The sequence below is a fragment of the Notolepis coatsorum genome (assembly GCF_963971535.1).
Source record: "Notolepis coatsorum genome assembly, chromosome: 2".
NCBI lineage: Eukaryota > Metazoa > Chordata > Actinopteri > Aulopiformes > Paralepididae > Notolepis > Notolepis coatsorum.
The window spans coordinates 190665961-190799838 of NC_140166.1; the positions used below are offsets into that span (position 1 = coordinate 190665961).

At 42.9% G+C, this 133878-nt stretch overlaps 3 protein-coding genes across 4 annotated transcripts in view; 1 reads left to right on the forward strand and 2 right to left on the reverse strand.

The window, feature by feature from the left end:
- Nucleotides 1-15260: 15260 nt before the first annotated feature.
- On the reverse strand, nt 15261-22660 carry fstl3 (follistatin-like 3 (secreted glycoprotein)). Its single transcript, XM_084309326.1, has 5 exons — nt 22441-22660; nt 21670-21855; nt 18935-19150; nt 18017-18244; nt 15261-17292 (listed from the first exon to the last, which is right to left on the reverse strand). Exons 1-5 carry the CDS (start codon nt 22508-22510, stop codon nt 17240-17242), a joined length of 753 nt encoding a protein of 250 aa, XP_084165452.1. The 5' UTR covers nt 22511-22660; the 3' UTR covers nt 15261-17239.
- A 2463-nt stretch (nt 22661-25123) lies between these two features.
- Nucleotides 25124-97215, forward strand: LOC311222688 (serine/threonine-protein kinase STK11-like). Of its 2 annotated transcripts, none has more exons than XM_084307293.1 (11): nt 25124-25251; nt 29137-29983; nt 30176-30259; nt 39669-39758; nt 41915-42047; nt 42717-42853; nt 44390-44517; nt 45819-45876; nt 52367-52578; nt 82760-83035; nt 96490-97215. In XM_084307293.1, the coding sequence occupies exons 2-10, from the start codon at nt 29703-29705 to the stop codon at nt 82996-82998; spliced, it is 1362 nt and encodes a 453-aa protein (XP_084163419.1). In that variant the 5' UTR covers nt 25124-25251; nt 29137-29702; the 3' UTR covers nt 82999-83035; nt 96490-97215. The 2 variants fall into 2 exon arrangements, with proteins under 2 accessions (XP_084163419.1, XP_084163418.1); XM_084307292.1 differs by lacking the exon at nt 25124-25251 and adding an exon at nt 28554-28686.
- A 21543-nt stretch (nt 97216-118758) lies between these two features.
- Nucleotides 118759-133878, reverse strand: part of LOC311224009 (serine protease 27-like) — a 17244-nt gene continuing 2124 nt past the window's right edge. The window contains exons 3-9 of the mRNA XM_084308804.1: nt 125023-125182; nt 124632-124900; nt 123205-123350; nt 122314-122703; nt 120711-120772; nt 119444-119592; nt 118759-119311 (exon numbers count right to left, since the gene is read on the reverse strand). Of these exons, the coding sequence (XP_084164930.1) occupies nt 119229-119311; nt 119444-119592; nt 120711-120772; nt 122314-122703; nt 123205-123350; nt 124632-124900; nt 125023-125182 (1259 nt within the window). The 3' untranslated portion in view covers nt 118759-119228. The remainder of the gene's footprint in view (nt 119312-119443; nt 119593-120710; nt 120773-122313; nt 122704-123204; nt 123351-124631; nt 124901-125022; nt 125183-133878) is intronic.

Sequence of the window (133878 nt, forward strand, 5' to 3'; positions counted from 1 at the left end):
GACGGTGATTCCCGGCCACAGTGTTGTTCCGCTCTGCTTATGACTAGGCACTGTGTCATCCTGGACAAGAGCATCTCTTCAATAGCACGTTAGTGATTACATCACCGTGCAGCTAACAAAATATCAATGTTGCTAGAGCAGCATATGTGCCCAATTAGTAGCAAAGGTCCGACCCTCTTTGTCATAGTGAAAGCCTTGCAGTCATTCACTACAGATGTTCTTTCATCTTGATTTGATCTGACAGATCAGGGGGTCACATGATTCACGAGGCGTTGTTGTAGTTTATCATGTATTTACTGTAAACATATCCACACGGCAGCTCTTATGTCATGCTCGGTCGGGATTACTTTTGGGTGGGAACGGGGTGGAAAGAAACTGCAACCCGAGTGTTGACATAAGAGCAAAATGGCCGCCGTGTGAATATGGTCATTGGGCTTTATGCCCAACTGTGCTCCAATCAGCCAAACACATACTGTAGATGATGTGGTAGACGACCAGTTGTTGGAGCACATCAATCACAGCATCTCAGCCAAGAATGTGAATCCGGCTTCATTCTACTCCAAAGTGTCAATGTGGGGAATAGCACCTTAGAGAGCCATAGGTTAGCGAGCCATATTATCCAATTTGTAAATAGTGCTGGTAGCTTATTCGTAGGGATGTTCACATTTTAATGCCAATATCGTCTGATAATATCGGTAGGCCGATAATATCGGACATCCCTACTTATTTGTGTTGTGGATCCAGACTGTAGTGAAGTCTGACTCCATCAACTACTAATGTGTCATTTATTACTCACAGCAGGTGTGTTAAGTGGTCTCTATCAATACTGGGTGCGAAATAAAAATAAAATTACTACATGGCAAGTACATATAATTAGGCTACTAATCCACAGATGGCACATAGATGGTCGTCCTGTGCATGTGTGGGTGTGTGCGCGTGTGTGGGTGTGCGTGTGTGTGTGTGTGTGTGTGTGCGCGTGCATACTCCCTCAGGGCTATGACTGTTCTTTCCTCTGCCCTTGGTAACAGTGAGGCTGATGATATCATGCAGTCAGTCTCCTAATCTACAACTGATCACCAGTCTGTTTACAAGATTTGTGGAACTTTAGTTTGGTGAAATAGGTAGCAGCTGTCTCCTGAGTTAATTGGGGGTATATTGTTCCCCTGTGAGAAGTAAATGAACTCGTCATGGTTGATTTGGATAAGTGTCTCTCTGTGGTTAGCTATTAACTTATAAACCGCTGGTACTGAGATTGAAAAATGTATAATAAAATCTAAATCAAGGCAGTGTTCCCACTCTCATCTGTGCTGAATTTGCACTTGTCAAAGTAAAATGCAAAATGCATGGCAAGCTATGAGAGAGCCCAACCAACTTTCCATGATGAATAGGCAGGTATGTATTTTTTTAGAGCCAAGTCCAATAAATAGGTATTAACTGCATTGTGTCTTGATAAGGACCACCTGAAAATCTGATGTTAAATTGTCGGCAGTGCATGATCTTGGCATCGGACACATTTGGGGGAACATTGTGTTATTGTCAGTGTAAACCTGCTGTGTATTCTGTGACCAATTGGTTCAACATCAGTTTTAACTATTGACCATATTCACATGGCGGCCATTTCAGGTTGGGATTCCTTTTGGGTGGGAACAGGGTGGAATGAAACCTTGAGTGTGACAAGTTGTAAAACTGAAATTCTTGACAGAAATGAAGTCAAAATTCTTTCATCACAAGAACATTGTACAGCAAAACCTTGCATTTCCAACAATCTGTAATACTACTTTAAACATGCTAAACCAGACCACACACAGCCATGCAGAGTAAGTAGAGGGGCGGTCCCAGAGGCAGTATATAGAGGACGTCCCGGAGGACGCAACCAGGAAATAAGACAGCGGGCCTAATGGGGGACAATTACCATTTAGGCAACTTCCTACATCTGCAGATCTCTTCTCTTAATTGCCTGATCTTTACCAAATCAATGGAGAACGTTGCTTATTTGAAGCGGACTACTATCTGGAGTTGTTATGATAAAGGTATGCTTAGTTATCTCCTAGCCATGCATGCACACTGCAAGGTTTCTTTAAACCAGTTACACCTAAAGTTGTCATCCAGCACAGTTGCCAAGATGTCTTTTCAAGGTCAATGTGAGATTATGAGAAGGTCAGATCAATGTGCTCAATCTTCAGAAAATGTGACTCACTTAAATGATCCATAATGATGATGATGTGAATTCAGAGGGTGATGATATACAATTATTGTATTATTATTTTTTAAATGTGAATCACCCAGGCACGTTGGAACTTTAAATCGTTAGGGGGTGCGGCCTTTGAGCCGCCGCGGGGGGGTCGCCAGATGATAAAAAAAATGTAAATTTTTTTTTTTTTTTTGCAGTCAGGCCACTGAACTTAGAAGCAGGCCAGGCCAGTGTCTCTAGTTGCAGCAGCGCAATAGTTAGATAACCTAGGTGGGGAACAACCAGGAGATCACTGCAAACCACACAAGTTGGAGAACTATCTCTCTCTCTCTCTCTCTTACTCTCACACACACACAAAGGGAGCCGCATGTGATTGGTGGAGGCGGGACCCTTACAAAAAACTGCTAATCATTGACACATGCTATAGCCTGTAATAACCCCCCCCAGACAAATCTACTTTGCATTTGATATATTGCAAATATATGCCATCACACACACTGGCATTTAAATGGTTAGAATTATAAAATGAATATGTGGTGTTATGATCAGGGCTGAAGTTGAATAAAAGATTGTATTTTTTTCAATCTGACATTACAAAAAACAGAAAATCCATCAAAATCAGTGTTGTTGCTAATCATACATATGCTAGCCTGTTTTTTAACAATAATTTGTGATGCCATCACAAACACTGGCATTTAAAGGGTACAAATAAAAAAAAATCCTGCACCAGAATGCAGGAAATGAAGTCTTTGTAACAAAATATTCCTGGTGGGGGACCCCCAGACCCCCTGCTTAAAAAGTGGCCTGACTGGGGCTATATTTTGCACTATATTTCCTGGCCAGAATGATTTCCCCAGTCCGGCCCTGGTTAAAATCCTCCAATGCTTATTAGTGTGTGTGCGTTTGAACGTTTGCATGTTTCAACAATACATTTCCATTTATTATTAAATTTTTTTTTTAAATTAATATATATTTTTTTTATTATTATTTTTTTTTACCTCCTATAATAGTGGGGGTCGCGGCTCTCTGACACCGTTTTTTTTTGGGTCGCGGCCTGAAAAGTTTGGGAACCCCTGGTCTAGCCTGTACCCCCCAGACATGTTGCTGGCCCCGTCAAAACAGTATCCTATCAGCCTCTCCATGGGCAGGTCGACGCGTAAAAGTATTTTATACACAAAAACAGCGTCTCGGCTGTTGTGTCTGGGCCGGGAATTGTAAAAACCCCAAAAGAAGTTCTGAGCTTCCAAGTTGTCATCGGCGAACTGTATATTACACAATAATTGTTCTTTTTCAGTGAGTGACATCAGTGGTTCCGTCAGCGCTCAAGCCAAAGAATGGGCTTTTGGATGCTTTGCCTCTAATTTGTCGCTGAATATCATGGGCAAACAGCTGTAAGAATCTCGTTTTGGATGTTGTTGGTCTCTCTTTTGGAGCCAATTCTTCAACTCGGGATCAGACTCGGTGCGCACTCTTTCCATCATGAGCTGCCATAACACCCCATCCCTATTTGCATCACCCCTCAGTGGAAGCCCCTGGCGCCTGAGGGGGGGTATAGGGGAACAGACTCAGTTAACTCTTCAATACCTGATGCTGAGGCTGAACCTGTCGTCTCTGTCTCTCTCTGACGTTTATCAGATTTAGTGGGACTGTCACTGGGACCGGCGGGACGTTTCGAAAATAAATCTGATATTTTTCTTTTCTGCAAGTGAGACATTCTGTGCTAGCAAAGTCTGACTACTAGCTAAAATCGACTGACTGCGCAAGCACTGTATCACAGTAGCTCAGTGGTTCGTGGCGCGTGGGAAGGGCGGGAGACGGGAGGTGAATACAATTAGTTGTTTCACCTGTCATTCAATCAGTCTGTGACAGTCTGTCATCACTCGAAAATCTACTCTGCTGCAATCTTATCGGTTTTACACGTATGATTGTGTACGTACAGTAGTGTAATGAATTAATGAAAACTTTATTTAACAGATTGGAGAATGGCTACCATACAGTACGGCTCAATACACACAATATTAAAATGGTGAAGTGCTTTGAGCAGGATAAACTTATAATATACAGTGTTACAGTTATACAGTTACAGTATATAATATACAAATATATAAATACTTATACTTGTAAAAAAAAAAATAGTTTTGCAATAACTGAGGGGGGGGGGGGGGGGTGTGCTGCCGCATGATGATCAATCTTCTTAAGAATGTACGTGTGGGAGGTTTTATATCATTGAAACACAAGTTATGAGGTATAGAACACACAGGAAATAAGCTGAGGGAGAATATAGACTGATATATATTAGTTTCAGCTGTGTGGGATGTGACTGTTTACAATCTCGTGGCGTGATTCAGTGAGTGGGCGGTCTCTCGGCCTGATTTCATCACATCATCAACGGAGATCAAACTCTTGGCAGTGAAATGCCTGGAAGTCGTAAAGGCAGTCTGGTGGAAACGGTACACCATGTGGCTGTGATGGTCGAGAAGGATGTCCTGTGTTGAGAAAGAGGCATGACGTATGAGAACGAAGGTTATCCTATAACCCTAGTTATATGAGTTCTGGCAAGCGTTCTGCTTCGCTATTGGACTAGCTTGTCCACTAGAGTGTCTGCCCTGAGTTCGGGAGGCTGGGAGTTCAAGCCCCGGCCAAGTCATACCAAAGACTATTTAAAAATGGTACCCATAACCTCCCTGCTTGACACTCAGCATCAAGGGTTGGTTTGGGGAGAAGTCCTTGCGACATACTAGCGTCATGTCCAAGGGGTGTACTTGTACATCAAGCTGCCTCACGCTACGGAAACAGGAGATAGGCTCCTGCCCCATGTGCCATTACGGCTCGAGAACCATTGGTTCTCAAAGGCAACTTCTTACATCTACCCAGCCACGCCCATTCACAGGCACGTATATAACCCAGTGGCGTGCTGTGCTCATCCTCCCGAGTCTGAACTTTATTCGAAAGACAGTCAGGGGTCCTCAGTCCGCAAAGCAGAACGCTTGCCAGAACTCATATAACTAGGGTTATAGGATAACCTTCGTTATATTTCATTCCGGCTTAGCGTTCTGCTTCCGATAAATGTACCCGCTGAGGTCCCCTTTATGACCATCAGAACAACGGGGAGGGTTTGGGCCCTCACACCCGTCCTAGTGAGGGGCGGAGGGATAGAACACAGACTGTGCGAAAGAAGGGTGCAGCACCCAAAAAGATGCAAAAGGCGAGTAGACCGTGTGAAAAAAGGTGTCTACCTCACCATGCACCCCCGGGATGCAGAGGAGGTCCCAGCCCCATGGGCCGCACGAGTAACAGGGCTCTGTCGAGTTCAGGAGCTAGGACCCGACCAAAGGGACCTGGTGTGGACAACGAGGCTGTGGCATCGAGTCCTCCCCAGGCGTCGCTTGTGACACCACCTCCCCCCCCCCCCCCGTCAGGACCACCAAGTACCATGTTCTAACACATTTTTGACTGGTAGGTCAAGTCAAGTCAAGAGTTTTATTTGTCACGGTATATACAAGTATACAATGAAATGCGGGTGGTCTTGCCCGCAACGATGTGCAATACAGTAATCTTCTCAGGTTATACTATACTATTTTTAAAGTGACCTTTCCTTAGTGGCCATAAGTGTGGGCGTGTGCAGCATGAGTGTGTGCTTGCTCATGTTAAAGTGGCTGCTAGTGTGTGAGCGTGTACAGTGTGTGTGTCGTGTGTGTGCTTATGTGTGCTTGTGTGTGGAGAGTTCAGTGTTCAAGGCTCTGATGGCCTGGGGGAATAAGCTGAGCCGAAGCCTCTCTGTCCTAGTAGCTGGGGTTCGCAGGCGTCTGCCTGACCTCAGCAGCATGAACAGGCTGTTGTTGGGGTGGTGTGGGTCTTTCATTATTCTGCAGGCTCTGGATTTGCACCTCTTGTTGTATAGAACCTGCAGGGGTGGTAGTGCAATACCCGTGGTACGCTCGGCTGAGCGCACCACTCTCTGTAGGGCCTTCTTGTCCTGTGCTGTGCTGTTTCCATACCAGGCAGTGATGTTTCCAGTCAAGATGCTCTCTACAGCTCCGGAGTAGAAGGACTGGAGTATCTTCCCAGATACTCTGAACTTCCTTAACTGTCTCAGGTGGTAGAGGCGCTGCTTCGCCTTTTTTACGACTGAGTCTATGTGTGTTGACCATGTGGACCCCCAGGTACTTAAAGCTGCTCACCCTGTCCACGGTAGCCCTGTTTATCCTCAGTGGTGTGTGTGTCTCCTGCTGTCCTCTCCTATAATCCACGATCAGCTCCTTGGTTTTACCAATGTTCAGGAGCAGGCTGTTGTCCTGGCACCAGCATTCCAGTATCTCAACCTCCTCCCGGTAGGCCTTCTCGTCGTTGTCCGAGATCAGCCCCACCACCACTGTGTCGTCCGCAAACTTCACTATGGAGTTGGAGCTGAACTTGGCCACACAGTCGTGTGTGTATAGTGAGTACAGCAGGGGGCTCAGAACACAGCCCTGGGGGGACCCGATGCTCAGGGTGATGGTGTTGGAGGTCTGACCCCCCACCCTGACCGCCTGGGGCCTTTCGCTCAAAGTCCAGTATCCAGGCGCTCAGAGCGGAGCTCAGACCCAGCTCGATCAGCTTGTCCACCAGTCTGGTGGGGACTATGGTGTTGAACGCTGAGCTGTAGTCAATGAACAACAGTCTCACCTGGCGATCAAGGTGAGAGAGGGTGCTGTGCAGTACTTGGGAGACCGCATCGTCAGTGGACCTGTTTGGCCTGTATGCAAATTGCATGGGGTCCATATCACTGGGGAGGGAGGCACAAATGTGATCCTTGACCAGCCTCTCGAAACATTTCATGGCCATAGAGGTGAGTGCCACCGGTCTGTAGTCATTGAGACATGTTGGGGAGGGTTTCTTTGGTACAGGGATGATGGTAGACATCTTGAAGCAGGCAGGGACCACTGACTCCGCCAGGGATTGATTAAATATGGCGGTGAACACAGGGGCTAGCTGGTTGGCACAGGACTTAAGTATGCGTCCTGTTATACCATCTGGGCCAGCAGCTTTTCTGGTGTTCACCTGCATAAATGCTCTTCTCACACTGTGTTCCGACAACGAGAGAGCCCCCCCGCCCCCCCCCGCGGTTGCCCCCCTCCCTCCACAACAGCCGGCACGCCAGTGACGTCACTAGCCGTTGAGCTAGCGGCGCCACTGTCTACACCAAACCGAGCGTAGAAAGAGTTGAGTTTGTCCGCGAGAGAGGCGTCGTCGCTCCCCATTGAGGGGGCGCTGACTTTGTAGTCAGTTATTGTCCTCAGTCCCCGCCATAAGCCTCTTGTGTCGTTTTGTGCAATTTGTGTCTCCAGTTTATCAGCATATGTCCGTTTTGCAAGTTTTACAGCCTTGCGCAGAGTATAGACTGAAGCCTTGTACTCTTCCATGTTTCCTGACTCTCTGCCCAGGTTGTAGACAGTGGTGCGGGATTTCAGAGCTGCTCTGATAGTACTGTCCACCCACGGTTTCTGGTTTGGGAACACCCACACCTTCTTTGTGGGTACAATACTATCAGCCAGTGTTGTGATGAAGCAGACAACGCTGTCGGCGAACTCGCTGACGTCACTGGCGCTTCCTTGAAACATATTCCAGTCAACATCCTCGAGCGTGTCCTGAAGCGTGGCCTCTGATTGGTCGGTCCATTTTTTTGTCTCACGTGACACGACGGCGTCACGTGATCTTTGTTTGTAAGCCGGAATGAGGATAATGGAGTCGTGATCGGATGAGCTTGTAGCCCCCGTCAATGGTGGAGCCGCTACAGCCTTGTAGCCGGCTCTGAACGGGGTGTAGCAGTGGTCGAGTGTGTTTCCTCCTCTTGTGGAGCAGGCGATGTGTTGAAAAAAGGACGGGGTTGTTCCTTTAACCCAGGCTGACAGGTTCCTTAGCAAGAGCATGGCTCGACCTGTGCCTGGAGGACCACGAACACAGGGGCGCTTAGAGGGGCTGACTTCTGAAAAAACAGTACCTCGATGGCCCACCCTTTGAGTGGGGGGGGGGGGCACGTGACGTCAGGTCCGCCCCGTTATTTCCTCCTGGAAATGCACAGGGCCTTTGGGCTAACAGGTTCCTTAGTAAGAGCAGAGCTCGACCGTCACCTGGCGGAACACCGGGCTGGACTGATCTGGTCCGGCGCAACCAGAACAGGTCCTGGGTCCCCAACGCTGCCGCACCATCTCCCGTTCTGCCATGCGGCCTCTCCCGAGAGCAGTGGCATCGAGTGGGTAAAATAACATATATATATATTTAAGCCAAATAATATTGTGACAAAATAAAAATGCACACTAAATAAAAATACACATTTCAAGTGTAAACATACAGCTAACTACTATTCCATGGGCTAGATTTAATAAGATTCGAGCTTAGTAAAGCGCTTCCCACACCTCCAGGGCGGCAAATGTGCAGAGGCTAGAGTACTTAGTTTGCTGACGGACACGTTTTAAGGTGTGGGAAGCGCTTTACTAAGCTCGAATCTTATTGGCTATTATTGGTTTTGCACTCCACATACATGAATCACATGGTGGATGCTAGAGAAAGACACCTCCCCTCTGCCTCCTCTGTTGCAGTGAGCACAGAGTCACTGCCTCTGCTCAGTGAGTCTGACAGTGTGTTAGAGAGAGTGAGAAGGAGAAGAGGGAAAAAAATAAAAAAATTATAACACAGAGATGAAAAATAATGATTTTTTTATTATTATTGTAAACTATATATAAAAAAATATATTATTTAAAAAATATATATATATATTTTATTTTTATATTTCATATTTCATATTAATTCATATTTTAATAATGGGGAAGCCTGGCTTCCCTTGGCTTCCAGGAGGATTCGCCACTGCCCGAAAGAAATGGCCCACCATGCCGCCTTGACATAATTGACATGAGCAGTATTAGTCCTGTGTTGTTTATAAAGAAAATGCGATGCATATGCTTTTTTATCTTTTGATAACCCCACACGAACCACCACGGCTCCACTTCACAAGATAGACAAATGCTGATCGTTTACACTTCTTTATCAGAAAGGGTAATGTGGCCCACTTGTCATTCTGTTCCGGGCACACATTAAACACATTTGAGTGACATCACTGCACGTTTGATTCAACCCAAAAATGCAGCTCTCGCCAAGAGTGGTCTCTTTATTGAACAAAAACATATGCAAACGGAGGTTTGAGGGGGAATCACCAGCGTTTTAGCTCGGTTCGCAACCTCGTGCGGGTCGGGGGTTGCGTACTGCCTCGATGTGCTGCGCAACGCCTTGGACCGCGCTGAGCCAAACATGGGGGACTCTGATGTAACAAGACGAAAGTCTTTCTCCGGTCCGCCCTGCAAGGGGCCTGAGGCTGCATGGTAACAACTTGGATGACTACACAGACTAAAGCTAAACATAATACAGGTTGTCTGGTGCTCACGCTTCCGATTAAACAGTGCGACGGGCGACAGTGACAGCCTAAAAACGCCGGTGCCACCACGCCACTGGCCTCACCAGAGGGCGGCGCGGCTCGCCAACACCCGCCGCGCGTTGTCACTCTTCAGTCATCCTCCGGAGGAACTCTCTTGCCGAGTCTGAAGAAAACTCTGTGACACGCGGCAAGCACCAAGCGCTTCTTTGCTTCTCTTTTATAGTCCGTCTAGGGAAGAGAGAACAACATTCTCTGGACTGCCGTCTCTCTTCCTCCAGTTGCATCTCGCGGCATCGAGGTTGCTAGGCCCGACACGCCAGCGAGGAACCGGATGCCGGTCCAGGGAGTCCCCGCGATGAGTGGTGGAAGCCAAGCGATGGAAGTGCTGGTGGTATTGCCATCTCCAAACTAAATTCACACTAATAACTATCTCAACTCTCAAGCTGCAGAGAGCATGTGAGCCAAAGAACGAGGGAGGATGAGCACAGCACGCCACCGGGTTATATATGTGCCCGTGAGTGGGCGTGGCTGGGTAGATGTAAGGTGCATGAGAAATACTTTCAATGTATACAATATGTATAAACAAGCTCCAATAGCGAAGCAGAACGCTAAGCTGGAATGAAATATAACATGAGGTCCAAATAGGGAGGTGTAGTGGACGTCATTGCTGTTTCCGGCCGGTCCACCATCTTGAAAACGCAATGTATTTTCCCATTGCCCATTTCTAAATCGTCTCGTTTAAAACAAATAAAGCATGAACATTTGCATGGTGTACCTTTCTGTGCATATTCATCCACAATCTATAGCTCAACATGAAAATATTCGCAAAAATCGTAAAAAAAAAAAACTGAATTGTATTTCAACCAAAAACACTTAAACAATAATGTTAGTGATAGAAGGGAACTCATTTTGTGCAAAAATGGAAAGCTTTTCAATGTTTCATGAGGCAGAATTGTTACAATAGCCGATAATCCATTTTCCCAATGATAAATCCCTATACGGGTGGACCTCACGGGCGGTCCAAAGTGACGTCAGACTACACCTCCTATAGCTCCGCAGTCGGGCCCCCCGTCTGTTTGGAAGAATTACTGTATAAACACCTCAGATGGAGGTTTCGGGGCCGATGTATGCATTTGAGTCCATGGTCATAACAGGTGAGGTCATGGGAACCCAAACAGATGAGGCGCTAGGTACATCAGCGGGTGGGTTACAGACACACCCACCATCACACTCAACAACACACACACACACACACACACACACACACACACACACACACACACACACACACACACACACACACACACACACACACACACACACACACACACACACACACACAGACTTACCCCATAAACTACTCCATATGCTTCAACAGGGAATGCCCTACATAGTGTTGCTTGCCCTCCCCCTTGCATGTGTACACACCACACACACACGCACGCACGCGCGCACGCACACACACACACACGCGTACACACACACGCACACACCCACACACATGCACGCGCACGCACACACACACGTACACACACGTACACACACACACACACACACGGTGTGCCGAGAATCTCTCGGGTCTCGTGGTCAATATAGTTAACGTTAGAATAGCCTTGAAACGGCTCGTGTCTTGTATGTGCCTTGGGGTTACTGCATGGTATGCTGCTGCCTCAGATAGTGTGACGGAGGAGCGTCATATCCTCTGTCAGACTCAGAGTTTTAATGATATACAGTTCACTGGGATTAGGTTGCTCCTCTTGAAGGCACGAATGGCCCTTCCGTAGTTATTTATCTATTTGTAGTTTTCTTTTCTTCTCTTGTCACTAAAAGCCCCAGCCAGTCAGTCTCGATGGTACAGTAGGTGGAAAATACGATTTCTGGAACTTTCTTAACCCATTGTTGTAGATGGGAATATAGGTCTGTTGTACCTCAGTGTTTATGAATATTGCCAATGTTAAAAGATCTGCCACAGATCTGTACAGTGAATACATTGAACAGCTTGTATTTACCCGTTGTGTCGTGTTATTCTTTGTGCCAAGGGTTAGGGTTTACTCAGGGTAACAGCTGGAGAATGAAAACATGTCTCCATTCCTATTTCTTATTTTTGTTTGTTTGCACTTGAATCACAGATTGAGCCTTTAAATATATGGAACTCGTTGGTTCAATATCCTGCCTTTGGTTTGTATTGTACACCACAGTCACTTGAGGTATGCAGCCCTGAGGTGTGCCCCAACCTCTGCATCCCAATGGGTGTTTACAGCACATTCCTTTTGGGTCGCCACTTTTGAAACGAGAGCATTGAGAGAGACATTGGTTAATGTGTGGGTCACAAAATAATTTTTAAATGACTCAGACCTATGACTTGAGCATCCGACCTTATTCCCACCCATACTGTAAAAGAACTTAACAAAGTAATAGGTGAAGATGCTCGCGTGTGTGTGACACTCCTGGGTATTCAAGAGATAATATTCCAATCCAAGAGATGCGATTTGTTATATGTTTTATATTATTCACTATGATGAAACACTGGGCTGGCATGCGGGCCTCGCTGAAAGACAGAAGCTCCCCAAACAAAAGCAACTCCGCTGGACCACAATGAGGTCATGTCTGTGAGTCTGATGACTAGATATGTTTGTGTGCCAGTGCTTAGACGGGTCATGTCAAAGTGCCATGAAGAATTATTTCTGATTTGATAGTGTATTTAGTAAGATTGTATTTGGAACAATAAAAAGAAAATACGAAAGAAAAAAAGCTTTAGAAAAGAGCTATTTAAGATTTAAGAGGATATAGTGTATTCAATTCAATGGCGTTGTCTTTTCCCCCCAGTTGGAATAAACAAAACATCTAATTCCCACTCCCAATGTAATACAAGGGGTGCTTGGATTCGAATATAAGCATCTTGTAATGACCAGATATGTGGACCCAAGTGCAGACAGGAGACATGCGATAGGAGACAGGAGATAGGAGACAGGAGACAGATGACGAGTAAAACCCAACACTGGGTATATTTAATTTTAATTTATTTTTATATATTTAATATTTAAGAACAGGCAAGCAGGATACAGGTCAACAGATGGGGTGAGAGCTTACTGGCTACTCCAACTGAAGACAGGCAGATAGAACCAGTGGTAGAAGAAGTGCACAGTTCCTTTACTTAAATAAAAGTAGAAATACCCAGATCAAATACTACTCTGGTATACTGTAGATTTTTGGTTGAAATTAGTTGAAAATTCTAAGTAAAAGTAGACAAGTATTTCCTATTGAATGTATGAAAGAATCAAAAGTAAAAGTACACATTCTATATGACGTTTGTGTATTCCAGTGCTTGGGAGAATTCAGACCGTGATCCGTTGACGTCTAAAGGTTATGTTAAAGTGGTAGCTATGGTGGTATGACTGTGGTCCAATTATGCTGCTCTGATTACATCCTCTTGAAGTTGGCAGGCTTCAAACTGTTACATATAATTATTATCTTCATACATCTTTGCCATTTTTTCTATGCAAAATTATTTGATCTCCAAAGTAACTTGTGGGTTCAGATAAATGTAGTGGAGTAAAGAGTACAATATCCTTTGTACCATATCCTTTGAAATGTAGTAGAGTAAAACTACCCAAGTTCCCAAAGATGAAGATATTTAAGTAAAGTACAAGAACTAGTAGCGGCTAGAGACAGAACAGACGATAAAACAGACTGACGTACCAGCACTGACTGATTGACTGACTGACTGGGGGGAATAGAACATATATACAGAGGGGTTAATGACAATAGATAACAGCTGGGGGTGATGACAGATTGACGACAGCTGGTGATACATGGCACGCACGAGGGAGACACACAGGGACATCTGCAGGACCTGGGTGGAAACACAAGAGGACAGACTAGGGGGGGGGGACAGGGTTATTACAGTACTGGAGCTGGACCCCACAGCCGTGACAAGTGTAGAATTATTATTCTGAAAACGAAAAAAGAAAATATGAAAGAAAAATACCGTTTTTAGTGCATTAAAACAGCTCCTCAATGGCAATGTTGTTTCCCCTGTTCGAACAAACAAAACATCTAATTCCACTCCCGATGTAATAAAAGGGTACTTGGATTGGAATATAAACATCTCCCTAAAGTTGAACCAGATGCTGCTACAGGGCGCAGTTCAGGAGAGAGAGAGAGAGAGAGAGAGAGAGAGAGAGAGAGAGAGAGAGAGAGAGAGAGAGAGAGAGAGAGAGAGAGAGAGAGAGAGAGAGAGAGAGAGAGAGAGAGAGAGAGAGAGAGAGAGGAGAGGAACAAGGGAGGTACTTCATACAGGAAAGTGAGTCAGTACCCAGGCCCCCACTTTTATTCACCCTTCTCTTCGCCCTCCATCCCAGCGTCTCTCCCACCTCATCCAGAACACTGGGACGTCCCGCGGGAGAAGGGGCAGAAAAGCCCCTCAGCCTGGCTTTGATTCTTTTTCCCGCCCTCCCATCAGAGGCCTAAGACTGAGGGACCTGTCATGAAGGAGGCCCAACCATCTCACGCACACACTGGCCCGCCGGATAGCAGGAGCTGCACTGAAGCCTACTTTAGTTAAAGCACAATGTGAGATGAATAACCATGCAGATCAGGTCTCCTCCGGGGCTGATGAACACAGCATTAGGGACTGGCTATCACTCTGCTACTCTACTCTCTACTTCATTTCACTGTATGCCCTGGTATGTATGTGATGAATAAACTCTTGAATCTACTCTAGACTTGACCATTGAATGTATAACTACTAACTTGGGGGTCATAATCTGAAAGTTGTGCTTTTTTTCCTAGTTGTATTTTTGCACTCCTATACTCAGACTTGGGAAAGACAAACTATCTCTGGTGGCAATACAGTCTTGGATCTCCATGAATAGATTCAAGATTCAAGAGATTTATTCGTCACAAAGACTCACATACATACATGAGACATGTAGTGAAATGAAGGTGGCCATGCCTGCCTTGATTGTGCAAAAAAATACAAATAATAATAGAATAAAATAGAAATAGAGTGCAGGATGTGTGTGTGTGTGTGTGTGTGTGTGTGTGTACGTGTGTGTGTGTGTGTGTGTGTGTGTGTGTGTGTGTGTGTGTGTGTGTGTGTGTGTGTGTGTGTGTGTGTGTGTTCAGGTGTGCTTGTGTGTGGAGATATCAGTGTTCAGTGTCCTGATGGCCTGGGGGAAGAAGTCTCTCTGTTCTTGCTGCATGTATTATGCACTGCAGAGGTGCTTGCCTGACCGCAGCAGCTTGAACAGGCTATTGTTGGGGTGGTGAGGGTCCTTTATTATTCTGCAGGCTCTGGATTTGCACCTCCTGTTGTATAAGTCCTGCAGGGGTAGTAGTGCAATACCCGTAGTACGCTCTGCTGAGTGCACTACTCTCTGTAGAGTCTTCCTCTTAGTGCAGTTGCTCTATAGTACGCCTATAGAACTGTTTATATGAATTGTTTTGTTCATATAAATGTCTTAAAATGTAATCTAATGGTTAGATTACTAGTAGTATCTAATCTAGCACGATAGAACAGATTCGAAGTGACTTTGGATCAAATTGAGCAGCAAATATACAGCACATACTGTATATGGAAGCTGTCTTTAGCTAAGAAGATATGCGGCACAATATGTTTACCAGTGTGGTGAGTCGATAAAGAAAGGCAAGGCATTATGACAAATATCATACTTTATGTTGAGTTCAAATGGCAGTACAAAAAATACAAAAATAAGTTTCACAAATTTCACAGTAGATACACAGGTACATGAGAATTCTATCTACAAGAGGATCTGTTTTGATTAACTGAATGGTTCATAAAAATATGTTCTGCAAAACACCAAGAGGATTGTTAGCAACACCTATTCAATATCTGTTTTGAGGTTAAATATTAAATTAGATCACTTTGGCTGTTGAACGTCTTTACGTTTAGTTTAGTTTAGTTTATTAGGATCCCCATTAGCTACAGCATCGCAGGAGCTATTCTTCCTTGGGCACCAAAAATATGTGGTTATGTCTGGCTTTTCTGACTATTTGGTTTCAGAAGTGAACAGATACATTCATCTACAGTGGTAATGTGATCAGCTGCATTCAATTGGCGCAAATCAAGGCACATTCCCAGACAAATTTGATTTTCCTTTCAATCATACGACTGACTAACTGTAATTTGTTTGTCTAGTTTGTCAAGTTAATCCTTGGGGAAAAAAAGAAAAAACAATTCATTCATCATTCATTGAGTTATGTTTTGCTTTTGTTTATTTATTCATTTTTTTCCATTTAATTTCTTGAGATCAATGATTTGTTTTGATTTTATATTGTTTGTATTTATTTACATGTTCGAAATAAATATGTCAAATCAAATCAAATCACGTACCAAACAGCATTGGAACGAACTCGTATGAACCATGAACACAGGGACTAAACAAAGCCAAGGATTCAACAGAGGAGGTATTGTAGCAAGGTTGGGGGTGAACCAACAGTCTTATAAAACTCCTACAGACAGGACTAAACTGTTAATTTTAGTGATCAGCGGGGGGGCCGGGATTTGATTGGGATCCAGCATAAACATGTGGGGGGAGAGGGAGAGGGAGAGAGAGAGATAGAGAGAGAGTAGAGTGAGAGAGATAGAGAGTAGAGTGAGAGAGAGAGTAGAGAGAGAGAGTGAGTAGAGAGAGAGAGTAGAGTGAGAGATAGAGAGTAGAGTGAGAGAGAGAGTAGAGTGAGAGAGAGAGTAGAGTGAGCGATAGAGAGTAGAGTGAGAGATAGAGAGAGTGAGAGAGAGAGTAGAGTGAGAAAGAGAGAGTAGAGTGAGAGTGAGAGACAGAGAGTAGAGTGAGAGATAGAGAGTAGAGTGTGAGAGAGAGAGTAGAGTGAGAGAGAGAGAGAGAGCGAGAGAGAGAGAGAGAGAGAGATATACTGTACAGTCCCTCACCTCCAAACAAAGGGCTGAAGTACAGACGTTATGGACAACAGTGGTCCTGTTGTTGCTCCTACTGAATTGAAACCACATTGGCTAAAATGTGGTGTCAAGTTTCCAAACAAATTAGGGCTGCCATGCTGGTTTTAAGAGAAAGTAGTTAATTTTGGGGGTATTATAAAAAAAGGTTGAAAAACGTAAAAAAGTTGTAAAAACTATGGAACGCCAGTGACCATTATTATAAACAAAAAACCATAAACAAAAAAACATAATAAATATACTTTTTTTTTGCATCAGCTGTTCTACGGATATATGGATTTTTTTTGTATACAGGATAAAACCATAAATACAACTTGATACCTCCTCCAATAAATAGTAGTGGTATTCTATTTACAATATGCACACATCTCCCACACCTCACCCACTACATATTTCTCTCTCGTGACACATTCCATCCTCTGCCCCTGGATCTACTCGGAACAGCCCACTCAACAACACACATTGCAATTTTGGTTTCCCATCTGGAAGAGGCAATAGTGCCAAAATATGTCTTCCAGCAAGGTCTCCCTTATCAAATGTATCGTCATTCTATGTACAAAAGGGGGTGGGATAGGGTGAGTGGTTTGTCAGAATGAGAGGTTATCTCGGGAAGCCAGAGGAGAGATATGTGGAAGAACAGCTTGCTGACTGACCCGCCGCTGGTGAAGGTGGTCTCTCTGCTGCACGAGGACCACAGATCTGTCTACACTGCATTCTCCTCACTGCCTTCAAAATCGTGAGATTTCTTCGGTGGATCTGTGTGTGTGAGAGAGAGAGAGAGAGAGAGAGAGAGAGAGAGAGAGAGAGAGAGAGAGAGAGAGAGAGAGAGAGAGAGAGAGAGAGAGAGAGAGAGAGAGAGAGAGAGAGAGAGTGAGTCATCATTTCTAGTATTACTAATATTTATACTTTATGTCAATAAAGCTTATTGAATTAAGACAGACACAGAGAGAGTCATCATTCAAGATGACTTATTTAATGTTATTTATTGCCTTTGTTATTTTTATTATTATTATTATCATTATTGATTTGAATGAAAGCTTTAACAATATATAATAAATATGATAGTAGTACTAAACTGTACTTCAATACATTGTACTGAATTGAGAGAGTGAAGAGAGAGAGAGAGACAGTCTGACAATGAGAGAGAGAGACAGTCTGACAATGAGAGAGAGAGACAGTCTGACAATGAGCGAGAGAGACAGTCTGACAATGAGCGAGAGAGAGAGGGGGGACGAGAGAGAAGAGTGAATGATCTGTCTTTAAGGGAGGTGTCTTTAAACACCAGTGTGGTGGTTTAGACTTTGAGGAGTGGTGGTGGTGGTGAGGCAGTCATGACCCTCACACATCATACAGTCATCATTACCGCTCACAGCCACAACGCACCTAAACCACCGCAGCACACTGACCCTGAGTCAGGGACAGACAGAGACGGTGACAGTGTGACGGGTTAGAGAGAGAGAGGAGCAACAGGAGGCCTTACTGTTGCAGTGTCCATAGTGACGGACTCCTATGGAGCGACCCAGGAAACAGGTGGCCCGGCGGAGGTGACAGGCGCTGGGGTAGGTGATGTTGTCGTTACCACAGATGGGCTGCTCTGTTGCCATGGGGATTGGGCAAGGTGTGGTGCGGCACATCACACAGTGGGCACTGTTGGTCTGGTCGGTCACACAGGTGTGTGTTCCAGGACAGACGACATTAGAGCACGACTCTGTACAGGACATGGGGGGTGGGAGGTAGTACTTGTGTAAGTGGTAGAACACAGTGTAAAGAAATGGCTCTCTTGTGCAACAATAGTTTGGCTAGGAAAGGGCATTGGCTACATCGAAATAATCACCTTTCTCGGCTTGTGCAATATGGAATCGATCTAATTGAGCCCTTCAGACGAAGCACAATGAAGACAATTTCACTGGAATTCTGGGACCCTAGTGTATTTCCTGTCAACTATTATTATTATGTATCAGCAAACATTGCAACAGGAAATAAACATGGGTCCGTTTAGAAGGTTTACATTGTCAAGTTGAAACCGTCTATAGACCATGTCAAACTTCAAACACGAACATTCATAAATTGGCCCCAGTGTATTTCCTGTTTGCTAATACAATAGCTGACACAAAATACATTTGGACTGAAGCCATTACCCAACAACACAGTTCCATTGAAAAGGTCTACTGTACATGTGCTTTTGACAGCTCATCAATCCAAATGATGAAAGTGATACAGCACCTGAAAGTATGCTACCTTTACTGTCGCTAAATACGAATGTACATGACACAACACTCCCAATGTAACCATCTTTACATAATTAGCGGTAGGTTCAAACAAAAAATGGCCTTGCGGTTAATTCACTCGGTTCTTTGTCTGAAGGATTAATTTGTCTCTACTTCCACGGCTTGCTTACTTTTGCAGTCTCCTTGGTACATGACCTCCAGGTCAGGGTGACCCATGCAGCGGGCCAGCAGCAGAGCACACTCGTCCCTGTAGGACTTGCCGTCACTGCCGCAGACTGGGTGGTTCTTGGAGATGTGGGTGCAGTCTGGAGAACACACGCACTGAGGCCTTCCGGTCTTCATCTTACAAACCTTCCCCGGACCACACTTCACTCCCTCGCAGGTCTCTGCGAAGGCAGAAGAAAGAGCGTTAAGGCCGAGAGAGGTGCGGCGTCGAGGGGCTAGTTCATTGTTACTATACTTGCAACTCGGCAGACATTTTCGTACAAAACAAGCATGAAAGTGTGTCGTTGTCCCCCCCCCCCCACACACACACACTCACCGTAACACAATTTTCACTTCGCACAATATTTACAATGATCACATCTCTTTATTGACGGTCACACACAGGGGTGTCTCGCCGGCGGCGGAATGTGAGGTTGGAGTGTTTTCATAACAGCGAGATCCATCTGTACGGCTGCACCCAGACAGGGTTAAGCCGCTGCCACGCAGACTCCAACAGGAGGGGGACGGAGGGGCTCTGAGGCAGACAGAGTTCAAAGAGCTGTCAGAGAAGTTTACAGCCTGAGAGATGGGTCTGAAATGAGGAAGCCCAGGCTCCACTAACACCCCATAACGTCAAAGCTCGGGAGAAACTGTAATCCTACACAACGCAGAGACGGCACCAGGCGCTTCATGCGGGCTTCAAGTTCTTCCCAGGACCTTTTGGAGTCTAATAGGGGGGACACTGTTCGGCTCTAAAACCCCTGGGATCCTATACAAAAGCAGGACCTTATTTCCCTTTCTGTACCAGTGCCTCAATATCCTGTTATTCTCCTTCTCTTTCTCGCTCCGAGAGGCCAACTCACTCTTGCTATACAGTCAGCAGGTTTCTCACACAGGTATCAGATTATCTCCCTCCTATGGAATTATAAACCATACCCCCTCACTTCTGTATGTTTTTAGTAGATATACTGGTGGCTAGTTGAGATTAATTGACCGTTTTCAACAAGCAGTTTGAGTGTCAGTCAAGAGTGCTGTGACGTATCTGAAAGGTAGCTACTAGGTGACAAAGACTGTGAGGTCCTGAATGATATAGCTGATAACTGATATCTGGAGCCACGGCACGCTTCCAGATGGTAACCTCACTGCCAAACATAATGACAATAAACCATTAAGCTTCCAATTACATGGAATTCATGATACTATAATTTTCCTCCCAGAGAATTCCAAATGATCAGGATAGTGTTGCACATTATGAGTCCCAGACGTCTGGGCATGAGGCAGACATTTCTTCCGGAGCCTGCAGGAATTCATTCTCTCATTCTGGAGCGTGCGAGAACAGACCTTGGTTTCCAACCAGAAATTGGGGAAATGTTAATGCAAAGTTAATTAAAAGACGGGGAGGAGGGGGAACGAGCATAGAGCGGGATATCAAAGGGAGGGGGGGGGGGTGTGTAGCCCATTTATCAGATTCTTTCAATTTCCATTAATTTGTCAAACACTTTAAATAGTAGTGAATCTGTTGACTCGAGATGAGGATTCACATGAGGTCATGATCTTCTTTTTCATAATTTTTTTATGCTAATACAGAGTGCAATGTATTTTTCCTAACCCCAGGTCTTGGGCTATGTTCAATATCTATGGAACTTACACTCTGATACACAGCTTGACCTATCTACCGGTATACAGTAACCTGCAGATTCTAACTTGCTTATTGCTCTCAGTCACACAACGAGGCCAGAAGAAGGAAAAAAATGAACGTGGGCTCAAGTCAAAGAGTGGTAGAGTGTATTTTCTCATATCCGTCAGTAGCTTTGTTTTATCTGGAACTTATCAGCACTTAATAATTCACAACTTTGGCTGGTGATCACATGAGTGAGGGTCCTTGTGAAAACAGAATCTATCTCCTATGTGAACCTGAATGAACCCTGCTGGGATTCCAACAGAGGAAGCTTCTCAGGACAGCTGGATGGAGTTAGATGGAACGCCTGGCCTAGATCCACGCCTGCATTTTGTTAAAAGGCTTCACAGAGAACTCACTGTATAAATACCTACTTTGAAAATAGTTGGTTCAAATAAGTCACTCTTCTGACAAAGACGAATCATTTTGTCAAGACCTAAGAACAGCCCATTACAGCCTTCTGGCCCTCCTCATCAGATTCACTCTGTAAACACTGTCTGACTGTGTTAATGACATAGGGTCAATCACAAGTCCTCCGCATAAGGTTCCATTATACAGTACCTAAGCAGTGATAAGCAACTCTCGGTTTCCTGTGAGACGTTGCTTATCTTACCTCGTGAGTACAATCTACCAGTGGTAATTACAGGCCAGAATTTAGAATGTTCTTGTTATTTCATAACACAATGGACACTCCGACTAAAACTTTGAATATGCAACGTTACTGTGTGTGGGATTGTACAACAGCAGCAGTCTAATGCAATGTCTATGTTACAAGTAATTATGTAGCAAGTGGACTTTTATTTTTTAAGATTAGCAATGGCATGGAATATAAAATAACCTACAGTCCTCTGTCCAATGTTGGTTTATTGAGTCATGTGCATTCTGTGGTGTACAAGCACCAAATAAACAAACAACAACAACACATATTTTGTGTATACGTTGTTCTTGAAAAAACAGTATATTCCTTGTGGGTAGGTGGTTTTGTGAGAGTTGTAAAGTGCCAGAGAGTTGCTGTTCATTCACCTTTGCAGGGTTTGCAGGAGACGATTCCCAGGAATCCCAGCAGACTGACCTCGTTCATGGGTAGACTGGTGTTGGACCAGGCCATGTCCAGACGGCCCCCGGCGCAGCACTCCTCCCTGGTCACCCCTCTCATCAGCACCATGTCACACCTCTGGTCCTGGCTCTGTTGCAGCCAGCACATCCCCGCTAGACAGTCAACAAACACAGGGTTAACATACGATCCGTCACATCACGCGAGGGAAACTTCAACAAACAGTCCTGTTAGCCAACAACGCATCATTATCTATTACACATCTATTACACTTAGACTACACTATTACACACACTACAAATGGCCAAACCTTTGCTAGCTCACTAATTCGTTTTTAATAATTCACAACTAATTCATAATTTTAGCTTTCTAATTACTGTAGTATTACATCTAGGGTGAGATACTGTCCTGCAGGATACAGATACTGTGTAGATAGATACTGCAGATAGACATTATCCTGCTTACTGGAAAGCTGTGTTTATGGATATGATTTCTCTATTACCCACAGGTATCTTCTAAGTAAATCAGAGTTCTTTTGAGATAATAAGTGACAGGGTAGCTACAATGTTTTTTAGTCTTTATATATATATAAATATATATCTTGTTGTTGTTATAGTATAAAAGTCTTAAAGGTTAGTCACTTGTTACATACGTGTGCTTGCCATAAAACATGACCATTCAAAGTATCAACAAACGAATTGTAAACAAAGTATAGGAAAATATATCAAAGGGCCACTCACCTCCGGCAGGGTTCCTTCCAACTTGACATAAGGTGAGAATTACACTAAAGAGAGGAATCAAGTAGCTCATGGTGATGGTCAGGCATAAAAAAAAGACTATCCAAAAACGTCTGAAAACTTTTTCTTTTGGCAAATTATTTGCAAGTTTTGCAAGTGATGTGAATCTGGTAGAGAAGGACTGCCCCAACTTCTCTGGAAGTAGCTCTCACTTACGTGAATGAATGTGTTGTGGATAAGCGAGGTCGTTCCCCCTCTGTATAAATATTTAGCCCAGATGGAATTATGCTGCTGGGATGGGCGATGCTCTCAGCCAATAATAAGGCAGGGCAGGACACAGTTTGACTGTGACTCAATTTACAAAGCTGGGAAATGATCCATCCCCTCTAGCACTAGACTAGACGCATGATCCATCCCCTCTAGCACTAGACTAGACGCACTTACATGGCCTCACGTAACATTTTGGCACTGCTAGACTAATTAGCCTAAACACTGATTAATGTTTGGAAAGGACCCACAATGTAGATAGAAACTTGACACTTTTAGCACGTCAATAATTAACCTAACTAGTTAAAAGAATTCAAATGTTCAACGTTTTTTTTATATGAAGCAATATGATTGATAACTGGATGAGGAGTTTCAGTGAATCATATCCCCTTTAATATTCTCACGTGAATATGAAAATGTCAGAAGTAGACATGATTGTAATATGATTGTAATATTATGACATTTCTGGTCTGAAACAGATTTAAAACAGTCAGAGATTTGGACCAAATTTTGTTTTGGGTTATCAGCCTTCTGTTGTGGCATATTTGAAATCTTTGCAAGTCACACTTTTGTCTGCCTTCTCTTTACTTCTCTGTGTAGTTTTGGGGGGGGGGGGGGGGGGGGGGGGGGGACACGACGACGACGAATTTGAATGATTTGACAATCATTCACAAATACTAAGAACACATTTCTGATCTCATCACATATAAAAATTTAAAATAATAATAATATTTAGAAAAAGGTAAGCCAACAGTAAGCAGAGACTATGCTTCTCTGTAGTGCAAATGTTATGGAGTGGTAGGGCCACCACAGCAAACTAGTTACTTAGTATTCCAGGAACCCACATTTGTGTTTCATGTCTTTAGTTTAGTTTATTTGACAATAAATAAGGAATTCAGACAATTACATACATCACAGTGTACGATTGTCAAGGACAGCACACTACAGGCTCAGACTTATTCCCATTGTGGTCCTTGAAGTATCAAACCTTTTTGTTCCTTTTCATAAGTTCATTCCCCAAACTACATAATGCAGCTTTAAATAATTTAATAGGAGGGCGGCTACGTGGCGTAGTGGGCAAGGCGCTCGCCACGAATGCGGAGACCCAGCGCTCCACATTGCTTTCAGTTTAGCTGGTCGTTCATACTAATACACATTGGCCGTATTAGGGGGTGGGAAACTGATGGGTGGGGATCGGGCGTTGTGGACAGCGACTCCTACAGGTCGGTTGGTGCGCCTGCGCAGTAGAATCAGGAAGTGTCGGGGGCAGCGTGAGCCTCCCACGCGTTACTCCTCGCCACAGAGATCGAGCTGCGCAGGTGAAAAGATGCGACTGCTGTTACCTCAAGTACCGGAGGGGACTTGTGCTATGTATGACTTAGTCCACATTGCAGCCGGCTTGTGGGAGGCAAGAAACAGCGTTCGTGACAGGGGAGGGTTGAATTGGATGTTACGAAATTGGGATGGGAGAAAATATAGAAAATGGGAGAAAAAGTGGATCAAAAAATAATTGAATAGGAGAAACTTAGGATCCATCAAAGAATGACTCTAGTTGAACCTGTCAAGACAAATTAATCCAATAAAAGCTGTCTGGAGATGTCTGAAATAGATACACCACTGTATTGGCTATCTTTGTATACATGGAGGCTGGCATTTCAAATGATAGATGTGGTTTGAAAAACAGGCTGGGGGTTGGGGAGGCAAGGCAAGCTGCCCTTGAGCTAAATAGGAAAGCTTCTTCTATATGCAAGACTATATTTTACCTTATACATTATGGAAACCATAGGATCCTACCTTATTATCTTTAGTCTATGATCAAAAACCGAGGGGCAGGCCCACCAAGAGAGAAAGATTCAAAACATCAGTATCGGAGCGTATCGGCAGGTGACGAGCTGCATACTGCTTAGAAGTGGTCTATAGCTCATTTTGCGGTTACATACAGAAGTGTCTAGTATGTCTAGTATTTCATGTGAAGACTGGGTATAAAGGCCTCCATGTTCCATCTTCCTACTGTATGTTGAGTTGGTTTGTCCAATTGATTTGTTCAATGTAGGTTTGATTAAACCGGGTGACGTATATATGTCTTGCCTAATCACTCACTCAGTGGTAACAGGTTTGCATGCATCATTAGCGCAGTCAGAATCCAAATGGACTATCTGACAGCATCCTATAGCTACTCTCTCGGCTTGCACTCATTCACCCCTTCACCCTTCGGGACAAACGCTGTCAGTCTCCCCCATCTGCCTGTCAATGTGTTTTTTATGTAGTCCCTTTGATCGTGCAGGGGGAAAATGAAAGTAGCATATGCTGTTGTTTCTGTGCCTTTGTGAATGATGTTGCCTTCTGTTGGTTGCTGTACAGAGCAGAGCGGACATCCCTCAGGGCACCCAGAGGAATGCTGCCTGACCCAGGAGGAGAGGAGAGGAGGAGAGAGAAGTGAGTAGCGGCTGTGGGTGGGCTGCCTCTTCCCCGGGTCTCTGCAGATCCACTCAGCTCCTCACATGGTTTGGATCATCACCGCCGAGCCATACAAATGAGTACAGCATGGTGGGGAATTTTGAGTATGAACAAATGTATGATGTTTATTAGGTCTAGCCTACTGTGTCCCATCTTTTTGAAATATTAGACTCTTTCAAGTGGAAAGCTGTGTGACGTAGCGTGAAATTGAGGAAAACTGTATGAACTGTGTGAAATTTGAAATAGAGAGAGAGAGAGAGAGAGAGAGAGAGAGAGAGAGAGAGAGAGAGAGAGAGAGAGAGAGAGAGAGAGAGAGAGAGAGAGAGTGCATCTCTGACAGGACAGGTGTGCATGAGTGGTTGAGCGTGTGTGTAGGGCAAATTAGGGCCCAGCTAAAAACTAAAGAGTACTGCCACCTGTTGGTAGAAGTCGACATGATAATGGCTGAAAATGAGGATAGTGTTGGTTTATTGTGTATTTTTACCTAACTTATCATCAGTACCTTATGATATAGCACAAGCATACAGAATAACAGTTTAACCAGTTTGGTTAACCAGCTGAATAACCAACACCAACAGTGTGTCATAAAATTTACTTAGAATGTAAATATTGCTGCTCATCATTATGAATTGAAAATGGGGGACCCTGATGTAAACAAGATGAAAGTATTTCTCTGGTCTGCATCCCCTTAACAATTGTGTGTATTGAGCCGTACTGTATTGTACCCATTCTGCAATCTGTTAATACAATGTTCAATCAATCAATCAATCAATCAATCAATCAATCAATCAATCAATCAATCTACTCAATGGTTAGGGCCAAAATACACATCTGACTTACTTCTACCATATAAATCCTAGACATGTCAAGATGTACACAGACATTTTGGGAGGCAGGGGCTCAACCAAAAAGTAAGGGCACACCAAAGGCGCATATGCCATAAATTTTATTTGGGTGTGTATTTGTACTCTTAATCAGCCTCTCTCTCTCTCTCTCTCTCTCTCTCTCTCTCTCTCTCTCTCTCTCTCTCTCTCTCTCTCTCTCTCTCTCTCTCTCTCTCTCCCTTACTTTCCTGTGCAACTTGTCTTGCAGTGTTGAGCCCTCAATGTCTACATTATGGTCGAAGGCATGACATAAGTGGAGACAACAGACCACATATGAGTAATAGGCTGAGTAATAGAGAAGTCAGCACTCGAACAAGAAGCACACTTACATATTTTTATTTATCAAGATGAATAGCCCTCCAATAGCACACTTACAATCCTGAAGACTCACAAACACTGGTCTTATCACGGCGGGTGCAGGCAATATCAATATCATCATGGCAGGTGAAAAATAGCCACGCTTACAGCGTGTTCGTCTCCATTTATCTCCCAATCATTTGCACACACACACGCACGCACACTCACACACACACACACACACACACACACACACACACACACACACACACACACACACACACACACACACACACACACACACACATACAGCAAATATGAATAAATATCAATAGCATGCTTGCCCCCCCAAAAAACACACAACCCGATTGAGTCCTATTGCAAAGCTTACAGATCGGGAAATTTCTTTTGACTCATCTAGTATTTGCAGACACATGGCCAGGAAAAATAGTTTCTGTCGGTTTTGCAGAACTCATTAGCCATTCCTTAGCATTTTGAGAGTATAATTTATTTTAATCCACTGTATTGATTGATTGATTGATTGATTGATTTTTATTGTGGAGTAAAATACAGCATCCAAGGGATAAAAACATGAGAGTGCAAGCACTTATTTCCATCATGGTCCCTGATTTTGGACATGGACAGACATCAACATAAAACATAGAGCATCATAATAAAACATAGAGCATCCCCATAAAACATTAACCTGTATTAAACTCCTACACATACTAACAAGAGACTATAGACAGATACGCCCTACCCTCTCCTTCCTAGACGTGGCTACTCTACATTACACTGGCATAGCCATTTATTTGTGGCACGTCTAAAGCTTCCCCCCTCTTCAATGCTTTTCAGGGCCACATGGAAGCTTGTTCCACTCCAATGCTGCAGAATATAAAAAAGTATTCGTGCCCATTACTGGGTTGAATTTAGGAAGTATAAAACACTTTTCTCTCTTCAAACGACTTACAGTAGCATAGTATAAATGAGAACTCAAACTCAACATGAAACTTGATGGCTCTCAGTTCAGCTTCAGTTTAGCTACAGCTAGCTACATGGGTTTTTTGAGGGAAATGATTGATTGCAAGTTATAACCAATAGAATAGGCTAAAGAGGCATTGATTGTTTCCCCACACTGTTTGACTGCTGAGATGAAGATGCACCCTGTGTCAAAACGTTAGTTGTATAAAGTGTATTGCCTTTAATCTGTGTGCTCCAGTGCTCTACTTTGGACTAAAGCTCTGAAGTCTCCCCTGATTTCAGGATTGCCCTGAGAATACCGGCTACATTTTCTTTTGATGTGGTTTGGTTGAAGTGTGTGTAACTTCTCCTTTCAGGCTACAAAGAGACTCTCGCTCATGAGATGGTAACATTGAGGAAGGGGCAATGTTTTGAAACTTAAAAACGCATTGTTTTGAGTCTGTAATTACTACATATAGAGGCTATTTGATAGAATTCCAATAAAAACGTATTTTAAATACAATTAATACGAACCAGAAAGGGGCACTTTTTGGTCCCTTTGAGTGCCGCCCACTGAAAATGGCACTTTGATGTTTATTTTTATTTTCTATGCTCTTTATAATCTCCTTGAATTTAATTTGATCTATTTTATTTTTTATGTGAAACACTTTGAATTACCTCTGTGTATGAAATCACCTTGGTCAGTCATGCACAAGGACTCACACACGCCACTCAGTAATTTACTAGCACATTAGATATTATTTCTATATGCATATTCTATATTTATTCATAATCCAGTTAATCTGTTTACTATAGGGTGACTCGTATGGAGTATTGCACATTGTACAGAGTAGATTTAGTTAGCTATATATATATATATGATATATATAGAAGCTATATATATATATATATATATATGATATATATAGACCCTCACCTTTATTTTCTTTATTCATATCTTGTTCTTTACCTTTTATTCTCATATATTTGTATCCCCACCCCCTCCACTCACTGCCCAGTGCTACTATGACCTCTGGCTCTGAAGTTCCCCAAGGGGATTAATAAAGGAACATCTTATTTGATCTTATAAATAAGCCTAGTCTAGTCTTGCCTTGGTTCTATGGGTCCTGTTCTACAACAAACCTCTAAGCAATGTCACTGGAACAATAAAGAAAGGTCATCTTTAAATGAATGCTTTCACATGTCCCCTCAGTACCACAATGCCTTGCGCTCTCTTCAGATGTGCATGCGGCGGAAGCATGGCGCATGTAAACAAGCTGGAGGCTTTTCTGACAGCTGACCACTAAGCTAACTTAGCTAAGGTAGCTATCCCAAGTACCTATCTCCGCAGACTATTTCCGTGGGTAACACGTGCGATTGAAAGGTAAACTTTTGCTCGATTACATATAATAATAACGTATTAAATATTGTCCTGTGAAGTGGGGCAGCACAGATGATGCTCGACTGGCTTAGCTAAGTGAGCTAGCTAACGGTAACGTTATTTATAGCGAGGTAGCTAACCAGTCTTGTATTTTCTTGCGAGCCATCTAGCTGAAAACCAAACGTTGCAATAATAATAAGTACGCTAAGTACGTTAGCTCGCATGGTTTAGCTGTTGCTAGTTGCTTGCTGGTCATTGAATTCAACAGACAGACGTGGGTTACAGACAGTCTGGTTACAGGGAATTAGCAGCTAACTTGAGGACAATGTGTTAAAGCTTAACCGGAGCCATACATTTGCACGTTTATGTTTATCTCAGCTGAGCTCAACCCCTCTATGCATTGAAAGTGAACCTTGTTGTATTAATAATGGATTCCTGATTTATCATTCTCAGGAGCATGGTGACCAGGTCTGGCCTACAGTACGTGGAAGTTAAGTAGTGAGATAAAAGGGTAATCTGTGCAGTGGCTCCTATATGATACATACTTGACAAACCTTTAAGCAAAGGACAAAAGACTCCATGTTACACTGACTGAAGTCGACTACAAGCCAAGAAGAGGAATGCAGACATCATACCACTGGGAATCCCCGGTCTTCCAGGGACATGGCTGAGTCTGAAGACACAGCTGTATTATCAGAAAGATCTCACACAGACCTGCAACATTTGGTCTCATCTGATACTGGCTCCAAGCCATTGCAATAGCAGTCATCCATACCTTATCCAGAAGTTGCTGTCGATACCCTGCTCAGGTCAATGAGGGGGACGTTGTGGTTTATTATCTACCCGTGTACAATTATCTGACAATTTAGTTACTAGTACGGTGTATATAATTACATCTTGCATTTATTACTACCTAGTCATCTACATTATTCACTCGCATATCATTGGCCACTCTAAAACAGCTTTTATTGTAGAAAAGGGCACCTGGTTCGAGAGCTTGCACCGGTGGAAGTGCAGCGATGAGTGACGACGACCTCCGGCACATAGCCTACCTGGAGAACCAGCTGATGAACATGGACACCTTCATCCACAGAATTGACTCCACCGAAGTCATTTACCAGCCCAGGAGGAAGCGGGCTAAGCTGATAGGGAGGTATCTCATGGGAGACCTGCTGGGCGAGGGATCCTACGGTAAAGTGAAGGAGATGCTGGACTCCGAGACCCTCTGCAGGAGAGCCGTCAAGATACTGAAGAAGAAGAAGCTGCGACGGATACCAAACGGAGAGGCAAATGTCAAAAAGTACGTTTTCATCACAGTGATCTTATGAAACTGCTGTCAACTAAGCTATGTAATTGTCTGTCCTTGTATAATTTTTCTCTCGGATGTCTTCAAACATAGATCTAGCCGTCGGGTGTATACGTTGGCACATATAGGCTACTTCTATATAACACATATTTACACATCACTTTTTTTGTCTTGTATATTTTCCAGAGAGATCCAGCTCCTCCAAAGACTGCGACACAAAAATGTGATCCAGTTAGTGGACGTGTTGTATAATGAGGAGAAGCAGAAGATATATCCTTTTGATAACGTCATACAACATGCCATTTAGGATGGGACTGTAAGTGTCAACACTGTAATGGCCATGACTCATGAGTCTTCCAACTCCCTGGCAGAGGTAGGACACAATGGGCCCAGGTGCATGGGGTTCTATGGAGCTCCTCTCTTGTAACTGAATGGTGATTACAGTATGTTAAGGACTGAATGAATGAATGAAAAACTTTATTTAACAGATTGCAGAATGGGTACAATACAGTACGGCTCAATACACACAATTGTTAAGGGGATGCAGACCAGAGAAAGACGTTTGTCTCGTTTACATCAGGGTCCCTCATTTTCAATTCATAGTGACATTTATGACATACACAACATACATGACATCATGACATAGGGGACGTACATGATACAGGTATATATAGTACTGTTACATTTGTGACATATACGATATGCAAATATACAGTACTGTTACCCATAGATCCTAACAGAATATATACATATGATGGGGAGGAGACTGTACATTAGGAGGGGGTGGGTGGGTGTGAGAAAAAATATACATACGGTGGGGAGGAGACTGTCTATTAGGAGGTGGGGGGGTTGGGTTTGGTTTGGACATTTATGGTGGCCAGTTTCGAATTGCAGCCTCCCGTAGGTGCTCTTTAAGAGCGGTTTTGAATGTGGGTAGTGATTCACATCTTTTTACGGCTGTGGGTAGGGCGTTCCACATTGTTGTGGCATAATTGCGAAATGTGTTTAGTCCTTGTTTGTGCCGAATCTGGGTTGGACATGATTTGTGGAACTCCCTCTGGTGTTGTGGGCGTGGTATTCACTGACCTTTGGGAAGTATTTCGACATGTACATGGGTACCTGTGTGGTGTAGTGTATCTTGTAGATCAGGCCATTGCAAGTTGCTGTACTCTGTCATCTACTCTAAGCCATCCTAGGTAGTCAAAGTGGGCAGGGGTGAGGTGGGTTCTAGGAGCAAGGTCAAGCAGTAGTCTGACCAGTTTGTTTTGTGATGTTTGTAATCTTGTTTTTAGCGTCTTTGAGGTGCTATGGTACCATGAGGTGCAAACATAGTCGTAGTACCCTTGAATGAGTGCTCCTGCCAGAGTCTTCAGGGTATTCTTGTTTACCAGAGAGGAGATCCGGTACAAGAATCTAGTTCGTTGGTTGACTTTTTTTGATTACATTGGATGCCATTTTGTCACAGGAAAGATTTGCCTCTAGGATGGCCATTTCATGTAGTGTGGCCCCTCACTTTCTGTTTGTAGGGCCCCTTCTTTTGGCTCCCCATCACCATGGGATTGGGTGCACTCTGCCCCTGCTGTACCCCTGTTTCCGTTTCACATCGTCCTGCTATGCACTATATAGACTAATGGCCTTTTTGTAAGCAGTAGTGATGACACACTGCTTTGCCAGTGCATAATGACATGTGTGTGATGTATAGCCTATTACTGTCATGGAGGTAGACATGGACTATTTGTCTACCATTGGAAAGCTCTCCCTGCTATTTGAAATGTCTACAATTGGATCTACTGCAGTGACTTGCTGGAAATCTAATGTTGTTTTGTTGTAGTTAGAGGATAGCACCAGATGAGGGCGGCCTTCACCTGTTTGGACAAAAACAATCAAACTACAGTTTAGCATCATGTTATCTTCATGAGCACTGTCTTTGGTTCTAATAATCTGCTGGCACCTTAGAATTTTTTTGATTTCCTCACTACATAAAACACTTTATGACTTAGACATTAAATATCACTTACTTCACATCTTCACATATATGAATGATTCTGTGATCACATTCAACGACTGCCCTGTGTAGACAGCAGCTGACATTTTAGAAGCAGTGATTATAGGGTGATTAAACTGTAGTAAGGTAGTTATGACATGGAAGTGGTTGTACTGCATTGTTGTTTTTGGTTGGTGGTGCTATGTCACACTATAGCCTGTAGAGTTCTGAGGATGTGACCTTCATGACATGTTCAGACATGTTCTTGGTCATATTCTGCTTGTCTACAGGTGTGATTTCCTCATTCCCAGCTCACTCCCCTTTCTGTCAGTATTGTGTGTACAGGCGCATTGGGAGCTTAGTGTCACGGATGCGACATCTCATCTGACTGTTGGTATTCAGCAAACTAAAATGAGAACACCTGTTTAGTCGCCCGCCATAAGTAATGCTGAGTTAGTCATTCAGGAAGACAGGCACAGGCATCAGAATCTTCGATAAACCTAATGGCTGGGCCACAGTCCTCAATGACAAAATACATGTACTGGCACATCTCCCACCCACCCACAGCCGTGTCTGAAGTCATAGTATTGGTGCGTACGTCAGCCGGCTAAACGCGGCTCAGCAGTGGTAATAGCTCTGCCTGCCCCAGCCCGGCTGAAGGCAGCTGCATCATCTATCCACTCAATTTACTCCTAATGTGTGTTACTGATTGAACCGGCAAAGAGGGCAGAAAATGTGACGAGGCCAGATTGACCCCCGCTGTCCTTCCCCATGCCCAACTTTCCTCCTCCTCCTACACACTCACTCACCCACTCCCTCCCTCTGCTCTTCCGTCCTTCCTGTGGCTGTTCCCAGTTGGTCATGTGAAGTCCCTCCAGCACTTAATTAACGTGGCTGATTAATGTAAGTGCACGGTGCTGCTCATATGGCAGTGCCCCCCCCCCTCTCTTTTCCACCCTGTGACAGCCTTCCTCACTCTCACTTTCCTTTCCTCCCCTCTCTCTCATCCTCCCTTCCTCTCCTCTCCATCCCTCCTCCCATGCTCTCCACTGCCCCCCCCCCCCCCCCCCCCCCCCCCCCCTGCTGCGGCCGCAGATGAAGTCGTGACTAAGGGGCTCCCACTGTGTCATCATAGTGCCTGTCATTGGTCCAGCCTGTTTACTCCTCTGGAACTCTGCTCCTCCCCAGAGGGTTGGAAATACTCCCGGTGCTCATCTCCTCTGCCATAAAGCCTCGTGCTCCTGCATTCATAAAGCCCTATAATGTGTATGAACTCTCAAGTGTTTCTACTGTTGCTGTTAAGTGTGTGAATGCAGACCCGGGAATTTAAGAAAGGCTTCCATAACCCGTTATCTTAAAATCGGACTGATGTCTAATATGAGGTTGTGGTATATTGATGACATTTCAAAGGGGACATATTATTTATATTTTCAATTATATTTGACTTTCATGAATCTGTGGAACTTGTTGCTTTTTGCAAAGAAACTAGTCTACATTTCTTTTATCTGAATTTTGATTATTTATTTATTTTCCGGCACCTTTCTTCCCCTGTGTCGAACACACTGTTTTGGGTGGGTGTAGCAACACACCACATTTAATGATTTCCTTCCCTTCCTGGCTACCCCACATACCCAAGAGTACTGTAGGAACGTCTGCGTAGTGTAAAAGCACTCGCCTACTACCGCAGAGACCCGGGTTTAGTTCCCGGTAGTGGTACTTTTGGCCTCTGTCAGACGTTCCAATGAACACAGTTGGCAGTGTTTGCGGGTGGGAAGCTGGTGGGGTATTCGTCTGGTCGTCGCATTAGCGCCTCCTACTGCCTGTGCAGCAGGGAGGGGATCTGAGAGAGATGGCCCTAAACCATAGGCCTAAACCTCCACATGCAAACCTCTTCACTTTGAGGGGGAAAAAGCAGCTGGTGACTCCATGTATCGGAGACATGTGGTAGTCTACACCCTCCCCAGACTGACGGAGGAGACATGTGGTAGTCTACACCCTACCCAGACCAACAGAGGAGACATGTGGTAGTCTACACCCTCCCCAGACCAACAGAGGATAAATGTGGTAGTCTACACCCTCCCCAGACCAACAGGAGATATGTGGTAGTCTACACCCTCCCCTGACTGACGGAGGAGACATGTGGTAGTCTACACCCTACCCAGACCGACGGAGGAGACATGTGGTAGTCTACACCCTCCCCAGACCGACAGAGGAGACATGTGGTACTTGTGGTAGTCTACACCCTCCCCAGACCGACAGAGGAGACATGTGGTAGTCTACACCTTCCCCAGACCGACAGAGGAGACATGTGGTAGTCTACACCCTCCCCAGACCGACGGAGGAGATATGTGGTAGTCTACACCCTCCCCAGACCGACGGAGGAGATATGTGGTAGTCTACACCCTCCCCAGACCGACAGAAGAGACATGTGGTAGTCTACACCCTCCCCAGACCGACAGAGGAGACATGTGGTAGTTTACACCCTCCCCAGACAGACGGAGGAGACATGTGGTAGTCTACACCCTCCCCAGACCGACAGAGGAGACATGTGGTAGTCTACACCCTCCCCAGACCGACGGAGGGTGGCACAGCGACCAGGGCCGTGACACACACAGGGGGAATTAGGCTAGTGTCAATGCCCCCAACATTTTGAGATACCCCCATTGGAGGTAGAACAAAATGCAACAATGTTTTTCTTCATCTCTAGGGTGTTCCATATATGAAATGGATTCTTGTATAAAAATATGTTACTGCAAAAATCGTTAAATTGATAGATATTTGTATACACCCCAAAACAAAAAAAGATCAAATAGATTAATACAAGTTCTGATAGCTTTCAAACTTGATATGCTCATAGTTAGAAGATTCCTCTATGTAATGTGTGAATGTGTGTGTGTGATGTGAATATCCGGATTCATGTACGAAATATAGACCCATGAACACATAGGCTACCTAAAATAAGCAGAAATGTAAAAAAAAATATATATATATATATATATATATGCAGAATGTTATCATTTACTTTGTAGTAACTGCCATGGCTTGTTCTAGGCTTGTTGGAACGGTGTGGTTGTGATGGATCAGGCAATATCACTTGTGTACAGTAGATGTAGCAGCCTAGTCTGGGAGTTACATCACTAAATGTACAGTATGAGGTGTCCCATTATCAGTGGTGAGAAGAATATTGACAAATTCAACTTGAGTAATGTTACTGCAGAGAAAAGTCACTTGAGTAAAAGTACCTGTAGCATTATATAATAAGTATTTATGTTTAATTATGGAAACATTAAGGTAAAATGTATTGCGTTGAAATTTAAGAACACTTTTATTGAAACATTAACATCCACTTTACTTTCTTTAATAGCTATAACTGTAGTGTTTGATTCTGGCTCGGACAAAATAAACTTGTCCTGTGATCATAAATAGCGTGAAAAGAATAGCCACTATAAGGAGAACCTTCAACAATCATTATCAGATTAGTTGTGATATCTTGGTATAATTACAGTAAACACATGAGACCATGTGTAGCCTAGACACATTTCCCATAAACCCTATTGCTTGCCATCACAAAGGAGACATTGCAGTTATTTCCCACCTCCAGCAGCTTCCCAGCTGGGATTTGTTTTAAAGAAGCTTGGAGAGGGTAAACAGCCCCTTCTAATCGTGAATGTGGAGTTATGTTTTTTTTTTTTTAAAGGCTTACTTTGCTCTGTAATGCCCTTCCTGTAACTCTGTAGCACAATATCAAATAGAGGCTTCCAATGGACTCATCGCGGTCTCACATCGGCTTTGGCTCAGGGGTAGAGCGGGTCGTCCAATGATCGAAGGGTTGGTGGTTTGAATCCCGCTCAAGCCCATGTCCATCCCATTGCCGTTGTGTCCTTGGGCAAGACACTTAACCTACTTGCCTCGTATGAATGTGTATGCATGTGAATGAATGTTGGTGGTGGTCGGAGGGGCCGTAGGCGATGATTATTCGCCACGCTTCCGTGAGTCTGCCTCAGGGCAGCTCTGGCTGCAATTGTAGCTTACCACCACCGGTATGACTGTGTATGAACGAATAATGGACTCTGTGAAGCGCTCTGGGTGTCATGAAGAGCGCTATATAAATCCAAGACATTATTATTATTATTCTTACTAGTAATACACCTCCAAAAAGGGCTGATAAACCGACCACTACCCTTGTAGAGTGGGCTCTGATCAAATGACGCTTGTAACTGGAGACCTGAAGCACACAATTGGTTGAGTGTGGTGGTGATCGAAAGGCAGCAAATTCAACTTTCGAACAGTGTATTGGATGATCAGCGAAAAATGCAGCCCTGAGCTGACCGACTAGAGCACGGGTGTAAGAAAGGAAAGAGTTATTTTGTATGTTACAAGAGACTTTTTTTTAAGTTTAAGTCAAGCACTTTGATATATGTTATGTTGTCTGTTTAAGAAAGTGCATTAAATGTTTTTATTGAAAAAATAAATTGTGCGAGAGAATCGTGATCTCAATTCTTAGGGAGAAAAATCCACATTTTAGCAAGAATCGTGCAGCCCTACTTCACAGAGCCACTGAGAAGGGCGCTGTTTGGAGAGTGCTGTGCCACTGACTGACTCACCGTAACATGTGCACTGGACACAGTAGGTGGAGGTTTTTCTCCATCTCACCTGCGTGGCGAGGAGGGTACAAAGCCTGACAATGTCCATAGTATGAAAATAATTTCTGATGGTCTTAAGGACAAAGGTAGGGGTTAGGTTTTAGCGTGGCACCACTGCCGTCTACATTGATACCAACTAGAGGTAAGCAATCATTACTGGGAGGCGAGCCACTCTCTCTAGCATAATACGGTGGTAGTGGAAGGAGCTTGAGCGCTCTGAATGGTTCTGATGACCTCGAGGGGGTCACCGCTTTTTCCATGGTTGCAAAGCCCAGCAGAGTGAGTGAGCTGTGGCCACTTCCTTTGAGTGACACAGAACCAGAATGTCTTCCGGGTAAAAAATAATCCTTATTTCCCTGGTGGCATAATGGTTCCAATGACATCGCCATGCACTTGGAGAATGTACTGCAAGTATCCGATTGGCATTCTTTGGTACTCGTAAGCCGTCCCCTGGAAGGCAAAGTGGAGTAATAGGCACATGAAAGTAAGCATCTTTCACGTATGTAAATGTGAACCAATATGCAGTACATCCTCTCCTGTGGAGGGAGGAAGGCGATGGCCCTCTTTTGATAACGGCTCCTGTATCAAGACGGCTGTCTTTGTCTGGTTCTGATAACAGTCTGGAGTGCTGGTTAGGGACACATCAGTGGAGGAACCAGAGGGGCCAGGGGCAGTTGGGTGGGCTGCTCTGTGAGAGTGGTTTCTTCTCCCGGTTGAAACCCTGTTGGTGTGAGAGGAGGGGTGAGACTCAGCTGGCCTGTGTAGAAAGTGGCGAGCTAGGCATGTTCTCTCGGCTTCTGCTGCATGGAAAGCAGCCTTGTCGTAGCGGGGCCCGAAAATACCTGAGAGGGGACTGATCAGGAGCCTGGTATTCTATGCATCAGTCAGGATGGTCTTGGGCATCATGGACCACAGCATCTGGGTAAGGAGGAGAAGTGGATAAGTGCACCAGAAGTCTTGGCCAATGTCTCCAGCTCCCCAGAGATTCTAATTGATGACGGGGCAGAGGACAGCAGAGCTATGTTGGTGTTGGCAGCTGCTGCGCTCTGAGCGTACCACTTGTCGGCTAGGCCTGTAACCTGCTGGTGCAGCTGCTTCTTGGGCTGTGGCTTCCTGTCTGGATGTCGAACAGCATTAGGAGACATGAGGGCAGCCAGAGAGTTCCCCAGGCGCAGGATACCCACTACCTGAGTAGACAGCCGGCCCTATATCTATGTGTATGGCAGGTCGGCGCCAACAGGCACTAGCGGGATCTTGATGGTCTGGGGGGCGGTCAGTGCTTTCTGATAGTCACGCACCATACCGTCAGCAGAGCAAGGGCACTGGAAGGGTAATCCCCTTCACTGCTAATGTAGCCCAGCCCTGCTCAGCTCTGGGAAGTCGGCTCGCTGCTGTCTCACTGGCAGAGGAAGCTACAGAGCTCCTGCAGGGTAACGGGGGCACAGAGGCATGGAGGAGTCAGTGATGTCGTCCTGCTCCTCCTGGATGGTAACAGGGGCCAAGGCACCGGAGGCAGGGAGGAGTCAGTGATGTCGTCCTGCTCCTCCTGGATGGTAACGGGGGCCAAGGCACCGGAGGCAGGGAGCAGTCAGTGATGTCGTCCTGCTCCTCCTGGATGGTAACAGGGGCCAAGGCACCGGAGGCAGGGAGCAGTCAGTGATGTCGTCCTGCTCCTCCTGGATGGTAACAGGGGCCAAGGCACCAGAGGCAGGGAGGAGTCAGTGATGTCGTCCTGCTCCTCCTGGATGGTAACAGGGGCCAAGGCACCGGAGGCAGGGAGCAGTCAGTGATGTCGTCCTGCTCCTCCTGGATGGTAACGGGGGCCAAGGCACCGGAGACTGGAGGGGAGTCTGCGCCACGGTTGTCCTCATCGGAGTACAGGAGACTGTGCAGCTGGCCAAGGACGCTGTGGATCTCCTGGTGCACGATGTGGGAGAGCCTCGCTATCTTCTCGTACCTGGACCAGACGGCACAGCTGCATTCATCCGAGTCAAAGGTTCTGGAGGCATGGGGATCAACTAAGCACGCCAGGCAGCAGAGATGGGAGATTGTCATCACTCTTAATTATCCTGAAGAAGCATTTGTGTGTGTGGTGCAATCCAACGTGTTAAAGGAGTGGGGCAGGGTGATTGCTGGTGTCAGTGTGAGGATGATTGTATGCACACAGAAGGTCCAATAGGCAAAGCAAGATGGGAACAAGTGGATTTCCTCTGTAGCGTTACTTTTACGGCACTTTTTTAGTGGTTAACACAGTCGCCTCGCAGCCAGAAGGTCCAGGGTTCGATTCCCGCTTGGGGACCAGGTTGCCAGGTACCCAGGTGGGGTATCTCCCGGGCCTTTCTGTGTGGAGTTTGCATGTTCTCCCCATGCTCGCCAGGGTTTCCCCTCCAGAATATAAACCCAATGGAAAAACATGCAGAACAGGACAGGAGCACTTGGATTGGTCCCCAGGCTCGGCCCCAGGCCACAGCCCATGTCTGCTCCTGGCTGCCCTTGGGGGGACGACGGGATGGGCCAAGCGCAGAGACGAAATTTCATTGGCGACCCAAAAATTGCATGTGTGCCTCCCATCGCATGTGTGTGTCGCTGCATGACGACATTGTCAATGTGTGCAATGAATAAAGACTTCTTCAAAGTCCAGTTTAATTTAAATGTCTCACCCCAGATACTGGGTGGTGTTAGATTGGTGTTAGAAACTATACGTTTAATTTTCTTTAGGACACCACAACCACACCTCTCCAACAAGCCCTCACTTGTGTTTCTATGACAATCCATGGCAGAGTTGCTACAACGTAGATCACAACATTCACCATAGATATTCATTGTGGGGATGGCTGGTTAAGCAGCCACACCTGCCCTGGGTCAAGCTAATCAGACCAGCGAGAAGGTGTGGCTGCACACCTGTTGCACATTGAAGTAGTCTCTGTAGTATTACTTTTACTTTAGTTGACACCTGCATGGTGAACTGCAGAAGACGTATGATGTATGGTTTTTGTTGTGGTCTTCTTATGCCAATATATATGTCAATTGCTATTTTCCTTTACTGTGGTACGTATATGGTGATGGAATATTGTGTGTGTGGGATGCAGGAGATGCTGGACAGCGTCCCAGAGAAGAGATTTCCTGTGTATCAAGCCCATGGGTACTGTATTACTTTACATACTGTAGTTAAAGATATCATCTGTGTATCAAGCCCATGGGTACTGTATTACTTTACAGAGTTAAAGATATCATCTGTGTATCAAGCCCATGGGTACTGTATTACTTTACGGAGTTAAAGATATCATCTGTGTATCAAGCCCATGGGTACTGTATTACTTTACAGAGTTAAATATATCATCTGTGTATCAAGCCCATGGGTACTGTATTACTTTACAGAGTTAAAGATATCATCTGTGTATCAAGCCCATGGGTACTGTATTACTTTACAGAGTTAAAGATATCATCTGTGTATCAAGCCCATGGGTACTGTATTACTTTACAGAGTTAAAGATATCATCTGTGTATCAAGCCCATGGGTACTGTATTACTTTACAGAGTTAAAGATATCATCTGTGTATCAAGCCCATGGGTACTTTATTACTTTACAGAGTTAAAGATATCATCTGTGTATCAAGCCCATGGGTACTGTATTACTTTACAGAGTTAAAGATATCTGTGTATCAAGCCCATGGGTACTGTATTACTTTACAGAGTAAAATATATCATCTGTGTATCAAGCCCATGGGTACTGTATTACTTTACAGAGTTAAAGATATCATCTGTGTATCAAGCCCATGGGTACTGTATTACTTTACAGAGTTAAAGATATCATCTGTGTATCAAGCCCATGGGTACTGTATTACTTTACAGAGTTAAAGATATCATCTGTGTATCAAGCCCATGGGTACTGTATTACTTTACAGAGTTAAAGATATCATCTGCAATTGGAGTACTGTGCAATGCATTATATTTTCTGCAGATGTATTGTCTGAGCTATTGATACGAAGACTGAGTGACAATAATTGATGGTATGAGTTTGACACAACTTTCTAAGACTCATTTCACGTTTGTAAACATGGGAGTAAAACAGATATATAATATACTGTCAGGGTGGTCTGAGAGGGGACTGGTGAGTATTTTAATATAGCCACTTAAAATACTGCATATATTATATACAATATTTTAAGTGGCTACACAATTTCTAAAACGCTGGTTTTCCTTCTGCAAGTCAAGTTCTTCAGGAAGTTCTTCAGGAACCTATGTGAATGTACCCAAAGGTTAGGAGTATCCCATTAAATAAATTCCAGATTGTATCTTTAATAATCACTATTAGTTACTATTATAAGTAGGGATGTCCCGATCCGATCACGTGATTTTCAGAAGATCGGGATACAAAAAAAATCAGGATTTTTTTTTTAATTTTTTTTTTTAATTCAACAAACATGACCATGTTCACGTCTTAAACTCATACTGAGGCCTTAGTTTTGGTTTTAAATTGCATATCATCATTCATTATTTATTGTCACACAGAGCAGAAGAATTTGGCCAAAACAAACGCATTTCCTTTGATTTAATTATACATTTATGTCAAGGATGAGGGACATCCACTAGTTGCAGAACTTGCAGTCACCTGATTTTTACAGACGATGCGTCAAATCGGTTACTAATGGCAAGGCGCTCGCCACTAACGCAGGAGATGCTGGGTTCGAGCCCAGCTCTCGGCGTTGCTACTGGCTTGGCTGGTCGTTCATACTAACACAATTGGCAGTGTTAGGGGTGGGAAAGCCAGTGGGTGGGGATTGGACGTTGTGGACAGCAACTCCTACAGGTCGGTTGGTGCGCCTGTACAGCAGAATCAGGAAGTATCGGGGCAGCGTGAGCCTCCCACGCGTTACTCCTTGCCACTGAGAGATTGCGGTTCAGGTGAAAAGATGCGACCGCTGCCTCCTCGTGTACCGGAGGGGACACGTGATGCAAGGCTTGGTCCTCACTGCAGCCGACCAGTGGGAGGCATAGTCTAGCAACGTTCGAGACAGGGGAGGGGAGAATTGAAGGAAGAATTGGCGAGGCGAAATTGGGATGGGAGAAAAATAGAAAACATTTTTTTTTCCTTTTTATTAATTTTTCGGTTACTAATGTGAAAGATCGGATTGGGAAAGATCGGTATCGGTAGATACTCAAAATCACATGATCGGGATCGGATCGGGAGCAAAAAAATGTGATCGGGACATCCCTAATTATAAGTGTAATTGGAGGTTAGAAGTGTAAATGGCTGCTTGACGCTTGAGGATATCATTTTTGTCCTTCTATCTTCAGGTATTTCTGCCAGCTGCTAGATGGCTTGGAGTATTTGCACGGCCAGGGCATTGTGCATAAAGACATCAAGCCTGGGAATCTGCTGTTGACCACAGACGGAGCCCTCAAGATCTCGGACCTGGGCGTGGCAGAGGTCACTAGCAGTTGGACTCTATTGATTCGTTCTTTTGAGCTTTTGAGTTGTTGTTGGTTTCTTCATCCTGCTGCTTAGAACCTCTTTTGAGGTGCACTCAGCTTTCTTACCTTTTCAAGTCTGCTTTGTTAAATTAGTTGGCTGACATGACCCAGTCTCATTATATTATATTATATATAGAAGAGATTTTTCCATCACTGAAAAGAAACCACTAAAAGCTTTTTTAGCTTATTGTGGTTTATAAGGGACAGCAGGTTTCAAGAGTTTAGGAAAGGAAAGGGAAACGGATTTATTTTTGAGTGGATATTAGTAGGAATCACCAGAGCCCCACAATACCATATTATCACCATACTATATGCAAATATATTGCAATTATTACTTTTTTTCAATGGAAAACATATGCAATTAATATAATATATATATATATACAAAACATCTGTTTTATCTAATAAGATAAAGCTTTCAGTCTGTTTACCTATTCACTCCAATCATTTTGATTGCAACAATTCTTTTTTTATATCAATACAGTGCCAGTGTATTGATATAATATCGCCACGCAAAATATCACGCTATATGGACCAACCCCTATTGGACGTGATGGGTCATAGTGACTTCCTGATGTTCTTCCTGGCGTGGTCATCTTGGGATATCTGCCCCTCTCTCCTCCAGGCACTGGAGTCCTTTGCAGAGGATGACACCTGTAGGACGAGCCAGGGCTCCCCAGCATTCCAGCCCCCAGAGATCGCCAACGGCCTGGACACCTTCTCGGGGTTCAAAGTGGACATCTGGTCAGCGGGTGTCACACTGTGAGGCCTTATCTTAAGTGTTTTTTTTTGGGAAATTAGCTTATTTGCCGTCTTCCCCAGAGTCGGACAAGAACATGGGTTCCCTTCTCATCTCTGTGCGTGCAGTACAGAGAGAGACCCGCAGCGCGCTAGCCAGCTTACGCAATGACTGAAAGTGGATACGGACCATTAGCCTACCGTCAAAAGTAACAAAATAGGCTTTCCAACAACTCCATGTCTTCTTTACATGTTGTGACTTGTGCTTTACCACAAGTCCCGCTCCGCTTCCAGAACCTGTAGTTCCTCCTCCTGTAAATTCTGGTTCAAATAGATCAGGTCCTGGATCTTGGTTTGTCCAGAATTCATCATCACCTTTCTCTCTTACAAAGTGGTCCATGATTAGCAGTCGTTCTCCTGTAGTTTAGCCGGTCACATTGGTTTTGTTGATGGAAGTTACAACGGGGCTCTAGAGGTGTTGCAGCAATCACTGCCCAGCTAATTGGCATGTTCCTTTAACATGTTCATAATATTACATAAGTAATAATGAAATAATGCTTTGGAATTAATAAAGAAAATATTGTAATTGTATTTTGAGAGATAGATTTACATATTAGCAGTTTTGGTTGCTATTTTAATAGGGTTGGGCACCGAAAACCGGTTCTAATAGGAACCGGTTCCTAACTTCCGGTTCTGGATCCGGAAGTATTTGCATTTCGATTCTTAATTTTGATTCTTAAAAAAAAAAATTAATTAATACCCTAGTTACAGTACAGCAACCAAATTAAACTATCAAGTCAACTGAAAATGTGAATAGTATGAAAAAAAGTAAAGATTTTTCAAAAAAAATTATAATTATCCTGCGAAATAAGCTGTGACCTGTTTTGACCTGCACCTCAAAGAATCGGAATCGAGAATAGTTTAGAACAGGAATCGATATGGAGAATCTGAATCGGAACCGGAATCGTTCAAATCCAAACGATGCCCAACCCTATATTTTAACCTCTTAACAGGCACCCAGAAAAGTGGCAATTTTTTTTACTTGAACTTGAGGACTGCATACTTCTTTCTGCAAAGCTTAGCTTTATACTTTATCCTTATAGCACATGCATGAGTCTGGTGTCTTTTGAAAGATAACATTCTGAAGTTACTAATGCAAAAAAGGAAAATCACTTTTAGTGCTAATGAAATAGACTAACAGAGGTCTGAACTTGAGTTGAACTTGAACTTGTGTACTCAAATCTTTCTGTAGTGGTTGCAAGATTCCATATTACAATATTCCAGCATAGAGGTATAAGCTGAAAAACACTGCGGTTCCATAGCCTGAAGTCTTATCTAGTACAGGTCCAGATTTTATAGAAATCCGTAAAAAAATTGGTCTTTGAGAGACGAGTATAACCGGGGTATAACAACAAAAAAACTGTTAAGAGGTTAAAGACCACTTCAACTAATGGAAGATTTGTTTTTTGCTGTATACTGTATGTTGTCTACTGACTGACTGAAAGTGGGAGGAGAGAGGACCTGGTGAGAGTTGAGGTAATGTCCTGCCTTCTTTTTCAGGTACAACATCACAACCAGTTTCTACCCATTTGAAGGTGATAACATCTACAAGTTGTTTGACAACATTGGGAGAGGAGTGTATACTGTCCCAGAGGACTGTGGCCCACTGCTGTCGGACCTGCTCAGAGGTACCGTCGGGAGAATCTCCACCTTGTTTTACAGAAGCATGAATTGTGTTGCTAGAATCGGACAGCGGTTAATTTCCTGTTGCAGCGTTTGCTAATATCAACCACTGACAGGAAATCAAATGTAGTCCATTAAAGACGGCAGTAATATTTTTTTTGATCCACTTTTTTCTCCTTTTTCTATTTTCTCCCATCCCAATTCCACTGTGCCAATTCTCCCCTCCCCTGTCTTGAACGTTGCTCGCATATGCCCCCCACTGGCCGGTTGTAGGGAGGATAGAAGCCTTGCATCACGTGTCACCTCCGATACACGAGGAGGCAGCCTGTCACATCTTTTCACCTGCCAGCGCGGACTCTCATTGGCGAGGTGTAACGTGTGGGAGGCTCACACTACCCCCGCCATTTCCTGTCTCTGCTGTGCAGGCGTCCCCCAACCGACCTGTAGGAGTAGCTCCACAACGTCCAGATTTACTATCCATCGACTTCCACCCGCTAACTCTGCCATTTGAGCCAGTATGACGGCTGGCCCAAGCCGGAGGCAACGTCGACAGCCGGAGTCGAACCCGGTGTCTCTTGCGTTGGTGACGAGCGCAATGTCCGCTGCGCCACCCAGCCGCACCTTAAAACCGGCAGTATTTTATTTTATTTTATTTGATTGACAACAAACATAACATTGGCAGATCAACATTTGTATTTGCCTTGTCAGGGATGAAACGAAAAGTCCAGGACTTATTTCCATCGTTGTCCCTGTTACTGGTTTCAAGTGGCACTATGACATCTGAAGTGCATCGAGCATTCTTAGTGCATAATCTAAAGGGCATTCATAGTATAGAGAGTATACCAGAAACAAATGTGAATTTGCCCAGAAGTAGAAACAGTCAAATACATTGTCGCCTATAAACACTGACCACACATAGCCATCGCAGCCGCTGTGCTCGGCGTCTTGACTAGTTCGGCTAGCGAGCAGGTGCAGGTGGCCGTGGCCAATGTGGAGCTTTGTATTCTCTGCGAATGTGTTATTTTGTTCTTACGAACCTACCAAAATCTGTTTCTGCAAAGAGTATATGTACTGTCGCCTTTTAGAATGTTTCTGTTGTCAAGTTGTAACCCTCTGTAGTACTTCTCTGTTGTGCTCTTCTACTGGCAAGTAGTCACTGGCTGGTGTTACAGTTTGTAAACATAGCAATGAATACTGTTGCGTTTGGCGCAATGAGATGTTGATTAACAGTTGGTTCACAAAAGTGTGTCCGGAAAAAGCCAAAAACTCTACCTCTAACTCTTAACCTTCCTTTTGGTTGTTCCAGGTATGCTTGAATATGACCCTGCCAAGAGGTTCTCAATGCAACACATCAGGCAGCACAAGTGAGTAATAATGCTCCTCGCTCACTTTAAGCACCTACGGGAGGCCGCAATTCAGTAAATGTCCAAAATTTTTTATAAAAAAACCAATGTACAGTTTCCTCCCCCTCAAATGTATATATTCTCTTTTAGAAACTGTCTGTAAATAAACAGTACTGTATATTTGTATATCTTCTTGTATGTCATAAATGTCTGGATGTAACAGTACTCTATATCTTTATGTCGTGTATGTCATAAATGTTATGAATTGAAAATGGGGGACCCTAATGTAAACAAGACGAAAGTCTTTCTCTGGTCTGCATCCCCTTAACAATTGTGTGTATTGAGCCGTACTGTATTAATTTGTACCCATTCTGCAAAATATTCAATCAATCAAAAAGGCAGCAATTCGACTAATACATGCTGAAGAGAGTGCTCCAAAAATGAAGTGCAAATAGAATTTCCGATGAATTGCAACCACAACGGTACCATAACTAATAATGTCTGTTTCACTGTGGCACGCAATGAGTGCAATGTGCTCGAGGAAAACAAGCTCACCTTTTGTGTTCGATTTGTTTCGTTTTACATATAATAGGCATAGCACATGTTCTGGGCTCTCTAATGACACATGTCTCCTTTCTTTGGTGATTCCCAGAAAGCTGTTCTATAGCTTAGATTGTGTTGAAATATACCCCGTTTGCTGTTAGCCTTTCATCATGACAACCTAGCCATCTTTGTATGAAAACTGGATCCCTTAGAAAATCACCAATACAACTTGAATGTCTGGATGCATCATATTTAGATGAGATAAAAATTATATATTAAATAATGGCTAATGGCATTTGCACTGTGAAAGCCATGCAGTCTTATAAACTCAGTGACCAGTTAAAACCCGCAGCTGCATAGTTTCTGTCCCCCTCGCGGAATACAATATTGTTTTTGCATTTATTACAATGTGAAATATTTACTATATGTTCATCTGTTGTAATTGTTTGGGTAACAGGAATTGTCTGACGGCAATAATGTGGTCAGCTTAATGGTTGGCATTCCTCCTGTGCAATGGACTTAAACTCACAGCCAGTAGACTTGAGTTTGTTGTTTGGTCAACTTAGGTAGCGATGGAGATACATGTATACTGATCCACGTATTCTTCTGTGTTATGTCCAGAGTCCCAGTTCATATAAAGCAGGCAAACCGGCAGTAAATTCATTAGCATGTTATATGCAAATTAGTTTTTGGTCTATTCAGACTGGTTAAAAAGAAACCCACCTCCGTCCCACTCCCATCTCTCCTAACTACCCAGTGTCTCTCTGCCAGCTAGCCCTTTAAAGACTCTCGACTACACAAGAGCTGATGCTCCTGCCAGTGCCGGCTGCTGTTACCATGGCAACGAATGACTGAAGCGTATCTGCGTGTGCTGGCGTTATGCGAAAGCTCTCTGAGAAAAGAGAAACAAGAGAATGTTTAGCTCCTTTGTTTCACTATGAGTGGCACACATACCTGCTTTAACACCCATGTGTAAAAAATTGTGAATAACCCTTATTTAACCAGGAAAGTTGACCAAAAAACGACACACATTCTCATCTACAGCAATGGCCCGAGGGAGTGTAATGGAATCGGGGTAAAAATGATGAACACAGGCAGATTCATGGTTGGGGTCGGATAGACCAACACATGCGGTTTCATTGCATTATTGGTTAGCGACAGGCGTACCCTGTCTTTTTCTCCCCGATGCATATTCAATCCAAGTTGATTTATGAGCTTCTAGTGGCCACCCCTCCCCTTCCTCTGGTCCCAGTCAATGACGGTAATCCATTAATCTACAGAATCAAATCAGGTTCTCCCCCCACATGTGGCAGCTAGCTGTTTCCGCTCAAACCCCGGCCAAAACAAGCGACGGTGGAGGAGGAGTCGATAGTATGTCGGAAAGGAGTGACTGTTGTATAAATATTTAAACAAGCAAAAGGGCAGATGGGTCTTTAGAATTAATTACCTGCTCAGTGTAAATATGAACATTAAGGGAGGGGGTGTTACAATGAGGAGAGGCACCATGCTGGCGTCAATGCAATTTTAATGACTACTAGCAGCTTGCAGCAATAGCAAAAGCTCCCGGGCTGTCTGTTGCTCACTGCTCAAGGTGAACACTCGCCGTACTGTGTATGTGTGTATGTGTCTTGCAGGATCAGTATCGCTAACGAAACACAACTTTAATTAACGTTAAGCGGGGTCCTCGATTACGGGCACGCGGGTTAATATCGGCGGCAGGCTGTGTTGTATCCAATGCGGCCTCTGAGAGGATGATCTTGGATGAAGCTGAAAAGGAAGCAGAGGTTCCAGGACGCAACTCATTATGTATCCTTCTGTTTTGTTTCGTTTTGTTTGTCTCACACCTAGTCGTGGATCTTTATTTTAGTTACAGATGATTGGCCCTTTTATATTAACATTTAAAAAAAAAATTATGTAACCGCGGCAGAGCGAGAGGGGCCATCTCACCACTCAATAGGTGAATGGACGTGAGTAGGAGTGATCTCTCTCTGTTTGAGGAGAAAAAGAGGACGACTCTGTTGTGGAAAAGTAATGGACAGCGATGTTTGAGCAGAGCATACAGGAGGAGACGGCGCTGACGAGGAAGCAAACAAAACATGGACTGTACATGTGACAAAGTAACCCCCCCCCCCCCCCCCCCGGTACTGACCGCACGTGTGTGCAACCCCCGTGGGCGTACACACCTCCCACGCATCACCATCACATACACACACACTCGGATACACTCACACTTTACACACTCGTGCCCACGCTCCCACACAAACTAATTCACACATAATGATGTTGTAAAAAAAATAAAGCGCAGTAACATACACTGCACCCTTTATACACACACTTCCATCTACCTACTCCATGCCCCTGTTCCTCGGCTGTCGTCAGCGATGATCTGCAAGTTGTTATGAAACAAAAGGCCAAGGTTCCCTCATCCCTCCAGCTCTCAGCATTACTCACTGCTCCTCGCAGAGAGGAGGCCGCTCCTTACACGTAGCGGGCTGCTCTATTCTTGTCCTTCTGCCAATAGAAAAGGACAATGTGGGCCTTTTTTATTATAATTTTTTTAAATACCCGCCGGCTTAACGGGAAGGAGCCGCCCGCCAACGGGACGCGTGGAATGACCGTGGGGAACTTGGTGTTAGCAAATAAACACTGTCATGAATACAGTAGATCTCTTGTGAAATATATTAGTTGTACCACATGTGTAAAATCTTTGCCTCTCTATGTTGTCGAAGGATGCCGTCTGTGACTTCATGACTAGTGAACTACCGTACTTTTCGCACTATAAGCCGCACCCGACTATAAGCCGCAGCAGCTAAATTGAATGATGTGTACATATATAAGCCGCACTGGACTATAAGCTGCATGTGTTTTAATGTTTAATTACCATATGTAAGGAGTGGAGCCTGCGGCTTAATTTGACTCAACACGGGAAACCTCACCCGGCCCGGACACGGAAAGGCTTGACCGATTGATTGCTCTTTCTCGATTCTGTGAGTGGTGGTGCAGCCGTTCTTATATTGAGCTTTAAGTTCCCACCTCTACAGAGAATGACTCCCATTGGGACACAATACTGTCGGACAAATAACATTAACTCATTTACAAGTTGTATTAAGTTTAGCAAATAAGGGACCAGATAAATAACATTTCAATGCAGTAAAAAAAGCAATATTTAGATTTTCGGGTTTTGTCCACAAGCCGCACCGTTATATAAGCCGCAGGGTCGAAAAATGGGGAAAAAAGCCGCGGCTTATAGTCCGAAAAGTACGGTATGTTGAAAAGTGTTTCTTATCTTAGTAAAAGGAAGCCCTACACAGGTAGGCTATAGGTCTTTATATTTCACTTGGGTAGAATGTTTAAAATTTAATGAGTTCTATATTCACCGATTGCATGCAGGCTTTTTAATTTTTTTTTACTCTCACAAACCGAGCACTGCAAAAATAATGCATTGAATGCATTTGCACAATTTGTATAGGCTATGTGTAGGAAGTATGACCTTTTGGACGATGTTCTGATAATAGAAGAGTGACGTAACTCCGGATGCCCTGGGCTAACAACCTCTATTTTCTTCAGTGAACATGTTTTTTTTAAAGCATGAATGGTCTGAGTGGGGAATCTTTGGGAATTGCTTGATTTGATTTAGATTCTCGCGGTCACGGGTCAGATTTAAAATGTATTCTGTATTCATCATGATTATTTAGGCATTTAGATTAGATTCTAGATTTGCCATTTAAGATTCACATTACAAAGTTTGTATATCTGTAGCCTATATTGTGTTAGTCTTTCTGCTTGGATAATCTTGGCAATCTGTAAGATTTCGTGAGCTAATGATTTTTGGTTCATTACATCATGAGAACGTTTAAACCATAATCGGAAGAAAGGAAAATGGATATTTTTAAATTTGTGTATCGATTTTTACTCATGGAAGATAAAAATCTAAATGATCGACCATAATGAATAATGAAGGGAGAATTTAGGTACAGTGCTGAATGTTTTTAGTTTGAAAAGTAATGTGATATTAATAGATGACAGAGAACCTCTCTTTAATATTCATACTGGAGAGTGGAACTCTAGGGAGGTGCCAGCTGTTTCCATCAGTACCTAATTAAGAGGGGCCTCACTTCCTGTGTGTGTTTGTATATATATATATATGTGTGTGAGAGAGAGAGAGAGAGAGAGAGAGAGAGGACGCCCACACACTCCTCATTGACGTGACACTAGTCACGACCACCCATTCTATCACTTGGATCATGCATGCAAGCGCATACCCTTGTACCATATTCCTCAGTACTGTGTGTAGGGCTGTCCCCGACTAAGGATTTGGATAGTCTACTATGATTGGCCAAAATTTGCCGTTAGTCTACTATTAGTCGACAAAAAAAAAAACGATATATATATTTTTTATCATTCCATTTGGGCTGTGGGGGGTGCTTAATGTCTGAAGGAGTCGACTGAAGGCTTCTTGTCCTCTGCAAAAGCATGCAATTGGTCCACTGATGGATACATCTTGATATTTGTCTAGTCTAGTGTGTTCATTAGATGGGTGAAATCCTCTTTCAGTGCCTCTGTGCCTGTTTTCTTAGGCAGTTCGCCTCTGGTATGTGTGCCATTAGCGTTAGCCACGCTTCTAGGCCTCTTTTCTTTTGAAAAGAATGATAAAAATTTGGCAGTCGACTACGGCTCCTTTCGACCGATTAGTTGACTAATAGGGGTCAGCCCTAACTGTGTGTCATGTAGGGCTGTGAGTCTCGTCACCTTTTCTCATCTGCTAATGAGTTTTTTCAGCCGGTCGACACATTTTCTTTGTACATGCTATTGAGCCGTTTATAAAATTAAATCATTAACTGAGTGATATGATTACGGTACATTATTCTTAGACCTGTTTGATATGTTTTCAGCTGTGGGTGAGCAAACTTTGAATTTGTCATCGGAACCTTTTATGAGGTGTAATTGAATTTGTTTAAACAATCTGGTTTCCAATCCAGTCATTCTCAACCATGCAAATACAGTGTTTGTAATCTATAGCTGTTTCTCCCTCCTTGGAGATAATGTAGATTCTTTATTCCAAAGCTCTCCTCCAATTATGAATCAAGTGTAATGGCTTGAAAAGGGACAATAGAAATCCTTCTGTCCCGTCTATGCTTGACCGTGTTTGAGGATGATCGCAAATTGGCATCCCAAGGAAACTATAAAAAAAAGGAAGCGTCAACACGTCAGAATTGCTTGGTGTCAGACCTTGGTGCTAGTTCTATTGAAGCCTGTATTCAAATCCAAAATATACCGACTATCTTGAGGAAATATACATTAACCATTAACCAATATATAGTGATGCACCGATGTGAAAATTGTGGCCGATACCGATAACCGATATTAATATTGCTGTTCTGGCCGATACCGATATTTACCGATGTCGATATCTCTGTATAGAAAACACTTTTTTATGATAATCAAATAAAGAGCTATTTTCCAAAACGCATAATTTTTTTTACTTTTGTAACTTATTTTCAGAAATGACTGATATTTTGAAACTATTTAAGGCCAAAACATGTAAAAAGAAGAAAAAAAATAAAAAGAAAAATAATTTTTTTTTTTTTTTTTTTTTTTTTTTTTTTTTTTTTTAAATATCGGCCCTATCTTGATATCGGACCGATACCGATGTGTAAAAAAAACGGCCATATCGGCCGATATTATATCGGCGGCCGATATATCGTGCATCACTACCAATATATCAAATGTTAGCTAGTTAACAATGCAACTAATTGCAGATGATTCTGACATCCAAGGTAATAATAACCTGTTTAAATGACGAGGCGCTACATAATGGCGCAATGACCCTTCCTTCTTTTATAGTTTCCTTGCGGCAACTTACGTTATGTGTTTTCAGTGGCCACGACAGACCACACAGGTTGGGAAGCACTGTGCCAAATCAACCCTGTCTTCTTCTTCTCCCTCTCTGTGCCTCCCCGTCCTCCAGCTGGGTGAGGAAGAGACACGCAGCCACGGAGCCCCCCGTGCCCATGCCCCCCAGCGCTGACCGCAGGGACCAGTGGCGCAGTATGACCGTGGTGCCCTACCTAGAGCACCTGCATGGCTACGGAGAGGAGGGGGGGGAGGAGGAGGAGGAGGACGACGAGCTGTTCTACGGGGAGAGTGACATCATGTTCACTCAGGGCTTCACACCCACAGGTCAGTCTGAGCTGAGTGGGCCCCCAGGCCCCAGGGACCAGCCACGGGGCAGAGGAGGTGTTGAAACACCACAACGTGGCTGTATACATCTCCTCTCACTGTTTTTCACCATAGCCTGAAAGAACAGATCATAAAGGAGTGACCAAGCTGTACTCGCACCCTTTTTGATAACACTTTGATTACTCCATTCTGGCCATGCGATTGGGAAAAGTAACTTGAGTTATATCTCGTCTCCATTGACCAGGGTTTAGCTGTGCTGTGGCCTGTCTGGCACAGAGTGAGCGTCTCCATTGTCTTTAGAACCGGGCCAAACATGGCTGGACCTTGGCTGAGACGGCCACCTTTCATAACCTGGCCAAAGCCGGCTGGGACTGTTTGTATCATCATGGTTTAGCTTGTGTACCGCAGTTGGTGGTGTGAATTTTGAAAGGTTGCCTAGCAACCGGAGAGTTTACAAGAAATTCAGTGGAGACACAAACCCAACCATACCATATTAGGCCATGGCTAGCCCCAGCCAAGCTGAACATAGCTAATGGAGACGAGGCATTTGTGTTGATTAGCTATGCAATATATTGTGTTTTTGAGCCCTAAGCCAGATAGGATTGTGGTACCAACTAAAACTTAATTTACTTAATTTAATCAGGCAGAATATTAATTACAATAGGTGCTTCGCGCCTTCAGTGCTGGGCCCCTAATAAATGGGATTTAAAACACTACAGTGCAGTCCATAAGTCTTAGGACAGTGACACATTTTAGATTAACTGTGTAGCATTTTATATACATATAAAGTCATCATATTTAATGTTGTTTGCAGATCCTTTGCAATCAATGACTGCCTGAAGTCTGCAACCCTTAAAACCCCCGCCATGGTAAATCTGTGATTATTCCAATGTCATTTGGGATCTAATGTGCATATAGTAAACCCCTAAAAAGGAGAACACAGTCTTTGACATAGCCATGTAACTCTTTAGAACAAGTCTCTCTCCCTTCCCTGTTACCGGGTTGCAGTTAGCCATGAAGCTGTTGAATGACATAATTAAATTCCACATCATCTCATGCACCAATCATATGTAGGCGAAAGATGATTGATCTCTAGTCTAAGCTATCTCTCCAAGCTGATAAATGTCCACAAAAATGTCTCTCCCATGGGAAAACAATGCACTGCACTTTTCTTTGCTTTTTCAAAGTGGCTAGATTAAGAAATAAAATTAGACTAACATGGTTTGAAAGCTACTATTAAACTAACTAGCAGACTGGGGTTACACCACCCAAATCTATGTCATGGCGCCGATAGCTAATTAGCTCAACTAGCGCAAAGCTAATGCTAACCATTTCATGCGAGTGAATGGAAAATGGTAAAATAATTAGCTTCATACTCCAGCAGGTATAGTTAAATAAAAACATAGTTTTGAGTAATCTATCCATGTCGGCTAATTAGTTCATTAGTCAAGCTTGCAAACCATGTAGGGTCCATTTTACAGTTTTGGCAGTTTATTCCATGGCAGCAAAAAGTTACAAGGTGATTTGAATGGAAAATAAAATAATAATAAAACAGAAATATTATTATTTTGAGGTTAGTCTTTAGGGGAATGCCACCCATTTTAAGAATTCACATAATATGATGTTCTTTCTGTGCCCCAGAACAGTTGAGTCAGTATTTGTGAACATGCACCACTTTTTCCTGAAGCTAGAAATCAGAGGGAGAACCCTCCAGAACCTTCCAGTCGATGTCACTGGGATGTAAAATCTGGGGCTGCTCCATAGACAATGAATGGGGCTCTGACCATAAATAGGTGGCATGAGCTCTTAACACATTGGGGACGAATATCCGTGGTTCGAATCCATGCTTAAAGGACCAACCACGGATATCTCCGTGGCAAGGTTGTTTAGGCTTTTATTCCATTTTAATAACCTATTCAAGGTTGCCGAGCTGCACTGCAGATGTACCCTACTCTTTGAATTTGAAAAAGTGCATTACCGGCCAGATCCTCTTAGGGGCGCTGTATTGATAATGCAGTGTTCCCTGTGGCAGAAGTTGTCTTTTTTTTTCTGGATTTCCAATGTAGTTTTTCTACTCACCTGAAGCGATCCCTATAGCCTGTTGCACGGAATACCTTTTGGATCGCGGATTTCAGTGTGCAGTAAGGGAATATATCATCAGCCAATGGACATATCGATCTACCAGATGGATCGATAACTGGGATCCAACCGGCTCATGGTAAGATCTTTTTCACGTAAATTACATGCTGATCAGGCCTTTTTATGATACTCAACCAGCCGATCAGCGTATGTGGCTACTGAGACGAACACGGTTATTGGTCATCAATAATCAGAAACGACGTCCCCCACCCCCCCCCCCCCCCCCCCCCTTTCATGCATTCATGCTTGAGGATCGTACCGATCATATGCAGTTTGAGTTTTAACTGTAGCTTCTGTATAACCGAAATGCCATTGGATATAACTAGGGATGGGTACCGAATTCGGTACTTTTGAGGCACCGAACCGAAACACGTCGGTACTACCGAGTATCGAATCAAGTGAGAAACAGAAAAAAATATATATATATATATTTTATATATATATATTTTTTTACTTTTTTTTTTTTTTTTTTTTACTCTTTTTTTTTTCATGTCAACGTTCACACGCACAATATATGCTTACCTAGGATTTGACTTGATTCAACAACAAAGCAGTCGGAGCAATGACAAGCCGAAAACTGTCGAAATTGTAGTTATTTGAAGTTTGGATTTTTTTTTTTACGACTGAGGTAGGTAAATTAAATTTCTTGAGACTAAAGTACAGAAAAAAGGTACCGTTGGGTATCGGTTCAAATGTGAAAGGTACCCATCCCTAGATATAACGTTAGTAGCTATTAGCCCTTATCCAGCTTTCCAGGAAATATACTAGACCAAATCCTGTATAACGCTTATATTCAAGACGCTATAAAATGAGAACGTATTGATGAGAAAATGATTTCTTTAAGCCATTTTGAAGGGACGGTTTATGGTCTCAATTGACAATGAGAATGGACAGATAGCAATACTATAAAGTATAGATTTAGCTCTACAAACAGCCCCACGGACTGTGCAAGTCTGTTTACATATGCTGGCCGTCTACAGTGATTTTAGACTCATCCAAATGGCCATCAATGTGTTAACACTTTGATTACCACTGGTGAACATGGTAAAACGTGGTTAAATGCCACCACCCACTTCAATGATAGCATTGTGAACGCATAATCTCTTGTAGGGCTGGGCGATATGACGATATTATATAAATATCGGGTACAGTTCATTAACGATACACTTTTTAAACGTATCGTGGATATCGTGATGTTTTGCCCAAGAGGCTTGTGTCGCGTCAATCTGGTCCACACGTTGACACTTTTGCAGCGCCGCCCCACACACACACTAGTGCATCAAAAGTTACTACTTATGATTAACAAAGGCATTCGTTTTTTGGCATTAACGTTATATAGTTACACTTTCAATAACATCAGCGTATTTACATAGCAACGTCCGAGGTCGACCTAGATATAGCAAGCATTAGTCGTTCATATCTCAGCCCGTGCTGACTCAGTTGTGCCCATTCTGCGGTCTGTTAATAAAGTTTTCAATCAGACAGATGTATGGAAAGGCTTTTATTATAACATCCGTTGCAGTAAAATCATTATGCCTCCAGTAGGGATGGGTACCTTTCACATTTGAACCGATACCGGTACCCAACGGTACATTTTTTTCGGTACTTTAGTCTCAAGAAATTAAATTTACCTACCTCAGTCGTAAAAAAAAAATCCAAACTTCAAATAACTACAATTTCGACAGTTTTCGGCTTGTCATTGCTCCGACTGCTTTGTTGTTGAATCAAGTCAAATCCTAGGTAAGCATATATTGTGCGTGTGAACGTTGACATGAAAAGAAAAAAGTAAAAAAAAAAAAAGTAAAAAAATGTTTTATAAAAAATATTTTTTTTTTATTTTTTTTTTATTTTTTTTTCGGTTTCTCACTTGATTCGATACTCGGTAGTACCGACGTGTTTCGGTTCGGTACCTCAAAAGTACCGAATTCGGTACCCATCCCTAGCCTCCAGTCGTTTAGTCATTCTGCGGAGCTAAAAGCTAAACGTCGGCCGCGCCGAGCTACCGCTGCCATTGTTGTTGTCATTGAGCTCTCCAATGGCGGAAGTAAAAAATGAATACGCGCTTGCCGATTGGTGCTAAGAACAGCAGGGCGGGTGCAAGCGATGTGACGTAATTGGCAGACGCGACTGTCAATCAAAATTATTCTGTTTGCCGTCTGATGAGTGAAAACGTTAACAGATTGCAGCATGGGTACAATACAGTACAGCTCAATACAACAACAGTCAACAGTGGACTGGAGGATTCAGACCAGAGAAAGACTTTCGTCTTGTTTACATCAGGGTCCCCCATTTTCAATTCATCATATTTCATATATAAATCATATAATATCTCATTGCTAAATATATGCAATATATAATCTAATAATCCAATAATCTAAATCTAATATATAATATAAAAATGCTAAATGCATGGGTATTTTATTTTGTCTTTAATGTTAGCTTGCAAACTCAAATACTGTCTTGGTAAGCCTCATAATGAATTGTTTGGGGAAAAAAAGAAAAACATCGTGATGCGTATCGTGTATCGCCGAAAGGTCAGAAAATATTGTGATATCATATTTAGGCCATATCGCCCAGCCCTAATCTCTTGTGTCTAATCTGCCCGTCGTTTATCAATGACTTGTTTGCAGTCAACATTGTCGAAACGGATTGTTTTTTAATCGGTTCATTTCCGTTTTATAGCATTTTGAAAAGCCCTTGTTTTTCAGGAAAATATATGGATTCTGTGATAATCGCCCTTTACTGGAATATTCTGGAATACACAAAAACGTTGTAATTTTTTGGCCTATTTATGAATAGTTTTCAAATAAACGCTAGATTATCGATAGTATATGTGTACTTATGCACGCTATAGAAGCGGGCTGAAATATCGATTCTCTCATTTCCTGATCAGCGGCACACACACACACACACACACACACACACACACACACATATGGGACACGTTGATATATCTGTGAAAAAAGCTCTGATTACCCCAAGACTGGTAAAATAGATTCCTTACCTCAGATCAGATGTTCTCCAAAAAGATTATTCCAATTCCTGATCGCCATTCCAAATATCGATTACGTTTATTGATTCAGCATTGGGTACTGTAAATATATATTCCACGTGGTTTCCGGGCCGGCGATCACTTGGTCTCTTCAGTTGGCTTGACGGAAAAGTAACATGAGGTGGCTGGCCCGCCCGCTGCTTATTAACAGCGGAAGAGTGCAAAAATGCTTCCGCATTCGTCACCGCACGCCACTACGGTAATGCGCCTTTCCTTTCACGCCGCTCAGACAAATGCATATGGCATTTCCGCGTACATTGCAACGAATCACTTGGAACCTCGGCTGTCTTTAACTATGAGTGAACACAACGCAACATTATAACGTTAACGTGTACTTTACTATGGAATATACATGTATATTATCGCGACGCGTCGTCAGACTAAACAGTGTTGTGAACACAACACATTGTAACTAGGGATGCTCGATATTGGCTTTTTTACCGATACCGATATTCCGATATTGTCCAACTCTTAATTTCCGATACCGATATCAACCGATATCAACCGATACCGATATATGCAGGGTTTCCCCGTCCAAAAAACGGAATAATTTCAGGTAACTAATAATTTCACTGGATATATATATAACAAATATTGTTATTGTTTTTTATTTTTTTTAAACCGATACCGATATTTTCCGATATCACATTTTACTGCCGATATCGGCCGATAATATCGGTCGGCCGATAATATCGGACATCCCTAATTGTAACGTTAACGTGTACTTTACTATGGAATATACATGTATATTATCGCGACGCGTCGTCACAGACTAAACAGTGTTGTGAACACAACACATTGTAACGTTAACGTGTACTTTACTATGGAATATACATGTATATTATCGTGACGCGTCGTCACAGACTAAACAGTGTTGTGAACACAACACATTGTAACGTTAACGTGTACTTTACTATGGAATATACATGTATATTATCGCGACGCGTCGTCACAGACTAAACAGTGTTGTGAACACAACACATTGTAACGTTAACGTGTACTTTACTATGGAATATACATGTATTGTTAGAAAATGTTTTGGATCTAAATCACTTGGAGTTTGAAAGTGATATCAGAAGAAACTACTCAACCTCGGCTGTCTTTAACTATGAATGAACACAACACTCTAACTCACCATGTTTAGATAATAAAGTACTCAACCTCTACTTGTCTACTGTCTGACTGAACACAACACTCTAACTTACCATGTTTAGATAATGAAGTACTCAACCTCTACTGTATTTAACTATGAGTGAACACAACACTCTAACTTACCATCTTTAGATAATGAAGTACTCAACCTCTACTGTATTTAACTATGAGTGAACACAACACTCTAACTTACCATCTTTAGATAATGAAGTACTCAACCTCTACTGTATTTAACTGAGTGAACACAACACTCTAACTTACCATCTTTAGATAATGAAGTACTCAACCTCTACTGTATTTAACTATGAGTGAACACAACACTCTAACTTACCATCTTTAGATAATGAAGTACTCAACCTCTACTGTATTTAACTGAGTGAACACAACACTCTAACTTACCATCTTTAGATAATGAAGTACTCAACCTCTACTGTATTTAACTATGAAGGAATTACAACCTTTATTTAATGGTTAATATTTTGATAAAAGGTAATTTACTATATTTGTATGGCATTTACACTTAAAGTAGAAAAACAAAAGTAATCTGTAAAATAATAGTGAATTTCCTGTGAAAAAACATTTATTGTCTACTGTCTGACTGAACACAACACTCTAACTTACCATGTTTAGATAGTGAAGTACTCAACCTCTACTGTATTTAACTATGAGTGAACACAACACTCTAACTTACCATCTTTAGATAATGAAGTACTCAACCTCTACTGTATTTAACTATGAGTGAACACAACACTCTAACTTACCATCTTTAGATAATGAAGTACTCAACCTCTACTGTATTTAACTGAGTGAACACAACACTCTAACTTACCATCTTTAGATAATGAAGTACTCAACCTCTACTGTATTTAACTATGAGTGAACACAACACTCTAACTTACCATCTTTAGATAATGAAGTACTCAACCTCTACTGTATTTAACTGAGTGAACACAGCACTCTAACTTACCATCTTTAGATAATAAAGTATAACCTCTACTGTCTTTAACTGCGTGAACACAGCACTCTAACTTACCATCTTTAGATAATAAAGTATAACCTCTACTGTCTTTAACTATGAAGGAATTACAACCTTTATTTAATGGTTAATATTTTGATAAAAGGTAATTTACTATATTTGTATGGCATTTACACTTAAAGTAGAAAAACAAAAGTAATCTGTAAAATAATAGTGAATTTCCTGTGAAAAAACATTTATTTTTTACAGTGTACGTTACACACACAAATGCTACATTATGACACATTTTACAAAGAAAGGCCTATGTTAAAGTGCAGCTTGGCTTAGAGGATAATGTCTTGTATGAACTACCAGTAATATAAATAATATTAGCAACAAAAATGTGTTCCATCTTCATGTCAGATGATTTTCAAAAAGGAAAATGTACTACGCCTCTGTCGTCTACTCTAAGCCATCCTAGGTTGTCAAAGTGGGCAGGGGTGAGGTGGGTTCTAGACCCATGTTACTGACCCATGTATGTCTGTTTACTGCAGAGTGGCACCGCTAACGGAAATAAAAACAACCCAGACTTATGTTAAAGTGCAGCTTGGCTTAGGCGATAATGTCTTGTATGTTAGCTCAGTAGTTAGCTTCATGTTAGCTCAGTAGTGCTCAATCAATCAATCAATCAATCATGTACCTCGGCGCAGCTGAATAACAGTAGGAGTGATCGCCTGCTGCGTCCATCACGTGTATGGTGATTAATATGAACCAAAGCGTGATTAAATTGAACCAAAGCGTGTTAATGTGTCGAACCAAGCGGGGATCTCATGCGCATGCGAGCGCGGCGCGAGCACCTCGCGAGCACGCCGGTGCACCTGGGCGAAGGAAAAGGAAAGGCGCATTACCGTAGTGGCGTGCGGTGACGAATGCGGAAGCATTTTTGCACTCTTCCGCTGTTAATAAGCAACACGCGGCCCGCCCCCCCCCCCCCCCCCATCAGTCTAAACTAATGGGGTGCAGTTACACAGGGAGAGACGATAGGAGGCGGTATCTTCCCAATTAAGCTCAGAGAGAGAGTCTGCAACACTAACCTGAGGCTCGATTGATGAAATATGAATTCAAATCGCCAATAAAAAAAAATACGACAAACAAACGCTATATAGCGTTGGTGGCATTCAAAGGTCGGCATGAACTAACGACCAAACGCATCCAAAGTGTTAACACCCAAATGAGGTTTTAACCCTGGTTCAGACCTTTAATGCTATAATATAATTCTCCTTTGGGTGTAAGAGCTCACACAAACATTGTATGTACAGTTTCCTCCCCCTCGGATGTATATATTATCTGTTGGGATCTCTGTTTAACAGTACTGTATATTTGCATATCTTGTATGTCACAAATGTAACAGTACTGTATACCTATATGTCATGTATTGTCATAAATGTCATGATATATATCTGTATGGCCCCCGTAAATGTACAAACCCACCCACCCACCCCCTCCTAATGTTTCCTCCCCCTTGTATGTATATATTTTCGGTTGGGATTTTCTGTTAGGATAACAGTACTGTATATTTGCATATCTTGTATGTCACAAATCTAACAGTACCTGAGTACCTGTATGTCAGAAATGTCAAGATGTATATTTGTATGTTGCGTATGTCATTATGAATTGAAAATGGGGGACCCTGATGTAAACAAGACGAAAGTCTTTCTCTGGTCTGCACACCCTTAACAATTGTGTGTATTGAGCCGTACTGTATTGTACCCATTCTGCAATCTGTTTGTTTTCAATCAATCAATCAATCAATCAATCAAGTATGGCCTCACAAAGTCCGAGCCCCATCCATTGTCTATGGAGCAGCCCCATATTTTACATCCCAGTGACATCACATATTGGAAGGTTATCTCTCTCTGATTCCTAGCTTCAGGAGAGAGTGGCGTGTGTTCACAAATACTGACTGTGCTGTCCTGGGTCATTGGCATTCCCCTTTCTGTGGTCATTTCATGAAGTTATTTTATCCTGCTAACAAAGCAGAGACCACTGCCCGTCAATATTTGAACGGAACAGATCAGTTGACCTGTTAACTATAAGAGAAAGTACAGATAGGTGCAATTTCAGTGACTTATTGTCTTCCAATTTGACTATGGAATTCAATGGAGAAATGGGGACAGGAAAGTCACTGAAATTGCACCTACAGTATCTGTGCTTTGTGACTGGAAGGTGATGATTTATAGTTTATTTCAACGGGATCATCCCTATGTTCCCCGGGTCCTATGTTCCCCGGGTTCTATGTTCCCCGCTTTGATTGATTAATAGATTGAACATTTTATAAATTTTTATAATTTTATTAATTATTAATGTCCGCCTTGTTTCGAACGGTTAAGCTTAGGCCCTCTTTCGAACTGGTTAAGGTTAGAGTTTGGAATCAGGGCTGTTGGTCTAAAATGTTCTAAAATGTTCAATCAATCAATCAAAGCGGGGAACATAGAACCCGGGGTACATAGGACCCGGGGAACATAGACATGCTCCCATTTCAACCATCAGGGATTTCTAATCTAATGTGCTGGCGTACAGATACAGCCAATGCATTATGACTTGTCATTGTCCTAAGACTTATGGACCCCCCCCCCCCCTCCTCTTTTTTTCATCTGATGTCTAGATGTTATTTGTTGCCAAACATGTTTCACCTGAAGTAAGAAATACAGCTAATGAAGTCCCTCTCCACACCTCTGTCCTCCCGTTCCCATCTCTCTTTGTCACTCTGTCTCTCTTTCTACCTTTTTGCTCGTCACCTCCTTCCCATAATCCTCCTTCCACTCTTTGACTCACTCTGTCCCCCCCCCTAGCCCAAGCCACCTCTATCCTTGCCTAAGACCCAGAGAGGAGCTCTGGCTGATTTATCCAGCGTGATTAGCCGTCATGTCAGGGTTGGGTAGCAGGGTGGGGGACAATGGCAGACCAGACGGCAGACAAACAGTCTGGGCCTGATGACCAGTAGTGTTATAGAATAGTCAGTGGACTTCCCAGTGTCTGTCTGTCTCCGGTGTGTCTTTAGTACACTTGTTTTATGTCCGATCTGATGTGGCCGGAGGCCAGACAGCAGACTGGGTCTTATCTCTGCAGGAGGAGGATGTAGGAAGGCTCCAGGCCATGCTGGCGCATGCACGCACGCACGCGCACACACACACACACACACACACACACACACACACACACACACACACACACACACACACACACACACACACACACACACACACACACACACACACACACACACACACACACACACACACACACACACACACACACACACACACACACACACACACACACACACACACACACACACACACACACACACACACACACACACACACACACACACACACACACACACAACTTGGTTTTTAGGTTTAACATTTTTACTTTTCAGCATATAAAACGTTTTGTTTTGTCAAAATCATGCTCAACTGATCTAAACCTTCATCTTTTGGCTCCTACATGTGTTTGGTTAGTATGTTTGTCTGTGACACACAGATGGCGCTCTGGAGGAGTAATTGATTGTATCAGAGGTTTCTGTGCTCGGTGGGCTGGCTGCCACAGTAGCCCAGTCAGTCAGTCAGTCTGTGAGTCACTCTGGCATCTCCACAGATGATGAACATCACGGATCACGATATCTATGAACATCACAATACCGTCACATACACTGGACTGACTGGTCACAGCTGAGTGGAGGAGGCTTGGTAGTATGAGACATCTTTTCTAGACTATGAAATGTCTTCGGTTTATATAGTCTAGGTTCTTGTGGCTTTTGGCAGAGAAGCTCAAATTTATCTTTTGAGAAATAACTTTCACCATCATCAATGTAAAACTAAACTGGGCTGACTGTGCCCCATATCTTTTCTCAGAGGAACTCTCATTTTTCTCCATCCACTCTAAAGAATGCAGCCGTTACAAAAGCAAAAAAACACAGTTTTAAAGTTAATCCTAATAAATAGAAACTTAAAGTTTTGGAGCATCAGAATTAATCAATGTCATGACTGTTCACAGCAAAATGTACAGAATGGCAATCCGACTGTTACTTTCCGAGATGTCTTGTTGACAGACGGACGAAGAGACAGAAAAAAGGGGGGGGAGAAAACATAACCGCCTTGGTGGAAATAGCTACATGACAACATTACACAATAATAAGAACATTTTGTTGTTACTTTAAATTATTATTGTAAATTATCAGGAGTACTCTAGTATAATTTCCCCAAAAGCCCAACAAGGCTAAATAGGCTCTTTGATATAATTCTCATATAGGGAATATTATTCCGGTGCCTTTGATGTTGAATTGGTCTCGAGTATGCACTTGCTTCACTGTTTGTACAGTCTGTAATGATGTATTGGATGGTAGCTGTATCAGTTGTTGTGGCCTAAAGAGAGCTTTGCCGGCTAGCTAACAGAAGGTGCTAACAGCACTCAATATGTCATTGTCTCTGATCTGGCTAATTGCAGCATGCTGCTAGTGTCAACAACATTTACAAACACGTACACACCCTCAGATGAAGGCTGGTGAACACACACACGTTCTTGGTTGAATCAAGTCACGGGCAACAGTGTCTTATGACGGTCATGATAACACACACAATTTTTTTTTGATTGGCATAGACTTATTTTCCATGGTTTTCCCATAGGTTTTACTGCAACCTTTACCAGCATAGTTTGCTTGAGCTTATTTAATTAAACACAGACTGCGACAGGCAATTAATTGTTGCACCTTGACAAATGTGTTTGAGGTTTAGATTAAATTTAGAGTGCAAAATGTCCTTTCAATCTTTATGGAGTCCGAGGTCCAGCAGTACTTCTAATGAATAACACATCACTTTCTAATTGTGTTTTGTTTCTTCGTCAACCTACTTTGTCTTGGCACTTTTGCCCTCTGACGTTATAAAATGCCCCCCCTTCCCTCCTTACGTCCTCATTTTAGTGCTTAGATTACTAGATGAGTCAGAGGAGGTGACACAACAATGTACTGCACCAGCCGCGGTGAAACCATTCACAATAGACCGCCTTCAGTCGTCACTTTGCCATTCAGCTCGACCCGTTGGGAGATTAATGCAAGTGTTGTTACTGTTGCATTCACGTCTTCACATTTTGCCTGATCGAGACCCTTTTTCTCTTTTAGCAAGATCTGTCCTCGAGGACACAGAGGAAATTACTTCCGCCGTATTTATCTATTTGCTTATGAGTTGTATTATGTTAGTCTTCTGAACAGGAAGGTTTATTTTTCCAGAGTGGAGTTTAATGAGCTGTCTTGAACCGGGACCACAAACTGTAAGACCCAATTAAATGTGGAAAAACACCAGGACCATCGTTCTTCTGTTCCATGGCCTTGTTCATTTTCCATTGCCAATTAATCACAGGTTAATAAGTACGGGTTAACATCAGAATCTGGTCTACGTGCGGGGGCCAATTAGATTCCTTCCTCTTCTACTCAAAAGTGAAGACGCATATTATTGTATTTAACTTTATTCAGTAAAGTTTTTGCTTAAGAGTACTGTCGGATGACGCCCACAATACTTTTTATAGCTTCACGCTGGGATGTTAAAACATGTTTTTTTAACGAGGCACAAGGACCAACATCACACCAGAATTCCGAGCCGCAAAGTGAGTGTGATGCCACCGGCTTCAGAAATGCTCAACCCTGCGCAATCCCAGGCTAAAGAGTGGTCAGTTTCCCAGAAATCCATGCTAATTTTCTAGTAAGAGAGATATCGCGTCTTTTGTGAAGCATGCACAGTTTGTGCTTGTTGCTTGACACTTATACATTTCCAGGTCAAAGGGCTCATGTTGATGCATATTATGCACTCAGTCTGGTGAAAACGCACCTTCTTGATAGTCAAAAGAAAAAGTAGGCGACATTGCCACCTATCAGGATTAGATCGTTATCAGTGTTACTACATCCATACACAAGGTGCGGGAGAGTGTCTAATAAACAAACCGAAAACGAATATACTCGTTTTTGGCGTTCAACGCATGGGCGCAAACAACGAATATACTCGTTATTGGCAGTCAATGATTTAAGCAGGGAAATGACCACTCTGCTTTATTATAATTATGGTACAATACAAGAATTTAGGCTACAGTATTCTCCCTTTCATCCTGTCATCTTTTAATATAATTATGGTACAATACAATAATTTAGGCTACAGTATTCTACCTTTCATGGAGAGAGGGAGAGGGTTTCTGGTAACCCTCCCCAGCAGGTCTCAATGACTACAGACCGGTGGCACTCACCTCTGTGGCCATGAAATGTTTCGAGAGGCTGGTCAAGGATCACATTTGTGCCTCTCTCCCCAGCGATATGGACCCTATGCAATTTGCATACAGGCCAAACAGGTCCACTGACGACGCGGTCTCCCAAGTACTGCACAGCACCCTCTCTCACCTGGACCGTCAGAAGGGGGGCTATGTGAGACTGTTGTTCATTGACTACAGCTCAGCGTTCAACACCCTAGTCCCCACCAGACTGGTGGACAAGCTGATCGAGCTGGGTCTGAGCTCCGCTCTGAGCGCCTGGGTACTGGACTTTCTGAGTGAAAGACCCCAGGCGGTCAGGGTGGGGGGTCAGACCTCCAACACCATCACACTGAGCATCGGGTCCCCCCAGGGCTGTGTTCTGAGCCCCCTGCTGTACTCACTCTACACACACGATTGTGTGGCCAAGTTCAGCTCCAACTCCATAGTGAAGTTCGCAGACGACACGGTGGTGGTGGGGCTGATCTCGGACAACGACAAGAAGGCCTACCGGGAGGAGGTTGAGGTACTGGAACGCTGGTGCCAGGACAACAGCCTGCTCCTGAACATTGGTAAAACCAAGGAGCTGATCGTGGATTATAGCCTTATAGGAGAGGACAGCAGGAGACACACACACCACTGAGGATTAACGGGGCTACCGTGGACAGGGTGAGCAGCTTTAAGTACCTGGGGGTCCACATCTCAGAGGATCTGACATGGTCAACACACGTAGACACAGTAGTAAAGAAGGCGAAGCAGCGCCTCTACCACCTGAGACAGTTAATGAAGTTCAGAGTATCGGGGAAGATACTCCAGTCCTTCTACTCAGGAGCTGTAGAGAGCATCTTGACCGGAAACATCACTGCCTGGTATGGAAACAGCACGGCACAGGACAAGAAGGCCCTACAGAGAGTGGTGCGCTCTGCCGAGCGTACCACGGGTATTGCACTACCTCCCCTGCAGGTTCTATACAACAAGAGGTGCAAATCCAGAGCCTGCAGAATAATGAAAGACCCCCACCACCCCAATAACAGCCTGTTCCAGCTGCTGAGGTCAGGCAGACGCCTGCGAACCCCAGCTACTAGGACAGAGAGGCTTAGGGCCCTTTCTCACTCACTCTATTCGTTTCTATTTCGTTCCGTTCCGCCCGTGCCGAGATCTGATCCGAACCCCCCCCCCCCCCTCTCCCCCCTCTAGTTTGTGTACACACTTCATTCTGGGTGCGCTCTGGGTTTTGTTTACGGTTTGCGTTTTGAGCTTGTAAGCTTGCCGTAGTCGATGAGCAAAAGCACGGATGGGAGGGAGGGAGGGATATCGGTAGCTTGGATAAGTAGCCTAGCAAGCCAGCTAATAACACAGCAGCCTACTGCCAAACAGATCCCTCTCGCACTCGCTCATTGCTGTTGCACTAGAGGAGCGCTGCTGCTGCTGCTACAAATCACGACACCCCCCCGGCTATTGTCGATGATGTCACGCTCGAAATGTAAACACAGGAAGTGTTCACACGGAGACTGGAGAATGGAAGTTGATATAAAGATACAAATAACTAATAAATATGAAGCTATATTTGAACCTCTGTTGTCAAGCCTTGTCAATATAACCCACCCCCCTTTTCTCACGAATGGAACTCTGTTGTAGAGCCCGCTTTTGATCGTTTTGCAGGGTTAACAATATCGCTAAGCTAACGGCTAACGCTAACGTTACTGTCATGCAACATGCTCGCATCGATTATATTGAATGTCATTGATCTACTGGTCGACTGAAAATGTAAACGGGAATGTCTTAACACGACTGCGGACTCTGGATGTTGATATAAAATGAACAAATTGCCAATAAATATGAAGTTATATTTTATCACGAATGGATGGTGTTGTAGAGTCCGCTTTTGAGCGTTTTGAGCGATCTACTGGTCGACCACGGCCGACTTGTTGGGCACCACTGGTCTAATAGAAATAAATGCATTGAACAAATGTATAGACATAGCAATGGCAAACAACATTTATGACGTTATGTCAGCACCAGGCGCCACGCCCGTGAAAAGGTACAAGCTCGCAAAGCCACACCCCCCGTTCTCCCGGGATCGACCCCGAGACCACCTCTGCCAGCTGGTCCCGTTCAGCGGGGGGTGAAACGATTCAGCGCCGACTCGCACCCCAAAAGTGGTGAGTGAGAACACTGCCCCCCGTGCTCCGGGACGGTGATTCGATACAAAAGGCTGAGTGTGAAAGCCCCCTTAGGCTCAGCTTCTTCCCCCAGGCCATCAGAGCCTTGAACAATGAACATTGAGTGCCACAGAACACTGAACTATCCACACACAAGCACACATGAGCACACACACGACATGCACGCTGTGCACTAGCAGCCACTTTAACACTAACATGAGCGGGCACACACTCATGCCGCACTCACCCACACTTATTGCCAAAAGGAAAGGCCACTTTAAATTAGTATAGCAACAGTAACAGTGTATTGCACTACCAAAGCTACCTAGCATGTCCTATATGCTCTGTAAATAACTATGTACAGATACCGAGATGTCACACCATGTTACCTGTTACCTGTTATTGCACAATGTTGTTTTTATTGGATTCTATTATATGTTGTACCACTGTATTGCACATCGTTGCGGGCAAGACCACCCGCATTTCATTGTATACTTGTATGCCGTGACAAATAAAACTCTTGACTTGACTTGACTTCTATAATCATATTTCAAATGGCATGTGTCCAATTTAGTACTGTATCTACAAAACCTTCTGTTTAATCATCTTCCATTTATTCATTTGCTTAGATTTTTCAGGTCTGGTCAATTTTAGCATGGTGTTATTCAGTCAAAGATAAAAAAAAATTTGTATTGATATTCTCATTTGGTTCATTACAATTTACTCAAGCCTAGTAACAGACACGGTATTTCTGACACTGGGAATACATTCCCTGAGATCCATAGATGTCCCTAGAATCGGATACCAAGAACATGCAAATGGGCCATATTAAAAAAAAGTCTGTAAATGTGTATTCTACGTTCTTATGGAATTAATTAGCTTAATTTTTTTTTTTTCGTTTTTTAATAAATTGAGTTAATTTTCATAATGCGATAATTTGCTGTGTAATTTATTAATCTAATTAACGTGAAACTGACAGCCATACTTTTAATATAATTATGGTACGATAATTTAGGCTACAGTATTTTACCTTTGTAATGTCATCAAAAGGCATAACAGTGAACGGAAAGGCTGTCTTTCTGAATGAGGAAGAGTATTGGCTTGATGTTTTACATCCAAATGTTATAGTTCTAACGGTTCTTAAAATGTACCCACAATCGCTGGAAAACCACTTTGGGATACTATCAGGCTGAAGTTACACCTAGGGTGTTTTCGTTTCGTTTTTCAGATTAGTTTCGCTTTTCCAGGTGGCAACGTAGTGGCAGCAGAGTTAGACATTCGTTTTGCCTCCTGAGTACAGTGATGTAGTACAATGCCAAAGCAGTAGATGGCAGTAGGTGGCGAACATGAAGGCAATTTTCAACCAATCAGAACTTGAATGTGCCAATACACTTCCTGCAAAGAAAATATCAACAAGCCGCCATCTTTAAATGCCTATGCAGCACTTATTTTTCAGCAAAGTGTAATAAAAGTGCAATAAACAAAACGGATACATTCACTGTGTTCTGCCTCTCATTTGTTGATGAAACAAAACTAACATCAACACAAGTGACCACCAAGAGCGGATAGTTTAGTCTCAAAAAAGATCGGCGATGTTGTTAGCTACATTGTTAGCTACATGCTAACGTGAATGGAATATGCCAGTATAACAGTATAGCATTGTGGCTAGCAGCTAACGCTAGCTCACGTTAACCAGCCAGCACCAAACTGATGATATCGGGAGCTATCAGTAGCTAGATAACATTAGAGACAACGCCTCATGTATTAAACAAAAGTGAATAGATGACTGGGCCATTTTGTTTAATGCTTGTTAAGATTGAAAGAGGAGCTTGAGCTAACAGGGTCTGATAGCTAACGCTAGCTCACGTTAGCCAGCTGCTCATGCAATCGGTAATGCTAGCAGAATGAATGGATGTAAACTTTATTTAACATATTGCATAATGGGTACAATACAATACGGCTCAATACAAACAATTGTTAAGGGAATGCAGACTGTTGTAGCTTGGACTGGGGTCCTTATAACAATAACTTGACAACACATGGTAGTAACTTGACAACACATGGTAGCTGCAGCTATTTGGGACAGCTCTGTTGTCACCGGAAGGGCACGCAGATGGTATCTACTGCGCATGGGCGTTGAGCAACAACGGCTCCGCGCAGATTACACGACACGTTGTCGGCGAGTTTTTAGCGTTATTCCAAAACGGGAACACAATTTAGCGTTTTCAGTAGGGCCAAAACGTTTCCTGCCAAAACGGCATTTCTATCTAACCCTTTAATCGCCAAAAACGCCGTAGGACGTCTTTCCCCGCCATGCTCATTCTGCCAAAGACGCCGTACCACGTCTTTGATATCAATATTTCAAGAATCTGATCGAAATCATATTTCTCCCCCGGAGACATGAGATGTACTGTTGAGCCCCTCTCAACTCTCCAACGGTTCAAGAGCGCCATCTGGTGGCCGATCGGCGGATTGCCCAGGGCGGAAACAGGAAATGGAAGCTGGTGCTCATTTCAATTCGGTCCGATTACTCGGTAATAGTCTCAGGACTCGAGCTGATCACAACGGATAGCAATCTGTTACCAATAACTCGATAAACAACATGATTTGGACGTATATACTATTATACAACCTGGAAATGGATCGCATATTTCTATATCCCATAATAGGAACACGCTCATCGCCCAACGCTATGAGGAAGCTACGGTAAGATTCAACGTTATTTTTCAACGTGTTCGATACTAACTGCTCTAATGATCATATCACCCACACTAGATGAATCATATAACGTTGGCCACGGAATTATAAACGACCCCCCCCCCCCCCCCCCCCCCCCCCATCCGGTCAACATCAGATCATACGTAGTAACTTCTAGAAGCACGTCCAGTTGACATTTTTTATCTCGCGCAGATTGCTATCAAACTGTATTTGATCATCAATATAATGCATTTGGGGCTATAAATCACGTTCTGGAGAAAGCTGCAGAAAACGATAAAAACATACTTATACTTTAGACCGTATTTTAGTATGAATATGTGAATGAAAAAGTATAACGTTGCTACACCCTGAACAATAGATATAGGACGTTGAATGGGCCATAGTAATGTCAATTTAGCAATACAATTTAAAAAGTTATAGCCCTGCAAAGAAGGGGAACTTCTCCATATTAAATAGGGCTGGCGGAGGATGGTAAATTATGAATTTAAGCATGGCGATCAAAGGGCTAATAGGGACAGCAAACGTATTAAAAAAAACGACCACAAAAACACTAGTCTAACCATGGCCTCAGTGTCAACAAATTCAGCTTCCTATTCATTATCAGTGGGGCAGTTCCTGAAGTGTCACAAATAAGAGACTTGGAATTCTTGCATAAAGCTTTCAGAGAGACTCCTTGACATTTTCAGGTGTACAATCTCAACAGTGAGAACTTCGAGAACTGAACATTTCTAAATTATGTTGATTCCATACCGGTTGCTGAAAACGATCACATTTTAGAATTCAATTTTTTAATTTTTTAATTTTATAAAAATACAATTGATTTACACAAGACCAGATCATAGGAATAACTAGTATGAATATAAATAATGTGTGGAGCAGGACTTAGTAGCCCACATGGCTGTTAGCTCTCAAGGGCATGATCGCCCACACAGTGCCTACTGTGCTACAATGCAGCCCACTACAGCAGAGAAGGAGGCATTCTGACTGCAGTGTTGAACAAGGGAGCGAGCGAGGGAAGGAGGGATATCTTTGGGTGTACTTGTCCTTTTTGTTTGGGTGAAAGCGTCTCTTGGCTTGTGAGACAAGCCCCTGGTGATCTGCCCCCACAACGCTCTCCGCTGCCCTTCTTCCCAATGATTTCCGGAAACATACATTCTCTCCCCGCTCGCCGCCACTCCTCTTGCCATCGAAATCTGCAATTAGAGGGTAGAGAGTCTTTTGAGTTGCCATGGCAACTGGGTGAGTCATTCTGCTGCAGTCAGTTTAGTCACACTTGCACTGACTGTATATTTCCCTCTCTCCCTCTTACCATTTCTCTCTCTCCCTCTCTCTCCCTTCCCACACCTCCACCACCCGCACTCCACTGATCACCTCCACCTTCCGCTCCTCTTAATCACAGTTCACCTGTGGCTCTTTCTTCTTATTCTTTGGTTGCGTCCTCTGTTGTGACGGCATGAGGGAGACCAGCACACAGGTCTCTTGTCATTCAAGGTCACCCTCAATTAAAGAGCTGAATGTCGGGGAAGGATGAGAGGGTGAGAGAGGGTGTGTGTGTGTGTGAGAGAGGGGGGGGGGCGTGAGTCTGATGATAAGGGCGAGCGGAATGTCTCTGTTCTTGCTTTGATTACTTATTTATGGCTCAGGCTAATCAGTAAACCTGCTGCTGACAGCACACTGGAGAGAGGGGGGTGTTGGGGGCATAAGTTTGTGTGTGTGTGGGGGGGGGGGGGTAGATGTTAGATCCAAGCTTCAATTCAAGAGCACTTGTCACCTCTAATTAAAGCAGGCTAATTAGCACAAATGCAGATCTAGTTTGTCATAATGGAAAGTTGTTTCCCGTTTTTAGGATGAGTGGCTTTCGTGAGCCACTTTCCAGCGTATTACTGCACTCTCTTTTTCCATACCTGCTTCACAAAGCAACAGTAAATTGTCATTCGGTTGTCATCTTTTTACAGTTTCCCCACACAACTACATGCTGTGATGAATAACGGTACATAGTGATGTATTCAAGGTTAAGGTCATGTGTGCCGCCCTCTGTCTTTGACACGTGTCCTTATTTTGCACCTGTTGCAGAGTCTTTTATTCTTGTGGGCAGAAGAGGAAAAAAAGGATGTGTCGGTGTAACACTGTTGCCTTTCTTGTGGATTTATAGTTGGCAACCTACCACTGACGAAGGATTGACTTAGCTATTAGGCTGACCTAATGCTGACCTCTCCCCTTTTTAGTGTGAAACGCAACAGTTTTCCCTCTTTAAGAACTAAATCGGCTTAAAATGTGTATTAGGTTTGGTATTGTAGGGTTGTCACTAGGGGTGTAACGGTACACAGAAGCCACGGTTTGGTACGTACGGTACGTACCTCGGTATTGGGGTCACGGTTCGGTATGAGTTCGGTACAACAGAAAAAAATATTAATTATTATTATTAATATAATTTTTTTTTTAATGTATATATTATATTTATGATAGTTATTATAATTATTATTAAATAGAATAATTTTCTATAGGCTTGCCGTGGTAATTAGTGATACTGGTGTCATTCTGTGTTCAGGCATCCACTTGCTTACTGCCCCTTTAACAACGTATCCTTGCTAAGTTTCAGTTTCACTTCCAGAGAGAATTTTACTTCACGGCCAGACTGAATACTAGAGAACAGATGGCATGTTACAACAATGGCAGAGGATTATTTGGATTTAAATTTAAACACAGTGGAGCTCAGATGATCTGTCCGGAAAAGTATGTTTCTTCTTTTTACTTGATTGTGCCTGTGAGTCCGGCGGGGGAGAATGTTGATGTGTTTGTTGGCGCGCGCGCACGCGTGTGTGTCGGCGACGCATGTGTTTTTTTCCATTGGTTTCATTTGGTTAACGTTATTGGGCGCACAAGAAAACGAAAGAAAACTGTAATGACCCTGCAGCTGTTCCAATGTAAATGTGCCTTTCTCTCCGTGCACTTTCGCGGCTCTGAAGTCTGACTCGGTGTGCCCGGCCATGCGCGCTGTTCTCGCACGGACCTTGCGAGTGCCTGCATGTGGGTGTGTTTGCGCTGTGGGGCGTATTCGTCGCATGGGTGCGCGTACCGCACCGTGATGGCCGTACCGTAAATTCGCGGGACGAATACACGTACCGTTACACCCCTAGTTGTCACGATACCAACATTTTTGTTTCAATACTATACCAATATTAACACTTTGACTGCCTAAAAACGCTTTACAGCGTCATTGCTGGCCATGCTAAAGTTGCCGGGGGACGCTGTACAGCGTCCTTATATCAATATTTCAAAAATCTGGAATCGGATTCATATTCCCCCTCCGCTGGCCTGATATCCACCAGCAGGACCCACTGAGCTCTCTGGCGGTTCAGGAGCGCCATCTGGTGGCCGATCGGCGCAACCGCTTAACAGGAAGCGCAGTAGAGGTTTTGCTGGTCGGCCCTATTACTTCCGGCCACTCGGTATAGGTTCCGGCACTCTAGCTCGTCACTCTACATAGCGATCGATTGCCAATAACTCGATAAACAACATGATTTGGACGTATATACCATTATACAAGCTGGAGATGGACCGGGTAATAATATATCCCATAATGATAAAATTTCTACTCGACGATGATCGCCCAACGGCGCGCGGAGACTGGGGTGAGTTTCAGCGTGTAACGTTACCATCTTCGATACTAACTGCTTTTATCAACATTTGACCCACATTAGATGATTGGTATAACGCTGCCCACGGAATTATAAACGCCCCCTCGCCCATCCGGTCAACATCAGATGACGTGTAGTAACTTCTAGAAGTACGTCTAGTTGGAATTTTTTATATCGCGCTGATTGCCATCAAACTGTATTTCATCATCAATATAATGCATTTGGGGCTATATATCACGTTCTGGAGAAAGCTGCAGAAAGAGATGAAAACATACTTATACATTAGACCATACTTTACTATGAATATGTGAATGAAAAAGTTTAACGTTGCTACACAATGAACAATACATATAGGACTTTGAATGGGCCCTAATAATGGCAATGTAGCAATAGAATTTAAAAAGTTATAGCCCTGCAAAGAAGGGGACTTTCTCCATAGACAAATAGCGCTGGCAATCTATGGTATATCATTAATTTAACCCAAGGCAACCAAAGTGTTAACACTATGGGTGCCGGCCAGAAATCCGGAAAATGACTGTGGATTGCCAGCGCTATTTGTCTATGGAGAAATTCCCCTTCTTTGCAGGGCTATAACTTTTTTAATTCTATTGCTACATTGCCATTATTAGGGCCCATTCAAAGTCCTATATGTATTGTTCATTGTGTAGCAACGTTAAACTTTTTCATTCACATATTCATAGTAAAGTATGGTCTAATGTATAAGTATGTTTTCATCTCTTTCTGCAGCTTTCTCCAGAACGTGATATATAGCCCCAAATGCATTATATTGATGATGAAATAGTTTGATGGCAATCGGGGCGATATAAAAAATTTCAATTGGACGTACTTCTAGAATGATCTACGTATGATCTGATGATGACCGGATGGGCGGGGGATCGTTTATAATTCCGTGGGCAGCGTTATATCATTCATCTAGTGTGGGTGATATGTTCATCATAACAGTTTATATGGAATACGATCAAAAATAATGCTGAATCTTACCGTATCCTCCTCGCGCCGTTGGGCGATGAGCGTGGAACAGTAATTTACCTATTATGGTATGTAGAAATATCGGGTCCATTTCCAGCTTGTATAATAGTATATATGTCCAAATCATGTTGTTTATCGAGTTATTGGCAATCGATCGCTATGTATTGTGTCGAGATCGAGTCCCGTGAGCCAAACAGAGTGCCCGGAAGTAATATGGTCGACCAGCACAACCTCCATAGCACTTCCTGTTTGGCGATTGCGCCGATCGGCCACCAGATGGCGCTCCTGAACCGCCAGAGAGCTCAGTGGGTCCTCCTGGTGGATCTCATGCCAGCGGAGGGGAAATATGAATCCGATCGCAGATTTTTGAAATATTGATATAAGGACGCTGTACAGCGTCCTCCGGCAACTTGAGCATGGCCGGGAATGACGCTTTAAAGCGTTTTCCGGCAGTCAAAGTGTTAATTTCGATACTTTTCCTCAAAATCAGGGAAACACTCTCAGATGTCATTATTGTTCTTTATTTTAAAACACAACAATGAACAATGACAAGAATAAATAAATTAAATTAAAAGCAATGGCATTCAAAATGCTGGAGAACTTTTTTTGCACTCAAAACAGTTGCTGTACAAGGTTTCTGAACCCAGCTTTCTCAACTGTATATATATTGGAACTTGGTCCATACAGATGAACTCTGCGACTGCCCTGTTGATCCTTTTATCATCTTTGGACTAATTTGTGTGCTTAATATGCTGCTAAAAAAAAGCGGAGGTTAGGTTGCTTCTGAGTGGGGGGAGTCACTCTGTGAGCCAAATGCAGCAGACTTCTGTAGTTAAAAAGAATTCAAGGGGTAGAAAAAGTATGGTTGTATTATTATACATTTGTCATAGCAGAGGGCCTAATTAGTTTGAGATACCATAAGTTACCAGGGCGGCTAGGTGGCGCAGTGGGCAAGGCGCTCGCCACCAACGCAGGAGATGCTGGGTTCGAGCCCAGCTCTCGGCGTTGCTACCAGCTTGGCTGGTCGTTCATACTAATACAATTGGCAGTATTAGGGGGTGGGAAGCTGGTGGGTGGGGATCGAACGTTGTGGACAGCGACTCCTACAGGTCGGTTGGTGCTCCTGTGCAGTAGAATCAGGAAGCGACGGGGGCGGCGTGTCCCTCCCACGCAGACCCTCGCCGCTGAGAGATCGCGCTGTGCAGGTGAAAAGATGCAATGGCTGCCTCCTCGTGTACCGGAGGGGACACGTGATGCATGGCTTCGTCCACATTGCAGCTGGCTTGTGGGAGGCATGGCCTAACAACGTTCGAGACAGGGGAGGGTAGAATTGGACAATACGAAATTGGGGAAGGGAGAAAAATAGAAAATGGGGAGAAAAAGTAAATAAAAAAAAAAGATACCATAAGTTACCTAGAAAACATTTTGATGAGTGAGACTGATTATAGCCTATCATAATCTAGAACTAGGTTATGTCATATTGTAGGCTGTTTAACAAAAATAAAATAGATTTCTGTTGTCTTTATACAGTATGTATGAACCATTAATGGGCAATTGTCAAATGTCTCTGTATAAATCACGTTTGTGACTAAGCCATAGAGATGCTGTGTTTACTAGCTTTCAGCACGGCAGTTTAGGCTGTGTTGCTTATTAGACTTTTCAATTTATTTTCTATTCTTGCGAATAGCATTGTGGACATTTTCTAATGCTCGTATAAGGAACTGTAGTCACGAGAGCTAGCATAGCTCGTCCAACGAATGTTGGCATCAATGACATGACTACAGTACTGATAGGAGCTACTGTAGCACGTAACGTTAGTTATCATAACCATCTGCAATCGCAGTGAGGATCTTTATTGATTAACGTTAGCTAGCTAGCACATTTAGCATAGAATAAACTCGGCTAACGTTAGCTTATATAGCTAGCGAACTATAATTCTAGTTAAAGCTAGCTAGCTAACGTTAATCAATAAAGATCCTCACTGCGATTGCCGATGGTTATGATAACTAACGTTACGTGCTACAGTAGCTCCTATCAGTACTGTAGTCATGTCATTGATGCCAACATTCGTTGGACGAGCTATGCTAGCTCTCGTGACTACAGTTTGTTGTTCTTCATTCCAGAAGGTTGCTTCCGGTAAACTAGCGCAACGTCACCACTGACAGCAGCGCTGTGCTCCAATAGGAAGGCATTCGCATGCATAAATGAATTATTTAAATTTTTTTAAGTACAGTTTTTTCCCCAAACGCAGTATAGTATCATTTCGAACACTCTAATACCGCGGTACTATACTAATACCGGTATACCGTGCAACCCTTGTTGTTACATCTGTACTTTGAGGGAGCTGAAAATAGCTACTCTAATTGCACTTTGGACCGCTAGTCCAGGCTGTCCGCCTCCACAGGACTGCTCTGGTTCCAGTGTGAAGTCGTATGATATGTGTGCTGTCATATATTAGTAGATATCTGTGAGAGGTAACTGTTCTGCACTGGGATCTCAGTGGTTAACGAATACTGTGTGGCACATCAGCCAGAATTTTATCTTTTTGTAATTGGAACATAATTACAAAATAAAATGCCAGATGTCAGAAAGGCTTATAAGCCACATTCGTAGCAACAGCTGCCATTTATTGTAGCTCAAAGTGAGTTGAAACTGAAAGTGAAAAACTTAAAATCTCACTTGAATTTCAGAGGTCTGCTACTTCACAGCCAGCTCCACGATCTTCACCAAGGCATCTTGTCCTTCAGCTTTTCCTTTTTTCATTTCCTTCCTCTTCTTCATCTATATAAGGTCACTTGATGACAAGCGGCCTATGAATAGGATGAAGTCGGCTATTAGGGTTGGGTACTGTTCACATTTGAACCTGTACCGGTACCCGACGGTACCTTTTTTCTGTACTTTAGTGTCTAAAAATTGGAAGAAAAAAAATTAGTCCAAACTTCAAATTATTTATTATTATTATTTATTTAGAACAATTTGTTAATAATATATATATAATATTGCAGTGAGCGTTGTCTGCATTTAGCTTTGTAAAGTGTAACCACACTTGCAACCGTTTTAGGCTTGCCATTGCCCCGACTGCTTTGTTGTTGTTGTTGAATCAAGTCAAATCCTAGGTAAGCATGTATTGTGAACGTGCGGCACACTTCATAGGTTTTGTTTCGCGGTAAACTAAACGTTGACGTCATCAGATATATATACGGTATATATTTTTTCTTTTTTCTATTACCGAGATGTGGCACCGGTGGATCTCACGTGAATCGGTACTCAATAGTACCGACGTGATTCGGTCGATACCCTTAAAAGTACCGGATTCGGTACCCATCCCTATCGGCTATAGCTATAGTCCTGATCACTAGTCTTTTTCCCTTCAGAATAGCCTCGGTTCCAGACAGCAAGGAATGGTCTCAAGTTGTCTACTAATCTGTTTTTGAGACCCAGTCTCACCATGAACGAGTGTCGTGGTGCTTTGATGAGAAGAGGTCAGTTACAACCTTCTGGCCTCATGTCCTTAGTAGTGGCGAGTCACCTGGCCTCTCTAATTCAGCCCTGACACTTGGTAAATGGACTGCTTTTATCCAAAGTGCTATACAACTTATGCCTCACATTCACCCATTCATTCACACACACCGACGGCGGAGGCAACCATGCAAGGTGCCAACCTGCTCATTGGGAGGAGTTAAGGGTTAAGTGTCTTGCTCAAGGACACTTCGACAAGCTGCCGGGAGGAGCCGGAATCGAACCGGGAAACTTCTGATTACCGGCCGACCACTCAACCTCCTGAGCCACTGTCAAATACCCTGATGAATTTGCATGTTGCCGAAATGTGTTTTGCATTTGTATGCATAAATCACATTATTTTTAGAACATTCATCGGCCTCCAAAGAGGGGCCTTTCTGTGTGGAGTTTTCATGTTCTCCCAGTGTTCGTGTGGGTTTCCTCCAGGTACTCTGGTTTCCTCCCACACCATAAAGACATGCATGGTAGGCAGGGACTACATATGAGAACTAGCTCATTAGCTAATTCTGGCACATTTACATTGATGTGGAAACTGAAGATGTTGATTAATGTGCACTGTCCCTGGGTAAAAAATAAATAAATAAACTTAAACTAGTTGCTGAATCTTTCTCCCTTGCTCGTTTTTCCAGTCCATGCACCTTGGTTGAATGACGAAGTTGCGACAGTCTTTTGTTTCTCTTGCTGCCACGAACACACTCCCCCACCTTAAATACCAGCACATGATGCCAGATAGTCCTGTTTTAACTATGTGAGGTATGTTTGATTAAACATTCCAGACACTGGAACGGTGGTAAAATCACATTCAAGATATATACAGTATATTAGGGCTGTCCCCGACTAAGGATTTGTATAGTCGACTTGTAGTCGCCAAAATTAGCCGATAGTCGACTATATATATATATATATAATTATAAAAAGTATAATTTATTTTGTGTTTTTTTGTCATTACATTTGGGCTGTGGGGGTGCTTAATGTCTGAAGGAGTCAACGGAAGGCTTCTTGTCCTCTGCGAAAGCATGCAATTGGTCCACTGATGGATACATCTTGATATTTGTCTTGTCTAGTGTGTTTATTAGATGGGTGAAATCCTCTTTCAGTGCCTCTGTGCCGGTTTTCTTAGGCAGTTAGCCTCTGTTATGCGTGCCATTAGTGTTAGCCACGCTTCTAGGCCTCTTTCTTTTGGAAAGATTATTTTTTTTTTTTTTTTGGCATTCGACTAAGGTTGGCAGTCGACTACGGCTCCTTTCAATAGATGATTACACTAATAGGGGTCAGCCCTACAGTATATATTTTCTTTTAAATCAACTGATCCTCATGACCAGCCTCCTTCAAAAGATATTTGATTTAGTGTTTTGTATCGATACCTGATTTTGGAAGATTTTGGATTGTACTTGAACAGAAGCAATGTTATATCTTGGAACAACCCTGCTTATTGGCTCACTGACACTGATGACATTAACTACTTAGGTATTCAAAATTGGGTATCGAATGACGGTGTCACCTGATAACCAAATTTTGGTACCACAGCAGTTTTCTATAATCGAAGTATTGAAGCGATTCGATCAATACCATAAAAGTATGGATATATAATCGTTGTATATATTTTATAATTTTGATACACAGGAAGAGGAGGGGCCTACTTTAGATATTCTGCCAATAGCTCATGTTCAGAGTCCATGTTTTGAATCAAATGGAAGTCATCCAATGGAGTTTTTGACCTAGTTAATGAAAGCATGGTAGGAGAAAAGAGGTCCTTAAAGTGTATCATTCCATTGTTTGGAGTGCAAATCGCTCTCTGCACCCAAGTTTGGTTCCAAACTGTCATTGCCATGCGGTTGTTGTTGAATTATTGGCTCTTTTCATCTCAAGGAATAGGCTTGCATTTGATTTTCAATACGCTGTGAAATGAATGACATAATTTCAAGTAACGGCTCAGCAATCCAAGTGTTAATCTTATCCTTTTTGTTAATCTTGTGTTAATCTTCTCCCTCTAACTTTAAAAGGTAGAGGCTATGTTTTTTTTTCTTGCTCTACTGGGCAAGTCTCAATATCAATCATATAATAACAATCCTAAACAGAAATCTGTTGAATTATTGACTCTTTTCATCTTGAGGAATAGGCTTGCAATTGATTTTCAATCCGCTATGAAATAAAAGTGCATTCTGGAAACTGCTTAGCTTACACAATGTTATTGTAAACTCTGCTTAGCTTACACAATGTTGTTGTAACTAAGACGTTTGCTGAAAAAGGCAATAGTTTTCATGCATAAATCACTTTTGATCAACTTCTAATACGAGTTTCACGCATAGAACTAATGTTAGGTTTGACGTTTGCTTTTCCTGGGTGATAAGATTACGGTGGCCTTGTAATAGGCAATAGTGATCTTTAAATACGTACCGAAAACAAAGACTGTTCTGACAGCACAATATTGTAACTACGAGATTTGCTGCAAAGAAAATACATATTTTTATTTTATTTTTTATCCACTTTTTCTCCCCATTTAAATTTTTTTCTCCCATCCCAATTTCGTATTTATCCAATTCTTCCCTCCCCTGTCTTGAACGTTGCTAGACTATGCCTCCCACAGGTCTGTCGAGGCTCACGCTGCCCCCGCTACTTCCTGCTTCCGTCGCACCGGCGTCACCAAACCGACCTGTAGTAGTCGCTGTCCACAACGTCAAATCCCCACCATCGGCTTTTCTCACCCTCTAACACTTGCCAATTGTGTTAGTATGAACGACCGGCCAGCCGGTAGCAACGCCGAGAGCTGGGCTCGAACCCAGCGTCTCCTGCGTTAGTGGCGAGCGCCTTGCCCACTGCGCCAATCAGCCGCAAAATAATGTTTTTCTGTATAGATCATTAGATTTATCAGCTTATAATACTTATTTCACGAACTTAAGACTGTTCTGATAGCACAAAATTGATGTAACTGGGGGGGGGGGGGGGGGGGGGGGGGTTATGCATAGGAATATCAATGAACAAAAAAAGAAACGGGTTTGTGTGAGTTGAAAATGCCGGTTGAAATATATGAGCACTCTGAATGTTCAGTGCGGCAAGACCCACCTCCTCGGCACAGGAAGTCTTTCATTCCGACAGCCATCAGACTATACAATGCATCACTGTGCCTCACTGCATCACTGAGCACAGAGTGACAGTTACCATATTCCTGGACTTTTGAAACGGCACTGTGCAATATTACACCTACTGTAGACTTCAGTATATTTTTACTGTATTTATTTACTGTATATTTTATTCTATTCTTATTCTTATGCAATTTGTTTTGTTCTTATTCGTGACTTGTTCTGTCTAAATGTTTAATGTGAGCGATTTGCATTCTATTCTATTCTATAGTTCCTGTACTTTTGGAAAGTACCAGGGAACCTAATTTAGACCATGCTCCCTTTTTGAGTTCCTCAAAAGGTTCCTAGTTCCTGGGGAAAGTTCTTACGGTTGAAATGGGGCTTATAAATAAAACTCTTGTATCTTGTATGTCTAACTAGCGAGTCAACTGATGCTCTCTCCCTCAGTGCTGATCCCGCTCTGTGTGTGATTCCCCCCCCCCCAGGTCGACTGCAGGAAGGCGGTCTGGAGCAAAATGGTCACCAGGGTCGTATGGGTGCCGGCCTGGCTCTCAGGGGCCTGTGTGTCAATGGGACAGACATGGAGAGCGAGATGGAGCACCTCCCCGCCTGCAGGACCGGGCAGAGGTCCGAGCGGCTCTCCAGCTCCTCTTCCAACCCGTCCCGTAGAGGAGTGTCGACCTACAGCCGCATCCGCAGGCTCTCTGCCTGCAAGCAGCAGTGACCCCCACCCTTCAGCTCAGAACACACACACTGGACAGGTGAGGAGCTTCCCAAACACATTGAGATGCATACATTATTACACACTTGTTCACATGCACACACACACACACACACACACACACACACACTGGACAGGTGAGGAGCTTCCCAAACACATTGAGATGCATACATTATTACACACTTGTTCACATGCACACACACACACACACACACACACACACACACTGGACAGGTGAGGAGCTTCCCAAACACATTGAGATTCATACATTATTACACACTTGTTCACATGCACACACACACACACACACACACTGGACAGGTGAGGAGCTTCCCAAACACATTGAGATGCATACATTATTACACACTTGTTCACATGAGCACACACACACTGGACAGGTGAGGAGCTTCCTAAACACATTTGGATGCATACGTTACACACGCGCACATGCAAGCACACGCATACACATACATACATGCACACACACACACACACACACACACACACACACTGGACAGGTGAGGAGCTTCCCAAACACATTGAGATTCATACATTATTACACACTTGTTCACATGCACACACACACACACACACACTGGACAGGTGAGGAGCTTCCCAAACACATTGAGATGCATACATTATTACACACTTGTTCACATGAGCACACACACACTGGACAGGTGAGGAGCTTCCTAAACACATTTGGATGCATACGTTACACACGCGCACATGCAAGCACACGCATACACATACATACATGCACACACACACACACTGGACAGGTGAGAAGCCTCCTAAACACACTGCCCAAAACATAACAGGACTTGCATTTCATTGCCTTCCATTTCAACACAAACATCCACTAGTCACTCATGCACAACAGTAACAAACAGCCAAATCAAGCTGTTCTTGTTAGCTTGCCAAGGACAACTACCTATATTCTATTTATTTTTTAGGCTCTCTGTATTTTCCACCCATCCCAATTTAGTCGTTATGCCAATTCCCTTCCTGGACGTTGCGCACATTTCCCCACTGTCGTCCTGGGGAGTGTAGAACTACCTCATGCCTCCTCCGATACATGTGGAGTCGCCAGCCGCTTCTTTTCACCTGACAGCGAGGAGTTTCACTGGGAGAACGTAACGTGTGCGGAGGTTCGCGCTATTTCCCCCAGATCCCCTCCCTGCTGAACAGGGGCCTTGACCGACCAGTAGGAGTCGCAGTTTACAACGACCAGGACACATACCCCACGACTTCCCATCCGCTAACACTGCCAATTGTGTTAGTAGGGATGACTGACCAAGCCAGATGTACGTAAGCAGACCTTTTTACAGCCTCAAGTGTCATGTGAAACAAATTTGTAGCGGTTGCATACTGTCTGGTTCAGACAATTTGTAGTAAATAAATCAATAATCATACTGCAGTCCTGCATGGGACCTTTTAATATTAGCAAAATAAGCTGCGACAAGCCCCAACGATGAAGCACACAGCTCGCCCAGAAGCCTCTGTCTGAGTGTAATTATGGAGCCCAACAGTGAAGCGTTCAGCTGGATCCCCAGGGAGGCGGGAGCGGATGGGGGGGGGGGGGGTGATTGGCAGTGGAGAACTGGATGACGCAGCTCTGAAGAGGAGGAAACATGGGTGAGAGAAGGGTGGTAGAGGAATCCTGATGCCGGCACAGAGAGGAGGAGGAGGAGGAGGAGGGAGAGAGGGAGAGATACGGAGTGTGGGCGGACTGCGTGGGAGGAAGATGCTGCATAATCAGCTTTCCAGGGTTTTCTTTCATTCTCTCTCTTCTCCCCCTCCTGTCTTTTCTCTCACTTTCCTTTTTTCTACCAGGTCCTCCCCTCCCCAGTGACACTCGTTCATGTTGCTTCCTTCCATTTCTCGTCGTTCAATACATCATCAATACATCACGAATCTCTGCTCCCCTCATCCCTCCTTTCTCTTTTTCTCCCTCACTGCCCTGTCCGTCACGTTTTTGGGTCTCCCCCTTCCCCCACACCCCTCTCTCTCTCTCTTTCCCTCCCTTTCTTTCTCTGTATGACTCATTCACCGGCACAAGCTCAGACTATTTTTACCGCGCTCCCCGTGCACCCTCAATGTTCTAAAGCAGAATGAAGGATCATAGTGGAGTCTGGCGGTCCTGCTGACTCACATATGGCGCTTTTCCACTACATAGTACCGGCTCGGCTCAGGTCAGCTGAACTCTACCCACTCACTTTTGGTACCAGGTACTTACGTTTTTCCACTGCAGATAGTACCCCCATCAATGGGGTGGTGGGGGGTTTGCAAGGATGACCCTTGCTGATTGGTCTTAACAAACACAGCGCAAGTGGCTGTGTGCATCTGTGTACCGCTTCATTCATGAAAACAAGGAAGTACTTAGGACCAGTTTAGGACGAGGCGAGGCCATTTCTCTTGGTTTTGATAATGTTAAAAGTTAAGTTACAGGCCTGGTACCAGCCTGGAGCTCCACAGCCGGCTCGCCATCTGCAGCAAGGGTTTTGGCGTCTGGTCTATTTAAAAGAAAAAATGGAAAAACAGACATGTTATTAAGGTTTGAAGAATATGTTAATTGTAAGTTCATTGTATCAGTGAAGGTACAGATGAAGTGTAGGATGTGCTTTGTCAATTATTTATATATATATATATATTATATTAGTGCTGTCAATTGATTAAAATATTTAATCTGATTAATTGCATGATTGTCCATAGTTAACTCGCGATTAATAAAAAAAAAAAAGCAAAGAAATAGTGGCGTTAACAGAATTGTGCGTTTACGCGTTAATGACATGTTAACTTTGACAGCCTTAATATATATATTATATATATATTATATATATGCAGTCCATTTGCACTGAGGAGACGGGGAAAGCAGAGAAAGACAGAGATACTACGGAGAGAGTCACTTGGTCCGAGACGGGTACAAATGGAGAGGGAATGGTTTAAAATCATATATTTAAAATGTCCCAAGAGTTACCAAGCTCTTGATTTTTAACCCATGATAAAAAAAAAGTTGCTGCTGGTGTGAACAGCTTTGTTGTCGGCTTCCTGAGAAAAAAAGAAAAAAAAAAAAAAAAAGCGACCGAGCTAAGAGAGAGCAGTGCTGGGGTGGTCGAGTGAGGAGAGGAGGCTGCGTTAGAGAGAACAAAGCATGATTTGAGAGAAATAAGTGTTGACGGGATCAAGAAACACGGTCCTTTATTAACATAAAGATACTCACAAACGCAGCCCTTTATTAAAATAAAGATACTCACAAACAGCTCTTTATTAACAAAGATACTGACAAACACAGCCCTTTATTATACTCACAAACACGTCCTTTATTTACATAAAGATACTCACAAACACTGCCCTTTATTAACATAAATATTAGGGCTGCAACTAACGATTATTTTGGTAGTCAACTAATCTGTCTTATTTTTTCGATTAGTCGACTAATCTAACGATTATTTTTGTCACACCCTCCATCTCTGTTTCCTGTGGGCGCGGCTCCTTTTCCGGGCTCCAGTGCATGTTTTACCTCACATGCTCAAGTCTGCACACCTGTGAATGTCACCCTGTTGTCCAGTCCCTCTGCCTTAACAGTTAACTTAACATAACATGATCCCATAGCAAATTAAAATAATGACTCATGAAACATTTTAATTTGGATCATAACACTTTCAGTGCCACGGACGACATATCTCGTTTTATTAGGCCCCCCACTGAGTGCCCACGACGACAAATATAGTTTTATTTGTTTATTAGCGATCTGATTTCATATTTCATCAACCGAGTCTCCCGTTGGTACAGCAGCTCCTCCAGGAGCTCAGAATGGAAAAAAGCGCCCCCTATCGTCTATCCCTGTGTAACTGCAGGTCTGTCGCTTAGACTGACCTGAGATCTGTAGAGGCGGAGCCAGTTGGTTCCTTGTGCTGGCGAGCAGTCTGATCAACATGGAAGTCATCGCGGGACGGGAATCAGCCTGGAATATATATTCACAGTAGCCAATACTCAATCAATAAGCCTGATCGATATTTGGAATGGCGATCAGGAATTGGAATGATCTTTTTGGAGAACATCTGATCTGAGGTAAGGAATCTATTTTACCAGTCTTGGGATAATCAGAGTTGTATTCGCTGAGATCTCAGCATTTGCCCTATGTGTGTGCGCGATCGCTGATGAGGAAATAAGAGAATCGATTTTTCAGCTTGCGTCTCTAGCGTGCATACGTACACATATACTATCGATAATCTAGCGTTTATTTGAAAACTTCATAAATAGGCTGAAAAATTACAACGTTTTTGTGTATTCTAGTAGTAAATGTCTTTTATCATGGAATCTTTATATTTTCCTTGAAAACGAGGGCTTTTCAAAATGCTATAAAACGAAAATGAACCGATAAAAAAACAATCCGCTTCGACAATGTTGACTGGAAAACGAGTCATTGATAAGCGACGGGCAGATTAGACACATAGCCATAATTTAAGATGTAGATTAGGTGTTTTTAACGCTAACATTGAAGTGGATGGTGGGCATTCAACGGGTAAATCAAGGTTAAGCAAGGGCTCTGAAAGTGTTAAGCAACTTGCTTAAATCAAAATGTATTTGAATAACATAAATACAATCAATCATAACAAAATAAATAAATTAAATAATACAAATTAAAGTGCAAGTGTTTAAATGTAAACCAAGAAAGAAAATAAGTAGCAGCAACTGCCCCCAGCACCGCGGCTGATGGGGATGTAACTTGGTCCAGGAGGGTGACTTGGAACAGCTGTAGGGGGAGAGGAGAGGAGGATGACAGACCAGACAGACTTCTAGGTCTTTTGTTTGCTGTGTGTGAGAGGAGTGTGTGTGTATGTGTGAAACTTTATTTTAGATGATGTACTGCATAATGCCATTAACGTTAAACCATGGGAAAGCTAGTTGGAACTTGGCTGGCTAGGCTACAGACGGCTCACGTTAGCACAGTGTCGTGTTTTTGCAGACTGACTAGCTAAGTAAGATTGTGACACACACTGCCACATTGAGTATATGTGTATATAAAAGCAGCAACGCTGTAAGCTTGGCGCTGTTGTTTAGCTAACGTTACGTTACATACAACATATGCCTCTGTATAACTGAAATAGCGTGCAGCAACGCTGTAGCTTGGCGCTGTTTAACGTTACATACAACATAGAACATACCGCAGCCTCTATAAGCCCCAGCAATAGAGTTCGCTTAGCAAGCATTATCCATATCCATGAGACGTTCTGTTTTCCAACATGTAAGCTAACGTACAAAATACAATACTATCTAAAACATAGGCTATTTAATTTTAGCCTATTTTAATACAATTCAAATAATCAAATTGTGCTTAGAGGGAATTATTTTCACCGGACATTAAGACCGGAGAGATTAAATATGTCGGACTTCAACAGATTTTGCCGGTCAAATACCGGTAATTACCGGCTAACGGAAACGCTGCCACTGACGTTTTTTTCAGCGCCAATCTCGTTACTCCTAACAATCGCGCCAGCAGGCTGTTACCCTAACCTTAACCAACTAACCCTAACCCTAACCTTAACCAACTAACCCTAACCTTAACCTTAACCAACTAACCCTAACCTTAACCAACTTTGAAAGAGAGCGACTTCGAAAGAGTCGCCAAGCTTAACCAGTTTGTTAGGAGTAACGCGATTGGCGCTGAAACAAACGTCAGTGGCCAATCAGATCACGCAAACCGAACGCGGAAGTGCAACTCTGTTAGGGAAAATATACACGCCTCCGGGGTGCATTCTTTCTTCTTCTTACCCGGGCCGTTACTACAGAATGCAGTCAGACAATGGAAACGATACTGCCCCCAGCACTTCCTGTAGTGCATTGCAGTTACAAATGAATTTTTTTTTATTTTTTTTTTTTAAACTTTGACCAGTCAGCTGGTTCTTTTTAGCGTTTATCGCTTTTTCTGGTCAAGCATGACCGACAGAAACAGGTTGAATAGGGTATAGATCGGGGGAAAGACACTCTGAGAAAATACGGCGAGTCCGGGAGTCGAACTCGTGTACCCCAGATCCGTGACGCGCACGGTTGTCCCCGACGCCGCAATAGCGCTGAGATACGCGGTGAGCTACTGGAGCTCCCAGATGAATTTATTTTTTTATGATCGACGTCGTTGATTATGTCGACTAATCGTTGCAGCCCTAATAAATATACTCACAAACACGGCCCTTTTATTAACATAACGATACTGACAAACACTGCCCTTTATTAACATAAAGATACTCACAAACACAGCCATTTTATTAACATAAAGATACTCACAAACACAGCCCTCTATTAACAAAGATACTCACAAACACAGCCCTTTTATTAACATAAAGATAGTCACAAAAACTAAAATACACATGGTCTTTCCTCGAACCAAGACATGAACTCAACTGAAACAAAAACTAAACCCATTTAAAGAAACCTTGAGCCGAAAGAGCATATCTGGGACACCTTCTCTTTGACGAGGTGCCCCAGATGTGGCCCATGCCTCGTTATTACTTTGCATCGGGAGACACTAGTTGACTGCCAGAGACGAGTGGCTCTCCATTGCCTCTCCCACAAAAATTTGCATTTCTGATTGTTTCATGGCGGTTCTGTTCTAAAGCACAAATAAACAACAATCAAACACAACAGATGATTAACTGTGGAAACGCATGCTATTACAGTAAGATTTTCATCCTTTGCATTTCTCCTTTTCATTCATTCATTTTCCATCGCAGGGTGCTGTTGTAGTCACAGGGTGCTGTTGTAGTGAACCTCATATTGTCGCTGATATAACATTACATGCATTAAAACAAAATCCCCCATGAATCTTAGTTACATCAATATTGTGTTGTCTATTAAAAACATTTCCCCCTCAGCAAATCTCAGTTACATCGATATTGTGCTGTCAGAATGTAGAATAGTGTAGTGAGTCCAGCCAGAGTAGCTATCTTGTTTAGCCAAGTAGCTAACATACTTCACCTATAATCACAACCCTGTTTAGCCACACAATGTTGTTGTAACTAAGATATTCACCTATAAGCACAACCCTGTTTAGCCACACAATGTTGTTGTAACTAAGATATTCACCTATAAGCACAACCCTGTTTATCCACACAATGTTGTTGTAACTAAGATATTCACCTATAAGCACAACCCTGTTAAGCTACACAATGTTGTTGTAACTAAGAGACCTTTTGGTATCTATGGAAAATAGATTCTAATTAACATCATGGCAGTTTAGTAGGCTATATACACTGACATGCTCTCTTTGCAGCATAGCCTGCCAAGAGATCTCCTCATTCATACCTTCAGGGGGAAACAGTCTGTGAAGTAAAAATCCAATAAACCTCCTTTTTGTTCATTATATTTCACCACCTCGTTCAGTTTTTCTTTTTTAATCCCACAGCATCTTGATGAGGAAATATCATGTTTGAGATCATTAAAGTGGACCACTGGATACTCGATGTCTTTCCTCCTAATGGAACTGTGCTGTGGTGACTGTAAAATCAACTGATAAACATCACGTCTATTTAATAAGCCTGGTCTATAACTTTACAAAACGGATGTCGCAGGCGGTTAGGTGGTCGAGCGGAGATTGCGTTCGTCACCAGCCCCGGAGCTGTGAGCTTGGTTCGCCTGTTCGAATCCAGCTCACAGCTCCGGGGTTGTCACCAGCTTGGCTGGCCGTCTGCACTAATACAATTGGCTGTATCAGAGGGTGGGAGAAGCTGGCGGGGTGGGTCCGGGTCGTTGTAAACAGCGACTCCTACAGTTCGGTCGGGGCGCCTGCTAAGCGCGGATTGGACGTGAGGGGGATAGTGTGATCCTCCCACACGCTACGCCCTCTCAATGAGAATCCGCGCTGCCAGGTGAAAAGAAGCGGTGATTGGCTGGACGTGTGTCGGAGGAAGCACGTGGTAGCCTCCACTCTCCCAAATGATCTGACTGTGGGGGGTAAAGCGCAGCGACCAGGAAGGGACTGGGAATTGGCATACGACTAACATTGGGATGGGAGAAAAATCGGAGGAAAATGGAGGGGGAAAAAAAAAAAAAAAAAAAAGAAACAACTCACCAAAAGTGAATATTTTTTTTTTTCCAAAAAAAAAAAAAAAAAACGGATGTCGCAAGAGCTTAAAAGTAGCTAAATCCCCATTCCATCTTTTCACTAGTTAACCCTCCTCCCTCCGCAACACATTCTGTTTACATAGAAACGTCGGATGTGAAATAGAGCCATTGAACTGCATAATGCTGTTATGATGTATAATCAGATCTATAGGCATGGGTTGTGTCCTGTCACCCTCCCCATTTTGAACTGCATGAGCTATCTAAGCTCACATAATGGAGCACTGGCTTATTGGGCTGCATCGTTTCGCACCTAACGGCTATTGCCATCACACTGATTCAGCTACAGATAATAGGTGAGAAATGGAATAGCCACCTAATGGCGAGCAGAGGGGCGGAACAGAGGGAGTCATCGTCATCGGTGTCTCCCACACATTCTAGCGGTGCCGGGGAGGGGCAGTCTAGGGAGGGAGAGAGAAAGGAGAGGGGGAGAGAGGGAGAGCCGAGGAGAGAGGAGTAGTGCGTGGGAGGAGGAGGTGAGGGGAATCTTCCTCCTCCGTATCATCTGAGACATCCCTGAATACTGAGTTCCTCTCTGGCATTCAGCTCATGTCTGAAGGTGACGAGGAGAGGGAGGAGTGGGAAATCGGGGGCGGGGGGTTTATCTGTTCATACGTGTGTGTGTGTGGTAGACCAAGGGCTATATCCACAAAGAATGGATTGCACGGTGCTAGTTGCACCCTTACTTACAATTTATTATGAATTGAAAATGGGGGACCCTGATGTAAACAAGATGAAAGTCTTTCTCTGGTCTGCATCCCCTTAACACATTGACTGCCACGCTTCTATCCATCAATGTAGGATCACTGCCACCAGTCTAAGCCTATGGAGATGTTCACCTTCTTTGCAGGGCTATATCTTTTTAAATTGTATTGCTAAATTGACATTACTATGGCCCATTCAACATCGATTATCTATCGTTCAGGATGTAGGAACGTTATACTTTTTCATTAATAGATTCTTCCAAAAATACCTTCTAGAATATAAATATGTTTTTATCGTTTTCTGCAGTAATTCATAGAACGTGAGTTATAGGCATAAACGCATATATAGATTATCAACTGCCGTTTATTGCCGATACACGCTATATAAAAAATGTCAACTGTACATGATCGTATATGTTATGATTCATCATGCGCGGATGAAAGGGGGGGGGGGTGGTCGTTTATAATTCCGTGATCGTCAGTAAATGCTTTATGTAGTATGGGTGATATATTGATCAGAGTGGTTTGCAGTGAAAAGAATAAACAATCAAGCTGAAAGTAACGTTACTGTCCTCTTACCGTTCGCCGATGAGACTGGAGGAAAAAGATCCCACTTATTTGACGTCGATCGACTAGATCCATTTCCGGTTTGTATGGCGCAATAAACGCCCAAATCATATCGATTATTGAGTTATGGCAGCGATCCATGCACACCAGTGTGTGTCTATAGTCCCGCAACGATATGTGACTGCCGGACGGATTTCCCAGATGCACAGAGATCACCAGATCCACTTCCGGTTGTAACTCGCCCGATCATCCACCAGGCGGCGGTATTGAGGCGTTGCACTGTTGTATCAGCAGAGGCTAAATCTGTATCAGCAGAGGCTGGGTGGCGGAATTATGAATGCCATGGCGAAGAAATGAAATATGATCTCAATAACGTCGTACAGCGTGGTCTGGCAGAATTAGCATGGCCAGCAAACACGTCGTAAGCCGTTTTTGGCGGTCAATGTGTTAACAATTGTGTGTATTGAGCCGTACTGTATTGTACCCATTCTGCAATCTGTTAATAAAATGTTCAATCAATCACAGCGCTGATTGATTGATTGATTGATTGATTGAATTAAAGTTTTATTAACAGATTGCTAAATGTTATGAATGTTCAGAATAACTGAAAAGTTGGATTATATTTAGGCTATATATCTTATGTTGATGTATGGTATTTTTGGAGTGTTAAATATTTTTTTTTAAACATGAACCGTAAACCTAAAACCGTGATACGAACCGAACCGTCGATTTTGTGAACCGTTCCACCCCTACTAACTAGGGCATATTTTGTTTACCCTTCTTGTCATATCTGGATGTCTAATGTACGTCATTTCAATTATGTATTAATGTACGTTTTGACCAGACCTCTTGGTCACTTTCTGGTCAGACGCTCGTGTGTCTCTATAAACCGATCTCTGGAAGCACAGATATTACCGTAATTCCTCTAATAGTAACCGGGTCTCAAATACAAGCCGGGTCTCTATTAATGGCCGGGTGCGCTCTTGAGCTAAGCAATTATAAGCCGGCCTCCTAATACAAGCCGGGTTACTAATATACTGAGCTGTATACTGAGCTAGTTACTTGATTTCACTTTGAAATAGTTGAAATGACCAGTGACCACCTGTAATTGCACTGTTTACTATTTCATACAGTACTTGGTTTCAATAAATGAATAAATGAAATATAGGCCTCCCTCTTATACAGGCCTCCTCCTAATACAAGCCTGGTACCCGCTACAGTTGAAACAAATACAAGCCGGGGTTACTATTAGAGGAATTACGGTAAACTATGTTCTATGTTTTTATTAAGGCTGTCAAAGTTAACGCGGTATTAACGCGTTATCGCCCGATTCTATTAACGCCACTATTTTTTTAACTCACGATAAACGTACGTTTTTTTTTTTTTTTTTTATTACTAGACTTCACTCTGTGTATTATTGATGCTCTCATTGATACTATTTTTGTTTCTGAAGTGTGTGTGTGAGATATAGAGAGAGAGGGGGGTGAGAGAGATGAGGAAGGGGCAAGAGAGAAAGAGAGCTGAGAGAGAGGGGGGCGGGGTGTGATTACTCAGCCCTTGTGTGGGTGAATGTAACAAGTTCCTGACGTTTTCTTTCCCCTATTATTTCATGCACACTTCATTCATTGTTTTAAATTATAATTTTCTTTTAAGTTATTTTGTGCATCACTCTGTTGTGAATTTGATGCAAATTTGCAATGCATGAGGGTCATCCTTTTGTGTTAACACATTGGCGACCACGGTTTGCAGTGTAATATGGTTCTGGACGACCAGGGTTTGTCAACAAACCGATGTACTTTCTAACAGCTATATATATATACTTTATAGTATTGCTATCTGTCCATTCTCATTGTCACTTGAGTGCATAAACCGTGCCTTCATAATGGCTTAAAGAAAATAAAAATCCATCGGTTGGTTGTCATTTTATAGCGTCGTGAATATAAGCTTTATCGCAGTTTTCGTCTCGTCTTTTTTCTGGGAAGCTAGATATGAGGCTAAAGGCTAGTCACGTTATATCAAACGCCATTTCTGTTGTATATATACGAATGAAATAAAACAAACTGCTTAGCATCCGGACTATTACAGAGCATCTATGGATGAAATGGGGGCGGCGGGGGACGCCGATTAATATTATTGATTAGCAATACAGTGTGCATTCAAGTAGCCACATTCAACTGATCGATCGCTTGCGTGTCACAACAATGTCCAATCCGGCTGTAATTTGGGTGAATAGTATCCTACCGTCAGCCCATGTGATCGCCGGCAGCATTTCGTCATTATTCATCGGAATCTGGTAGATCGATATGTCCATTGGCTGATCATAAATCCCATTATTCCAGGCTGAAATCTGCGTTCCGTAACGTGATCAAAGATGGAGGATGTTCGGCTGGGATCCAGGCTCATATGAAACGCCCCTAGACAATAAAAAAAATTATTTTCCCATTCGGCCTCAATGATACTGCAGTGGAGCGATGGCGCCCCTAAGAGGATCTGGCCGGTATTGCATGTTTCGGAAATCAAATATGCGGGTAGATCCTGCAAGTCGATCGGGGACGTTAATACCGTTATTAATATGGAATAAAACAATAACAACTTGCCACGAGTTAACTCGTGGCTCTGGTCCTCAACGGGTGGAATCGAAACACGAGTTAACTCGTGGTTGGGCGGCAAAGTGTTAAATGGCTGCATAAAGCAAGCATTTGTTGACTCGCATGTTGATAAGAGTATTAAAACTTGGAACTTGAAAAAGATCTGTTTAAGGTAGAAAGAAAAACTATGAGTTAACTATGGACAATCATGTGATTTAATCGAGTTAAATATTTTAATCGATTGACAGCACTAGTTTTTATATACAACTGACTATCTTATTTTTACAGTTCACTGTCATGGGTGGCTCATTTTAAATATTCAGAAAGAATAAACAACGCACATCCTCCATTCCTTGGTGCTGAGCCCAACTGTAAAAACAGTAGTACATAAAACGGTGCTCGCAACTCACTTTATATGCTCCAAGGTGTTTTAATTGTGACAAATAATAGTAGCAGATACAACATTTCGACCCTTCCGGTCTTTTTCAAGTATGAACACAACACAAAATTACATCTTTTTATACAGGAAATTAAATAGATTAGCTACAGTATCAGCCCCACCTGGTGATCAGGGGCGGTCCCAAGACTTGTATGATTTTTTTATACATTTTATACATGATTTAGTAACAATTTATCTTTTACATTTGAAATCTTTTAGGAGATTTTTTTGAGAAATATATATATATTACATATATTAAACACCGTATTAGACATAATTTAAAGATAGGCAGCAGTGTGTAAGTTACTTTCTTTGGGCCACTGAAAACACAAACAAAAACAAAAAGGAAAAAACAAAGTCTCCATCTATTGACCGTCTCCCTCTATTAGTTAAATAAGGTCTAATGTCAAAGTCCTCATCGAGTCCTGTTGGTGCCATAGTTTTAAGATAATGGATCCACCATACTTCTCTCCTCAGTAGCAGAATCATGTATATAATTTCCTGTATAAAAAGATGTAATTTTGTGTTGTGTTCATATTTGAAAAAGACCGGAAGGGTCGAAACGTTGTATCTGCTGCTATTATTTGTCACAATTAAAACACCTTGGAGCATACAGTATAAAGTGAGTTGCGAGCCCCGCTTTGTTTTTATCATTTTAAATATTCCACAACACTGTACAAGGTTAAAAACCACAGGTCCGGAGGGCGGTGAGGTGGCGTAGCGGAGATTGCGCTCGTTGCTACCAGCTTGGCTGGTCGTTCATACTAATACAATTGGCAGTATTAGGGGGTGGGAAGCTGGTGGGTGGGAATCTGGCATTGTGGACAGCGATGCCTACAGGTCAGGTCTCGGCGCTTGCTCAGTGGGGGCAGGACTTGGTGGAGATAGCGTGCCCTCCCACGCGTTACACTTCACCAATGAGAGTCCTCGCTGCCATGTGAAAAGACGTCACTGGCAGATGTAGCAGATGTACAGTAAACGACAATGTTGATATGAAACCAAGCAAAGCCGTTTTGGAAGTTGGAATACAGATCACCATCTGATAACCAGTGTTTTTTTTGTGTGTCCTTTGTAGGTCGGCTCTCTCATGATGCCTCTCTATTGGCTGGTTGGTGGATATTTGGGCAAAGACGAGCTTCAAAAGATGCAACACCGGGACTTGCTGCACCACACTGATGAGAGCAGCGTCTGCACTACTTCACATAGGAAGACCTACAAACGTTGCTGCTTTCCCATCAGCTGACTGGCCGATCAGCGGTCTATAGCTGTCTGGCCGGCCGGCTGGCTGATCATGAGGTCCTGAGGTCCCCGAACACTGAGCTCCTCTCTTGCGGAGATGAAGATGATGCAACGGCGGTGAGGGCGATGATGACGCAAGGTCGAAGCGCGAGGGAGAGACGCAGGAGGGAGAGCTCAACTTCAGATTCCCCAAAAAACCCACCCGCCTCCCCCTCTCTCCTCACCGGATGAATGTAGCTCGTTTTAGACTACAGCACTGTTTAACCCACAGTCACCCAGTATAAAGAGCACATTGTGATGTGTACTGAATCAGCTGAATGGAATGAAATTGGATTATTTCAATGAATGCAATATATTTGTAATTAAGAAGATACCTTTTGAATGATGAATAAGTGGCATGATGTGCATCAAGAAAGGGAGCTATAGACTGCAACAGCATATCTCTTGTGGAATGTCTGAGCTTGGGTTTGTATTAGCCTCTGTCTGGATCATTGTTTTGCCTGGTTGTTGTCTCTCACCTTGTTTTTAACCATTATTTATATAAAATGCACTCCCTAACCAGCAACGGCACAATATGTTTGCCATGTGTCATTTCTTTCTGTTGATCGCTATATTTATGACGAGGTACATTAACTCAATTTGCACCGTCAACATATATATACACGTGTTTGCTCGACAACCGTTGAACGCCAATCACATATATACAGTATAGGTGATTTGGTCTGTCGATTTTAATATTCTATTAAGTGTGACGGACCTATATGTTAGTGTTAAAAGGCATACTGGGACCCCGAGGGTGTAGTACTGGCCAGATCCTGCTAGGTGGCAATATCGAGAGTGCAGTAAACCCTGTTCCAGACTGTGTGTTACATTTACTTCCCTCCGGGTGCAGTATTTTGGGTCAGGCAAGTCTAGTGGTTCACCCGCGTCCAATGCCCTTCGATGCATTTGTTGTGCCGGATTATGTTGGGGACACGATGGACACCAATACTGGAAATCGCGATCAGACAATTGGAATATTCTTTTTGGGATACCTCCTAGTAAAGGTAAGGACTATATGCAGGCATTAAAGCGTTCCGTCTTGGGACGGATATCCGTCCATTTGATTTGGAGATTCCGTCATTTGATTTGGAGTCGTGACGGATTTTAACCTGAGCCAATCAGAGGCGTCAAATATCCTTTTTTCCCCTACCGCGGCCGCACCAAACAGTCATTTGCGAGCAATCGGCAAATTCTCAGGCAAATGCAACCAACCAGAAGGCGAGATTGTTCTGAGTTTACAGCCCTTTCACCCGCCTCCGCTGTGCTCAGCACCAATGGGAAGCGCCCATTTTGAGACTCTCTAGCGTCTAGCTCTACTCGCGAGTAAACTTGACTCATCAACACCATGCGGCAACTTTTTACGAGACCGTAAGTTCATTTGACTTATTCTAGTCTAAAGAAACATATATATTACTATTGCTATTGATAAATCTAGGTAACGTGAATGCCACAAAACGAATGCCTTTTGTTAATCAGAACGTTATTTACGCGACAAGCAGTGTGTTGTTGTCGTTGTTGTTGTTGTTGGTGGTGTTTCGTGTGTGTGCTTGCGCCGCTCGCTTTCTGATAAATGTATGAATGTTGATAAATCTAGATAACGTTAATGCCACAAAACGAATGACTTTGTTAATCAGAACGTTATTTGCGGTATCAATTGTTTTTAAGCTCAATAAACGTCTTTCTCCCATTTGTCCGGGAGATCTCTGGGTAACAGTACTGTATATTTGCATATCATATATGTCACAAATGTAACATTACTATATACCTGTATGTCATGTATGTCACTATGAATTGAAAACGGGGGACCCTGATGTAAACAAGACGAACGTCTTTCTCTGGTCTGCATCCCCTTAACAATTGTGTGTATTGAGCTGTACTGTATTGTACCCATTCTGCAATCTGTTAAATATTGATTGATTGTTATTAACAGATTGCAGAATGGGTACAGTACAGCTCAATACACACAATTGTTAAGGGGATGCAGACCAGAGAAAGACTTTCGTCTTGTTTACATCAGGGTCCCCCATTTTCAGTTCATCATAACATATATGACACACATGACATACAGATAGACAATACTGCTACATCTATACATTTATGACATACCAGATTTACAAATACAGTAGCCTATTGTTTGTTTGTGATACAAAAATAGTCTAAAAAGAGTATATACATTTGACGAAGAAACTGTACATTGGAGGTGGTTGGGTGGGATGGGGGGGGGGTTGTAACTATACATTGGATTATCGACAAAACCTTACTTGGTCCCAAGAAGAGGGTCTCGTGTATTAAATAAAGTTTTCATTCATTCATTCACTCTGGATCTTGTAAATCCAGTAGCAATACACACAATTGTTAAGGGGATGTAGACCAGAGAAAGGCGTTTGTCTTGTTTACATCATCAGGGTCCCCCATTTTCAATTCATAGTGACATTTATGACATACACAACATACACATGACATCATGACATTTATGACATAGGGACATACATGCCTTACAGGTATATAGTAATAGTACTGTTACATTTGTCACATATACGATATGCAAATATACAGTACTGTTACCCAGAGATCCTAACAGTAAATATATACATATGATGAGGAGGAGACTGTACATTAGGAGGGGGTGAGTGAGTGGGTGGTAAATAAATATATACAAACGGTGGGGAGGAGACTGTCCATTGTTGTTGTGGCATAATTGCGAAACGTGTTTAGTCCCTTGTTTGTATGATAACAAGCCATTTAGTTCATGGTTCAAAGTGGGGAGGGGTGCTAGCTCGCCATCAATCAGAAGCTAGCCACAAGACTTGCATTCACGCTCTCCAGCACACAACAGTAGGGTCTCTATAGTCACAGTCAGGACAGTAGGCTCGCTCTACAAGTAGGCTCCCTTAAAACGCTAACGCTATTAAAAAAAAAATACAGTAGAGGTTAAAATAAGAATATGACTTGGCCAGAATAAAAGTTCAGTCAGGAGATTTTTTTTTGCTTTAATCCCTGACTATATGACATCAATCCTACTTTGATCCAACCATGATTTCGCATCGATCGCAACGATCATGTTTCAAGTTTCTTTAATTTCTTTAATAGTTGTCATACAGAAGTACAGAATACTTTCATACAAAATGCTTCTTACTGTTACGCTCATATGTAACATACTCCAAAACGTATGCCGTTGGTCACTATCGAAGCATAAAAAAACGACCCTCCCCCTTTCATACATTCATGATGAAACATAATTCCTATTATATACCTTTGAATTGGAAATAATAGCGTGTCCAGGCGAGCAACGCTTTTAGCTAAATTAACGTATTGCCCATAGCGCTGTTTTCAGGAATTAGCGGATCACTCTGAAACTATACAATAGTCACCACGGTATAACACGCGAACGTATACATAATTTTTTTTTTATTGTCATTCTTTTTCACATGTTGAAAGATGGATAGTTGATGTCAAATTAGCCATAGTATTGTCTCCATAGCTATAATATGCAAACACCGCCATGCATCCCTATGGTGTGGTGGTGCAGTAGGAACAAAGATGGCTAGACCCGCCGGCGCGTTAAGTTAAAACCTTAAGCCTGACGAGCGCAGTAAAGACCCTAACCCTGTAAAAACAGCAGTCAAAGTGTATATATATTTTTTATAGCTTTCTTTATTGGAAGTTTTCAAAAAATAAAAAGTACAGATAGTTATACAAATTATATACATCTTCCCTTGGCTAAATAAACACTTTTTAAAAGAGTAAAAAAATATATATATGTGACAGACAAAAAGACAACAAAAGAAAATACAAATAAAATAGTATATTTTAAGTGTATATTTTCAGCACTATTGTTTACCAATGATTTTATTTTTCATGATTATGTGTCACGGAACACTTCTTTTGATCCACTTTTTTCTCCTGTTTTTTTGTGTTTTTTCTCCCATCCCAATTTTTGTCGTTATGCCAATTCCCCCCTCCCCTTCCTGGTCGTTGCTCGCATGTGCCCCCCACTGGTCGGTATAGGGAGCCCTGAAGTCTATCAGATGCTTCCTCCGAGACATAGGAGACAGCCAGCAGCATCTTTTCACCTGCCAGCGCGGACTCTCATTGGTGAGGTGTAACGTGTGGGAGGTCACACTACCCTCACCATCTCCCTCCCTCGCTGTGCAGGCGCCCTGACCAACCTGTAGGAGTCGCTGTTTACAACAACCAGAATACCACCCCACCGGCTTCCCTCCCGCTGACTCTGCCAATTGAGCCAGTATGACGGCCGGCCAAGCCGGAGGCAACGCTGACAGCCGGATTCGATACCAGTGACAAGCGCTTAGTCCGGAACACTTCTGAAATTAATTAAAGGGGAACTATCTTATAAATGGCTTTTTCCAGTGGTTTGCATTGTTTTCTTGCAATGTGGGGTTGTACCAACACTGACTAGATGTGAAAGCTGAGTCTAGCTAGTCCCGTTTCTTCAGTTCAGCTCAGACAAGAACCTCCCCCACTGAACCAAGCCATTCAGAATTGACTGGCTCCCTGACGTAAGTAGGTGCTGCTGATCTGCATATCTCAGCCCCCTATGTGGTTGTAGCCACCGCCCACAATCAACAATGACCAGAACGGAGCAAGTGGAAATAATGCTGAAGCGGTTTTCCTTGTCAGACACTTGCACTTCCCCAAAAGAGAGAAAAGGAGAGGGAGATAGAGAGGGAGAGACAGGGAGAGAGAGAGGCTCATACAGAGCGATCTCTCTGTCTCCCCCTGCATTTGACACACAGACTCGCGACTCAAAGCGTGCACGCGTATTCCAATCCGTGCAATAATATTCACGGGTAGTCCGGTGGCTTAGCGCCAGATTTGAGAAGGATGTGGACGCGCCGGACAAAAGCACCACATTTTTCTCACGTGTTCCTCATCATAGCTTTCATTTTGGTGTAGGGGCCACATCATCATGATGGATTTCAAGATGGCCGCCATGTAAAATCAAGGTTCTGCCCATTAATAAATATCTTGGTCCATAGCGCACTCAATATTTGAGCGAACACAAAGGTATTGGTATCCCTGTAAACTAGAGAAGCTAAGCTTTTAATTGGTATAATTTTCATTAAGCCCAACTGTTGGGAAGGGGGTTTTAATAGGCAATGATTCAAAATTATGTTAAATTTTCACCTAGAAAAAACTGCCATGATCATCTTCCAAAAGGTCCCTTGGCCGTTCACATGAATATATCAGAGTGAACATTGGTTTTATAGGTACCCACAAGCCTCTTCTTTCCAGACATACCCACTTTGTCCAACTTGCATGCTATTTGGGGCTATAATCAAGCAGGTTTGTGCATGTGGTACAAATGTGTCGAACATTCTAACAACTGCCAAAAATGTGAATGTTGGGTTAGGGTTTGTTGTTAGAATGTTGAACATAGAAGATCAATTTTGGTGTCAAACTACACATTTTCTGGGTCAATAAATGTGTTAATGCTATGAAGAATGTCACCAGTTGAATATTTGTACCATTCTAACAACATATTTACATAATTTTTTACTTGTTTAATGGCGGACAGACATTCATTTAAAACAATAAAATTTGAATTAAAATCATCAGGGCAATCAGGGTTAAAAGAGCAATACAGCTGGATATCATCCGCATAAAGGTGGTAGGAGATGCCTTTAAAAGCGTTAATAATGTGTCCTAATGGGAGCAAATATAGTGAAAATAAAATCTGACCAAGTATTGAGCCCTTAGGGACCCCACAGGAAAGGGTAACAGACTCAGACACATGGGGGCCTACTCCGACTGAGAAACATCTACCTGAGAGATAGGACTCAAACCACTCATGTGCACTCCCTGTGACACCCACCCAATCTCTGAGCCTATTTAGCAGAATGTTGTGATCCACAGTGTCAAATGCAACACTGAGATCCAGTAGCACTAAAATGGAGCATCTACCTGAGTCGGCGGACATCATTAGATCATTGGATACTTTTAAAAGTGCAGTCTCCGTGGAGTGTTACTTACGAAAACCCGACTGGAATTTGTCGAGAATGTGGTGTTCATTTAAAATGGATATAAGCTGGTTGGCAAAAAAAATCTAAAATCTTGGACATAAATGATAATTTGGAGATGGGCCGATAGTTACTTGGTAACGAGGCGTCCAGACTTGGCTTTTTTAAAAGCGGCTGAACGATTGCCTGTTTGAAGTAGGCGGGGACCTGACCAGAGACCAAAGAGAGATTTATGATGGAAAGCAGACTGGGACCAATAGTGCTGAAAACGTCCTTTAATAGAGAGGTTGGGATGGTGTCTAATGGGCTAGAGGAGGTTTTTGTGCTTCTCACTAGCTCTGTTAGGTCGTGGAGGGAAATGGGTGAGAAGGAATTCAGAGTAGACTGACTGTTAGGAGATAACGGTTGGATTGAGGTGGAGGGTGTAATACCTGCCCTGATATTTGCAACCTTATTTACAAAAAATAGGAGAAAATCATGACAGTCCTCAGCAGATAAAACAGGTGTGACAGGGGTTTGTGGACTGACAATGATATTAATGGTGTCGAATAGGACTCTGGGGTTTAGTTTGAGTGTAGTGTGCAGACTCCATCGCCAGAGGAATCTGCCAGAACCCCATATTAGCATCCAGCTTGGTGAAGAGTTGTGCTCCTGCTAGCATGCCGAGGGTTTGGTCAACTGAGGGGAGAATAAACTTCTCTCTGCACACCGCCTCATTCAGAGGGGTTAAGTCCACACAGATGCGGACCTCGTCCTTCGCCTTCTTCGGGGCTACGACCATGCCGCAGCACCAGTCTGTAGGTTCCTCAATCCTGGTGATGACCCCCAGCTGCTCCATCCGTTTAAGCTCCGTCTTGACCTTTCCCATCAATGGGAACGCAACTCGTCGTGGCACACTGAGTGCGAACGGTTTGGCATCCGGCTTGAGCTTGATTGTGTATTCCTTTTGCAACAGACCCAACCCCTCACAGAGCTTTGGGTATCTCTCCTTCACTGTGTCTAAGCTTATGCTATCTACTCTAGCTACCAGATTAAGCTTGACAGAGGCTGGTCTACTCAGCAGGGATGTATGGAGGTTCTTGACTATGTAAACATCCTCAGTTACGGTCCTGTCTCCATAGCACAACACTTCCCTCACAGCTCCCTTCACCTCTAGTGGCACCCGTCCGGGCCCAAACAGTGGCTTACATGGGCTGATCAGCTTGTGCTCTGAGCCTGACTGAACTAGCTTTTCATACACCTGCTCTGGCATGACTGTAACATCTGCCCCTGTGTCGATTTTAAATCTGACCTTGGAGTCTCTGATGCCGATGTCTACAGTCCATGGGTCATCTCCTGCCTCCACACTACCTAAAAATATGCTACTACTGTCCTCTGTGACAGCGTTCACACCACTGGCTGATTTGCACACTTTAGCATAATGGCCCATTTTACCACAGTTGTGACACACTACATTTTTAGCAGCACACTGTGATATTGGATGAGAAGGTTTAACACATCTGTAACAAGACTTATAATCCTCTCCTTTAGGAGGCCATTGCCTTGGTTTAGCCTGGGCATGTGGCTGTCCTTTGTTTATAGCCCAGGGTTTTCCCTTGCTAGCATGCACTGCATCCACATCAATCTTGCTACTACTAACGTTATTCTAAAATAAGTATAATTTCACTTCACCTACCTGTCGACATGAAATTCCCAAACGCTGACAGTAAAAAAGCCTGGATGTCGCGCAAAATGGGGCGTGACCGAATTTGGTTTTTGGCGTTCCCAGACAAAGAGAGTGACCGAGATTGGTCTACGTTCCGTTAATCATCTCACTCCTTAGGTCAGTCTGTTGTCTTTTAATCTCTTCAGACTGCCTCGCCATATTAATGGCTTTTTTCTTGAGGGGTTATAGGAACAACCACCGTCTGTACCGAGAGGGTGGTTGATTCCCTGGTATGTTGGAGCAGAGTTAACTCCCGGGTTACCCGGTTGAGTGTGCCCCTGCACGTTCATGATGTCTGCCAATCATGTCAGACTTCTCTGCCTCGACCCCTCTGCGTGGGTTTTTTTTAATGGAGGCTTTGTCATGGTGATCAACAACGCCAGCATACGCCCCTTCCGCCAGGGGGGCTGTTTTCAGTTGACTCCTTTGGCGCCTGTCTCGTCCGCAGTGCTCCAGGCTCAGGTTACAGCCTGATGCCTGGTTTCCCCGGTGCGCTGCCTGCTTCCGTTGGTTGAACTTTTTGAGTGCTTACGGCCATGCTGACTGCCTGTTCTGCAGGGTCAGTGTGCCAGGCGGTGTGCTATTGGGGGGAAAGGGCCCGCTCTTGGAGGGGCCTTATCCGAATACGCTGGCGATGTGGGGGGCGGTGTCACTAAGTGACCGCCTGGTGGGGTCTTGATGCCTGGCGTCATTGACCTCTCCGGGCCCCCCCTTTTTCCAGGGGATCCAGTCCCTTCGGTGGGTCTGGGTCTTCCTTCGCGCTCCGCTGCTACAGCCTTGCCACAGGGTTGGGTTTGCTCTTGACCCCGTGATTTTGGGGGCAGTAACGAGGTTTGTTCCTTCCGTTCGTTCCCTGGTGGCATGCGGGTTGTGCGTGTGTAGTCGTGGGGTCAAGCCACGGTCTGCTCACCCTGTGCGTTGAGTTGCTTGTGTTCCTCTTCGCACGGTCGGATCCGTCTCCCTCCCGTAAGCCTCCAATAGGGAGGGTATCCTCCATTAGGGAGGGTCGGGGGGCTCGGTCCTCCCCGGTCTGATGGTTGTGGGGGGCCTCAGCGGGGTACATTTGTCGGGCTATGGCTCCCGCTCAGCCTCCCTTGTGCAGTATGATGCTGAGCGAAAGCCATAACGAAATAGAACGTAAGGTTATGTATATAACCAAGTTCTATGAGTTATGGTGACGCTCAGCATCAGACGCCGCTGCGGCCCTTGATCTCGCCTTGTGATGAAAGTTTGGGAAGGAGGCAAGTAGGTGACCACACACCTGCTTATGAAGGTAAGCGGATGGGGGTGTGGCCAGACGAATGTTGGGATGTAAAGGTACATGGTGGAATTTTTTATTCAGTGCTTGTGCACGAAGTGAAGTACAGTGCAGTATGATGCTGAGCGTCACCATAACTCATAGAACGTTAATGCATAGCTAGTTAGCTATGTTAGCAATGTATGTCATGATATAAATTATTAGCTGTTATTACCTAGCCTCGCATCACCAGGCTCTATCCCTCATCACACAGAGAAGCATCAAGTTTGATTCTAAATATTGTATAGAGTATTCATATGGTACTTTTGCTCCCCTTAATGTAGAATTGTGTGATAGAAGATCTGAGGCAGAGAAAGAGACCCAAAAGGGAATGCAAATACCAGTCAAGTTCATGTAGGATACCAATAACATGGGAAATACATGTTTTCATTGGAATAGTGAACAGCCCGTCCGAAATGTACATCCTGGCAATGTATCCATATTGCTCTGTAATGTAGAGTGTGTGGTAGTGCAGAGACGGAGGATACAAATAGTGCATTCTTCTTTTGTTAATTTCAGATTGATATGTCAAGGAAGAAATGCCTATTCGAGCCCTGTGACGGCAAGGACAATGATTTCTAGACATCTGGACCAAAAGGCATTACAGCTTTGCTTCAGAGGAGTGAAGAGCTTGACGATTCAGCTACAACTGAGACTTTATCGAACATCATTGCTACCCATGGTGTGTCAGCCTCTGTAGTTTGTCACAAATCATGTTATAGCTCATATACCTCTAAGTCTAGAAATGCAACCAAACGCAAGCTCAGCTCAGCTAGGGAAACGTATGTCTCGTTCTCATGCCTTTGAGTTTTCTAAACAATGTCTGTTTTGTGGTATCATTTGCTAACCCAAAGACACCAAACACCCTGATAGATGGAAGCCAGTGAAACAATGCCGGACTGTTGAGATAACAGGAATGCAATCCTTCAAAAACATTTGTCAGTTACATGATATATGTAGCCAACTCCGGGCACCTCTGCAGTAAGCAGATACTTGTGTGACTTATGGTATGGTATGGAGATGCTGTAGCTGTCATGAGGGTGGAAGGGTGCCAGACTATTGTTGGGTTTAGACATTCCATGAGTAACTCACTCAAACTGGTCAAACGAGATAAAACCACTGCCGCTGATGAAGTTATCAACAAGCTTGTGTAACGGAGGTCCGTGAGTAATATCCACAGTCACGATGAACGTTTGTGTTGTGAAGTGACTGTGGCAGTAAGCGGGCTGCGAGTTAAACTCACTTCCCCATAACAGGGTTAATATACACATAGATACAATACCCAGGAGTGAATTCACCTCTTAGTGCAGTGGTCTGTGTTGTTGCCCACGGCGTGGGACACCCAGGTTCGAAACTCCCTCGGGCATCGACATTTACACTCCAAAACAAGTAATTACCTACTACTATGCAGTAGGAGGAAGCGCATATTGTTATGTTGTGGCCTATATGCTTACAGGCACGTGCACACATAGAGCCCAAGGGGTGCTTGAGCACCTGCCTTTTTGAGCCTCATAAAAAAAGTGCCAATAAAAAAAAAGGGTAAAGAGAGAGATGCCCCATATTCCATTGCAGTTTGCACGGCCTCCTCAGCGTGCCTCTCCACGGACCTATATATTTTATGCATAGCGTGGGTGGTGATGATGATGATGATGATAGAAACCGCTGTGGCGCATACAGTTGAATGCTGTATTACACTCATTGAGGGACACGAAGAAGTCAAGTCCGATGGGATTTGGGAATCTCAAATACAAATCAGGATTGGAATAAAAAAGGCATTTATATTAAACAATACAGAATATACAGCACTTCTTGGGGTCTGTAGGATAAGCACTTATTCCCTCCCCCCTGAACATTTATGGAGATGTATGGGCCTTTTAAGTCAGTGATAAAAGTGTCTTTCAAGGATAAGTGAGCTCCTGCACTGATTATTATAGTTCAATATTCAATATTTGATCACTAAAAAAAACCAAAAAGCATAAAAATCCCCCCCCCCCCCCCCCCGAAAAGGGCCCTTAAAAATCGGGTTTGCGCGCTATGCGCACTCGGTTAAAAGACACACAGGTATAGTGCCCTTTTCAGCCTTTGAGCACCTGCCCCTCCAAAGTCCTGTGCACGTCATGGAGATACCCCACCTGAACACTGACTGGTCTGAAGAGAACATGGAGATACCCCACCTGAACACTGACTGGTCTAGGACAGGGGTCAGCAACCTTTACTATCAAAAGAGCCATTCCCCCCCCCACCCACAAAATAAAATGCCTCTGGAGCAGCAAAACCAATTTACTCTTAAAATGAAGATAACACAGTGTATAATATTTTATATATAGTTATCCCCAAGCATACCCCAACATTTAGCATAAAACGCCTGACAATTGCATACCCAAAGTAATTAACAATGTATTATACTTTATACTTATAGCACACAGTTTGTTGCATTAAAGGAATTATAAAGCAACGGAAATAATTTTTTGACTTTTTATTGCTGTTTTTACCTGTTATAACTAAAGGAAAACCTCAAACTCTTATGAAGAGGAGAAAAAACACTGGTGTCTGTAGACCGACTTTGAAATAAAACCCTGAACTATTCAGGTATATTTGAGTCCTTCCCTTATTTGTGGAACATTTATAAAATAAAAAGTAGTCCACTTTGAAAAAAGACTACCATGTGTAGACCTACTTTGAAATAAAACACAGAAGAGGAGAAAAAACACTGGCATTTGTAGACCTACTTTGAAATAAAACCCTGAACTATGCAGCTCTATTTGAGTCCTTCCCTTATTTGCGGAACATCTATAAAATAAAAATAAATGTTTTTGTTGTTCGCAATTTTCTCACCACATATCAGGCATACAGGTAAGCCTGCATCGTTAGTCGTGAAAGCAAATTAATCTGTCCACGCTGAATTAAACCCTCTATTTTCCTCAGACTTTCCTTTTTTTGGATTTATCCATGGTTAGCTTACTGGGGGGTCGGAAACTCAAGATTAGCCACTTGCAGACGGCAGGGAGAGGCGCAGGGTGTGACGTACTGTATATTTTAGTTGATGAAATATTTTTGTTGATGAAATATTTTTTCATTTTAGTGTCACAGTATGACATCGATCTCCAAAATAAGAGATACAAAAAAAAATTTAAAAAGGGGTTTCCGACCCCTGGTCTAGGAGAACATGGAGATACCCCACCTGAACACTGACTGGTCTGGAGAGAACATGGAGATACCCCACCTGAACACTGACTGGAGAGAACATGGAGATACCCCACCTGAACACTGACTGGTCTGGAGAGAACATGGAGATACCCCACCTGAACACTGACTGGAGAGAACATGGAGATACCCCACCTGAACACTGACTGGTCTGGAGAGAACATGGAGATACCCCACCTGAACACTGACTGGAGAGAACATGGAGATACCCCACCTGAACACTGACTGGTCTGGAGAGAACATGGAGATACCCCACCTGACTGGTCTAGAGAGAACGTGGAGATACCCCACCTGAACACTGACTGGTCTGGAGAGAACATGGAGATACCCCACCTGAACACTGACTGGTCTAGAGAGAACGTGGAGATACCCCACCTGAACACTGACTGGAGAGAACATGGAGATACCCCACCTGAACACTGACTGGTCTAGAGCAGTGGTTCCCAAAGTCGGGGTCGCGACCCAAAGGTGGGCCGCGAGCAGCCACGGGTGGGCCGCGAGATGATTTAAATATTTTTCTTTTTTTTTTTTTTTTTTTTTTTTTTGTCAGGCCACTGAACTTAGAAGCAGGCCAGGACAGTGTTTCTAGTTGTATTCTAAAATTCTATTCTATTCTAAAATGTGACTATATGGTTTTATATTAACTTAATAAATAAACAAAAACGAAAAATCTACTTATTTCAACGAACATTTCAAACTAAATAACAGATTATGCACATAAAACGCTGAAAACAACCGAAGCAACAATAGTATTTTAATGAGGCTATTATTATTATCATTATTATTTTGCAACAAGTTAGCCCTCTCATAAATAGCACATATAAATGAATAACTAACTTGAACTAACTTAATAGGATTGAAGTGATATTTGGCTTAAAAAATCGGTCGCCTGGCAAAAAAAAAAAAAAAAAAAGCCCGACGATGTGCATTGGGCCGCGGCTCTCTAACGCCTTATTTTCTGGGCCCCGGCCTGAAAAGTTTGGGAACCCCTGGTCTAGAGAGAACGTGGAGATACCCCACCTGAACACTGACTGGTCTTGAGAGAACATGGAGATACCCCACCTGAACACTGACTGGTCTAGGAGAACAGATGAAGACAGTGGGGAGGAGTTTGATGATGAGGAGTTTTATGATGTGGATTCAGAGTTCTGAACACGGTAGCCACTTTCTGAGTGAGATGTTTCAGGAAGACTTACAATCCAAAACAAGTAATTATCTACTACTATGCAGTAAGAAGAAGCGCATATTGTTATGTTGTGGCCTATATGCAGAGTAATGTAAATACCTGTCTTTTGTTATTTCTGTTTTATTAAGCTATGTTATTGTATTAACACTTTGAGAGCCACTCACGGCTAATCTCGGGTTTACGATTGTGCCGTTGAAAGCCACGTCACGCTTTTCTCAGGATTTTTTTAATTTTTTTTTATTAGCGATCTGAAATCATATTGCATCACGCGAGCCTACCGTTGGAGATCCAGGGGCCGCCGGCGATCAGATGTGAAAAAAGCGCCCCCTATCGTCTCCCAGATGGTAAATCACCCTTTTGGAATGGACTCAATGAAAATGGATGGGAAAAAAAATATTCCAGTCCACATTTTCCAGTCCACTGATGCAGCCGGAGTTACCAGAGTTCATTCTGGAGCCTCTGAGCCGCGGCGAGCATGGGTTATACTGTACACACGTTGGATCAATATACTTATCAATTTTTTCGAATGGTGATCAGGAATTGGAATATACCATTTGGATACCATCTGATGTCAGGTAAGGAATCTATGTTATCAGTGTTAGGATAATCAGACTCGTTTTCATCGAGATATAAGCGTTTCCACTATATGTGATATGGCTGTTTCACTGTAAAAGCCATGAGGAAATAATAGCAGCGATTATCAGCGCACGGCACGAGCGTGCGTGCGCACACATATACTATCGACCATCTAGCGTTTATTTGAAAACGATTCATAAATAGACCGACAAATGATAACGTTCTGGAATATTCCAGTAAAAGGCGATTATCAGGGAATGTGTTGTTTTTTCTTCGAAACCAAGTGGTTTTCAAAATGCTATAAAAAGGAAATTAAGCGATAAAAACACAATCTGCTTTGCCAATGTTGACTGGAAAATGATTATTTGATAAGCGATGGGCAGATTAGACACATAGCATAATTTAAAACATAGATTAGGCAATATTAATGTTACATGAGCCGTGGACCATGGCATCAACGGGGTAAAAAGGAAAACACGGCCTGGCACTGAAAGTGTTTTAGTGTTTTTCCAATTTGCTGTGACGTTACAGGTAGTAAATAAAAGAGCGGATGCCCTTCACATCTGAGTGTTTGTCTTGACAACGCAGATCTTTATACACCTGCCTATCTACTGTACTATGACAATATGACATTACCATAGGAACTATTTGGGGTCAGTAGAGATATTGTGAATACAAAATGTCTGTGCTGTCCAAATGTTATCATTTCAGTGTCCTCTAAAACTTTCGAATTGACTGAAAATGCACCAAAATTGCACCAAAATGCGTTGAAATTTGGTCAATTCCAGTAAATATTGCTATTTCGAAACTCTTGAATATCATAAATGGATTCAGCATCCCGAATAACCCCCAAACCACTCCAACATTGTTGAAATTGATCAAGTAGTTTCCGAGATTTGTCCATTTAGGTGATTATGCAAATTATTGCTAAATATGCAAATTAAAAAGTTGCCCACCATTTACACCTTAGCATCCGGCAGTTTCTGAGTGCTGGTGACCCATACTATCCATATCCATCATAAAACGTTGGTGGTTCCAAAATTTCCGGGTTCATTGTGTTGGCAAATAGACTAACAGGCTTCGTCATAGCGTCTGCTACAATGTCGTCTGTTGGACAATAAACAAGTGTCATCCTTTCTTCTCTGATGACTGATCTGATGAAATTATATTTTATATCCACATGTTTACACCTCTGTCGGCACACAGGGTTTCTCGCAATTGCAATGGTTCCCTGGTTGTCTTCATAAACAACAGTTTTCTTATATACATAGGTATCCATTCCTTCAAGCAGTTGTTCTAGATAAATACATTCCTGTATTGTCATAGCTAGAGCCATGTATTCGGATTCACAAGTTGATAGTGCCACTGTGGGCTGCTTCTTTGTTTTCCACAAAACCAGTGAGCTGTTTGTGTTCAAACTCACACAATACCCTGTGGTACTTCTTCTGTCTGTGGTGTCTGCCGCCCAATCTGCATCACTGTAGGCTTTAAGCCCTAAGCCTTCGCTGCTCTTTCTGAAACAAAGCTGTTTATCTGCTGTACCTTTGAGATAACGAAAAACATGTTTTGCTGTAATCCAGTGCTCCTCTGTGGGGTCAGCAAAATGCTGTGACAATTTACTCACTACAAAACATAGGTCAGGGCGAGTACATGTTGTCAAATAAATGAGGCTACCTACAGCTTCTCTGTACATTTTTACATCTGTCAATTTCTGAGCATCCTCTTGGTAGTCTAGCTTTTGATCACATGGTGTTTCCCTTGTTCTACATTCTTGCATGTCAAAACGTTTCAGGATCTTCTGCACATATCTCTTCTGGGATATTTTTACACAACTGGCAGACTGTTCGAAGTCCATGCCTAGAAAATGCTTTAACCTGCCTAGGTCTTTCATTTTGAATCTGGTGGAGAGCATACCTTTCACCTGCTCTAGGTTTCTAGTGTTGTCTGCTGCAATGATCAAATCATCCACCCAAATGGCAATTATCACTTTTCCTGACTCTTTTGACTCCCTTGAGTAAACACAGGGGTCTACTGGGTTCTGTAGGAAGTGATCTTCAATGAGACATGTATGAAGCATCTTGTTCCAATTTCGCCCAGACTGTTTCAGGCTGTGAATGGATTTTTCTAGCTTACACACTAGCCTCTCTCCTTTCTTCTCGTAACCTTCAGGTTGTTCCATCTATATCTCCCTATCTATGGGTGCGTGCAGGTAGGCTGTCTTCACATCCATCTGGTGTAAAATCAAACTGTCCTCAGCCGCTTTCTGCATCACTACCCTTACACTGGTCAGATTGGCTGTGGGGGAGAATGTTTCACTGTAGTCTATCCCCTCCCTCTGACTGTAACCTTTAGCTACAAACCTGGCTTTGTACTTGTGGTGGCCTTCAAGTTCAAGTTCAAGTTCAAGTTCTTTAATAGTTGTCATACAGAAGTACAGAATACTTTCATACAAAATGCTTCTTACTGTTACGCTCCAGAGACTGTGCTAGACAAGATAGTATCAAATAACATAATAACATAATATAGCATGAATTTAGAAGAAGAAAATGAGGTCACAGTGTTCGGTATAGACATATGTACAATGTTCTGAGTTACCATATAATATACAATACACAATACTATGCAGTGTACTAATGTACAGTACTATCTAGTGCAAAGCAGAAATGGGATGAGGTACAATTTTAGGTACAATTTACAGTAAGGTGTACGAGTTGTAGTGCAATCCTTCATCCATAAATATAAAGTGTGGGGAGTGGGTGCTACAGTGTGTTTGTTTAAAGTGGGTGTGTGCTATAAGTGTGTGGAGTGGGTGCTACAGTGTGTTTGTTTAAAGTGAGTGTGTGCGTGTGGATGTGTGTGCTATGTGCGTTTGGTGGTTGTTGTTGTGTAGTGTTCATTCATTGTTCGTTTAGCAGCCTGATGGCCTGGGGATAGAAGCTTCTTCTGAGTCTTTCTGTGCTCGCCTTGAGACTCCTGTATCGCTTGCCTCCAATTGTGCGTTCGGCTGAACGTGTCACTCTTTGTAGTCTGCTTTGGTCTTGTGCAGTGCTATTCCCAAACCAGGAGGTGATGTTGCCGGTCAAGATGCTCTCTATTGTACATGAGTAGAAGTTCTTAAGGATCTTCTGGCTGACTTGGAACTTCCTTAGGCGCCTGAGGAAGTAGAGGCGTTGTCGTGCCTTCTTCACAACACTGTTAATGTGTGTGGTCCATGTCATTCTCTCTCTCCCTGTGTGTTCTGCTATTGGGTTCAGCTACCGCTGCCGTAACACTGTCGTCCCTGCGCCTCTTTTTTTCTTTTGAGTGCGTGCATGAAAACTTAATTTATTAGTTCCTTTTTCACCATTTTATTTAACCTTTATTTTACCAGGTAGTCACTTGAGATCAATGATCTCTTTTTCGAGTAAGACCTGGAAAGTACTAGTTTCATGTACTTTATGATTCTTTTGTCAATAAATATGCCAGTGGGCTTCTTGATTTTACCTCATTTGTGCGTTTGGGGTTGTTGACAGAATCTGGCTATGGGGCGACAATAATGTGGTCAAGAGGCATGGTTTCTATATTTAGCCTTTGGCGTTGTTTATTATTATTCACATGGTAAGTTCTCCTCTCTCTGAGAGGCCGGTGGGAAAAGAGGTAGAGCGGGAAGAGACATCTCTTTATATACTCGCCACCTGGTGGTATCATGAGTGGCTCCGCCTAGAGTGCCCTCTAGTGGAAACAGTTATATATGCAGTTAGACAGTTACTTGCAATCCTACATAGAACCTCTAACTTTAACAGGGGTGTTGTTTTTAATGTGCATTTTTGTAATCCAGCTCCAGTACTTCCTGGCAGAAGCTCACACTTTGGTTTCCTGTCATGATTAATCACGTCATCCAATAGTATTTGACAGGAAACTATTGTATGAGCTTCCTCCAGGAAGTACTGGAGCTGGGGACTACAGTTACTGTATGCACATCATTGTAAATTGACAGTAAATTGTTGGCAACTCTTTGGCATTACTTTCACAGTACACATTGTAAATTCACAGTAAATTACTGGCAACTCCTGCATTGCTTTCACAATAGAAATGTAAAAGTCCATGATTTGTGAACAATAAACCATGCCTAGGGGGGTCTAACGACCACCCCTAGGCATGGTTTATTGTTCACAAACCACTCCTGCGCGTGATGTAATGCTTAATTGCAGACCCATCGTGTGTTCTGTATAATATGGCTCATTTGACAGGCATTGTTTATAGTCTATCACTGACTAACCAGTTAATTTATACATACTGTAGTCTGTGCACTATTACATGCTAAACATTGCCCCTTTCCAAAATAATCCAGTATTTTTTCATAGATCGCGAGATATGATGCATTATGCAATATGTCCAAATCGTTCGGGTTGCTCGCCTGAAACCTCAAATACTTCCAAATCAAAGGTATATACCATGTGTCTTCACAAAATCATCAAGGGGGGGGGGGGGGGGTCGTTTTAACTCAAAACTGCGATCGTTACCAAAAGCATGGTTTAGGTCCGGTAAAATACGACACTGTGATCGCTACAAAAACATGTTTCAGGTTCAGTAAAATAGACATAGAATAGACCTTACCTTAGCCAGAAAGTACTCCAAAAAGAAGAATCCCCAGTGATCCCATCCCGATTACTTGTGTATATGTGTACTCGTGTATACGGGAAATAGGTTTGAGTCGATAAAATCTCAGAGCGATCGATCTGTCGTTCTGTCCTCTGAGGGGTATGAGTTCTTGCAGACAAAACAAATTATTAAAAAAATTCCCCACACTAAACTATCCCAGTTCAAAAGGTAGGCGATACTGCCACCTGGCAGGATTCGATCGTCATTGCAATTTTAACGTAGGCAGCGGTGCAAGGGAGATACTGTACAGGGAGGTCCATGCAGTGGTTAGAATGGGGATCAGAGAAAAAAGATCAAAGGATCAAAAACCGAGTATACTCTGGTTTTGGCGCTCAGCGGTTGGCGACGAAACCCGACTATACTCGGGTTTGGCGCAGAAAGGGTTAATGGAACACACCTACATTATGGGAGTTGCACTTAGTATCTTCTCCAGATTCAGGCGAGAAGATGGATACCAATTTCCTCTCTGCGCCTTCAGTAGGAAGCTATGCGTCTGAAAGCTAGCCAAGTTTAGCACAAATGAATGGAAGTGGATACAGACCACTAGCCTAGCTTAAAACTCCAGGAGAGGTGTTTTTGGCCAACAGCTAGGCTAGTGGGACCCACTTCCATTCACTTCCAAGACGGTAAGATAATTTCCCATAATGTTGGCGATTTCCTTTAACAGCAACCTCTTAACACTTTGATTGCCAGGCAGCAGGGGGCACTGTGGACCTTCAGTGCCAGCATTCTATTCAATGGATAGAATTGCGTGTTTGCACTGCTAAAAACTATATTTTATATGATAGCTATGGATCTAATAACGCTGTCGATTGTCAGTTGCTTCTGTGAGTTGCGAGTTGCTTCTGGTCAACATGCAAAAAACAGATTGTTTTTTCATCCGTACATTTCCGTTTTATACCGTTTTGAATATGAGTATAATTTGGGTGATTCTTAGTAATCCCAGGAAAAGATGCGAAAATAGCGTTTTAGTGAAATCCACTTATCACGTTGTAATTTTTCGCCGGATTATCTAATCTTCCTGAAATCAACGATAGATTATCATTATTATGTCTCCTCGTGCTAGGGCTGACCCCTATTAGTCGAATAGTCGACTAATCGATCGAAAGGAGCCGTAGTCGACTGCCAACCTCTTAGTCGAATGCAAAAAAAATATATAATAATAATATTATAAAAAAAAATAAAAAATTTATTTAATTTTTTTTATAATGTTTTTTTTATCATTCTTTCCAAAAGAAAAGAGGCCTAGAAGCGTGGCTAACGCGAATGGCACGCATACCAGAGGCTAACTGCCTAAGAAAACAGGCACAGAGGCACTGAAAGAGGATTTCACCCATCTAATGAACACACTAGACTAGACAAATATCAAGATGTATCCATTAGTGGACCAATTGCATGCTTTTGCAGAGGACAAGAAGCCTTCCATCAACTCCTGCAGACATTAAGCACCCCCACAGCCCAAATGGAATGATAAATAAAAAAAAAATAAAAAATTCATAGTCGACTGGCTAATTTCGGCCAATCAAAGTCGACTATCCAAATCCTTAGTCGGGGACAGCCCTACCTCGTGCATACATGAAATGGGCCCTGGAGCATGGCGCTCCCACCCCCCCCCCCCCCCCCCCCCCACTGCAACCAACGGTACACAGCCACACACAGCACACACTGACAGCTTTGGGGGAAGATAATATCAGATCAACGCAAGATTGGATATATAGTGTCCTTACCTTGTCTCTGATGTAATGCAAAAATCTAATTATCTGATCGCCATTCCAGTTATCCACAGCGATCCTGTCTCCGACGTTATTGGGCATTGCACATGAACGGGCGGGCGGGGTCAGTTGTCCAAGCCATCCCTACAAGCGTGTGTTTTGTTTAGGACCCGCCCCCACGCCGCAGCTCGGTAGAGAAAAGAAACTACATAGTTTCTAATGGAGTGCAATAGCGGCCGAAGGCATTACAGGGCGGTATAAGACCGTCTGCCAGCTCAGACACATTCAGTATGCACAAGGTGCCCCGCTGAATTATGAATAGCAATAGCGAATAAAAGAAATACCGAAGCAAAAACGTAGATCTACGTTTCTGTGACGTGGCCGGCACTCAAGCACTGGGCCACAGAAACGTAGATCTATGTTAACGCCACCCGAAGGGTTAACAAGCACCCCCCCCCCCCCCCGCCAACTAGAAAAGCCTACAGTATATTATTTACGTGTTTATCTTTTTTTTATACACACTATAGAGATTTACTATAGAAACACTAGTGATTTATAGTAGGCCTATTCCTGCCCCCCGTACATTCTATAGATTTACCACAACAATCATTTTGTATTTCTACAGTGGAATATTACAGAAATCTATGATGAATCACTATATTATTCCTGTGGCTTTAGAAATGCCATGTACCGTATATGCTTATTTCTATAGTGATAATACAGTGATATACCAATAAATACAGTGACTGGCTGAAAAGGTAAATTTTTCCCACATAAACGCAGGGTTGCCAGAATACCACTACTGACGTTATTCCATCCTAATGTTTTGCTCTCCAGATTACATCATCTGATCAATCAGAATTATTTGTCCATAATCATTAATCTTTTCACAAATGCATGCACACACACGCACGCACGCACGCACGCACGCACGCACGCACGCACGCACACACGCACACACGCACACACGCACACACACACACACACACACACACACACACACACACACACACACACACACACACACACACACACACACACACACACACACACACACACACACACACACACACACACACACACACACACACACAGAGAAAGAGAAACACTCCAGAGATTGTACCACTGCCATCATAGAGCATAGACGGATGCATTTCGTATTCTGATCATTGTGAATATCTGTTACTTATTGCATTCAATTGTACAAAATGGCAATGAAGCTCACAGAATACACTCATGCATGACAGTCATAATACACTCTGGTACATTATAAATATGATTGTCTGGATGGTTATACTGGGCATCGTTTAGGCTGTAATACATTCTATGATTATCATGGTCTTCAACACAGAGCTTTGATCATTATTGCATCTATCAAAAACAGGGAATTATTGAGTTCACATCTATCACACCTTTCATTTCATGTGTAGGTTTCTTTGTGTGTGTGAATGTTTTCTCCATAGGCTCCAAAATCATTCATAAATGTTTTTTTTCAAAGGACTACTATTTCTAGTAATGATATAGACATTAATAATAACTGTTTCAGTGAACCAAGTGCTTATTGACATAATTTGCTCCTTCCACAGTGTAACGCACACTCTTCAATCTAGCAACAGTGAGACATCTTGCCCAGTGGAGCCAGCAACGACAGCAAACCAGGAGGCTGTCCTCTCAATGTACCCAAGCCGTTGTCCGGTGCGCTTTTGACCATTACATTATGTCACTATCTTATCCGCGACAGACATCTGACATTGGAGATCCTTGCCAATTTGAAATTTATTAGAAGGATAAACCCCTTGAGATATGCTATCTCGTTTTCGAGGGGGTCCTTAACATAGGATACAAAACATACAATACAATACAATACAATACAATACAATACATACAATACCATACATAACAAACAAAACACAGGACAACAAAATACACTTATACACTGACAGACTCTCCCAAGCTCTCCCAAGCTCACCCCCACAGTCCACACTGATTTCTCCCAAGAGGATCACCAGTATGTTCCCATATAAAACACATACAAAATTATAGTTTGATCTGTAAACAACATATAAGCCCTAACACAGTAAATCAATACCAAGTGCAAGTAGTCTGTAGATGAGTGAACAAAGATATCTTAAATAACCAGTAAGAAGTGAGAGATCTGAGTGAACTAGGCAGTTTGTTCCAATCAGCTGGTGCTCTATATTTAAAGGCAAGGCAAATCTTCCCCGGGATCTCTAATGGCGTGATAGTAGCCATGACAGAGCTGCCAAGGACACAGTAAAGAGACTGATGTTGTGTCTTACTCCGCCTGAAATCTCTGTAAACAGACAGAGAAAAGGACATACGTCATGCCATGTATCATGGAAAATGTATGCTGATTTTGGACAGATTTATCAAAATAAATAAATAGGTACAATTTAAATCCAGTATCTATGTGTTTATTGCTTACGTGTGCCATCCACGGTGACAGAGTTAGTGTCGATCTTGAATTGATTGATGTTTTGTGCTGCTTGAATTAAGACGTCTCCAATCCGAGTGTCATCAGGAACAGATGTAGATTGAAATCCTAGGTTCACTGTGTTGACAATTGATCCAAATCTGAAGGTGGGAAGGTGACAGAGAAATATATTAATTGTCATATTACAGCTGTTATTAGGGGTGCCAACATGATAATAATAATGAATAATAATAATGGATTGGATTTATATAGCGCTCTTCGTGACACCCCAGAGACCCCAGAGCGCTTACAGAGTCCATTATTCGTTCATACACAGTCATACCGGTGGTGGTAAGCTACAATTGCAGCCAGAGCTGCCCTGAGGCAGACTCACGGAAGCGTGGCGAATAATCATCGCCTACGGCCCCTCCGACCACCACCAACATTCATTCACATGCATACACATTCATACGAGGCAAGTAGGTTAAGTGTCTTGCCCAAGGACACAACGGCAGTGGGATGGACATGGGCTTGAGCGAGATTCGAACCACCAACCCTTCGATCATTGGACGACCCGCTCTACCCCTGAGCCACGCCGCCCCCCATGATGATGTCACAAAAGAGGGGGGGGGGGGGGGGTGCGGTAGACTGTTTGTTCCTTCTTCATTTATTTGTCCATCCATCATGCATGGTGACCCAAGGTGGCCACTACAATCCATCCAGGTAAATACTAATAATTTTATTGACATGAAATGTGATGCACATTATCCTGCTATGTATCTTTGTGCTGCATGGTGCATGTATCCAATTATCTTTGCACTACACATTTGGACTTGCATTTGTAAACGCAGTAGCACACATTTGAACATGCCCATAACACTAGACTCCTGACAGCCTTAGATGTTTAAAGGAACATGCCAACATTATGGGAGATGCACTTACTGTTCTCCAAAGTCAAAAAAGAAGATAGTGATCAATTTCCTCTCTCTGCGTTGAGTAGAAAGCTATCTGGCTGCTAGCTAGCCTAGCTTAGCACAAATGAATGGAAGTGAATAAGCTTCCATTAATTTGTGCTAAGCTAGGCTAGCTTTCTACTGAATGCACACAGAGAGGAAATTAGTATCTATCTTATTGTCTGACTCTAGAGAAGATGGTAAACCCATTTCCCATAATGTTGGCGCGCTCCTTTAACAGGCTCATACTGGATTGAAACCCAGAATCATATTATTTGGCCTTTTATTGAAAATCTACCTTTTGTACTTAAACATCAGCAAATTACCTGAATGCTACCACCGTCAAGCTGGTGAAAGAGGAGAATGCTTCAGTGTAGTAAGGCTCAAGCTAGAGGAATGAAAACAAGGTTGTGTGAATTCATACTGGTTACATTCTTGATTGTTTTTAGTGTTTACAGCATTCATACTACATCTGGCAGAATTACTATAATTGACATCATTTAAAGTTTTTATCCAAAATGAGAAAAATTAGACACCACCTACATTTGGAAATGGTTTGCTGGGCCGAAAGTAAAAAATGTAATAGCTGCATCATAAAAATGACAATTTTGCAAATGCCTTAATATAAGTGACTATTCTGTGGAAATGCCTTCATGTGAGTGACTATTCTGTGGAAATGGAATTCTCGAGATGTACAAACAAATTTAAGAAACATATAGAACTACATAAAAGGTGAAAACAAAGTTCTTTGCGGCAAGTGACGTAACATTTAATATATGGCCAACTGATTTAAGATTAAGTTAAAACTAGCTAGATAAATAATATTAATATGTGGATTGGAGACGTCTGAGAGACTGAAGACATCTAGAGGCATGTAACTAGGACCACAACCACTTGTTTCCAGCCTTTTCTTCTCCTCCGAACGGACCCAGAACCAAACGTGTCGAATTCAGTCACGACACAAGTCTCAAGTAAAATTTCAAATCATGTCTCAAGTCAAATCTCAAGTCAAGTCTCGAGTCAAGTCTCAAATCTCAAGTCAAGTCTCGAGTCAAGTCTCAAATCAAGTCTCAAGTCAAGTCACAAGTCAGGTTTCAAGTCAAGTCTTAAGTCTTGGGGGGTAGTTTCCATAGCTGTCTATACTGTAGGACGTGTAGGTGGACAGATAACCTATACACAGAACAGTCATTCTTTTTTTTTGATCCACTTTTTCTCCCATTTTCTATATTTTCTCCCATCCCAATTTCGTATCATCCAATTCAACCCTCCCCTGTCACGGACGCTGTTTCTTGCCTCCCACAAGCCGGCTGCAATGTGGACTAAGTCATACATAGCACAAGTCCCCTCCAGTACTTGAGGTAACAGCAGTCGCATCTTTTCACCTGCGCAGCTCGATCTTTCAGTGGCGAGGAGTAACGCGTGGGAGGCTCACGCTGCCCCCGACACTTCCTGATTCTACTGCGCAGGCGCACCAACCGACCTGTAGGAGTCGCTGTCCACAACGCCCGATCCCCACCCATCAGTTTCCCACCCCCTAATACGGCCAATGTGTATTAGTACGGACGACCAGCTAAACTGAAAGCAAATGTGGAGCGCTGGGCTCGAACTGACAAGCCCAGCGTCTCCAGCATTTCGTGGCGAGCGCCTTGCCCACTACGCCACGTAGCCGCCCTACAGAACAGTCATTCTTGTACATTCTCCCATTGGGCTATTCTAGTCAATTCATTAATTAATAGTGAGATTTTTCTGGGGACCACATGGAACCCCCTCAAGGACCCCTGGGACCAGATGGAACCCCCTCAAGGACCCCTGGGAGGTGAGAACCACTGCTTCAAGTATTTCTTGTAGATCTCAAAATATTGCAAATAAGATTTGAGCACCTGTAGCTATAAAGTACTACCACAATTTATATTGTTTAGTAAGACTTACCACTGTTTCTATCAGTGCAGCGCGACTTTTAAAAGATGCAGATGATGACTTCAACAAGTCATTTGTAAATGTTTCTCCAGGTGATCTGAAAATCACTGTCCTGATGGTCGTCGTTGTTGGTGTAGTAGCCGTGGTGGTGGTGGGAGCTGGTGGAGGTACTGGCAGTCCAGTACATGAGACACTGAGGTCTCCATCAGTCCCAGCGGAGTTGAATCTAATAAAGCCTGGCTGGTCACTGGTGATCTGACTCTTGATCCATGACTGATACCGGGACACTCTGGTATAGACTCCAGGGAAGTCAGGTAGGGCGCAACCTCGACCAAAACTCACCACTCCAGATAGGATCCAGCGAGTGCCCTGCTTGCTCACCAATGGGCCACCTGAGTCTCCCTGTGGAAAGAGGAATTCACTGTGTCAGCAGAGATACCGTAATTCCTCTAATAGTAACCCCGGCTTGTATTTGTTTCAACTGTAGCGGGTACCAGGCTTGTATTAGGAGGAGGCCTGTATAAGAGGGAGGCCTATATTTCAAATTTTCAAACGGATCATAATGAATAAATCAACATTTTGTGTCGGTTTGAACCCAGTAAAATGTACTGGGTTCATTTATTGAAACCAAGTACTGTATGAAATAGTAAACAGTGCAATTACAGGTGGTCACTGGTCATTTCAACGTTTTCAAAGTGAAATCAAGTAACTAGCTCAGTATGCAGCTCAGTATATTAGTAACCCGGCTTGTATTAGGAGGTCGGCTTATAATTGCTTAGCTCAAGAGCGCACCCGGCCATTAATAGAGACCCGGTTTGTATTTGAGACCCGGTTACTATTAGAGGAATTACGGTATATCTTTGCAGGGAATTAAACCTAAGGACTGTGTGTTAAAATGATCACCTGACAGGAGTCCTTCCCTCCAGCAGCCACACCAGCGCAGATCATGTTATCTGTGATTGAGTCCACTCCATAGTTGCAGTTACACTGTCTGTTCCCTATAATTGGCACATCAACCTCCTGAAGAATTCGTGGGAACGGGAGCAATACTGCGAAGACACAAAGTCAGTTTGAGAAACAACATACATGGTGATATGTTTTAGAATATATTTTTAATCACAGACTGTCTGCTGCCCACCTCAGAGATTGACATCATTAGCCACCCCACAATGCAAAGCATCCAAACATATCAACATATCCAAGTAAAAAATGCATACAGCATATTTTTCCATACTGAAAGTGTATTTTTAGTATATTAAGTATGTTAAAAGTATATTTTTACCTTTTCTGAGAATATACTTGCAATGTAATTTTGGATCTATATATTTTCATTAATTCAATGCACATATTTAGTATGATAGTCATTAATATGCTGTAAGTGTAGTCTAAGTGCACTTAAAAGACACTGAGCTGTTTACCAAATGTTTAGTAAACGTATTAAAAGTGTACTATTTTGGTATACAAATTCATCAAAAGTATGATTTCAATATATTTATGCACACAATAATCTGTAACATTTTCATGTTAACAAAAGTCTATTTGACCACTCTCTATTGCCAATTGACTTAACACACTGGTGCATCTGCCTATACCCAGTTCATGAATCCTATTACACTTGCTGTTCTAAACATTGGTGTCTGGTAGGACATTCTTAGGAAAATCACCTGGCACACAGGGAGTGTGGTGTTTTATGTCATCAGCAGCAACAGCAGTTTGTTTTGAATTAATAGAATACTAACTCAGTAGGTAACATTAATTCATTTTCAAGAAGGAAAGCAAGTCAGTACAGTACAAAAATGCAACAGCAATAGAGCTCAGCAGTCATCTCCACCCGTTCCCCTGGCTGTTCCCGGAAAACAACTGGAAGATACTAATTTGAGGATATCTTGAATTGTATGGACTAACCCTTAGCATATCCACGATACAAAAGCCATGATATACACACTACTGCGTTTAACTCAAATGAAAAACTCGTAATTAAGAGAACTACCGCCTGGTGCATCGGATTTTATGTTACTTTTACTTGAATGTATACAAAGTATACGTTCAGAAAATATACATAAGTATACTTTTACTTAGAGTTAATTCAGAAACGTCAGGTTTCTATTACACTGTGAGAGAAGGTTGTCAATGTAGCAGGATGCCGTCTTCATACACGTTCTCCATTTGAATGAAGACCAGACAAATTATATGAATATGTGCAAAGTTAATTGGTTCAACTGTAATATGTGTTTGTCCCATTCGCTTTTTCTTATGTTAGTCTATTCTATCAGCCACTTTGTTAGGTAAATGACCATGGTCCCATGACCCGTGATCAAGTCATTACCCACCTCCACTTCTAATTGTGCCCCAGCCAGTGACCCAGCTATCAGTGCCAGCATGGAAGGAGCTGGCTGGAGCTGCCAGGCAGACTGGGAGAATGTAGTTAGTAAACGGCACTGGTGAGGAGAGCTTCAGAAGACATATGTCATTGTCACTTGTAGAGCTGTCGTAGTTGGGATGTCGAATGATCTCTGTAACCGTCCGAGACACCTCATTGGGGTTGGATCCCTCTTGGCTCTGACGACCCAAATAAATGATCAAATTTGCTGTACTGGTGCTGAAGGGAAAACATAATTAATAAAATAAATTCATGAAAGACATAATGCTTGTGTTTGTGTATCAATTATAGTTGATAATAAACAGAGGAGTAGAAGACATTATGTTGATATACTTCCTCACCGTGGGAAGCAGTGAGCAGCAGTCAGCACCCATTGGTTGTTGATGAGAGATCCTCCACAGAACTGGGTACCCCTGTTAAGGCTGGCCTGCCAGGGCCAACTCCCTAAGGGAGCATCCTCTCCCCCAACTATCCTGGTGTTCAGAGCAGGCTGACCACACACTGGTACATAGAGAAAAACAACATAGCATAGAGGTTAACTTGGGTTTGTGGACAATTCACTTTTAATTAAATCTTATTATTATTATTGGCTAATGAAATTAATTCTCAATGTTGGATAGGACACCAAATGTGATTTGATCACTGAGCAAAGATTATGACAAAATGGAGAGATATTGATCAAGGATTATGGCAAAATAGAGAGTGTGGATTTTAGGAGGTTTGGGGCAAGGAACTACAGCCCCCTCAGCATCTATGGGGCACCAGTCGAGAGAGTGAACAATTTCAGGTACCTCAGAGTTCACATATCCGAGGACATGACATGGACCACACACATAGACAATGCAGTGAAGAAGGCACGGCAGCGCCTCTACTTCCTTAGGCGTCTAAGAAAGTTCAAAGTGAGTCAGAAGATAACTTCCCACTCTCTAGGACATTTACACCAGGCGTTGTGGGGCCAAGGCTAAGAGAATAGTCAGACTCTAGCCACCCAAACAACTGCCTCTTTGCACTGATGCGGTCACGCAAGCGCTACCGGAGTCTCATGGCCAGTACAGAGAGACTCAAAGGAGTTTTTATCCCTGGGCCCAGGAGTTCAAAATGTTTAATCCCTATCTGATTCGATCAGATTTTTAAATCCCATTTTTTGTGATCCAGGATCAGACAACTCTGCCATATTTTGTCCTGATATTTCAAAGCAATCCATGATAGGATCACCCTGATCCAGATTCAGACTTCAGACTGTTCAAGATTACTAGATCCTGAATATCAGTGCTTTAATCCTACCGATTTCAGTTTGCTGAAGGTGATGAGTGATGACAGATGGACTTTTTTTTTGAAGATATTTTTTCTTTAATCTAAATTACATTTGTGATTGACAATCTTTGTTGTGATACTTTTATGAGCATAAACATTTATGTCATCAGCATTTGGTTGAAAACAAAATAGGCCACCATTAATGTGACCAATTTTTTTTTAAATAAAATGTATTTGCCATGAAGGCTAAGAATCAGGGCCGGACTAGGGAAATAATTCATACCTGGAGATATAGCGCGAAATATAGCCCCAATCAGGCCACTTTTTAAGCGGGGGGTCTGGGGGTCCCCCACCAGGATTTTTTTTGTTACAAAGACTTAATTTCCTGCATTCTGGTGAATTTTAGTGCATGTGAATCACAAACTAATGAGCCAACAATTGCTTAGTACAATGTACTGTTATGAACCTCAAATAAAACTGTTGTGGCACTAGCAATGCTACTCTTTCCACCTTCAAAAAGAAAAAAGCAAGAGCACAACATATTTTTCTATTTACTATTATAATACAGTTAACCACTCTCTCCACCTATTCAAACAGAGCAAGAGCACAATACCATATTCACTTTACTGATGCACTACCCATCAACAGTTAAAATAGCCCTTTACACAAACATTAAATAACAGACCTTTCATTACAATACTTACTATAATAACAGTAGCCACTGCCAGAATAGTGACACATGTATCGCGTGTGGTGAGCACACGCATGCATGCACAACGAAGACAGAAGAAGCGCTGTCTCAATCATTTTAACTATAAAATTAGCTCAAAGTATGAGCTCACTGACTGAAATTTCCAACAAAAAGCATCAATTGTCAAATAATATTGATTTCCATTCGCCGCCTCCGCTGTCAATCAGTTGTATCGCCTGGTCCCGCCTCCACCAATCACAAGCGGCAGCACGGCTCCATTGTGTGTGTTTGATCCGCGTGAGGGAGAGAGTCAGATAGTTCTCCAACTCAGACACTGAAATCCTGGTTGTTCCCCACCCACCTAGGTTATCTAACTATTGCGCCGCACCGCCGCCACAACTAGAAACAATGGCCTGGCAAAAAAATATAAATTATTATTATTATTATAATAAAAAAAAATTATATATATATATTTTTTTATAATTTTTTTTTAAATCTGTGCAGGCCAGGCCACCGGGAAAACTCCCGGTGCTCCCGATGGCCAGTCCGGGCCTGCTAAGAATTGTGTATTATTTCAGTTAACAAACTTTGCCATCTTATTTATATTGAAACATATTTTTAAATAAATTGTATAGTACATTTTGCTCTGGTAATCCACTGGAAATCCACCCCTCTGGTGGAATCAAGATAATCAAGTTTTTTGGGATCAAATTTATCCCAATCCTGTGTTGTCGGTTTGAAATACCCGTTTTGAAGATTTGATCCAAGATTAAAGCTTGGATTTGATTTCCTGATCTGATCGGATATCAAAGTGATCCTGATCCTGTTTTTTGGTTTTGAACTACCCAAAATCCAAATCTGATCCGATCAGATAGGGATTAAAACTCCTGGGCCCGGCCATCAGGATGCTCAATAACGACTCTATGCAACACTAACCCATCCATCTACATTCATTGCACACACATGCACACACTCACTTTAAACACTCATCTTTAACATTCACTTTAGACCCTTTAAACACTTTTTAACACTACATCATATTTTATCGATTTATTACTAAAAGATTTGCACTACATCCCTACCTCATTTTTGCATTTTGTACTTTAGTTTGTATATTGTATATTTTGTATAGTGTTTTGTCTTTATTTCTTTAACTTTTTATACTGTATGAAGCATACAATATCAGCGGGCTCATACAGAACTAAGAACTACAACTAACTACATGTACCAAATATGTTACAGAGGAAAATGTTGAAAATATGCTTTTACACCTGTCTGATGATAAATCTCCTGGTATTGACAACTTGGATGGTAAATTGCTCAAAATGACTGCCAAATACATATCTAAGCCATTAAGTCACATCTTCAATAAATGTCAAAATGCCAAAATTCCAAACTCAATTATGCATAATATACATTTTATTTCTATATAAAAAGCAGTAAATGGCATTGTTTTGACCCCTGGTAAGAGTGTATGTTATTATTTGGCAATTAAAAGGTGAGGTTAGCTTTCAAAAATATCATTTATTCAAATAGAATTTATTTCCAAAATGATAAACAAAATGTGAAACATTAATAACAAAGGGCATTTTGAGTTTCATATACTATTGAAACAAGGATTTTCTTAGCTTTCTAAAGACATCACATCATCTTATAGCAAAAATAAACAAGACATGTCACTGAACTGTGTAAAGAAAAGTGTCCCAGTTGTGTAGCCTTTTTTTACTTTACATGCCTATATTAAAGGTGACATATACTATAAATGTCATTTTTCAGTCTCTAGCATTGTATTATAGTAATAGGAGTTCGTATCAATGTGTTTTAGTGTCTAAATACCATATTGGCGGATTGCTTTGATTCAACTCAGCCCCTTTCCTCCTCCAGTAAATCAGGCCATTTTGATTTGAACGGCTGATATACGTCATACGGCCGCTGGGTGATGCGATTGGCTCTGTGGTTGGAGCTAATGCCCGCCCCCATTCTACCTAGACTAGACAGCGAGTGGAGGAAGCCACTTCCTCAGCTGCGAGGCGGAGTGGGGCCGTGCGCTCTGGAGGGAGAGAGGGAGAGAGAGATGGAGAGAGAGGGGGCACTTGGGGGGGGGGGGGGGGGGGGTACCTGCCGGCCGCGCGCCACACACCCGCAAACGGGAGATAGAAAGAAAAAGAAAAAAACCACAAGCTCCCGCGGACTCTCATCACCAAGAGCCGAGAGGGAGAGAAAGGAAGAGAGAGGGAGGGAGGGAGAGAGGGGGCCTTGTCATTAACGGCCTGTCTTTTTTTTCTCTCTCTCTCTCTCTCTCTCTCTCTCTCTCTCTCTCTCTCTCTCTCTCTCTCTCTCTCTCTCTCTCTCTCGCTCTCTCTCTCTCTCTCTCTCTCTCTCTCTCTCTCTCTCTCTCTCTCTCTTCCCCCCCTCCCTCCCTCCCTCTACCAGTGCAGACTGTGGACTGACTGTCACTCAAAGTGCTTATGGGCGGAGCCAGGCCATAACAGCCTGATTTCTTGAGGCTGAAAAATTATGGTTTTGAGTACTTGATTAGAAATATAAAACAATGCATTTTTTTTAAATAAACCTTACAAATGTCTTCAATAGACTAACAGGAATTGTGTAAAGTTGCCCAAATAGTGCTAGGAATAGCAGTACATAGCCCCTTTAAACATTTAATGTTTTCAGAACTGTGCAAAAAAAAGAAATAAAAAGATCAAGTGTCCCATTTCACTTGTTATATTTCCACATTTTAGTGTTCTTCAGTTCTTTTTTTTCATTCAGTGTGAGAAATCCAGTCTCTGTTGAGCTTTAACAAGTCCATCAAAGTCAGGTTGCATGTCTGAGGTGGAGATGCGAAGCACAGCTGCCAGATGTTCATCAGTGAGAGAGGATCTGTACCTGGACTTGGTAAACGTCATGACTGAGAATGTCTGTTCACATATGTAGGTGGATCCAAAGAGAACCAACATCTTCTGAGCATGTCTCCTCATGTTTGGAAAGTTCTCCTCCTTGAGAGCAGAGTAGAACTCTAGCAATGATGCTGACTTAAAGTGCTCTTTCAGTAGTGCAGGTCAATGAGTTCAAGCTGAACAACTATCAACACTGCAGGTAAAGGGAGAGGAAACCAGCTGCATTTCATCCTCAACCTTTTTGAAATCTTGAAAACGCCTTGAAAATTCATCATGCAGTGCTCCCAACATGGATGAGTACCTGTGCCGGTGATCAGCTGATGGTTTGACTTCTTTCAGGGTTTTCATGTGTTTGAGATTGTTGCTGCCTAGTTGCCTTGAAATTAATTGCAACTTTGTCATGAAGGCTTTCACATGGCTATGCATTTCATGAGCAAAAATGCCCTTGCCCTGCAGTTGTGTGTTCAGTAGGGATGGGTACCGTTCACATTTGAACCGATACGGTACCGGTACCTGTGAATCAATACCGGTACCCAACGGTACCTTTTTTCTGTACTTTAGTCTCTAAAAATGTAATCTACCTACCTCAGTTGTGAAAAAAAAAAATCCAAACTTCAAATTTCACTTTCGACAGTTTTTTCGGCTTGCCCCGACTGCTTTGTTGTTGAATCAAGTCAAATCCTAGGTAAGCGCGGGCCGTACAATGCCCAGGTCTGGTCTAGAGCAAGGTGTGTGCCCTGAGATCTGGAAGGAAGCCAAGGTTATCCCATTACCTAAGGACAAAATAAAAACCTTCGCTGGTTCCAATAGTCGACCCATAAGTCTCCTCCCAGTGTTAAGTAAAATAATAGAAAAAATTGTATACACCCAAATTCAAAACTACTTTTCAAGTAATAGTCTGATAACAAACTACCAACATGTATAGAGATGGTCACTCTACAAGCACAGCACTTGCCCAAATGACCGACGAATGGTTTAAGAGCATGGATGATAGGAGGCTTGTTGGAGCTGTGATGTTAGACTTTAGCGCAGCTTTTGATGTGATCGATCATAGTCTGCTGCTGAACAAACTCAAATGCTATGGCTTTGGCTCTGTTGCTATGTGTTGGATGGAGACCTACCTGACTAGGAGAAGCCAGAAAGTATTTTTCAATGGGAGCTTTTCTGAAAGTAAGGTGTTGCAGTGTGGGGTCCCACAGGGAAGTTCGCTTGGGCCTTTGCTATACTCAATATTCACAAACGACCTCCCTTATGTATTAAATAAATCTAGTGTAATCATGTATGCTGACGATTCGACAATGTACAGTACAGCATCAACATGTAGTGAGTTAAACAATATACTTGGAATAGAGCTTAAATCCATAACAGACTGGGTCAACAATAACAAACTGGTACTCAACATTGCAAAAACAAAAGCAATGGTGTTCGGATCCAGGCACATATTAAGCAGCGATCCACAATTAAGACTGACTCTGGCTGGTCAGCCAGTGGAACAGGCAAGGCCAGATTAAGAATTCAGAGGCCCCCGGGCCAGATTCTTGTGGAGACCCCCCCCACACACCCACACACAGTGGCGTTTTTATATGTCACTTAAAAAAAGAAAAAAGCAGGGGAGCTCCAGTAGCTCACCGCGTACCTCGGACGCTATTTCGGCGTCGGGGACAACCGTGCGCGTCACGGATCTGGGGTACACGAGTTCGACTCCCGGACTCGCCGTATTTTCTCAGAGTGTCTTTCCCCCGATCTATACCCCATTCAACCTGTCTCTGTCGGTCATGCTTGACCAGAAAAAGCGATAAACGCTAAAAGAACCAGCTGACTGGTCAAAGTAAAAAAAAAAAAAAAAAAAAAGCTGGATCCGTAACATTGTCCAACCAATCCTCCTGGTTTTCATGTTCAAGCACCGACGGCGGCGGGCTGTCATCATCGCGGTCTGCCTCAGAGTCAGAGTCATTTGTGTTGGTGTTGGGGCTGGGCTGTGGAGATGCGGCGGGCATATACGAACAGGTGGCAGCCACTGGTGGTGGTGGGCCGGCTGAACTAGAGGCTGCCGCTGCCTCTTCTCTGTCACTAGCATCAATAATAATAACGTTAGCATTCTCGTCCTCTCTGCCCGCGGCGCCTGGCTCAGCCTCTTTAACGTTGCTGCTACTACTAGTGCTAGCCAGGGGGCTATCCTCCTCCTTACCTGACGGGGTGAAAAAAGTAGAGATAGTCGGTATGCTTTGCCGAAGTAACGCGCTCTTTCTGTTCCTTTCCTGTTTAGATTTTAACTTAGCAGCTCCGCTTTCCCACCGTTTAACTTTTTTATCCATGTTTTTTGAGTCTCATATGATCATACAGTACTACTCGAGTCTTAGCCTACTTGATCAACTTGCAAGTGCAATTCTCGCGGTCAGTGGTCACCTGACCTGACCTGACAGTGACCCCTGGACCTGGACGTCAGTGTCACGTAGACTCAACGTCTCTCACCCCTCATTATCAAACAATCAATCATATTTGTATTTGCAATACAAAAAATGTAATAAAAATAGATAGAGAAGAGATGAGATGATACTAGTAGTCACTATAGATGCTGTGAAAGTAAACGCTGGATGAGGATCTGATTATATATTTTTTTCGTATTTCTTTTATTTTTTTTACTAGTGTGTAGTGGAGGCCCCTAGTCACTAGGGGGAGCTCGATGATATCCGCTATCAGCACCGGCGTGTCTCTGCTGTCTGTCATGAATAATGATCCCAATCTGCCTCATTCGTGTCGGGGCTGCGTCTATTCTTTTACCAACGGATTTCCAGTTCCGCGTTCGCGTTCTGCGATCTGATTGGCCACTGACGTTTCTGGTGCGATCTGATTGGCCACTGACGTTTCTTAGGCAACTCTTTCGAAGTTGCTTAAGGTTAGAGTATGGAATCAGGGCTGGTGTTCTATCGCCCTGCTCTAAGACAAACTCTAACCTTAACCAACTTCGAAAGAGTGCCTAAGCTTAACCGGTGAAAGAAAGAGGCGTCACACGATTGGCGCTACCAGAAACGTCAGTGGCCAATCAGAGCGCAGAACGCGAACGCGGAACTGGAAATCCGTTGGTAAAAGTATTCAGGCGTCGGGGCTGGGATGTGGAGAACCTCAAACTCTTATGAAGAGGAGAAAAAATACTCAAGATTAGTCACTTGCAGACGGCAGGGTGTGACGTACTGTATATTTTAGTTGATGAAATATTTTTGTTGACTAAATATTTTAGTTGATGAAATATGTTTTCATATCAGTGTCACAGTATGACATCGATCTCCAAAATAAGAAAAAAAATTTAATAAAATATGGGGCCTCTAGTGACGAGGGGCCTCCAATTTTTTTTTTAATAAAAGTTAAAAAAAAAAAATAAACAAATATTTGGGGCCTCTAGTGACGGGGGCCTCAAATTTTTTTTAATAAAAGTAAAACAAATAATAATTATAATTTGGGGCCTCTAGTGACCAGGGGCCTCCAAAAGGCCTCTAGTGACGAGGGGCCTCCAAAAAAAATAAATAAAGCTTAAAAAAAAAAAAAAAAATGATTTGGGACCTCTAGTGACGAGGGGCCTCCAAAATTTAATTTTTTTTTTTTTTGAGGCCCACGGGCCGCGGCCCGGACGGCCCGGTCGTTAATGCGGCCCTGGGAACAGGTAAAAGAGGCTAAGTTGCTTGGCATGGTTCTTGATTCAGGTTTAAAGTGGACAAAGCAAATTGACAGTATAATAACAAAAATAGGAAGGAGCATAGCTGTGACAAGAAAATGCACAAAGTATTTAACACCAACCACTTTGAAAGAAGTCATCCAGGCTCTGGTTTTGTCACATCTTGAGTACTGTCCCGTCATATGGTCATCAGCAGCAAAAACACATATACAGAAACTACAAATAGCTCAAAATAAGGCTGCAAGGCTAGCTCTCCACTGTTCAAAGCGCACTAACATTGGAGTTATGCACAGACAATTATCATGGCTTACGGTTGAGAAACGTCTGCAATCCCGTCTCATTACTTTTCTCAGAAATGTTCAAGTTGTCAAAAAACCACAATATTTTTATGATCATATAGTTTACATAAGAGAAGAACATGACCATATGACTAGACAAGCTACGTCAGGCCATCTAATGGCACCTAAACCGAGAACAAATCTACTAAAATCTTCTGTGATTTACAGAGCTATCATGGAATGGAACTCATTGCCAAGCTACTTAGCTGAAATAGAATCCAAGGCTACCTTTAAGAGGAAGTTAAAGTGCCATCTGCTGATGAGCATGCACTGAGCCATTATGGCAAAGAGGTGAAAACCAGTTGACTGTTGGTTGTGTTTAAGTTGATGGCGGTGAGTGCTGCTCA

What these genes read in the sequence shown, in the direction of transcription:
- LOC311222688 (XM_084307293.1), top strand. Translation starts at nt 29,703, where the DNA reads ATGAGTGACGACGACCTCCGGCACATAGCCTACCTGGAGAACCAGCTG. An exon ending in CGGACCTGGGCGTGGCAGAG is followed by an intron (nt 42,048 to 42,716) that starts GTCACTAGCAGT and finishes TCTCTCCTCCAG; the next exon opens with GCACTGGAGTCCTTTGCAGA. An exon ending in GCTGTCGGACCTGCTCAGAG is followed by an intron (nt 44,518 to 45,818) that starts GTACCGTCGGGA and finishes TGGTTGTTCCAG; the next exon opens with GTATGCTTGAATATGACCCT.
- fstl3 (XM_084309326.1), bottom strand. Translation starts at nt 22,510, where the DNA reads ATGAGCTACTTGATTCCTCTCTTTAGTGTAATTCTCACCTTATGTCAA. An exon ending in CTCCTGCAAACCCTGCAAAG is followed by an intron (nt 19,151 to 21,669) that starts GTGAATGAACAG and finishes CTGCCTTCGCAG; the next exon opens with AGACCTGCGAGGGAGTGAAG. An exon ending in GTACCAAGGAGACTGCAAAA is followed by an intron (nt 18,245 to 18,934) that starts GTAAGCAAGCCG and finishes TGTCCTGTACAG; the next exon opens with AGTCGTGCTCTAATGTCGTC.